Source organism: Nycticebus coucang, chromosome 10, assembly GCF_027406575.1.
Source record: "Nycticebus coucang isolate mNycCou1 chromosome 10, mNycCou1.pri, whole genome shotgun sequence".
In the NCBI taxonomy this organism is placed as follows: domain Eukaryota; kingdom Metazoa; phylum Chordata; class Mammalia; order Primates; family Lorisidae; genus Nycticebus; species Nycticebus coucang.
This window is the reverse complement of record NC_069789.1, coordinates 127,242,102-127,376,997: the sequence shown is the minus strand read 5'-3', so window position 1 is coordinate 127,376,997 and position 134,896 is coordinate 127,242,102. Positions and strand designations below refer to the sequence as shown.

The window sequence follows — 134,896 nt, the reverse complement described above, 5'->3', positions numbered from 1 at the left end:
TATATCAATGCACATTTATTTTAAAAATAGATAAGAGCTATGAATAGACATCTCTTCATTAGCTATGCAGTTACATGAGTGGCAAGCAAAGACAATTTTTTAAAAATGCTCAAAATCATGACTCATTAGAGAAATGCAAGTTAAAACCACAATGAAATACTACTACTAACATCTCTATTAGAATGGCAGTAGATTAAAAACAGATTACAGCCAATATTGGTGAGTATATAAAAAAACTGGAACTCTCATTCTCTAGTGGGATCTAATATGGTATAATCACTTTAGAAAAAAATTTTGGCAGTTTCTGACAATGTTAAACTTTCACCTACTCTGCACAAAGGCATTGTACTCCTAGATAACACCAGAGAAATGACAGCATATGCTCACGCAAAGACATGCACATTCGTGGTTATGGTAGCTTAATTTGTAATAGCCATGAACCCATATGAACATAATAGAAGAAAAGGTGGGGGGCCTACGAGGAGAGAGAAAAGAGGAGAGAGAAATTGTTTCTAGAAATAATGGCAAGGAACTTCCCAAAGTTGACAAAAGAAATAAATATAAACATCCAAGCAGCTCAATCAAAGAAGGATGAGCTCAAACAGACCACATGGAGATACATTCTAATTAAACTGTCAAAAGACAGAGACAAAAAAGAATATTGAAAGCAGAAAAAAAAAAAGTAACTCATCACATACAATGATCTTCACTCAAGAAGATCATCAGGAGATTTTTTTCATCAGAAACTTTGGAGGGCAGAAGGTAGTGGGCTGATATGTTCATAGTGCTGAAAGAAAAGAACTATCAATCAAGAATTCTGTATCTGACAAAACTGAGGGAGAAGTTAAGACATTCTCATCTGAGGTATTTTGTTACCAATAGAACTGCCCTGCAAGAAAGGCTAAAGGGATTCCTTCAACTTTTTTTTTTCTTTTGAGGCAGAGTCTCACTATGTTGCCCACAGTAGAGTACGGTGGTGTCATAGCTCACAGCAACCTCAAATGCTTGGGCTTAAGTGATTCTCTTACCTCAGCCTCCCAAGTAGCTGGGACTACAGGCACCCACCACAACACTCAGCTATTTGTTGTTGCAGTTGTCATTGTTGGTTAGCTGGCCCTGGCCGGGTTCAAATCCGCCAACTTTGGTGTATGTGGCTGGTGCCATAACCACTGTGCTTTGGGCACCAAGCCAGGAGTCCTTCAACTTGAAAGAACACTAGACAGTAACTGAAAGCCATATGAAGAAATAAAGATCCCTGGTAAAGACAAATACATGGGAAATGTAAAAGCTTCTCATTATTGTAACTTTGGTTTGTAATTCCACTTTTTGTTTTCTACATGATTTAAGAGACTAATGCACATTGATCTGTTTTTGGACACACATTGTGTAAAGAGGTAATTTTGTGATATTGACAGCTGATAGTTTTGAGGATGGAGCTGTATAAGAACAGAGTTTTTGTATGTTATTAAAGGTAAGCTGGAATAAATTCTAACTAAAGTATTATAACTTTAGGATGTTAAATGTAATTCCCAGGATAACTACAAAGAAAAATTAAAGAATATACACAAAAGAGAACGAGAGAATTAAATATTTCACCAAAAAAGACAATAATGTAGGGAATGAGAGACAAGAAAGCTATAAGGCACACAGAAAACAAACAGCAGAATAACAAAAATAAGTCCCTTATTAGTAATTACCTTACATGTAAATAGATTAGACTGTCAAATCAAAAGACAGATCAGCAGAATGGGTTAAAAAACACAAAAAAGAAACAATAAAAATGCCCATGATCCAACTATATGCTATCTACAAAGACACAAATAAGTTGAACATGAAAAGGTGGGAAAAGATATTCCAAGTAAATTGTAACTAAAAGAGAATAGGGGTACTTATACACTTTAAAATACACTTTTGAGGCCAGGTGTGATGGCTCATGCCTGTAATCCTAGCACTCTGGGAGGAGGAGCCAGGAATTGTGGTGGGTGCCTGTAGTCCTAGCTACTTGGGAGGCTGAGGCAAGAGAATCACTTGACCCCAAGAGTTTGAGGTTGCAGTGAGCTATGAGGCCATGACACTCTACCAAGGGTGACAAAGTGAGACTCTGTCTCAATATATAAACCAAAAAAACAACAAAAAACAAAATACACTTTAAAATCTATTAAAATAAGGTTCCAAGGAGGAGAAGACAAGATGGCTGACTGAAGCCAGCTTTCCACAGAGGCTCCCGTCCAGAAGGAGTTAAAGGATAAAAATTCAGCAAGTAACCTGGTGGATTTGAGCTGCACTAAGAGAGAAGGGTGTAGAACGCACGTCAACCCCGCAGAGGCGAGCTGCGACCACAAGGATACAAATAAAAGGGTGGAACAGAAACCAGCTGAAAACAAGACAGAACCACTTAGCCCCACCACACCAGACAGGGCCCCAGTTTCTCAGGCCACAACACTGTACAGGCCCTCGACAAAGCTCCAGGGGCAAAAATCAGAGGGAGTAAAACAACCATGGGGCAGAATCAGCGGAAAAACTCTGGTAACATGAATAACCAGAATAGATCAACCCCCCCAAAGGAAAGATATGGCAGATGCAATTGAAGATCCCATTCATAAACAACTGGCTGAGATGTCAGAAATTGAATTCAGAATTTGGATTGCAGACAAGATTAACAAAGTGGAATTAGGAATTCGAGGAGAAATTCAAAAGCTGTCTCAAGAATTTAACGAATTTAAAGACAAAACCACCAAAGACTTAGACACACTGAAGCAAGAATTTGCAGCCCTCAAAGATATGAAAAATATAGTAGAATCCCTCAGCAACAGAATGGAGCAAGCAGAAGAAAGGATTTCTAACATCAAAGATAAAACCTTTGAATGCTCCTAAACTCTCAAAGAGGAAGAGAAATGGAGAGCAAAAACGGATCATTCTCTCCAAGAGCTCTGGGATAATTCGAAGAAGGCGAATATCCGAATCATGGGGGTTCCAGAAACAGATGAAGTGGCCTCACTGGGCACAGAGGCCCTTCTGCATGAAATTATGAAAGAGAATTTTTCAGACATGCCTAGAGATTCTGAAATTCAGATAGCAGACAGCTTCAGAACCCCAGCACAACTCAACCCCAATAAGACATCCCCCAGGCATATCATAATTAACTTCAGTAAAGTTAATATGAAGGAAAAAATCCTCAAAGCTGCCAGGAGAAAGAAAACCATTACCTTCAAAGGGAAGAATATTAGAATGACTGCAGATCTCTCTGCTGAAACTTTTCAAGCCAGAAGAGGGTGATCACCAACTTTTAATCTGCTAAAGCAAAATAACTTTCAACCCCGGATCTTGTATCCAGCTAAACTGAGTTTCATTTATGATGGAGAAATTAAATACTATAATGACATTCATATGTTGAAGAAATTTGCCATAACCAAACCAGCTCTTCAGGATATTCTCAGACCTATCCTCCATAATGACCAACCCAATCCTATACCACAAAAGTAAACTCACTCAGAAACTTCGGATCAAACTCCAATTTCCACACTGGTGAAAGGACTAAAAATGCCCACTGGACTTTTGAAAAACTCAATACCCAAAACTTCACCACACTTATCAATATTCTCCATTAATGTGAACTGCTTAAACTGTCCTCTAAAGAGGCATAGGTTAGCTGATTGGATACAAAAACTCAGACCAGATATTTGTTGCATACAAGAGTCACATCTTACCTTAAAAGACAAATACAGACTCAGGGTGAAAGGATGGTCATCATATTTCAGGCAAATGGTAATCAGAAAAAAGCAGGTGTTGCAATTTTATTTGCAGATACAATAGGCTTTAAACCAACAAAAGTAAGGAAGGACAAGAATGGTCACTTCATATTTGTTAAGGGTAATACTCAATATGATGAGATCTCAATTATTAATATCTACACACCCAACCAGAATGCACCTCAATTTATAAGAGAAACTCTAACAGACATGAGCAACTTGATTTCCTCCAGCTCCATAATCGTTGGAGATTTCAACACTCCTCTGGCAGTGTTGGATCGATTCTCCAACAAGAAGCTGAGGAAAGAAATCTTAGATTTAAACTTAACCATCCAACATTTGGATTTAGCAGACATCTACAGAACATTTCATCCCAACAAAACTGAATACACATACTTCTCATCAGCCCATGGAACTTACTCCAAAATCGATCACATCTTAGGTCACAAGTCTAACCTTAGTAAATTTAAAAGAATAGAAATTATTCCATGCATCTTCTCAGACCACCATGGAATAAAACTTGAGCTGAGTAACAACAGGAATCTGCATACTCATACAAAAACATGTAAGTTAAATAACCTTATGCTGAAAGATAGCTGGGTCAGAGATGAGATTAAGAAAGAAATCGCCAATTTTTTGGAACAAAACAACAATGAAGACACGAACTATCAGAACCTCTGGGACACCGCAAAGGCAGTTCTAAGAGGGAAATTTATTGCACTACAAGCCTTTCTCAAGAGAACGGAAGGGGAGGAAGTTAACAACTTAATGGGACGTCTCAAGCAACTGGAAAAGGAAGAACATTCCAACCCCAAACCCAGTAGAAGAAAAGAAATAACCAAAATTAGAGCAGAACTAAATGAAATTGAAAACAAAAGAATAATACAACAGATCAATAAATCAAAAAGCTGGTTTTTCGAAAAGGTCAATAAAATAGATAAACCTTTGGCCAACCTAATCAGGAAAAAAAGAGTAAAATCTCTAATCTCATCAATCAGAAACAACAAAGATGAAATAACAACAGACTCCTCAGAAATCAAAAAAATCCTTAATGAATATTACAAGAAACTTTATTCTCGGAAATATGAAAATCTGAAGGACATTGACCAATACTTGGAAGCACGTCACCTTCCAAGACTCAGCCAGAATCAAGTGGAAATGTTGAACAAGCCCATATCAAGTTCGGAAATAGCATCAACCATACAAAACCTCCCTAAAAAAAAAAGCCCAGGACCAGATGGTTTCACGTCTGAATTCTACCAAACCTTTAAAGAGGAATTAGTACCTATACTACTCAAGCTGTTCCAAAAGGTAGAAAAAGAAGGAAGACTACCCAACACATTCTATGAAGCAAACATCACCCTGATCCCCAAACCAGGAAAAGACCCAACAAGAAAAGAAAATTATAGACCGATATCACTAATGAATATAGATGCAAAAATATTCAACAAGATCCTAACAAACAGAATCCAGCAACACATCAAACAAATTATACATCATGACCAAGTCGGTTTTATCCCAGGATCTCAAGGCTGGTTCAATATACATAAATCTATAAATGTAATCCAGCACATAAACAAATTAAAAAACAAAGACCATATGATTCTCTCAATCAATGCAGAAAAAGCTTTTGATAATATCCAGCATCCCTTCATGATCAGAACACTCAAGAAAATCGGTATAGAAGGGACATTTCTTAAACTGATAGAGGCCATCTACAGCAAACCCACAGCCAATATCATATTGAACAGAGTTAAATTAGAATCATTTTCACTCAGATCAGGAAGCAGACAAGGCTGCCCATTGTCTCCATTGCTTTTTAACATTGTAATGGAAGTTTTAGCCACTGCAATTAGGGAAGAAAAGGCGATCAAGGGTATCCACATAGGGTCAGAAGAGATCAAACTTTCACTCTTTGCAGATGATATGATAGTATATCTGGAAAACACTAGGGACTCTACTACAAAACTTTTAGAAGTGATCAAGGAATACAGCAGCGTCTCAGGTTACAAAATCAACATTCATAAATCGGTAGCCTTTATATACCAACAACAGTCAAGTTGAAAAAACAGTTAAGGACTCTATCCCATTCACAGTAGTACCAAAGAAGATGAAATATTTGGGAATTTATCTAACAAAGGACGTGAAAGATCTCTATAAAGAGAACTATGAAACTCTAAGAAAAGAAATAGCTGAAAATATTAACAAATGGAAAAACATACCATGCTCATGGCTGGGAAGAATCAATATTGTTAAAATGTCTATACTACCCAAAGCAATATATAATTTCAATGCAATCCCTATTAAAGCTCCACTGTCATACTTTAAAGATCTTGAAAAAACAATACTTCGTTTTATATGGAATCAGAAAAAACCTCGAATAGCCAAGACATTACTCAGAAATAAAAACAAAGCAGGAGGAATTACGCTACCAGACCTCAGACTATACTACAAATCCATAGTGATCAAAACAGCATAGAATTGGCACAAAAACAGAGAAGTAGATGTCTGGAACAGAATAGAGAACCAAGAGATGAATCCAGCTACTTACCGTTATTTAATCTTTGACAAGCCAATTAAAAACATTCAGTGGGGAAAAGATTCCCTATTTAACAAATGGTGCTGGGTGAACTGGCTGGCAACCTGTAGAAGACTGAAAGTGGACCCACACCTTTCACCATTAACTAAGATAAACTCTCACTGGATCAAAGATTTGAACATGAAATTATAAAAATACTAGAAGAGAGTGCAGGGAAAACCCTTGAAGAAATTGGTCTGGGTGAGTATTTTATGAGGAGGACCCCCCGGGCAATTGAAGCAGCTTCAAAAATACACTACTGGGACTTGATCAAATGAAAAAGCTTCTGCACAGCCAAGAACACAGTAAGTAAAGCAAGCAAACAGCCCTCAGAATGGGAGAAGATATTTGCAGGTTATGTCTCTGACAAAGGTTTAATAACCAGAATCCACAGAGAACTCAAACGCATTAGCAAGACTAGAACAAGGGATCCCATCGCAGGCTGGGCAAGGGATTTGAAGAGAAACTTCTCTGAAGAAGACAGGCGCGAGGCCTTCAGACATATGAAAAAAATGCTCATCATCTTTAATCATCAGAGAAATGCAAATCAAAACTACTTTGAGAAACCATCTAACTCCAGTGAGACTAGCCTATATCACAAAATCCCAAGACCAGAGATGTTGGCGCGGATGTGGAGAAAAGGGAACACTTTTGCACTGCTGGTGGGAATGCAAATTAATACATTCCTTTTGGAAAGAGATATGGAGAACACTTAGAGATCTAAAAATAGATCTGCCATTCAATCCTGTAATCCCTCTACTGGGCATATACCCAGAAGACCAAAAAGCACATCATAACAAAGATATTTGTACCAGAATGTTTATTGCAGCTCAATTCATAATTGCTAAGTCATGAAAGAAGCCCAAGTGCCCATCGATCCATGAATGGATTAATAAATTGTGGTACATGTACACCATGGAATATTATGCAGCCTTAAAGAAAGATGGAGACTTTACCTCTTTCATGTTTACATGGATGGAGCTGGAACATATTCTTAGTAAAGTATCTCAAGAATGGAAGAAAAAGTACCCAATGTACTCAGCCCTACTATGAAACTAATTTAGGGTTTGCACATGAAAGCTATAACCCAGTTACAACCTAAGAATAGGGGGAAGGGGGAAAGGGAGAGAAGGAGGGAGGGGGGAGGGGGTAGAGGGAAGGGGATTGGTGGGATTACACCAGTGGTGCATCTTACAAGGGTATATGTGAAACTTGGTAAATGGTCTGTAAAGCTAGTGAATGATGCCCCATGATCATATCAATGTACACAGCTATGATTTAATAAAAAAAAAGTAAAAAAAATAAGGTTCCAAGACACAATGAAAGACATATATTAAGAAAAGATTCAGCATAGCAAGGACATATAATAATTAGAAGCAATTATGCACTTAATAACGGGCCATCAAAATATATGAAGCAAAAATCGACAGAACTGAGAAAAAAATAGGTAATTACACAATAATAATTGGAGACTTCAATACCTCACTCTCAATAATGGATTGAACCAACAGCCAGGAAATCGAGGACTTGAACTACACAATAAACCAATTAGATCTAACAGAAATACATAGAACACTCTATTTAATAACAATAGACTACATATTCCTCTCAAGTGCACGTGAGATATTTTCCAGGACAGACCGTATGTTGTTGGGCCACAAATTAAGGCTCAATGGAATTAAAAAGATATATCATGCAATATATCTTCCCTGATTACAACAGGAAAAACGTGGGAAAACTGGAAGATTCACAAATTTGTAGAAATTAAACATATTCATAAATAATGACTATATCAAAAATTAAATTACAAGGGGAATTATAAAATACGTAGAGAAAAAAGAAAATGAAAATAACATAAAAACTTAAGGGATGCAACAAAAGCAGTGCTTAGGAGGAAATTTATAGCTATAAAGTTCATGTTAAAACAGAAGATCTCAGATCAAAAACCTTAACTTTTCAACCTAATGAATTAATAAAAGAAGAATAAACTAGATCCAAAGCTAGCAAAGAAAGAAATAATAAAGAGTAGAGAAGAGAGAACTAAAGCACACACCATAAAAATAACAGAGCAAATCAACAAAATCAAAAATTGGTTGTTCAAAACGGTTAACAGAATTGACTACACTTTAGCTAGATTGACTAAAAATAAAAAAGACTCAAATTACTAATATTAGAAATAAAACTGAGAGCTTTACAACTGATTGTATAGAAATAAAAAAGCATTATAAAAGAGTACTATGAACAACTGTATGCCTAAATATTGGATAACTCAGAAGAAATAGATAAATTCCTACAAACATAAAATCTGCTAAGACCAAATCATTTAGAAACAGAAAATCTGAATAGACCTGTAAGTAGTGAACACAAGGAATAAACAGCGTAAAAAAAAAAAAAAAAAAAGCCCAGAACCTGATAGCTTCACTGGTGAATTCTACTAAATATTTAAAGAACATTAATTCTTCTCAAACTTTTCCACAAAGTTGAAGAAAGACCATTCATTCTATAAGACCAGCATTGCCCTGACACCAGAGCCAAACAAAAACATTATAAGAAAACTACAGACCAATATCCTTATGAGCACTGATGCATAAATCCTCAATCAAATACTAGCAAACCAATTTAGCAGCATATTAATAGGGTTATATACCATGTCCAAGTCAGATTTATTCCTGGAATGCAAAGATGGTTCAACATATAAAAATTAATCAATGTAATACACCATATTAACAGAATAAAGGAAAAAAGGCATAATTATCTGATGCAGAAAAAACATTTGGCAAAATTTAATACTGTTCATGATAAAAAAAAAACACACACACACACAACAAACCAGAAATTAAGGAAATGATCTCAACATAATAAAAAAGCCATAGATAAAAAACTCAAAGCTGACATCAAACTCGATGGTGAAAGACAAAAAGTTTTGTAATCAGGAACAAAGCATGGATGCCCCCTATTCAACATGGTACTGGAATTCTAGCCACAGCAAACAGGGAAGAAAAAGACAAGACATCCAAATTGGAAAGGAAGAAGTAAAATGATGTCTGTTCACAGGTGACATTATTGTATATGTAGAAAACTGAATGCTACACACACACACCATTAGAACTAATAAATACATTCAGCAAAATAACAGGATATAAAATCAACACAGAAATGTGAGTAACATTTCTATACAATAACAATGAACAACCTAAAAAGGAAGTTCTGAAAACTATTTACAATATTTACAATAGCGTCAAAAAGAATAAAATATTTCGGTATTAAAGAATAAAATATTTCGGAATTAACCAAGGTGAAAAACTTGTACAATGAGAACTGCAAAACAGCCAAAATAGGGGCGGCGCCTGTGGCTCAAGGAGTAGGGCGCCAGTCCCATATGCCGGAGGTGGCGGGTTCAAACCCAGCCCCGGCCAAAAACCACAAAAAAAAAAAAAAAAAAAACAGCCAAAATAAAGTAAAGGCATAAATAAATGTACTTTTAGACAATTTAATACTATGAAGATAATACTACCAAAGTGATCTACAGTTTTAATGAAATCCCTATTAAAACCCCAATGGCATTTTTTTATAGAAATATAAAAATCCATCCTAAAATTCATATGGAATCATAGGGACTCATGAGGAATACCCAACAAGAACAAAGTTGGAGGTCTCATATGTCACAATTTCAAAACTTACATTAAAACAACAGTAATCAAAAACAATTTGATACTGGCATAAAGACAAATATACGCTAATGGTATAGAGAAAAACCCTCACATATATGATCAAATGGTTTTTGGCAAGAGTGCCTAGACCAGTCCATTGGGAAAGGACAGTCTTTTGAACAAATGGTGTTAAGAAAACTGGATAACCACATCCAAAAGAATGAAATTGGACTCTTACCTAACACCATATACAAAAATTAACTCAAAATGGCTCAAAGAGCTAAATAGAAAAGCTAAAACTGTAAAACTCTTAGAAGAAAACATAGGTGGCCATGATTCCTTAGATACGACACTAAAGGCATAGGCAACAAGAGAAGAAAACCAACAAATTGGACCTCATGAAAATTAAAAACTTTCTGCATCAAAGGACACTATGAACAGAGTAAAATGGCAATCTACAGAATGGGAGAAAATATACATCAAGGGATTAGTAACCCAGAATATATGGAGAACTCCCAAAACACAACAAGAACAAAACAACCCAATTCAAAAATGGGGGAAAGACTTGAATAGAGATTTCTCCAATGATGACACACAAATGCCCAACCAGTGCCATGAGATAATGCTCAGCATCATAAATCACTTGGGAGATGCCTATCAAAACCACAGTGAGAGACCACATCATGTCCATTAGAGTGGCTACCAACAACAACAACAAAAAAAAAGTGTTGGTGAGGATGTGGAGAAACTGCAAACCTTCAATATTATTAGTGAGAATGTAAAATGCACTACTTAGCAGCAGTAAAATGGTGCAGCTATTGTGGAAAATAGTGTGGCAGCTCCTCAAAAAAACTAAAAATTGAATTAATTACTATATCATCCAGTAACTCTACTTTTGGATATATACCCAAAAGAATTTAAAGTAGGGTTTGGAAAAGATTTTTGTACACCCATGTTCTGAGCAACACTATTTGCAATAATCAAAAGGTAGAGGCAATCCTAGTACCCTTCAACAGAATGGGAAAGCACAGTGTGGTATATACAGTAGAATTCTATGTGGGCCCTAGAAAGGAAATTCTGATACAATATAGAATACTGATGAACCTTGAGGACATTATGCTTGCCACAAAAAGACAAACACTTATGACTCTATTTATATAAGGTATCTAGTCAATTTGCACGTATAGAAAGCAGAAAGGTGGGTTTCCATGGGCTGTGGGGAGGGGAGAATGGGAAGTTATTGTTTGTTTGTTTATTGTGCGACAGAGTCTCACTACGTCGCCCTTGGTAGAGTGTCGTGGTATCACAGCTCACAGCAACCTCAAACTCTTGGGCTGAAGCAATTCTCTTACCTCAGCCTCCCAAGTAGCTGGGACTATTTTTTGTTGTAGTTGTCGTTGTTTGGCAGGCCCCAGCTGGGTTCGGACCTGCCAGCCTGAGTGTATGTGACTGGTGCCCTAACCTCTGAGCTATGGGCAGCGAGCCGAAATTATTGTTTAATGAGGATAGTTTCAGTTCTATAAGGCAAAAAGAGTTCTGGAGATAAAAGCTGGTGAAAGATGTACAACAACACAAACATACTTGATACCACTGAACTGTTCACTTACAAATGGCTAAGATGGTAAATTTTATGTGTATTTTATCAGAATTTAAAAAATTTTAATATATGTAAACCATTAAAAAATGTGATGTATTCATTCAATAGAGCATTACTTAGCAGCAAAAGGAATGAACTATATATACACACAGGGCAGATGAGTATTAAAGAAACCAGACCAAAAAAAAAAAAAAAGAGCATAAATACTTTATGATTCCAATTGTATAAAATTCTAGAAAAGGCTAACAAATCTATAGTGAAAAAAAGTAAATAAATTGTTTCCTGGGGAAGACAAGGAGTGATTATAAAGAGGCATGAGGTGGCTTGGTGGATGATATGTTCATTATCATCATTATAGTGTTGGTGCCCTGAGTGCACACATATTTTAAAACTTATCAAATTGCGTGCATCAAATATGTACAGTCAATTATTGCATGGCAATTACATCTCAACAAAGCATTAACAGTATGAAACTGTTGCTCATACAAATCTGACCTCAAGCTCATTTTAGAAAAGCAGACAATATAGCAACCTCTGATATGATTCTGCCATTTCTCTGTGCCTTGGCAACAAAGAATGACTGGCTATGTCACAGATGCTACATCCCTGGAGTACAGGATCTACTTTCTCTTGGTCCCTATTTTCCTGCTAGCACAACACTGGCCTTGAGATGTAGAGTGCAGAAAGCTTACAGCAATCCATAAAACCTCTGGATTATTTGCTCTGCCAGTAATCAGAATTGTCCTAACAATTTCTGTAAACCCTAAATCTTGCACAGCCACATTCAAGGAAAAATTCTTGGATGTACCTTTAGAATAAGTCCATTCCTTCTAGTTTGCTAAGTCTCCACTTCTCCCAGTTAATCACACCCAGTGTTCCTGTACAAATTATGGTCCCACCTTGGTCCAGTAGGTCTTGTAGTTAGAGGCACCTATCTAATGGTGAACTTCAGGGAAGATGGCTCCTTGGCAGGTACTAGTTAAATAGCATCTGCTTAACAGTGTTAGAGAATATGGGGCACCTCCTGAGTAACAGACCCAATTCATGCTGCTCTCAGAGGCAATGGAGGTTGTCACAACTGCCTTTTTCCTCAGGGTAACACAAAAATTCATGCCACTCAGACCAAAATATTAGGCCCACAAAGCCCTACAATTTTGGAGGCTTTGGGCAGCAATGCAAAGGAGACCAAGTGTGGACTGAGAGTTGTTCCCTGCCATACTGCTGTCTCCTCTGAGGCAAAAACCTTTAGTTTGACAAACCTTAATTCTGTTCTCAACCCACCCCATATAGTGATCAGAATGCGTAAGATTAAAAGTGGCTTTATCATAAGGTCTTATTATCACATGAACCAGTAGGTTATCAGTCACTACCAACATACAGTAGGTAGTTGTCAGGTCAGGTAACGTGGAGGCTGGATAAATCCACAATGAGCATAACAAAGGACTAACAACATCCCCAGAAAAAGGGAAATCTTCTCTGTAAGCCACCAGCAAGAACTCCATTCAGGTCTTCATAGCCAAAGATGGGTCACACCCACACAAAACCAGCCACACAGGGAGGGAATGACATCTTCTCATGGCCTCAGACCACTTCCAGTTCCCTTCAGGGACTGGAAAGAGAGAGGAGGCCCACCTTCTTGAGCACATTGGAGTGGCCAACACACTCTCTGCAGTGTGTAGAGCTGAGATGGCTTGTCACAAACTCTTGACAGTGACAAAACTCTGATACAACACAGGGTAAAAAAATGTAACTTAGCTCCAGAGAGCTTCCACTGTATCTAACATTCATAAGGAATTTCATCAGTGTGGATACTTGGATGAACACAGTTCAACTTCTGGCTGACAACTTCCTTACAATGTTTGCTCTCAGAGCTTATCTCTGTTGTTTGCCTTTCTTTTGAACGGGGGGGAGGAGAGGGGGAATATTATTTACACCCCTTTCTCTAGTGTGAATTTTCTGATGCCGAATGAGGGTAGGCCTTTGGCTGAAGGCTTTCCCACATTCACTGCATTTATAAGGCCTCTCTGGTTTGTGAACTTTCTGGTGCTGCCTCAGATTGGACCTTTGTCTGAAGGTTTTTCCACAGTCACTGCACTTGTAAGGCCGTTCACCAGTATGAAGTCTCCGATGGTTATTGAGGCTGGAGCTTTGATTAAAGAATTTCCCACAGTCGCTGCACTGATAAGGACGTTCACCAGTGTGAAGCCTCCGATGGCTGTTAAGGCTGGAGCTTTGGCTGAACAATTTCCCGCATTCATAGCATTCATAAGGCCGTTCACCAGTGTGAACTCTCTGATGTTTCATGAGATCGGAGCTTCGGCTGAAGGCTTTCCCACATTCGCTGCACCCGTAAGGTCGTTCACCAGTGTGAACTATCTGATGTTGAACAAGACTGGCAATGTGGCTAAAGAATTTCCCACACTCAACACACTTATAGGGTCTTTCTCCAGTGTGAACTCTCCAATGCTTAATTAGGCTGGAGTTGCAGTTGAAGGATTTCCCACATTCACTACACTCATGGGCACTTCTGCCAGTGTGAACCCTCTTGTGATGAATGAGGTTAGAACGCTGGCTGAAGAATTTCCCACATTCACTGCACTCATATGGCTTTTCACCAGTATGAACTCTCTTATGCTGAATGAGGTTGGAGCTTCGACTGAAGAATTTCCCACAGTCATTGCACACGTGAGGGCTTTCACCAGTGTGAACTCTCTGATGTTTAATGAGACTGGAATGTTGGCTGAAGAATTTCCCACACTCAGAGCATTCATAAGGTTTTCCTCTATTGTGAACTCGCTGGTGTTGAGCGAGGCCAGCAGCATAGCTAAAGAATATCCCACATTTGCTGCATTCATAGGGCCTTGCTCTGGTGAGAATTCTCTCGTGCTGAACAAGTGTGGATTTGTCTCTGAAAGCATCCCTAAATTCACTGCACTTGTTCAGTGTTTGAACAGTGTGAAAATCCACACCTGCAGTGCTTTTACATTGGTCCTCCATGGTGGGAGTGATCTGATGCTGGGGAAACCCTGATGTGGCCATAAAGTCCTCTCTGCCCTCCCTGCATGCAATAGGCTTCTCTGACAGGTGGCCTTGGCAGGTCTTCCCAGGTAAGGCCCTGTCCTCCTCCCTTCCAATGGACTTGTCTACATTCTGCTGCATGGGCTGCTGGGAAAGGTTTGCCTTGAGCTGAGATCTGTTCCTATATGCCTCACATGTGTAGGGTTTCTGCCTGGGATGTACAGCCCGGTGTTCAGTGAGGTGCAAAATGTCTTTCAAGTATACACCGTACATGCCACAGGTGTAGGTCTTCTGGGTGGATAGAACTTCCTCCAGATTCCCATCCGGTGACACTTCTTCTATAGAAACACTATGCTCAGAAGGTAACTCCTTAACTTCTGTTCCATGACGAAAATCTGAAAGCAGAGAAATGCTGGTGAAGTTCATAAAAACTCTGACAGAAGGAAATAGCCCCATCATCTATGCCTGTCTGACCCAGGAATGAGTCCATGGGATTGCTGGCAAGTTGAGAAGCTTCAGGTCAGGATAAGAAATAGTCTGCTCTGCAGTACTGTGCCTGCCAGGCCTTATCAAGACCCAGGACACAGGGATGGAGTATGGTACAGTATTGGGTGGAGAGAAAGGGCCTCCAACTCACTTCTCTATAAAGGCCTTTTGGCAGGGCCTTGGCAGGTAGTAAACTGTGAGGGCTATGAGGCCAGCATGTCTAGGCCAAGGAAAATCTGCTTGCACCCAAGTATGGTGTTCAAGCACTTTGGGGAAATGTGGGCACCTCACAATATTAAGTCTAAGCCAATGGACAGTGTCGGAGAGGAAGCTCTTGAAAGCGTAAAACATAGAGGCCAGAAAGGTGGGGCACAGCCAGGGACCCAAAGGTAGTAATGACAAGTAGGCAATGTGTCAAGAATAGAAAAGGAAAGGTAGAGACAAAGCATGGCACTCAACAATGATGAACATAAGAAAGATGTGGGTATGATTTGAACACAGTGGTGACATCACATTTTCCCTTTCCAGTCCCACTTACCAGAACCAGACCTGCCACAAGCCCCTCTTGCCATGGCCGAAGTCATATCCACACAGTCAGGTACCCAGGGCTCTTTCCCCATCTCCAGTTGGCCAACCACATGGGACCTAAAAGATGTGAGTCCTAAAGGAAAGACAGGCAGGTCAGCAGCCCGCATCTGCCCAGGTAAACTACCTCACTACAGACCCCAAGAAAAAAAATGAAACATTACAAACAGAATGTACAAGGGATGTTGGGCAGGAAGATCCAGGTGTCACAGCAAGTAGCAACCACACAGTGCCTGGAATTCCCAGAAGAGTCAGGGTTAGAAAATGTTAGCAGAAGACAGAGAGCAGAACAGAAACACAGAACCATCAGCCATCTGGACAATCACCCAGGTGGGGAGTGGCTAAGCCATATGAGCTCCATGGAGCTGCCTACAAAACTCCTTGTGCCTGGACCATCCCTACAAGGCTTTGGCAGCAGGTATGGGGGCTTCTGAAGGAGAGGAGGAGCCACTCTACACAGCTCACCCTGGAACCCACAACACATATTCCAAGAAAGGGAGAAGGAAGCAGTGCCCAGCAGGAAGGAAAGAGCAAATGGGGACAGGCAGATATGAGCTCAGAAGCTCAGGGTGGGTGTGACAGCCTTACCCAGTGAGGCTATCAGGGCGAAGTTCTCCAGCATCACATCACAGTACAGGAGTCTCTGAGCCTCATCAAGGAGCCCCCACTCCTCCTGAGAGAAGTAAATGGTCACGTCCTCAAAAGTCACACAGCCCTGCCATGATGGGGACAGTTCATTCCATGATCAGCCTCTCTTCTCAGGACTCTCAATCCACACCCTACTCCTCCTCCCCACCTCCCCAGCTCTCAGGCACCTCAGCTTCCACAACACTTGTTTTTTCCTGCCTCACAGGCTACTGCATCAGCCTGCAGCCATGGGCAGAGGGACACCTCGGAGTGCTGGGTCTCCCTCTTGGCCCCTTCCCCTGTGTCACCAACATCACACTTCTCAGATACAAATGTGGGCTCAGTCTTCTTTCTCAATTCCAGACCCATGGCACAGGTCAGTGGCTTGCACTCACTCCCATATGCACTTCGCTCATTGACAGCACCGTCCTCCCCACTCTGGATCTCACCATTGCATCCCCGGCCACACTGCTGCCTACTCCCCCCAGGTCCACACCATAGCCTTTTCTGTGGACTCCCACGTCACCTTGAAAATGGCATTCAGAGAATGCTTGGCAAATACAACCAGGACCTCAACCTGCTCCAGACCTTCAATAGCTCCCACTGCCAGGGGCAACACCCACCTCTGCTTTGGAGAACCCCCACCCAGCCCTGTTCCTGGCTTCAACCTATGCTACTCAGAGCACACACAGGTGTCAGACACCTTCAAGACACCACCCATCCAGAGCCAGCATCTCTTCCAAGTAGCCCCATTTGCCCTGGAGCTAATTCCTCAGCCTCATTGAACGTCTCCAGGCTCCATCAAGGATCACCACAAACAAGAGCCTGGTGACAACATAGATGGGTGAATAAGCCCCGGCCACGCTGTCATGTTACCTCTATTACTACTAATCCTTAGGATCCATCTTGCATCTATGCCAGATGGGAAGGTCTGGCCTGGGAAGGTCTGGCCACCTGCCAGACCCTCTGTTCCCCACACTCAGCCCTGCTGTCACAACCACTACTTTTCCTCATTTTTCTTTATGATCCCCGCCTCAGCAAGATACCCTGCTCCCAGTTCTCCACCCCACCTTTTCTTCAACATCATTGTCACCAAAACCTGAAAGTTCACCCTCCTAAATGTAGCACACATTCTTGCCCACATTCTAGATGCCACGTTTTACTTTCTTCTAATTATGGAAATAAACCAAGACCAATCAAATGATAAAAGGCTATGTATTCAGAACTTGCTAGAGCAAAGGAGTCGGTCACTGTCACCTGCATTTTGGCAGGAAAGGGAGATGAAAGGGAAGGTTTCAGCATGCCCTGACTGGAGGCTGTTGGCATGGAGCAGTTTATCAGCTGGCTAACTAGAAGTGGGCATCTGATGCAACTAGGTAGGGGTCTTTTTTGGCTTTCTCCAGTTAGTATTCAGTTGGAAGCATAAGCAAAAATTAGGAAAGTTTTCAGCTATTAATCAATCCCTGGCCGTTTGGGATCTATCCTTACAGAACTTACTGTTTTAACTTCCTGGATTGTCATTACAGATAGCAATCTGGCTTCCTGCAAGTTGTATATACAGCAGGCCAGTTTCCTGGTTTGTTTACTGTAGATAAGGGGGTTGGTTTCCTGGGCAGGTTGTAGGTCCAAGTTCTATTTTTACACGTGGTCTGGCCATCGCCCACTTACATATTCCGTCTCTCATAAACTAACAGCTCCCCAGAACTACATCTGTGTGTCCAGCTGCCCACTCTTCAACTCCACACAGGGGTGTCTGAAACAGCACAGCCTCAACATGGCCCAAATCTAACGTCTACTGTTTCCAAAGAAAAGTCCTCCTACAACCAACTTCTCTGTCTCAGTTGATGGTTCATCCACCCTTCCAGGTGCTAAAACCAAACACCATGGTTTTATCCCTTCCTTTCTGACCCTCTTCATTAGAAAATTTAGTCATACAGACTTAAAAGACAGACTCAGAATTCAATCACTGACTCTACCTCTAATCCTCGTCCTGGTCCGGCCACCAGCACCGCTCAATGGACTAGAAAGGACGCTCCGCACCCCGACCCCACATTTGCACTCTACTCTCCATCCATAGTGCGCCTGCTACGACCTGACTCAGATCATCTTCCTCTGCTCTCAACCTACCATGCCATTCTAGGACTGTTGCTCCCGGGCTTGCCATTCTAGGACTGTTGTCTGCGTACTGTTTCTCTGGTCCCGAGCAGATACAAAAACAGTGACCTTGGCTTCCCTGAGCACCCCCAACTCTGTCTCCTCCTGGGCATTGGGACATGTTGGTTCCTGTGCCTGGGGAACTCCTTCTCCCTTCATCCCATTAGATTTCAGGATATCTATATAATTCCTGCCCTGGATTCAGGAGGACCCTAGGCTGGGAGTGACTGCCCTGACTCAAACGCTGGAAGACGGCAAAAGGGAGAAATCCTAGAATAACACCCCCTTTTCTATCTCAGCGCCAAAAACAAGAGGTTGGGTCGCTGAAGGCTGAGGCCCTGCAGCCCAGCCACTCACCTGCGCGGGGTCCATCAGCGTCGCTGCTGCCATGGGAGCCTGTGGACCCAGCGGGGCGGTAAGGGTGGGTCTCGCGGGCTCAGCCTACCACCCGCCTTGCCGTGCCCTGGGCGAAGCGTGACCCTGGGTTGAGCGTGCCACTCCCAGCCTCAATAGCCCCCCACGTAAAATGCGCGCGAGGATCAGGGCGCAGCCTCTGGGCCGCGGACAGCGCGCGGCCCCGCAAGACACCCCCAGTTCAAGGGGAGTCACAGTGGTACAAAGGCACGGAGGTGCGTCCTAGCCTCGCCGTTCTTCCCTGCCCAGTTCCCCGAGCTGGCCCAGTCTCGGGTCTCCCCCGGCTACTGGGGACACAGCAATGACTGGCCGGGCCACAGCGGAGGAAGTTCCCGCCCCCATCTCGGCGACCAGAAGAATAGCGTTGTCCCGGGCTGTCATTGGCCCGGCGCCGTCCGCTGACGTAGAAACAACAGCCCTGGAGTAGGGAGTTTACTTTCCGCCTGAGGCTGGGGGCGGGACCGGGGCGGGGCGGGGCGGGGCCGCGGCGTGGGAGGAGACAGGGCGACTGGGGGCGGGACCGGGGCGGACCCAGTCGATTCGCCACCTGCTTGGTCTGTAGCGGGCGACCTTCCCTTAAAGGGGCCGTAACCAGCCTGCGCTGCCGCCCAGCGCCGATCCCGGCCGGCCCAGTCCTTACCCTTCCCGCCCGCGTGGGTTTTGGTGAACCCCTCCACCTCTCACTCAGGGACCTAGGTCCCACTGAAAAGAAAGTGATACCTGATTGGAGCACTGACGTTAAAAATGTTCGAATTCAATGCTTCTCAAACCAGGAAGGTCACCACCACCTGGGAATTGGGTGAAAATGCATGTTTGGGGGCAATAACCTAACCCTCAGAAGTTCTGGGGGTGAGACCCAGCCTTCGGCGCTTTAACAAGCCCTGGGATGGGGGGAGAGGGGACTCCAATTTGAGGACAGGGGCTCTCATTAAAATCCAATAAATAAAAATGGGAAAAGTAACGCTACTTAGTTCATAGTAGGTAAGGAGCCTGTACTCACTTCCTGCTCACTGCATAAAACCTATTATATCATCATCATCATCCCAAAACTCTCAATAAACACTGCTGCGGAAGGGCAAGAAAGAGACTTCTCTGTGCGGTCACTTGGGATAAACATAAAATGCCATGACTCTAACTCAGTAAGTAGCCTCACAGGTAATGATTACCATTTTTTTTTTTTTTTTTTTTGAGATAGAGCCTCAAGCTGTCGCCCTGGGTAGAGTGCTGTGGCATCACTGCTCACAGCAACCTCCAAATCCTGGGTTCAAGCGATTCTCCTGCCTCAGCCTAACAAGTAGCTGGGATTACAGGTGCCCACCACAACGCCTGGCTATTTTTTGGTTGCAGCTGTCATTGTTGTTTGGTGGGCCCAGGCTGGATTCGAACCTGCCAGCTCAGGTGTATGTGGCTGGCGCCTTAGCTGCTTGAGTCACAGGCGCCGAGCCATGATTATCATTTTTATACGAAAGCACACTGTCATAAAACTTGGCTCCTTTATTTCATTGTCATTTTGATTCGCTGCATTTAAAATTTTTTTAATCAACAAAATTGTATATATTTGTTGTGTTGTAATGTGAGGTTTTAAATATGTATCCATATATACATATATACACATTGTGAAATGGATAAATCAAGCTAATTCACACATATATGCATCATCTCACAGTTATCATTTTTTTGTGGTAAGAAGACTTAAAATCTCTCTTAGCATTTTGTAAGGATATAACATGCTATTATGAACTATAGTCACCAGATCGTACAATAGATCTCTTAAACTTATTCCCCCAGATCTAACTGAAATTTTGTATCCTTTGGCCAATATCTCTGTCTATAAGCGAAAGGATATAGTATTTGTCTTTCTGAGCCTGGTTTATTTCTCTTAACAATGTCCTCCAGGTTTAACCATGTTGTCACAAATGATAAGATTTCCTTCTACTTGTGGCTGAATAGTATACCACTGTGTACATAATACCATGTTTTTGCTAATCCATTTATCTGTCAGTGGGCATTTCAGTTGTTTCCATATCTTGGCTATTGTGAACAATGCTGCCGTAAACACAGGAGTGTAGATGTCTCTTTGATTTCAGTTCCTTTGGATATATTAATACATCTATCAGTGGGATTGCAGAGTCATACAGTAATTCTATTTTTAGTTTTTCGAGGACCTCCTCATGCTGCTTTCCATAATGGCTGTACTAGTTAATATTCCCACCAACAGTGTGTATGGGTCCCCTTTTTTCCACATCCTCCCCAAGGCTTGTTATCTCAATAGCCCTTTCAACAGGTGTAAGGTGATAGATTGTTCCTTGTGATTTGACTTTGCATATCCCTGATAACTAGTGATGTTGAACATTTTTTCATCTCTCAGTTGGCCGTTTGTATGTCTTCTTTTGAGAAATATCTCTTCAGATCATTTGCCCATTTTTTTAAATCAGGTATTTGTCTCCTTGCTATTGAGTTCTTTAAGTTCCTAATAGATTTTGGATACTGACTCCTTATCAGACATTTGGTTTGCAAATATTTTTTGCCTTTCTGTAGGTTGTTTCTTCACTCTGTTAATTGTTTTCTTTGCTGTGCAAAAGCTTTTTAGTTTGATGAAGCCCCATTTGTTTATATTTGCTTTTGTCACCTCAGCTTTTAGGAGCATATCTCAAAAAATCATTGTTCAGGTCACGGCCATGGAACAACAGGGACATGCTGGGTTTGGCTTGCAGGGAGTCAAGTCCTTATGCTAGGAGTCTCCAGGACCTGTGACCAAAGTACTCATGGCCTAAAATCACCTGAAATATCATCAGGATCTGTATCATATTTTTGTCAGAAAAATCCTCACACTAAGCAGCATCCACTGGTGAAGAAGGTTGGTGAAGGGTAATGCAAGTAAGGAGCATCATGGGGTTGATAATTATAATAACAGAAATCAGGTATATCCATGCACCATGCTCTATGTCAGGAAATTTGCAGGTGCCATGTCACCTAGTCTACACAACAGCTCTGTGAGGTGGGTATGTCACCACCCTCTCAGGTTGCACATGAGAAAACTAGGGCTCTCAAAGTTTCCTCAGTTGCCCTTAGCCATGGCTGGTGAGTAGCACAGCTGGAAATAGAGCCCAGAGAGCTGCACATCTAACCACTGCCCCCCACAGCCTCCTACCCAGCATCATCTAAATTAGGTAGGGCCAAGACCCTCTGTGTGTCAGAGGGAAAAAGCCATGAAAAATTTAATTGCCGGGCGGCGCCTGTGGCTCAGTGAGTAGGGCGCCGGCCCCATATGCCGAGGGTGGCGGGTTCAAGCCCAGCCCCGGCCAAACTGCAACAAAAAAATAGCCCGGCGTTGTGGGGGGCGCCCGTAGTCCCAGCTGATCGGGAGGCTGAGGCAAGAGAATCGCGTAAGCCCAAGAGTTAGAGTTTGCTGTGAGCCGTGTGACGCCACGGCACTCTACCGAGGGCGATACAGTGAGACTCTGTCTCTACAAAAAAAAAAGAAAAAGAAAAATTTAATTGCCCATGTGTCTGACCCCACTCTGGCTGCTGCAGCAAAATGCCATACTTTGGGTGGCTCAAAAACAACAGTAATGTATTGCTTACTATTCTAGAGGCTGGTAAGGGTAAGACTGAGGTGCCAGCAGATTAGGTGTCAGGTGACAGCCCATGTTTTCATGGACATCTGTCTTTTTACTATAGCCTCACATGGCCTTTGTTTGTTCTTGTTTTTCCCAATTGCAGCCATTTCAAGAACAGCACCTGCCTTATAAGGCTCTTCAAGCCTCTTTTATGAGGGCACTAATTCCATTCATGAGGGCTCCACCCTCATCACCTAATCACCTCCCAAATACACCACTTCTAACACTGTCACAGTGGGCATGAGGATTTCGACATGAATTTTGCAGACACACAAACGTTAGGACTATAGCGTCATGTAACTGTAATGGGACAAAGAGGAGTCTCACCTTTTCTTTGTCACAGACACTCAAGGATTCAGCTTCATGGGTCACTTCATACACTTCTGCTGGATGCTGACTAAGGAATCTAACAGGAAAAGAGGCCACTCTGCCATCCCATAGAAGCAAAGGACCACCTCTTGGAGGTCTGAGACAGGAGCCAACTTTGCCCGGGCCTCCCTGGCATCCAAATCATCCTCATGTCCTGTTGTCTCTGCCTCCTAACACGTTCCAGGTTCTGTCCCCTTGCCACCACCTCCAGCACTACCACGCTGGGCTGGTTTACCATCAGCATACTTCTGGATGTCACGGTGTCCTCCTCCCTGCATGCCCACATAAATTCTTGCATTCTCTGCACAGCAGCCAGAATGAGATTTAACCACATCATGTCACTATTTGCTTAAAACCCTCCCTTAGCCCAGAGGAGTCAGAATAAATCCAAATTTCTCATCATGGTGTGGAAAGCCCTATGTATCTGGCCCTACCCACCACTTGTCCATTTCCAGCCACAATGTGTGCACCTGGAACCTAAAACAGACTAAGTCTTTTTCTTTTATTTTTATTTTTGTGACATAGTTTCACTCTGTCACCCAGGCTAGAGTGCCATGGCGTCATTGTAGCTCACAGCAACCTCAAAGTTTTGGGCTTAAGAGATCCTCCTGCCTCAGCCTCCCAAGTAGCTGGCATTACAAGATGCCTGACACAACACCTAGCTGTGTTTCCGTAGATACAGGGTCTTGCTGTTGCTCAGGCTGGTCTGGAACTCCTGACCTCAAACAATCTACCTGCCTCAGCCTCCCAGAGTGCTTGGATTACAGGCGTGAACCACGAAGCCTGGCTAGTCTTGTCTTGTCTTCTTCTGTAATGCCACTTCTAAGACAGTGTCTGAAGCTACTAGATACCCAATAATCATTAAATGTATGAAAAAATTAGCTCTTAGGTTGACCAACACATCCTTTCCTAAAATCATTCTTCTCTGTTTCCTATGGGCTTTTACATTTTGGGGACCTCCAGGCTGGGTGCCTCCCATTTCCTTCATTTCTTATGGGAAAACTCAGAGCATTTCCCCATAGGATGATGGCATTGACCTCTCTGAGAGGTCAAGAAAACTACTGAAAGTCTCTCTTCAACTGAGGGAGAAGACCTCTGTGGCTCTGACTGCAGCTATCTGCAGAGTTACACTGCAGTCTGTGAGGTTGTCACCTAAAATGCCTCTAGTCTTGCTGAATTGTTTTTAATCATGTGGCGTGGCAACTAAGGTCTGCCTGGTTCCAGACTACATGCAACATCCTCAACTATGTTTTTCCCTGAAACAATGGAAAATGTTAAGCCAGTATCCTGGAAAGAGTTCCTTTTGCATTTAAGAACCAAATCAAGTCAATTTTCCTTGGTGTGCAGGGCTTGGTTCACTTTATGGAATGTAAATTCAAAATATAATATGGTAAAGTGAGAAGGAAAGATAGGATGGTTGAAAAGCAGCTTTGTGGGGGAAATAACTTGTATTTTCCCATAGTGTAAGTGGGTGAGTGTGGAAGCAGAGAAGGAGGCAGGGAGACCAGACAGAAAAACCAAGGTGGCCCCAACTTTGTTCTGCTGCAAAATGTTCTTCCAAGAAAAGGAACCCAGGAAATCACCTTTGCTCCTCACGTCTCTGGCCTTCTCCAGTCAAGAATTCCTCACTCAGCTTGGTGCCCGTAGCACAGTGGTTATGATGCCAGCCATACACACCGAGGTTGGCGGGTTCAAACCCGGCCTGGGCCAGCTAAACAACAATGATGACAACCTCAACAACAACAATAACAAAATAGCTGGGCATTGTGGCGGGCACCTGTAATTCCAGCTACTTTGGAGGCTGAGGCAGGAGAATCACTTAAGCCCAAGAGTTTGAGGTTGCTGTGAGCTGTGATGCTATGGCACTCTACAGAGGGCGACATAGTGAGACTCTGTCTCAAAAAAAAACAAAAGAATTCCTCACTCAAGGAATTTCCCATCACCGAAGATGGTTTTCCCCACATCAGAAGCCAAAAAAAGATGCTGATTCTTTTATTTATAAATGTATGTATGTATTTATTTCAGATTAATATGAGAGTACAAATGATTAGGTTACATTGTTTGCATTGTCAAAGATGGTGATTTATTTATTTTTGCAGTTTTTGACCGGGGCTGGGTTTGAACCCGCCACTCTGGCATATGGGGCCGGCATCCTACCCCTTTGAGCCACAGGCGCCCTACCCCTATGAGCCACAGGTGCTGCCCAAAGATGGTGATTTTTAAAATGATTGAGGAAAGATTGCAATATCCATTGTCAATGTTAAATGAAAGACTTAAAAAAAAAAGAATTCCTCACTCAGTTGTACTACTGGGCAAGACTTCTGCTTACGTTCCCAAGGTTGAGAAGCGAAAAGGATCCCTGGACTAGGATCCAGAACTGCCCCCAAAAGAGAGGCAGAGCTCAAATGAAAGAAAGGTCATGCCTGAGCAGGAATGGCCCTTCCTGCCACAGGAAAAGCCAGCACATCCTGAGGAAGCCCCAAGTTCTGCAGAGCCTGAGCTCATCCTGGCCCAGAGGGAGAATAAATGAATTTGAACATTCAGGAGTGAGCAGTGTGGCTGAGGCTTTATCTGCTTTAGACACAATCAGATGCAGACTTTGAGGGAGAAGATGAACTGGGGTGAGGAATGAGGCCAAGTGTTCCAAGATAGGGTTAGCAAACAAGCTACTTTGTGTAGATACAGGCACTGGGCTGTGGGGGGAGTGTGGGCACAGGTTAGCATGCAGGGATTTTGTGCTTGGTACCTTTTGCTGCATAACAAATGATCCCAAAACGTAGAGGCTTAAAACAGCACACATTTATTACCTCTCTGTTTCTGTGGGCCAGGAGTCCAGGCATGGTTGAGCTGTATCCCCTTCTTCAGGATCTGTCCTGATGCTGCCATCAAGGTACCAGTGGGACTGAGACCTCATCTTGTGGCTCAACTGGAAAGGCATCACTTCCAAGTTCACTTGTTTCTCACAAACTGAGGTTAGGGGACCTCAGTTCTTTACCAGCTGTTGGCCAGGTGCTGCCTTCACTTCCCTGCCCTGTGGCCTTCATCAGCATGGCAGCTTGCTTCACCAAAGCACGCCAGCCAGGAAGGTGACTGAGTGAATCTGTTGGAAAGACAGAAGTCACAATCTTTTGTAACCTAATCATGGAAGTGCCATCCCACCACCTGTGCTGTATTTTCTTGGTTAGAAGCAAGTCACAAAGTCAGGCCCAAGGGTATCTAAATGAGGAAAGAAGAGGTCAGATAATTGCTATTTGCTGATGATATAATCTAATTTCTAAGAACAACCCCCTAAAGTTTCAACCAAGAGACTCCTGGAATTGATAAATAAATTCAGCAAAGTCTCAGGTTACAAAATCAATGTACACAAATCGGTAGTTTTCATATATACCAACAACGGTCAAGCTGAAAATCAAATCAAAGGCACAATCCTTTTCACAATAGCAACAAAGAATATAAATATCTAGGAATATACTTAACTAAAGAGGTAAAAGACCTGTATTGGGAGAACTCTGAAACACTGTTAAGGGAAATTGCAGAGGATGTAAACAGATGGAAAAACATACCATGCTCATGGATTGGAAGAACCAACATTTTTACAATGTTTGTACTACTCAAAGTGATTTATAGAGTCCATGCAATCTCCATTAAAATACCAATGTCATTTGGCACAGATCTAGGAAAAATAGTTCTATGCTTTGTATGGGACCAGAAAAGACTCCAAATAGGGGTCTCAAGGGAAGGAGCTGACACAAGGAAACTCATAACCGGTGGTGGGGATCAATTCATAACAGGGGACAAGAGAGAAGGAGACTTCCTTCTTAGAAGTCTGCCTACCACAGGTCAGGAAGCGCCTAGATAAAAATACCTCAGAGTATACTTCCTTATGGACCTAGATCACTGTTTTTTTTGACCTTTTTTTATCTTATAGCATGCTTGAACCAATAGTTAAGCTTTCAAGGCACACTTAAATTATGTTGATCAAAAATAAAAGAGTAAAAAAAATATGCTTATTATGCTTTGAACTTTTTTTGAAAATAATTTAATAATGATCTTTAGAGATCTTCACAGCACACCAGTTGAAAATCATTGGCCTAGACTGTTCTTGACAACTATTTAAGGAGACAGCCTTTTAAGTGAATTAAATGGCAAGAAAGGTTATAGAAATGTTAATCTTCCTAAAACATTCTGGGGCTGATTTCCCAATAGTGTGTAAGGATTGGGCTTAGTTTCTAATGAGACTGCCTTTTAAAAATAGTAATTCATTAAAAATAGGTAATTAACTTGTAATTTATCCAAACCAGAGATTCCTCACTTCTGCCCCATGCCTGGTCAAATGCACTGCATTTTTCTCAGTAGAGATCTGAGGCTGTTTCAGTTATCTACTGCTGTGTAACATGTCACCCAAAGTTTAGTGGCTTAGAGCAATATTTATTGTGTTCTCAAAGCTGCAATTTAGGCAGGTCTCAGTGGAAGCAGCTCATGTCTGCTCCATTTGGCATCAGCTATGGTGGCTCAGAAGCAAGTGGCTGGAAGGTTCCGGAGACCCCCTCACTTATGCCTGCCTCTCACATGGGGCTGTGGTCAGAGTACCCACAGGGAGCCTTTTCTATGTGGCTGTTTGGGCTTCCTTGCAGCATACTGGTGCCTGGGTTCCAAGGATGGGCATCCTTAGAGAGAATGAGAGACAATGAGGGGTAGGGAGAGCATGCCAGGAAGAGGTGTATCCCTTTTCATGACTTAGCTGGAAGGTCACCTATTGTTATTCTCAGGCGTGCTAGATTGAAGGGGGAAGGAACAGAAATCCCATATCTATCTCTATCTCTCTCTCTCTGTTTTAGAAGAATCTCACTCTATTGCCCAGGCTAGAATGCCTTAGCCATATAATAGCACACAGCAACCTCACACTCTTGGGCTTAAGTGATCCTCTTGCCTCAGCCTCCCAAGTAGCTAGGACTATAGGCACCTGCCACAACGCCTGGCTGGTTTATCTATTTTTAGTAAAGATGGGGGTCTGGCTTTTGCTCAGGCTGATCTAAAACTCCTGAATTCAGGCAATCCATCTGCCTTGGCCTCCCAGAGTGCTAGAATTACAGGTATGAGCCACAGCCCGGCCTAGATCCCATATCTGGATGGAAAAGTGTCAAGGTCACATTGTAAGGAGGGCATCTGGGAAGTGGTATATCTGTGCGTTCATCTGGGAAATATAATTCGCTACAGAGAGCAAACAAGCTCCACCAGCATCCCATCCCAGAACTCTCACCAGTGACAACATCTAAGGTAAAAAGAAGTGAACAGTCCTGAGGAAATAAGGTGGCAAATACAATCTTGATACAGGAGAAGAAAGGTCCATTCTGCCTCATCTCCCCTTGGAGCCAGAGGCTGAGAATGGATCTGGTGTCCTGAACTAGAGTTCAGACACGTCGTGTAGCGTCGCTGGCTCAAGCCTGTAGGTTTGGAATAATCAACTCACTGGGTTAATGTAAGACCTATTCTATTCTGTTGCAGCACAGCAAATTAACATACATTCAGCAGCTTAAAACAACATCCATTTATTATCTGGGTCAAAAGTCCGAGCAGGCTTGGCTGGACTTTGCTCAGGTTATTATAAGACTGAAACCCGAGTGTCTACGGGTTGGGCACTGAGGGACGAATCTGTAAATACTCCAGAAATTATTGTACCTACCAGCCTAGGCTTCCAACATCAGCTCTTCTCTGCGGCGCGCTGCTAGGGAGGTTTTGGCCACCAGAGGGCACAAGAATCACAATCCGCGTCCCAAGGGACCATTGGTGGTTCCAGCTACTTTCTGCCCAAGGGCGCCCCAGGTACCCTCTGCATCAGCTTCCTCTGTCTGGAAACTTATTAGTAAGGCTGAGCCTTGGGACCTAAAACCAGATCCGCTGTCAAAATCTTCACTTTGTCAACCTCTCCCTGCTCCTAAGACAATTCATGTGTGCATTTGAGAGGGTTCTCTACCTCCGCTGCATGTTAGACTCAGAGAAGCTTTAGAAAGTCCTGATTTTGGCTAAGTACGGTGGCTCAGGCCTGAAATCCTAGCACTCTGGGAGGCCAAGGTGGGAGGATCCATTGAGCTCAGGAGTTAAGAGACCAGCCTGAGCAACAGTGAGACCCTGTCTCTACTAAAAATAGAAAAATTAGCCAAGAGTTGTGGTGAGCACCTGTAGTCCCAGCTCCTTGGGAGGTTATGGCAGGCAGATGGCTGGAGCCCAAGAGTTGGAGTTTGCTGTGAGCTGTGATAACACCACGGCCCTCTACGGAGGGTGACTCTGTCTCAAAAAAAAAAAAAAGAGTCCTGATTTGAGGGCAACATACTCAGAGATTCTGACTTCACTGGGCTGGGGTGCAGCTTTGGCCCCCGATTGTTAAAAAGAAATCCTGGGGATTCTCAGGTACAGCTGAGGCTGAGAATGGCTGCTGGTCCAGGTTGCTACACACTGTCAGAACCTGAATATATGGGACTACGGCACACAGTAGAAGGACATAAAGCCCTCAGGAGTCTCCTGGACTGCAGACCCCAGATCTCAGGGGCCTCCTGGTAACAGTACAGTCAGCACAAACAGGGAACACTGTGAAGTCTTATTCTCTGCTCTGCCAAGTGCTTCAAAGACTCAAGTCAAACACCAGCTCCTCAGACAGCAATTCTCGTTCCCCAACCCTGTGCCTGGTGATGGTGCTCCCCCAGGTTTGCTGGTCTTACCCCCACCCTGCCTCTGTCTCCACTGTGGGCTCCTTGAGAACCAAGGTGTTGGTTCTCCCTTCAACAAAGCACCATCCACAGCTGCTTTGTGTCCTGGGCATCCCTCAGTTGCTTGTGGAATAGATGACTTGAACTTCTAGAAAGAAGGTACCTGGAAGACAGAGGCGCCCAGCCATGTCAGGAGGGGCTTTGTTTGTTTTTGAGACAGAATCTCACTCTGTCACCCTGGGTAGAGTGCTGTGACATCACAGCAACCTAAAACTCTTGGGCTCAAGAGATCCTCTTGCCTCAGCCTCCTGAGTAGCTGGGACTACAGGTGTCTTCTACGACACCTGGCTAGCTTTTCTATTTTTAGTAGAGATGGGGTCTCACTCTTGCTCAGGCTGGTTTTGAACTCCTGAGCTCAAGTGATCCACCTGCCTCAGCCTCCCAGAGTGCTGGGATTACAGGTGTGAGCCACCTTGCCCAGCCGTCAGGAGGGACTTTGAAACACTTATCCTTTTCCATTTATATAGTACTTTACAGTGCCCAGTCCCCTCATAGGAGCATCACTGCATATTCGTAATATCCACCTGGGTTAGAATGGGTTAGCCATACACAGGAGGCAAAATGACAGAGATAAGTGGATATGCTGGAATGTGCAGGGTGAGTCAGGCAGAATTAGAGCAAGAAACTACATTCTTGAATTTCCTACATGCTATTTCCTGGATGTGGCAACAGCCAACTTCCGACCATTCTTTTCTTATACAATTGGGAGCGTTTCTGAGAATTGGGTACTTGTTCCTTCTTCTCCATTCTCCTCCCCAAAGCTATGGGTTGGTTTTGTCGTTTTGGAATGTTCAGCTAACCTCGTACCTAAACGTCCGCTCAAGTATTCCATTTCTCATTTTTGATAGACGATGCAACAGGTATAGAGTGAATTTTCTACATGTGCTGGCTATACTGATAATGAATTCATTCCATAATAAGTTTTTTGAATGGAAAGAATTTATTTCTCATCATATCTCTAAGTACTTTACACAAATATTTGGCGAATAAATGATGAATGAAGTAAAGAGATTTGCAAAAATAAGTGGAAGCAGACACAGAAAATACACCCAGAGCGAGCTTGTGGTGGGTGTGGTGGGCCATGGTTCTAACCACCCACCAAGGCTGAACAAATGGTGCATGAAGAAAGAGCCAGCTCCTCGCAGGCGGAGTTGTTCACCTTCTCCACAACGGCCGACCCTCCCAAGCCCACGCCTTTCTCCTGCCCCTCTCTGGGATGTATTCTGTGCTCAAACAAAATGCTGTAATGTTCTTAGAAAATCCAGTGAGCCTTCAGATACGCACGTCAATAAGGGCGTCCCCTGCTCCCCACTTTTTTCTGCCAACTGTCTTTCCTCCTCTGGGGTCCCCAAATCCCTCTCCTCCTGAGACATTTGAGGTTCAAGAAGGGCGGGAATGACATGCCCTCCTTCCACCACCAGTGGAAGTGGTTTTTTTTTTTTTTTTTTTCTGGAGACAGAGCCTCAAGCTTTCCCCCTGGGTAGAGTGCTCTGGCATCACAGCTCACAGCAACCTCCAACTCTTGGGCTCAAGCGATTCTCCTGCCTCCACCTCCCAAGTAGCTGGGATTACAGATGCCTGCCACAACACCTGGCTATTTTTTGGTTGCAGCTGTCATTGTTATTTGGCGGGCCCCGGTTGGATTCGAACCCACCAGCTCAGGTGTATGTGGCTAGCACCTTAGCCGCTTGAGCCACCACAGGCACCGAGCCAACCACCAGTGTGCTTGACCCTCAGGAAGCTCTGAAGCTCCACGCTCCAGCCCAGCAGCTCTCCTCCCCTCCCTGTGGCTTTCCTCTCACCCTCTCCCACTTTCCTCCTGGAGAACTAGCTCCAAAGGCTTGCAGTGCTATGGCCAACAGGCATGGATCTGGCTCAGCCCCACCTGCCCCCTGGAGTGAGAATCATGCCTGGAGTCCTTGTGCTGTAGGCCTTCTCCGTGGACTCTGAGCTCATACTCAGGGCCTTTGGAGGGCAGGTGATGACAGACAGAGGGGCTACCACCGGCAGGTGCTTGTGACTGGGAGGGGTCGGGGTCTCCAGCTAGAATGCTTCAGGTGTGGCATCTAATATGAAGGAAATGGAAACTTTTTTTTTAGATTAAACATTATGGAAATTTCACTTGTCTGTTCTCAGAGCACAAAGAAAGAGACTTCCATGAGGGCATAATAAAGAATATTTCAACTGGGCCGGCGTGGTGGCTCACATCTGTAATCCTAACACTCTGCGAGTCTGAGGCGGGCAGATCGCCTGAGCTCAGGAATTTCAGACCAGCCTGAGCAAGAGCAAGACCCCACCTCTACTAAAAATACAAAAACTAGCCAGGCGTTGTGGCAGGCACCTATACTTCCAGCTACTCTGGAGGCTGAGGCAGGAGGATCCTTGAGCCCAGGAATTTGAGGTTGCTGTGAGCTATGACCCCGTGGCCCTCTACCCCAGGGTGCCAGAGTGAGACTCCATCTCAAAAAAAAAAAAAATGTTGGAACCAATTTGAGGTTGGCTACTATTTAGGACCTAGGGAAAGAGCCCCTGAGAACTGAAATCTTTCCCTTAATGTGGCCCCAAATCCAAGGTATTTAATTCTTCTGCTGCTTCAAGACTCATGCTCCCTCCCTCAGCTTGTCTTGGATAACATCTGAATGAGGTAGTATTTATTAAGCATTTTTAAACACACAACTCTGCCACGAGGGAAATTGGGGGGGTTACAGGTATACATACTTTCTAAAAGCCATTGAAATATACATTCATTATGGGTACATTTTATTGCACATTGTACCCCATTTAGTGTACATTATGCCTCGATAAATTGATATTTTTAAAAACTACATCAGAAGATTAGCAAGAATTTTTTTTTTAATTAGACAATCTCGCTCTGTCACCCTGGTTAGAGTGCCGTGGAGTCATAGCTCACAGCAACCTCAAACTCTTAGGCTCAAGCAATCCTTCTGCTTCAGCCTTCTGATTAGCTGGGACTACAGGTGCCTACCATGACACCCAGCTAGTTTTTGTATTTTTAGTAGAGATGGGGATCTCACTCTTGCTCAGGCTGATTCTTGTTCAGTTCTAACTCTGAACTAAGCAATCCACCCACCTCAGCCTCCTAGAGTGCTAGGATTACAGGTGTGCGCCACCACGCCAGATGATTGGTAAGAATATTGCTAATATTGGTAAGAATATTGTAAAAACTGGATGATGTGCACAGGCAGTTCATCATACTTTACTCTCTATTTTTGAGTATATTTGAAAAAAAAGTTTTTTTGAGACAGAGTCTCACGAGGTCACCCTCGGTAGAGTGGCGTCACAACTCACAGCAACTTCAAACTCTTGGGCTTAAGTGATTCTCTTGCCTCAGCCTCCTAAGTAGCTGGGACTACAGGTGCCCCTCACACACCTGGCTATTTTTGCTGTTGTTGTTATTGTTGTCATTGTTGTTTAGCAGGCCTGGGCTGGGTTTGAACCCCCCAGCCCCAGTATATGTGGCCGGCACCCTAACCACTTAGCTACAGGTGCTGAGCCATGAAAATTTTCATAATAACATGTAAAAACAACTATACTTTGTGCTAATAACTTTAGTTCAGGAAGCAAAGTGTTATTCGTGTATGTAAGATATAAACTTCGATTCTCCCCTTTCACTGGCATTCTACTGAATAACAACTATGTGCTGAGCATCGTGCCAGGCACAGAAAGTCCGATGACAAGGTCACACTTTGCCTCTGTCCTTCTGGTGTGGACAGCTGATTGGGAGAGATGGATATTTAACCAATAACTGCCCAGATAAATGATGACTTCCTTAATCAATATGAAGAAGCAGGATGTCATCGTGTACTCAATACTACCTTGGAACTAGTCACTCAACTCTCAAGTATAATATGGAGGCAAAACTCAAAGGAAATTGAGAAGAGGGGAAGAGGGGCAAATTCACACCTAACTTGATGCACATATTCTGGGTGAAGGGCACACTTATAATTTTGACTCACAATGTACAAAAGCAAATTATGTAACCAAAAATATGTGTACCCTTGTAATATTCCGAAATAAAAATTAAAAAAAAAAAAAAGAAGTAGGATGTTGTGAGCCATTGTGCAATCAGACACAGGATTGCACCTTGCTCTAGGCAATCAGACTTTGTACACATGGAAGAGGTGAAGGATAAACATGAGAGTGAGAGAAAGATGCAGAAGGATATTAATTAATTCAGCAAACCTCCGTGGTACCAGGGCTACCTGACTAATACCTAGTACTTTTCCTTAGGGAACTCCTTCTATGGAGAAACTCCAAATGGTGCAAATACTTTACTATATGATTCAAGGTGATGAGTACTATGACAGAAAAAGCTATTTCTTTGGGGACCAAGGAGAGAAAGAATCCTTGGAAAGAATTATTGCCCAGGTATTGTCAGTGGCAGTAACCCGTGAGCATTGAAGTCTAGTCCATGTTCACAAAAGGTCTGCAGGAAGCAGAAAAGCGCTAGCCATCTAAAAACTCCAGGGATGCTGGGTGAGGTGGCTCACGCCTGTAATGCTACCACTCTGGGAGTCCAAGGCAGGTGGATTGCTTGAGCTCATGAGTTCTAGACCAGCCTGAGCAAGGACAAAACCCTTTGTCTCTAAAAATAGCCAGCCATCATGGTGGGCACCTGTAGTCCCAGCTACTCAGGAGGCTGAAGCAGGAGGAAATCTTGAGCCCAAGAGTTTGAGGTTGCTATGAGCTATGATGCCTCAGCACTCTCCCCAGGGTGACAAAGTGAGACTCTATCTCAAAATTAAATTAAATTTAATTTAAATTTAAATAGCTGGGCATTGTGGCGGGCACCTATGGTCCCAGCTACTTGGGAGGCTGAGGCAAGAGTATCGCTTAAGCCCAAGAGTTTGAGGTTGCCGCGAGCTGTGACACCACGGCACTCTACCGAGGGTGACAGAGGAAGAGAGCTTTACACAGGGAGAGGAAGTGCTCAGCCAGGCTGATGGCACAGATTTGGAGGAGGAACCTCTAGTGGTGTGGACAGCAGTGAGTGGGGCTGCGGGTGCACCCTAAGAGTGGGGGACATGGCTGGGTGTTTAGCTGGAGCAGGTGAGAAGGTTGAGGAATTCCAGGCAGTGGGACCTCCTTGCCAGGTGCATTCCCCCTTTATTGCCTCAACTTGAGGCGCGTGGAAGAGCAGAACCCAGTGAGCATTTCAGTACTGATAGTCGTCTTCTATGGAATTTGGCAAGGATCAGCAAATGCCTGGGAAATCCTGCTCCAGCTGGAGACACTTGTCAGGGGGAGCGGAGCCCAGGTGGAGAGACAGCTCACTGCAGGATGAGGGAAGCACAGTCCAGTTCTGTGTTTATGTCTGGAGCAGTCTTCAAGTTCTCAAATTCCCCTTGCTTGTTGCCGCGGCCCGCCAGTCGAATGAGTCTCAGTCCGAGGGCTTTCAGGGCGAACGGCTCAGGTTGATTGGAAGGTCGACGCAGGGTGATTTGACAGACTACTACACACCACGAGTGATGAGGAAAGTAGCTGCACTTTATTGATTTTTAAGTCTGGTATTTATACATTTTCTTTCCAGGGTTAAAGCAATGTAATCATTATTTTGCTTATGCTTGTAAATTATCTTTGTGCTTCCAATTATCTTTGTGTCTCCATATGTGGTTTTTCATGCACTATATATTTTCAAGGTTTTGCTCTTTGGAGGGAGGTGGTTTATTTTTTCAAGGTTTTTGTTCTAGGGAAGTGGTTTCATTAGTAACACCTGGTTGCTTCCCCTTATCTAGGAATGTCAAGGCTTGTAACTTCTCTTAGTTCTTTAATTGGTCTCAGTTTCTTATGATTTCTTTTAAAAACAGCTGAACATATTCTTTTATGTATAATACTTGACTACTACTATATATTTTTACTCTAATTAGTAACTATATTTTGATTCATAGTTAATTGTTTATTAAACATTAAACTACTCTATTGATTTGTGTTACATATGAAAATTAGTGAAGTAAGACATTTTTCTAAGTAAAGTTTTACTAATTAGTGAAGTCAGATGTTTTTCTAAGTAAAGTTTTACTGCAGGAGGTGTCATGTTGGAACATCTTGTTTGCCGTGCCTGCATTCTCTCGATGTACTATTTCAATTCACTGACATTTATGGTGGGGACGTGCTGTTGTACAGGCTCTCTTGGAGCCACTGAGTCCGGCACAGCCATACTTGCTGTGTTTAATTGTGGATCAGTAAGTCACTGTGTTTATTCTTAGTTTCTCAAAACAATCAGGCAATAATCAGTCATTCAACTGAACAGACAGGTTTCAGGGTAAAAGTTTCTTAGGCTTTTATGCCGCACCTCATGACTTCCTACGTTCACTAAAAGGCATGCTAGGCAACTTATGCGCTGCTGTCGCAAGCCAGGGGGACTGGGGGCAACGCTCCGGGGAGCACTCACCGCCTTACCACAGTTTTTACAACGCGGACAGAGCCATCCCGCCACGGCTTGATGCCGGGGGTGCGGCATTTCCCCCTTTTTTGTTAATGAAACGTAGTTCAAAGAGGTCTTGGCGAACAGCCTTTAAGGAGGAAAAGACACAACGAAGAAGACATGGTAACAGTAAGACAACACAGAATATCAGGCATTCAATAATAACAATAAACACAATGTACTGAATCCAAGATATAGGATTTAAAGACTTAAGATTGTCAGAGAGTGATTGAGCCAGAGCATCGAGAGATGTACTAGGTAGATGAGCTTCACTGATGGCAGTGATATCCTTTTGGAGGGTATGTAAGTTATGTGTAATATCATTATCCTTCCACACACCTTGTAAGTGTGCCTTTGTTTTGTTCCAAGAGGTGGAGAGGTTATAAGGTAGAGGAGTGACACAGATAGCTGGAAAAGCAGAGTGACATCTAGTTTGAAGTTTATGTTGTATAAACTTTATATCTTGTTCTAGGGCTAAGACTACTTCTTCTAAGATGTTAAGTTTCGCTTCAAGTTTATTATCTATGCTGGCTTGAGTCATTAAAGCTAGAGTGATGTTGCTGCTGAGAGAATTAACAAAGTGAGCTGTGTGAACTTCTTGAACTAGGGCGGTAGTAGCCACTGCAAAAGTAGTAACTATAGAAATTAAAGCTAAAATACCTAAAATTAATGTTGTTATAAATCTCTTAGGTCTAATTAATTCATTAACAGTATGTAAAATTTGTAAGGCAGAGTTATCATACCAAGGATTATTCTGTAAATTAACAGGTAACATTACATAAGAAGGTTTTTTTTACAATTAACATAACATTCAGCAATCTATTATTTACATGAAATATACCAGAAGAAGCAATACAATTGGTTATTTTTACAAGTTAAAAGATTTTAAAGGAAATACATAGTTAACTGGATCACATGTAAATTCTTTCACAAATTCTCTTTTATGAGTTTCATTTAACTTGCACAGACCATCTACAAACATTCTAAACTTTCTTGAACTTTTGCTTTGCCTTTTACTTTCTTACATAACTATTCTGTTTCAGGACAAAATTTATCACATAAGATTCTTTCTTTACCATGAAGTTACTTATTTACTTAGCCAAACTGATAATTAGAAGGTTTAAAAGGTAAGAATTTTATCCGTTGACAAAGATTCAGTTTGTAAAAATATTTTTCTTATTTATACAAATTACTAGTGGCAAAGAGTCAATAATAAAGGTTCTAAACCTCACCCTTGGGATTTTGTCAGTGCTGTTGTCTGGGGGCTGTAACACTTGGGAGGCAGGCCCGCCCCACGAAGGGCAGGGGGGCCCTCAGCTTCCTTCCCCGCTGGGTCTTTTCAGCCGTCTTGGAGTCAGTGGAAATGTGCCGGGTGCCGGTGGTTTTGTTTGCTATCGGCGAGTGTACTTTCATTTTCTCTAAGCGGCGGGTGAGATCTTGCAGCAGCCGCTGGCGTCTTCTTCTGCGTTGTCTTTTCTGAATCTGAGTTAACTACTCCTGGAATAACTTCAAAGTTTTTAGTATAATTTGAACTTTTACCAATTATAATTTCAACTGTCCCCGGCAAGAGTTGCCCTTTTACTGCAGTGGGGATTAAAGTAACACCGTCCCATTTGGATAATAAGACATTCTTTTCACTTGCTAAATTTAAATCTGCACTTCCAGGAGTGCCCCGTGAAAGGTCATGAATAGTAAATTCAGGGGCTTGAGGATTTAAAGTAGATGAGGGCTGTGTTTTACAAGCTACAGCCTGCTCTCCCTTGGGGCCTGGGCTGGGAGAATGCCCCTTTTACTAGTTTTTAGATTTCCGTACGTCCTGATCCTCAGGATCAGTGTCACCCTTGTCATTCAAGGGGGTTCCATCCTTATGAAATTTTGATTTACATTCATTTCTCCAATGTCTGCCCTTCTTACAGCGAGGGCATAAGCCGGGTGGGTCCCCCCTCGGCTTATTGGCATGGGACTGTTTACAGTCCTTCTGCATGCGTCCTGGCTTGCCACAATTGTAGCAAGTGTTACTAGGAGCTGTTGGCCCCTTACCTCCTTTATTGAAGGAGTTTTTCACATATGAGCTAAATTTCTGCCCTTGCATTGCTGCAGCATAAGCCATACCCTGGGCTATAGCTGGTGAGGCATCCATGCATGCTTCTAACTGTTTGAGCAACAGTGATGTGCCCTCAGACGGGGGGAGCATTCTGTTAATGGCTTCTTCCAGCCTTGAAATAAAGTCTTGGTACGGCTCCTCCGCACCTTGCTTAATAAGAAAATGTATAAGCTCCTCCAACCGTTTGAGGGACACATTGAACCCATTTTTAACTAACAAATGCTGTAACATGACACTGAATATACGTTCCTCTTTGATCAATGCGTGCCTCATGGTACCTGCGGATTACTCACACTTAACCGGTCAGCCTTTACCGGCGGGACTCGAGCTCCCTGGTGAGAGTCGCCTTCAATCTGAAAAGAGAGGAAAGAAAGAAAAAGAAAGATCACCTGTCCTTCAGGTCCCTGTTCGAGGGCGCCAGCTGCCGCGGCCCGCCAGTCGAATGAGTCTCAGTCCGAGGGCTTTCAGGGCGAACGGCTCAGGTTGATTGGAAGGTCGACGCAGGGTGATTTGACAGACTACTACACACCACGAGTGATGAGGAAAGTAGCTGCACTTTATTGATTTTTAAGTCTGGTATTTATACATTTTCTTTCCAGGGTTAAAGCAATGTAATCATTATTTTGCTTATGCTTGTAAATTATCTTTGTGCTTCCAATTATCTTTGTGTCTCCATATGTGGTTTTTCATGCACTATATATTTTCAAGGTTTTGCTCTTTGGAGGGAGGTGGTTTATTTTTTCAAGGTTTTTGTTCTAGGGAAGTGGTTTCATTAGTAACACCTGGTTGCTTCCCCTTATCTAGGAATGTCAAGGCTTGTAACTTCTCTTAGTTCTTTAATTGGTCTCAGTTTCTTATGATTTCTTTTAAAAACAGCTGAACATATTCTTTTATGTATAATACTTGACTACTACTATATATTTTTACTCTAATTAGTAACTATATTTTGATTCATAGTTAATTGTTTATTAAACATTAAACTACTCTATTGATTTGTGTTACATATGAAAATTAGTGAAGTAAGACATTTTTCTAAGTAAAGTTTTACTAATTAGTGAAGTCAGATGTTTTTCTAAGTAAAGTTTTACTGCAGGAGGTGTCATGTTGGAACATCTTGTTTGCCGTGCCTGCATTCTCTCGATGTACTATTTCAATTCACTGACATTTATGGTGGGGACGTGCTGTTGTACAGGCTCTCTTGGAGTCACTGAGTCCGGCACAGCCATACTTGCTGTGTTTAATTGTGGATCAGTAAGTCACTGTGTTTATTCTTAGTTTCTCAAAACAATCAGGCAATAATCAGTCATTCAACTGAACAGACAGGTTTCAGGGTAAAAGTTTCTTAGGCTTTTATGCCGCACCTCATGACTTCCTACGTTCACTAAAAGGCATGCTAGGCAACTTATGCGCTGCTGTCGCAAGCCAGGGGGACTGGGGGCAACGCTCCGGGGAGCACTCACCGCCTTACCACAGTTTTTACAACGCGGACAGAGCCATCCCGCCACGGCTTGATGCCGGGGGTGCGGCAGCTTGTTCCGCAGGTGGTGAGTCTCAGTCCCTGCGTATGACCAGCGGACTCCAAGAACCAGCCTTCACCCGGTGGTAGTTCATGACTGCCTGGGCATGACACACAGAACCCGTAGAGACAGAAAAGAAAGGAAATAGTGTCATCCACCATGAACTGCCATTGTTCCAATCTTCTCAAAATAAATGCTTGAGAAACTAAGGTATTTCCAGATGCCTTTCAAATTCTAGATCCAGTATATAAATACATATACACATATACTGTATTCACCTTATATATGTGTGTATGTATACACAGTGTTAAAACATATCTAGTTGGCATGTGTGTAACAATATATACACACATATATATTCATACACTGTATTTTTTTTTTCTTGAGTCAGAGTCTCACTCCACTGCCCAGGCTAGAGTGTGTGGCATCAACGCAGCTCACAGCAACCTCAAACTCCTGGGCTGAAGCTACTTTTGCCTCAGCTTCCCCCAAGTAGCTGGGACTACAGGCACCGACCACAACACCTGGCTATTTTTCCTACTTTTAGTAGAGATGTGGTCTCACTCTTGCTCAGGCTAGTCTGGAACCCCTGAGCTCAAGCAATCCACCTGCCTTAGCCTCCCAGAGACCTAGGATTACAGGTGTGAGCCAGCATGCCTGGCTTGTGTTTGCTTTTTTTTAGACAGCTGTGTCTCACTGTGTTGCCCAGCTTGTTCTCAAACTCATGGACTCAATCAAGCAATCCTCCCAGCTCAGCCTCCTGAATAGCTGAGATTACAGCTGTGAGCTGCCACATTGGCTTAAAAGATATATATTTAACATTTAAGCATCGTGCAACATTAAAAGACATATAAATAAACAGCTGTCTTCTGCCCTTGAGCCACATCCTACAAGCATTAGTTTTATCTAGGTCTTCTGACAGTGCTACATGTTGCCGAATATCATTTCCTGATATCTTTTTGTGCATTTTAATGAATATATATACTTTTTGAGACAGAGCCTCACTATATTACCCTCAGTAGAGTGCCTGGCGTCACAGCTCACAGCAACCTCAAACTCTTGGGCTCAAGTGATTCTCTTGTCTCAACCTCCCAAGCAGCTGGGACTACAGGTGCCTACCAAAACGCCCAGCTAGTTTTTTTTGTGGGTTTTTTTGTGTGTGTGTTGTTACAGTTGACATTGTTGTTTAGCAGGCCCTGGGCCGGGTTCAAACCCGCCAGCCTCGGTGTATGTGTCCGATGCCCTAACCGCTGAGCTACGGGCGCTGAGCCTTAATCAATATTATTGAAGAATAGTTTATATACAATAAAATTCACCCCTTTTATTACTTTTCAAAAGTGTTTACAGTGCTATAAGTGTGTTATAAATAAGTCTTCAAAGCACTGGCTGGCCATGTACACACAAGCATGTTGGCAATGGGAAATTAAGACAATTAATTATGATGTCTTGTTAATGATGTAAAACAAAAAGCCTGTTTTCTTTGTCCCCATTGCAAACTATGCTGGACATCCAGAAATAAAAACTTGTATGTGTGTTACAAGTATTTCCATCACTTAGATTCTTAGACTTGGAATTCTTGAGACTAATGGATGCAAACTTTTTAAATTTTAATTTTGATCCAAGTTGTACATACATACACACAATAGAAAAAGTCAAATAATTCAAAAGATGTAAATGAAACACAGCAGCCCTCTTCTCTACAACATCCCTTCCAATCACTGATGCCAATCTCCGGAATTGTCACCTTCTTTTTTTTGAGACAGAGTCTCACTATGTTGCCCTCAGTAGAGTGCTGCGGCGTCACACCTCACAGCAACCTCAAACTCTTGGGCTTAAGCGATTCTCTTGCCTCAGCCTCCCAAGCAGCTGGGACTACAGGTGCCTGCCACAACACCCGGCTATTTTTTTGCTGTAGTTGTTGTTGTTTAGCTGGCCTGGGGAGGACTTGAACCTGCCACCCTCGGTGTATGTGGCCAACACCTTAACCAGTGTGCTACGGGCGCCGAGCCGGTCACCTTCTTTTGTAGTGTACACTTCTATTTCAGCCTCCATGTTTATAAATGGCAGGTTTATTTATGTACAATCTTTTTTATTTCTACATATGATTGATTTACTTTTTACTAAAAAATGATGAATAAGCTCTTATCACTCCCCTCTCAGGTAAATATTTCCTTCCCCTCCATCCATCGTCCCAAAATTATTTCACAATTTTATTAAATCAGCGTTCAGTGATTGTATTATGTTAGAGCTTAGCTATATTGTATGCTATCATTTCTTTCTCAGACAACCTTTTTATTTTTTTTTACAGGTATAGCTGTAGTTTGTCCTTTTTTTCTGCCTTTGAATCATTGAACCTCCAATATCTCAGCTCTTCTCCTCCAACCTGGACTGGCTGCTCTTAAGCCAGCTGCATAATTCCCATGCTGGGTGTGGAGCCTCCATTTTCTTTTTCCTGGTTTACGCTTTTGTTTTGGTAGAAATGCCTTCCAGTACCTTCCTGAGAAAGACTGCTTTAGAGGCAATTTTTTGAGACATTGTTTGCTTCACAATGTCTAATTGTGTTTCCACTTGATATATATTTATAGTTTGATAGAAGTCTAGGTTAAATAGCAATTTCCCACCCCCAGAAATTCCAGTGTCCTTCCGATTAGGATCCTTTAACTGTATGGATTTTTTTCCCCCTCTCTGGGAACTTATAGAACTGATGTTCTGAAATATGACTATGTATTTTAACAATTATGCTGGGCACTCTGCAGGCCTCTTCTAATTTTTTTCAGTTGTGGGGATTTTTTTTCCTGTAATATTTCATTAATAGTTTCTATAACGCTGTATTTTCTGTTTTCTCCATTTTGGAATTTATGGATTTACCTTCTAATTTCTTATCTTTTCTTTTATTATTTATTTTTCTCTTTTATTCCACTTTCTAAGAGTTTCCTGTTTAGCATAATACTGTAGTTTAGATACCATTTATTAGTTTAAGAAAGTGTTCTTTTATTTCTAATTTGCTAGGAGATTTTAATCATGAATCAATGTTGAATGATGACTGCTGTTTTGCATCCTTTTTTATGTGTTTGTGTGTTGGGTTACATTCATTGATTTTCTACATTAAGCCATCCTTGCATTCCTAGCATAAATATGACTGCAGGATACAGTCTGCCAACATTTTGTTTAGGATTTTTAGATTCTATGTTTATGGTGTACTTTTCTTTTCTCACAATGAAAATTGACAACATTGTCAATTAAGGCAATTCTAGCCTTATAAAATGAGGTATGAAATGTTTCTCAGTTTTCTTTCTGGAAAACAATTCATATAAGACTAGAACTACTTGAACTACTTTTACCTTAAATGTTTCGCAGAAACTTCTTTAAAAACCTTTGCCAATATTTTTGTATAATATACAGAGAGTGCCAAAAAAAGCATACACATTTTAAGAAAGGAAAAAACTGTATTAAAATTGTAATGCTTAGGTTCAGCACCTGTAGGTCAGTGGTTAGGGCGCCGGCCACATACACGGGGCCTGGGGGGTTCAAACCCAGCCCAGGCCTGCTAAACAACAATGACAACTATAACAAAAAAATAGCCAGGTGTTGTGGCAGGCGCCTGTAGTCCCAGCTACTTGGGAGTCTGAGGCAAGAGAATCACTTAAGCCCAAGAGTTGGAGGTTGCTGTGAGCTGTGACACCACAGCACTCTACTGAGGGGGACAAAGTGAGACTCTGTCTCAAAAAAAAATGTAATGCTTAATACATACCAATGATAAAAGATGAATACAAGTCACATTGAGCACCTCTTGTAATTGCAGAAGTTAAACATGACTTGAGTATTATAAATTTAATACAGTTTTTTCTTTCTTAAAATTTGTATACATTTTTTGGCACCATCTGTATATAGTTTGATAAAGTTTGCAGGGGGCAGAATTTTAAACCAATAATGCAACTTATTTGATTTATTTGTTATATGACCATTTCCATTTTGTGTCTTGTCTTGAATGTATTTTAGTAAATTATGTTTTCCCAGGAACTGGTTTGTTGCTTCTAAATTTTCAAACGTGGTTTGGTGCCCATAGTTCAGCATTTAGGGTGCCTACCACATGCACCAGGGCTGGTGGGTTCAAACCTGGCTGGAGCCTGCTAAAAACAAACAAACAAACAGCCGATTGTGGTGGTGGGCACTTGTAGTCCCAGCTACTTGGGAAGCTGAGGAAAGAGAATTGCTTAAGCCCAAGAGTTTGAGGCTGCTGTGAGCTATGACATCATGGCACTCTACTGAGGGTGACATAGTGAGACTTGGTCTCAAAAAAAATTTTTTTTCAAACATACTGACAAAATGTTGATCATAATGTACTCTAATTATCATTTTAAAATCTGTAGCACAGGCACATTTATCCTTTTATTTATTCGTAATTTGGGTTTTTGTGCCTTATCTTTTTTTTTTTCTTTTTTGAGACAGAGTCTCACTGTGTTGCCCTGGGTAGAGTGCTGTGGCATCACAGCTCACAGCAACCTCCAACTCTTGGGCTTAAGCAACTCTCTTGCCTCAGCCTCCCAAGTAACTGGGACTACAGGTGCCCACCACAATGCCCAGCTATTTTTTTGTTGTAGTTGTCATTGTTGTTTAGCTGGCCCCGACTGGGTTCGAACCCGCCAGCCTGGGTGTATGTGGCTGGAGCCCTACCCACTGAGCTACAGGCACCACCCTATCTTTTTTATCTTGATTTACCTTTTCAAAATTTTGTGAATTTTTGTAAATATTCCATGTGTGCTAAAAAGACTATATATTCATTCCTTACTGGATACTATTTGTTCATTGGTGCATATAAGGTTAGAATTATATTTTCCTGAAAGTAAATTGAACTTTTATATTGTTACGGCTATCTTTACCTTTAAAAATCTTTTTTGCATTAACGTATTTTTTGTCTGATATTATAGTTAAACTACTTTTTTTTGTATTTTCCTTATAAATCTTTCTTTCTTTTACTTTCAGAATTTATCCTTATGTGACAGTTACTTGTCTGTACACAGCCTGTAGCTAGATTAGCTATTTTTTTCTTCTAGTTTGGCAATGTTTGTCTTTTAACTGGAGCAGCTAGTCCATTTCCTTGCATTATAATTATTGATGTGTATATTTCAGCCATAACATTTTATGCACTTTCTCTGTATCCCATTTACCCTCACGTTTCTTACTTCACTTTTTGTGCCTTCGTCTGGATTGAGGGTGCCTTCTTCTGTAAATTGAGCTCTGATATAAAATTGATTGCAAATGTCCCTATGATAAAATGATTTTTTTCTTGTCCATTTTCTTTCCTCTATGAGTTTAGGTGTTGCATATTCTCTTTCTATTATTTTAGATCCATGTTTAATGTATCAAAGTTTCTTACCAGCATCTCTATTCTCTTGGAATAACACAACTTCAGAAAACTTCAATTCCAGTCATCCATCATGAATGTAAGACTATTAATATCATTGTATATTTTAGTTCTATCCTGTTTTTTTGGATAGCTTACAGAACTGTGGGCTACCTAAATTTCTCATCACTAGAAACGGCCCACTCTGTTATAGCAACAGAAAACAGGCCAAGCCAATCACTGTTTAGATTTTCCCACACATTTAGTTTTTATTGCTTATTATTCTGTCTTACTTCCCATGTCTTCCTTCTGATATCACTTTTCTTTCTGCTGAGATAAATTCTTTAGAATTTCCTTCAGTCAGCTAATCATCAGAGAAATGCAAATCAAAACTACCCGGAGATGTCACCTAACCCCAGTGAGAACAGCCTACATCACAAAGTCCCAAAGCTGCAGATGCTGGGATGGATGTGAAGAGGAGGGAACACTTTTACACTCTTGGTGGGACTGCAAACTAATACAGACTCTTTGGATTGAAATACAGAGAATCCTCAAAGAATTCAAATAAGACCTTCCATTGATCCTGCAATCTCATCACTAAGGCATCTACCCAGAAGAAAAAAAAAATCATTTTGTCATAGGGACATTTGCACTCGATTTTATATTGCATCTCAATTTACAATCGCCTAGATGTGGAAAGAACCTAAATGCCCATCAACCCATGAATGCATTAATAAACTGTGGTATATGTATGCCATGGAGCACTATTCAGCCATGAAAAAAGATGCAGACTTTACATCTTTTGTATTAACCTGGATGGAGTTGAAACACATTCTTCTTAGTAAAAAAAAAATCACAAGAATGGAAAATCAAGTATCCAATGTATGCAATACTACTATGAAGCCAGTAGATGAACTAATACGCACCCACATAAAAGAAAAAGTCAATTCAATTCAAGTTGGGGGAAGGGAGACAAGGAGGGGGGAGGGGGATGGGTGTGTTCCCCGCTAATGGGCACAATGTCAGGGTATATGGCACACCTCTTGGGTGCAGGACACAATTACTAACAGGACCTCTACCTAACAATGCAAACATTGTAACCTAGTTGTTTGTACCCACACATTAACTGACATTTAAAAAAAACAAAGGATTTCCTTTAGTAGGGATATGTTCCTGGCAAAATATCTCAGTTTTTCTCTGAAAGTATGTATAATTCATCTTCATCCTGAAAGCTTGCTGGGAATGCAGTTCCAGACCAACAGTTGTTTGTCTCAGCACATGGAAGGCACGAGGATTATTCTGCTTTCTTTTTGCTCCCATTTTTGCTATTGAGAAATTAGCAGTAAGTCTAATTTTGGCTCTGTGTGGGTAATCTGCCTTTTATTTTCAGCTGCTTTTAAGATTATTTGATCTTTGGTATTCTGTGGTTTCTAGGTATGCTTTTTAAAATATTCCTTTTTAGGATGAATCAACCAGTTAATTTGTAATTGATTTGTTATTTTTATTTTTATTTACTTATTTAGTTAAATAATTTGTTTATTTGCTCATTAGATCAGTTGAGTTTCCTGACTGAGAGCATTTTTTTAGTAAAGTATTCTTCATCTGAAAATTTCTTTTACTATTGCTTTTCTCTTTCTTTTTTTTTTTTTTTTTTGATACAGTTTCATTATGTTGCCTTCAGTAAAGTACTATAACGTCACAGCTCACAGCAACCACAAACTCTTGGGCTCAAGGAATTCTCTTGCCTCAGCCTCCCAAGTAGCTGAGACTACAGGCAACACCACAACACCTGGTTAGTTTTTCTATTTTTAGTAGAGGCAGGGGTCTCTCTCTTGCTCAGGCTGATCTTGAACTCCTGAGCTCAAGCAATCCACCCACCGCTGCCTCCCAGAGTGCTGGGATTACAGGTGTGAGCCACTGTGCCAGGCCTAGTGAAAATTTTCAAATACAGAAAAGTTGAAGGAACTGTGTGATCCAGTCAGGGGTCCTCAAACTATGGTCCGTGGGCCACATGAGGCGGTGTGATTGTATTTGTTCCCGTTTTGTTTTTTTACTTCAAAATAAGATATGTGCAGTGTGCATAGGAATTAGTTCGTAGTTTTTTTTTTAACTATAGTCCGGCCCTCCAACGGTCTGAGGGACAGTGAACTGGCCCCCTGTTTAAAAAGTTTGAGGACCCCTGATAGATCCTCCCATTAACATTCTATGGTACTTGCTTAATTTTTTTTTATGCATCTAAAGTAAGTTGCAGACACCAGATCCTTACTCATAAATCCATCAGTTATTCATTCCCCTTTCAGGAATGAGGGGACTCTTTCAGAGCCAACAGAAGAGATCTGTGTGGAGCCCGGGGAGGCTTTTGTTTCTTGCCTAGCAGGAAATATCTTTGGTTTCCAGTAAAGTTCTCAATTCAGAGGAGTTAAGTGTATGTGGGAGTTGTTGCCCCAGCTGGCCAGGAGTGGCAGCAGGAAATCGGTTTACAATGCACAAGCTGAGCACAGCCTCCCCGCTGGCAGGCAGGCAGCTTCCTGTCCAGATAAGTGTTGTGTTGATCCCTCATCCCTCACTGGCCTCAGACCTCAGTGGTAGCAGGTTCTAGGAAGGTTCCAGCATCCAGGCTGCACATCCAGCTCCTTGTATTTCAAGCCGGTGACTGCTGGTTTGCCCATCACAATGAGCCCGTTGTGCTTGGCAGACGTGGTCTGAGACCAGGCATGGGCCCTCTTTCTTGTCTTCTTCCTGGATTCATTTTTTCCCCATACTGGTAGCCCTTCCCACTCTGGTCTTTCAGATACCCCCTAGCTCTGCCAGAGGTGGAGACTACGTTTATGTGTCTGAGTTTTCCTTGCTGGTCTGGTGTAATTCCTGAAAGAAAGTCTACAGCAGTATTTTTATTTGTGAAAATGTTAACATAAAAACTTTTATGTCCTGGGAATGAAGGGAATGTGGATGGGTGGGGAGGAGGGATTATGTTGGTTAGTTTGTTTGTGGTGATGGTTTAAGGGGTATATATTATGTATACATATAACTTTGATGATTATTGTGATGTTAATTTTTTTTTTTTTTGAGACAGAGTCTTACTTTGTCACCCTCAGTAGAGGGCCATAGCATCACAGCTCACAGCAACTTCTAACTCTTGGGCTCAAGTGATTCTCTTGCCCCAGCCTCCCAAGTAGCTGAGACTACAGGTGCCCACCACAATGCCCAGCTATTTTGGTTGCAGATGTCATTGTTGTTTAGCAGGCCCAGACCGGGCTTGAATCCGCCAGCCTCGGTACATATGGCCGGCACCTTACTCACTGAGCTACGGGCGCTGAGCCTGATATTAAATTTTATTTAACTATTTATTGAAGTATACATGCTGTAAAGTGTACAAATCTTAAATTCAGAGTACAATTAATTTTTCATATGAATATCACTGCCACTCAGATTCAAATATAGAATACTTCCAACACTTCGAAAAGTCCCCAGTGCCCTCCTAGTCATTACCCATTAGAGCAGTGATTTTCAAGTGGTGTATTGCAAAAATTTTGAAAAGCATTAATTAAATTATTTTTGAGAGAAGTCCAAAGCACAGTAAGTATGTTCTGTTTTTTTTACATTTTTGGGATTGAAGGTGATTTAAGTGTGCTATGGAAGTTCATAGGTTGAAGTGTGCCGTGAGGTAAAAAATGGTTGAAAAACAGTGTCATAGAGCCAAGCGCGATTCTGACCTCTGTTACCATGGACTACTTTTGCCATTCTTGAACATCATATTTATGGACACACATCTGTGCTGATACTTTTGGCAACAGTTTGTTTTTGTTGTCATGTAGCACTCCATTTTTTGACTATATCACAATTTATTTAATCATTCTACAGTTGATGGACATTTGAGTTGTTTCAATTTTCCGGCTATTATGCATAAAGCCATTGTGATCATTCTCATACAGGTTCTTTAGTACAGCAATCCCCCCAACTTTTTGAGTACCAGGGACTGGTTTCATAGAAGACAATTTCTCCATGGATGGGGGCTGTAGGGGCATTGCATTCTCATGAGGAGCATATAACCTAAATCGCTGGCATATACAGTTTACAGGATGGTTTGTGCTCCTGTGAGGATCTGCCCCTCTGGTCACTCAGGCAGGGATGTGAATAACCAGGAGCGGCTGTAAATACAGATGAAGCTTCATTCACTCTCTCGCTCACTTGCCTGCCACTCACTGCCTGCTCTGGGACCTGCTTCCTAACAGGCCATGGACCAAGCACCAATCTTCACTCAGGAGGTGGGGACCACTGCTTTTATGGATATTTACAGTCTTTCTGTGTGAGTGTTCTAGAAGGTTGAATGATATGCCCACAAAAAGGTTATGTCCATGTCCTAACTTTCAAACCTATGACTGTGACTTTATTTAGATGTAGTAAAGTTAGGCATCTCAAAGATGATATCATCTTGGCTTATCTGGTGGGCAATAAATGCGATGACAAGTGTCTTTATAAAAGACACAGGGAGAGGCCGGGTGCAGTGGCTCACGCCTGTAATCCCAGCACTCTGGGAGGCCCAGGCAGGTGGATTGCCCGAGCTCACAGGTTTGAGACCAGCCTGAGCAAGAGCAAGACCCTGTCTCTAAAACTAGCTGGGTGTTGTGGCAGACACCTGTAGTCCCAGATACCTGGGAGGCAGAGTCAAGAGAATCACTTGAGCCCAGGAATCTGAGGTTGCTGTGAGCTATGATGCCACAGCACTCTACCAAGGATGACAATGTGATACTCAGTCTCAAAAAAAAAAATTTTTTTTTTCCTAATACTGTAGGGTGGAAAAGCATGCAGAGCTGAATAAAACCCACACAGGGAGGTGACAAACACTCTGGAATTCCTGTATTTGTCCTGGCTTCATTCCCTGGCATCTGGTTTGCAGAGTCTTGTATTGTTGAAATAGTGAACAGTAGGTGCTCATTCAAACACTCCTCTGGGGACATACGCTATTAGGTCAAACAGCCGTCGGGCACTCTGTGTGTGCTCAAGCCCAGGCTGTTACTTATATTATCTCATTAGAGTCTTTCAAAACCTCTTGAGGTGGGTATTAACATTTTCTACACTCTACAGATGAGGACTGTAAGATCATTGGGTATAGGGACCATGTCTACATATCTGGGGCTTAATTCCTGTTATCTAGAAGAGCAGCTGACAATGTGTACATCAGTGGAGAGGGGACAGCCCAGAAAGTCATTGCACTCCTCTCCCCATACACACCTTTACTGCTGAAACAGAGCCTCTGCTGTCTTGGAGTTTCCAATCTGGGTGAAATATGGGAGGGAAATTCCACTGGGTACCATAGATCCCCCCAAAAGTTATTTTCTACAGAAAAGATTACATTTGCTCTTACAACTCCTTGCAGAAATGGACTCAAATGGTCAGAAAAATATGTTTCTTCAGGTTTTCAGAAGCAGAATAGGACAGCCTTTCTTAGATTGTGCCTTGAGCCTCTCATTTGGGTTTTCAGGGTTGGAATAAAACATATGACATGAGAAGGTGGAACAGAAAACTGGGTGCTGGGGAGGATGTTGGGAAGAGGGAAGAAACTTTTGGGAGGCTCAACTTTTAATGCCCTGGTTCACTGAACTCAAAATAAAATCCGTCTTCAATCCCCCAACCCCCATCTGCTTGTCAAGGTGCTGATTCCTTGGGCATCTTGAATTACACTTAGTTTCCACCCAGGTAGCCCCAAGTTGAAAGGCAAGTATAGTCTTGGTCTTTGTCATGAGAGAGGCAACTCTTTGGTCCATAAGCTAGAAAGACAAAGAAGAAAGAGAGACTCCAACACCACTGTGTGTGAGAGGTGAGGACAGAGTGTGGCTGGGATGGAACTGCCCAGCTGGCCCCGTGGACACACAGCTAGCACATAGATACGCATCCATTCTGTAGCAACGGGACTCAGTCTGGCCCAAAGAGAGAAGAACCTGTAGGATGTGAACAAAAGATTGAGGGCAGGACATCAAAGGAGTTGAGACTTTCCAGGGTGAGAATTTGGGAAGGAATTTGGTTAAAATCGGACACACTTGGGGGAAAAAAACCTTACATATACAGAGAATGTGAAATAGATTTGGTAAGGTATCAAAACTTATCAAACCTAGGTAGGCATATTCAGAGAAAAGACGGGAAGTCACAGTTCACTGGAAACAGACAGATGCAGTCAGCAAGTCAACGTGTATCCAGGGAGTGCAAATATCATTATTATTGCTTGTTATTTGTCAGAAATGCACAAGCCCACACTCTGTTGAGGAATATGAAGGAGTGGGAGATGGTCAGGTTCGCACAGAACCTGTCTGTGCATCAACTCTTTCTGTGGAGAAATGCCATAGAACCAGAGTGAAATCTGGACCGTCCAACCCACCATTCCACCCAGCTGGGACTCCACTGGGCACTGGCATGACCCCTCTTACTCCCCTGTACATGAGGAGGGTGGAGGTAATGGCACAGGAGAGGGATGTTTCTATCCACAGCGCTTTTAGGGTGAGGGAGTATGGGGGTGTTCTTAGGTAACCCCACTTTGCTTGAGGCTTCACTTCTGCACCTGAGCCCTTCCCCATGTTTTCAAGGACATTGGGTTCCAGTGAGTTTTCTTCTCTCGTCATCCCAAATGTGAGCCATGAACTTAACTTGGAAAATATGTCAGCAGCTGGGCAAGGTGACTCACACCTGTAATCCCGGCACTCTGGGAAGCCAAGGCAGGTGGATAGGCTGAGCTCAGGAGTTTGAGAACAGCCTGAGCAACAGTGAAACCCCATCTCGACTAAAAATAGAAAAGCTAGCCAGGTGTTGTGGTGGGCACCTGTAGTCCCAGCTACATGGGAAGCTGAGGCAAGAGAATGGCTTCAGCCCAGGAGTTTGAGGTTGCTGTGAGCTATGACACAATGGCACTCTACTGAGGGTGACAAAGTGATCACCATTCTACTGTCTACTTCTGTGTGACTAACTTTTACAGATTCTGTGTATGGGTGAGATCATGAAGCATTTATCTTTCTGTGTCTGCCTTATTTCACATAGCATAACATCCTCCACCTTTGTCTGTGCCACCACAAATGGCAGTATCTCTTCTTTTTAAAAGGCTGAATAATGTTCATATAGATAACACATAGACAACAATTTTTTTATCCACTCATCCATGGATGGACACTTAAGTTGTTTCTAGGGCTCAGCTGTTGTGAATAATGCCACAATGAACACAGTCCAACATGGGATGCCCTCAAATGCCCATCAATGTTAAATCAATAAGCAAGTAGTAGGGCAGCGCCTATGGCTCAGTGGGTAGGGCACCAGCCCCATATACTGAGGGTGGCAGGTTTGAACCAGGTCCCAGCCAAACTGCAACAAAATAGCCAGGCATTGTGGTGGGCACCTATAGTCCCAGCTACTCAGGAGGCTGAGGCAAGAGAATCACCTAAGCCCAGGAATTGGAGGTTGCTGTGAGCTGTGATGCCATGGCACTCTACCGAGGGCAATAAAGTAAGACTCTGTCTCTAAAAAAATAAAATAAAATAAAATAATAAGCAAATAGTGGTACTTACTGTAAATTTATTTCATGAGTGAAATATCTATACAGGATAAAACAGAATAAATTTCAACTATATACAATAAGGTGGAGGACTCACAAACAAAACATTAAGTGAAGGAAGCCCAATACAAAAGAATTAAAAGTGTGTTGTTGTATTGGCATGAAGCTCAGAAATAGACAAAATGAAACCAGAGTGTTTGGGGATAAGTACTCAAGTAGTAAAACTCTAAAGCAGTATTTTTCAACCTGTTTTCTCTCACAGCACACTTGAACCTATACTTAAACTTCTTTGGCACACTTAAATTATGTTGGTGAAAAAGAAAAGTAAGAAAAAGAATATATTTACTGTGCTTTGAGTGTTTTTTAAAAATAATTTAATTAATGATCTTTAAAAATTTTCAAGGCACACTTAAAACCCTCTCACAGCAAACCAGTTTTGCTCTAAAGAAAAGCAAAGGAAGGGGTCACCGTAGCAATGAAGGCAGTGATTGCCTTTAAAGGAAGGAGGACTTGATTGGGAAGACACCTATGGCTTCTTAGCTAACAACATGCTTTTTATTCCTGTGTAGAGGGGCCCATGGGTGTTTCTTTTATAATTACAGATTAATCTGTCCATTTACATTTTATGCCTTTTTCTGTGTGTATTATTTGTTACAGGTAGGGTTTTTTTAAAATAACAAAATTAGCTGGGCATGGTGGTGGGTGCCTATAGTCCTAGCTACTTGGAGGCTGAGACAGAAAGATCCTTCGAGCCCAGGAGTTCAGCATCATAGTGAGCTATGATTGCACCAGTGCACTCCAGTCTGGGCAAAAGAGCAAGAACTTGTCTCAAAAACGAAGGGGGAAAAAATCTAACAAAAGATATGAAAGAACGTTATAAGAAAAATTATTTTTAAAAAAATGCCTAAATGTCTGCTGGTGATGTCTGCACAGAAATGTAAAAATACTAAATAGTACCGAACCAGATGTTTAAAAATGATTATGGTTAAACCAGCTCATTGAAATAGGAAGAAACATGGAGACTTTACATCTTTTGTATTAACCTGGTTGAAGTTGAAACTCATTCTTAGTAAAGTATCACAAGAACAGAAAAGCAGCAGGGTGGAGCAAGATGGTAGACCAGAAGGACGATTCAGCTGAGCTCTCCTAGAATGGGGAAAAAAGAGAGAACCCTGCCATACTTGGCATGAGGACCTTACCCAGAGACATAGATAGCTCAGGGAACACAGCAAGGAGGTGAGTAAGCTGGGTACAGTGTATGACCTGGAGTGATGGAAATCTGAAGAATTAGGCAAGTGATTGTAACCGGCTGGGATTGGCTGGCTGCCCACAGAGGTCTGGGATGGGAGGAAGCCTTTCTGGAGTCTTCAGTTGTTGGGGGGAAGGTGCATGTTAAATGCAAAGCTTGGGAGAGTGGGCAGACTAGAACAGTATACAGCAACCAGATTTGAATGCTGGTTAGAGTGGACTTGACATAGGTTTGGCAGTGGGCTGGTGAGGAATATATACTGAGAAGGTCTCAGGGTCCAGGAAGCTGCCATTGTGGGAAGGTCATGAGAAGGTCTTAGCAGGGGCCTAAAGCACAGCTGTCTTAATTCTGCCTGCTGGAATCAAAACTCCACTCTTGAGACAGACTGAGAGACTCCCATACCCCACAGGAACTGGAGTCAGGGGACACTGTGAGACCCACCCTGAAGGATTCTTGTGAGCTTTAAGATCCCAAACCCACAGGGTCTGAACGCTGAGGAAACACTCAGGTGATCACCAAAGGCAATTAAGTTTGGAATAAGGACCATAGAGGTTGCTGGCTGTTCTGTCTCCTAAAAAAAAAACAGTGCCACCTGGTGTCCCAGTAACATATTGCAATATATTGTCATCAAGAGCAAGGACTTCTGTTTATTTGGCTTTGCTCCATCTGAGGCCACTTCAAGACCTAAGCTCTGAGACAAAGCAATTTGAAGCAAAGGAGACAGTGAGAAGGAGAAAGGAGGACAACGAGGTGAACAAGAAGAAAGCACACGCACAGGAGGAGGAGCAAACAGAAAATTTGGGGCAACATGAAAAACCAAAACAGAGGAACTCCCCCAAGGGACCATGAGGCAGCTACTGCAAAAGACTCCATCTATAAAGAATTAATGGACTTGACAGAGAGGGAATTTAAAATATGGATGATAAAGACAATAAACGGAATGGACAAGAAAATGGAAAGACAGAACCAAAAGTCAGACAAGAGATATGTAGAATATAGAAAAGATATGGCAGAAGTTAAGGAAATGAAGGAAACAATCAGAGAATGTAAAGATGCAGTAGAAAGTATGAAAAATAGGTTAGACCATGGAGAAGAAAGAACCTCAGAGCTAGAGAATAAACTTTTCAAGTTAACCCCCGTAGTTAAATAAGCAGAAAGGACACAGAGAGAGAGCGCGCGCAGAACAGGTGCTTAGAGAACTATGAGACTCCATGAAGCATTCAAACATATGATAATAGGGATTCCTGTAAGGAAAGAAGACTGTCTCAAAGGAATGGAAGCCCCATTGGGGACTATCATAAATGAAAACTTCCCAAGTTTTACTAAAGATCCCAACACACTCCTTTCAGATGGATATTGTACCCCAGGTCATTTCAACTCAAACAGAGCCTCTCTAAGACAAATTGTAATGAGCCTGTCCAAAGTCAAGATGAAAGAAAAAAATCTGCAAGCAGCCAGGAATAAGCACCAACTGACCTACAGAGGCAGAGTCATTAGGATAATAGCAGACTTTTCAACTGAAACTATCCAAGCCATAAGAGCATGGTCATCCACCTTCAATATTCTCAAACAAAACAATTTCCAGCCCAGAATTCTGTATCTTGCTAATGTAAGCTTCAAAATTGACAGAGAAATCAAATATTTTGTGGATATATAAGTGCTAAGGAAATTCACCATAACAAGACCAGCTCTACAAGAAATACTTAGACCTATTCTTAAGACTGACCACCACAATGGACCACCAGCAAAGTAAACACCCAAAAGCTAAAGGTCAAACCTTAGCTTCCGCAATGGTGCAAAGGATAAAACTACACAATGGGCTTTCACAAAATAAGATAAATAGAACTCCACCACACTTATCAATTCTTTCAATAAATGTCAATGGATTACCACTGAAGAGGCACAAGCTGGCATATTGGTCAAAAAAGCACAAGCCATCCATATGCTGTCTCCGGAGACACACCTAGTCTTGAAGGTCAAATCAAGATTCAGGGTTAAAGGGTGGAAAACAGTATTTCAAGCAGATGGAAATCAGAAGAAAGGAGGGGTTGCAATCTTATTTTCAGATAGAAGCAGATTTAAAGCAACTAAAATTAAGAAAGACAAAGATGAAGTCTGGCTCATGCCTGTAATCTTAGCACTCTGGGAGGCTGAGGTGGGTGGATTGCTTGAGCTCATGCGTTCAAGACCAGCCTGAGCAAGAGCAAGACACCATTTCTAAAAAATAGCTGAGCATTGGGGTGGGCACCTATAATCTCAGCTACTCAGGATGCTGAGGCAAATGAATCGCTTGAGCCCAAGAGTTTGAGGTTGCTGTGAGCTATGATGTCATGGCACTCTACCCAGGGTGACAAAGTAAAACTGTCTAAAAAAAAAAAAGAAAGAAAGAAAGACAAAGATGGTCACTTTATCTTGATCAGAGGAGCAACACAACAAGAAGACATTTCAATTTCAAATATTTATGCACCCAACTTAAATGCTACAAGATTTATGAAACAGATCTTGAGGGATCTGAGCAATATGATATGCCATAACACCATAATAATTCGGGACTTTAACACCCCTCTGACAGAACTGGACAAATCCTCTAAACAGAAACTAGACAAAGATACAAAGGACTTAAATGTGACCCTGGAACAAATAGGATTAATATACATATACAAAACACACCATCCCAAAGCTAAAGAATATACATTTTTCTCATCAGCCCATGATATGTACTCCAAAATCAACCACATCCTAGGATACAAAACAAACCTCAGCAAAATTAAAAGAATATAAATTATACCTTGTATCTCCTCAGACCACAAGGCAATAAATGTGGAAGTCAACTTCAACAAAAACATTCTTCTCAACACAGACTTGGAAATTAAACAACATTATGCTGAAAAATAGTTGGGTTCAGAAGAGATAAAAGAGGAATTTGTTAAACTCCTCAAACATAACAACATGATGACACAAGTTACCAAAATCTGTAGGATGCGGCAAAAGCAGTCTTAAGAGGGAAATTTATTGCATTAGATGCCTACATTCAATAAACAGAAAGAAAGTGCATCAACAAACTGATGAGCCATCTTATGAAATTGGAGAAAGAGGAACAATCTAATCCCAAACTCAGCAGAAGAAAAGAAATAACCAAATTAATCAGAGATTAATGAAATTGAAAACAAAAGAATTATTCAGAAAATTAACAAAACAAAAAGTTGGTTTTTCAAAAAAATAAATAAAGTTGATAAACCTTTGGTGAGATTAACTAGAAACAGAAAAGTAAAATCTCTAATAACCTAAACAGAAATGATAAGGGGGAAATAACAACAGATGCCACAGAGATACAAGAGATCATCTCTGAGTACTACAAGAAACTATACCCAGAAATTTGACAATGTGGAGGAAATGGATCTATACCTGGAATCACACCCTCTCCCTAGACTTAATCGCCAAGAAATAGATCTATTGAACAGACAAATTTCAAGAACTGAGATCAAAAAAATAATAAAAAATCTCCCAACAAAAAAATGCCCTGGTCCAGATGGCTTCACACCAGAATTCTATCAAACCTTAAAAGAAGAGTTTCTATCCATACTGCAGAATTTATTACAAAAAATTGAGAAGGAAGGAATATTCCTCAACATGTTCTACAAAGCAAACATCACCCTGAAACCCAAACCAGGAAAAGACCCAATTAAAAAGGAGAACTTCAGACCAGTTTCACTAATGAATATAGATGCAAAAATTCTCAATAAAATCTTAGCAAATATATTATAGCTAGACATTAAAAAATCATTCATCCCAATCAAATTGGTTTCATCTCAGGATGCAAGGCTGGTTTAACATATGCAAATCCAAAAATGTAATTCACCATATTGACAGAAGCAAAAACAAAGACCATGTGATCCTCTCAACAGATGCAGAAAAAGCATTTGATAAAATTCAGCATCCTTTTTAAATTAGAACACTTAAAGAACATAGGTATAGGTGGCGCATTTCTTAACCTGATCAAAGCCATCTACAACAAACCCACAGCTAATATTATATTGAATGAAGTAAAAGTGAAAGCTTTTCCACTTAGAACTGGAACCAGACAAGGTTGTCCTATATCGCCACTAGTATTCAACATAGTGCTAGAAGTTCTAGCCAATACAATCAGGCAAGAGAAAGAAATAAAGGGCATCCAAATAGGGGAAGAGGAAGTCAAACTCTCACTCTTTTCTGATGATATGATCTTATACTTAGAGAACCCCAAAGATTTAACCACAAGACTCCTAGAAGTGATCAAAAAATACAGCAAAGTCTCAGGATATAAAATCAATGTCCACAAATCAGTAGCCTTTGTATATGCTAATAACAGCCAAGATGAGAAGCTAATCAAGGACACAGTTCCCTTCACAATAGCTTCAAAAAAATTGAAATACCTAGGAATATACATAACAAAGGAGGTGAAGGACCTCTGTGAAGAAAATTATGAAACACTAAGAAAAGAAATAACAGAGGATATTAACAAATGTAAGAATATACCATGCTTATGGCTGGGAAGAATCAACATTGTCAAAAGGTCTTTAATTCCCAAAATCTACAGATTCAATGCAATCCCCATTAAAATACCATCATCATACTTTCAAGAATTGGAAAAAATAATTTTTCATTTTGTATGGAACCAGAAGAAACCCCATACAGCCAAGGCAATTCTTAGTAATAAAAACAAAGCCAGGGGCATCACCCTACCAGACTTTCAGCTATACTACAAGGCCATAGTGACCAAAACAGCATGGTATTGGCACAAAAATAGATACAATGACATTTGGAACTGAATGGAAAACTACAAAATGAAACTAACATCTGACAGCCACCTGATCTTTCATAAACCAAACAAGAACGTAGTGGAGAAAAGAACCCCTATTCAATAAATGGTGTTGGGAGAACTGGATAACTGTGTGTAAAAGACTGAACCTAGACTCACACCTCTCACAAAAAATGATGCAAGATGGATAAAAGATTTAAATCTAAATCTAAGACATGAAAAAATAAAAGTCCTCTAAGAAACTTTTCTCAGGAAAAGCACTTGAAGATATCAGCTTGGGGAAAAATTTAATGAAGAAGACTTCCATGGCAATTACAACAACAAAAATAAGCAAATGGGATTTAATTAAACTGAAAAGCTTCTGTACAGCTAAGGAAACAAAAACTGAAGTAAATAGACAACCTTCAGAATGGGAAAAGATATTTGCATATTATGAATTGGACAAAAGCTTGATAAGTAGGATCTATAGAGAACTCAAAATAATCAACAAAAAAAGACCCAACAATCCCACATATCACCAGGCTCTAATGGAGATAGATGAATAGCTAACAAACACATGAAAAAATGCTCATCATTCCCTAATTATCAAAGAAATGCAAATCAAAACTACCCTGAGATGTCACCCTAACCCCAGTGAGAATGGCCCACATCACAGTCTCAAAGCTGCAGATGCTGGCATTGATGTGGAGAGAAGGGAATACTTTTACACTGCTGGTGGAACTGCAAACTAATACTATCTTTTTTGGAAGGAAGTGTGGAGAATCCTCAAAGAACTCAAATTAGACCTCCCATTTGATCCTGCAATCCCTACTAGGCATCTACCCAGAAGGAAAAAAATTCTTTTATCATAAGGACATTTGCACTGGACTGTTTATCACAGCTCATTTTATAATCACCAAAATGTGGAAACAGCCTAAATTCCCACCAGGAATGGATTAACAAGCTGTGGTATATGTATACCATGGAATACTATTCAGCCACTAAAAAAGATGGAGACTTTACATCTTTTGTATTAACCTGGCCTGAGGTGCAACACATTCTTCTTAGTAAAGCATCACAAGAATGGAGAAGTAAGAATCCTGTGTACTCAATTCTAATATGAAGGCAATAAATGAGCTAATACAGGGGTGGAGGAATAAGGGAATGAGCAATTGGAAAGAGGGGAGGAGGGAAGAGAATGGAAGATCATGGTGTATGGCACACCTCTTGGGAGCAGGACACAGGAAGGAGGGGGGAAGGAGGGGAGAGGAGAAAGCGGGGAGAGGGGAGGAGGAAGGGGGATCAGTATGCTCCCACCTAATGGACACAATGTAGGGTATATGGCACACCTCCTGGGTGCTGGATACAACTACAACTGAGGCCTTACCTAACAAAAGCAAACATTGTAACCTAATTATTTGTACCCTTATATTAATCTAAAATAAAAAATATGAAAAAGGTTTTTTAATTAACAAAAGGCAAAAAAAAGAAAATACGAAAAGTACTAAGGTGGTCAGTTTTATGTTATGTGTTTTACCACAATTTTTAAAAAGGCCTAAACAACCCAAGAACATTAAAATCACCTACATGTATGGAGAGCGTCCCCATGTGGACACTTTGGGAAACTCATCATTGTAAAGCTATCAGTTGTTGGGTACAGTATAAAATTGAATTCTCATTGTGAGTTTTTTCACCTCTTTGGAACTTAGCAAGATGTGGTGTGAGGAGAACTTACATTATCTGCTATCGAGACTTATATAAAGCTAATGTACTTGAGGCAATGCCTTGTAGCCCAGGGCTAGACAGAAGATCACTGCAACTGACTTGGCACTCAAGACACACCCACAAGGATGGGCAGGGGGTGGCCAGGCAATTAGGGGGATCCTGACTTAAGCAGGAGCATTCATGACACGATCCTGACTTAAGCAGGAACATCACAACAACTCTGTTCCTCAGAACAAGAAACCAGAAACAACCCAGTGCCCATGATCAGGGAAAAATGGATAAATTGCAATGTGTTCCCACCATAGAATATTGTGTGGTGGCAAAAACTAATGAAGTGTAATTAGCCTGCAACCCTATGAATGAATCTGAGAAACAATGTTGAGCGAGGAAAGCAAATCACAGAAGATGATACATGGTACGATTTCATTTTATAAACCTCCAAAGCTCTAAAGCAAGCAAAACTAAACAAAAATGGTGGCCTGGGTTGGTGCCTCATGCCTGCAATCCTAGCGTTCTGGGAGACTGAGGCAGGTTGATCACCTGAGCTCAAGAGTTGGAGACCAGCCTAGGCAAGAGTAAGACCCCCATCTCTACTAAAAAAAGAAAAACTAGCTGGCATGGTAGCAGGCGTCTGTAGTCCCAGTGACTTGGGAGACTGAGGCAAGAGGATCACTTGAGCCCAAGAGTTTGAGCGTTGTGGGGTATGACACCATGGCACTCTACCCAGAGTGACAGAATAAATAAATAAATAAAGTAATTTATTTCAAAATAAATAAATAAATTTATTATTTATTTATTTCAAAATAAATAAATAAATAAATAAAGTAATAATAATACTAAAAAGTATTAATTATTAAAGTAGTAATAATAATAAAATAAATAAAGTAATAATAATAGTAATTATTTCAAAATAAATAAATAAAGTAATAATAATAATAAATTAAAAAATTAAAATAAAATGTTGTTTAGGGATGTATAGCAATGTGATAAAAGCTACTCAAGAGTAAGGGAATGATACCCTGTTTCCCCGAAAATAAGACATCCTCCGAAAATAAGACCTACTTACAGGAAAGATAAGACGTCCCCTGAAAATAAGACCTAGCGCATCTTTGGGAGCACGGGAAACAGGGTACTTGTCAAATGAAGGGCGATGGAGTCTTCCGGAAGGATGGCAAAGGTGGAGAAGGGGGCAGGGCCTAAGACAGTCACAGGGGATGTGCTGGTTCTCCAGTTGGGTTGGGGGAGCAAGAGGGCTCCCTATTATGCATCATAACCCACACCTATCATAGAGACATCCTTTGCTAGGTGTCAATTATTACATAATAAAAATTAAAAAGTAAAAATACCCAGACCTAAGCCATGAGGAACATCAACTTTAACAAGCCAGGGAGAGGAGAAGGAGTTGTGGGCAGGTGTGATGGAGCTGTCAGTGAGTGGGGAGGGGAGTCACCGAGAGCGCTGCCCAGAGGAAGAGGCACCTCCCAGGTTCAGCACTTCTGAGAACAGTGCAGGAAGATGACAAAAATGGGTTGGCTTTGGCCACCTGCGGGTGATCCCTGACATTAGAGGAACAGTTCTAGGGAAGCTGGGGGACAGGAGCTACGTTGTGGCTGGCAGCAGACTGACGTGGGAGATGGGCCACTAGAGCTGTAGGGCAGCCCTATTCTCCAGTGGGAAGTCCTGAAGGGAAGGAGAAGGGAAGGTGGTCTTCTTCAGCCACCTCCTTGGTATGGGCACCCCCACCTCACCCCTACTCTGTCCTTTCTCCCAGGAATAGCTGGCCAGAGGGTAACCTGACTCCAGCTGGACATGCTAGTCCAGCTGGCAAGGTCATGACTTTCTGGCCCCGCCAGGACTCCCAGGAGAAAGAAAAGGCCTGGTCCACTGCCCTTACCTTGCAAGTCAGAACCCGGTGAGGACAGAGGAAGAGGAACCCATAAGGTAGGTCTATGGGGGTATTTGGGTGCTTTAGAAGGTCCAGGCCTAGCCTGGAAGGGTCAGCGTCTTTCTCAGGCCCAGCAATACTCTCTCTGGGTCCCCCTAGGTCTTCCTTCCCTATTCCCCAGGCAGCTGGGGCAAAGAAGCCATTGCTGTGTCTGCTGTGGGGACAGAAAGGCTCTGGTTGGCATCCCTTCCCCTATCCCCCCTCCCCCTGGACCCAGGCAGCCTCCAACATCACAGCTATAGCCACAGTAACTGTCTGGCTTCCTCCCAGGCCCAGGAGGCCACTGTGGCCACCTCCTTGTGTTTGTCTTGGGAGGGGCGATTGCTGTGCAAACAGGGCAGGGATGTCCTGATTCTGCCTCTCTCCAGCCGTTACCCAGGCCCAGGCCTCTGGTGCCCACTCAGGCCTGGCTCCCTCCTGACCTTGTGCGTGGAAGGCGTGTGGGGTGTATAGAATACTCAGGACGTGGCCTTACTGAATGCTGAGGGGCAAGCACTATTGGGTGTCATATCAAGATCTCTAGTTTTCAGAAGAGGAACTGAGGCTGAGGTTCATGAGAGGAGGATGTTGGCAGAGGTGGGACTCCCACTCAGACCTCTCTGGTCCCCAAGCCATGTTCTTACCCACAACTCGTCTCTCTTAGTGGAGCTACAGGGGAAGGGGCTTGGACAGGGGCTCTCCCTTTCACTTCTCTTTTATCTCCCCCAGAGACCACGCCACTGGCAGCTGTCCCAGACGGTCCCCCACCCATGGATGAGTTCCTGCCCCTGCTGCCTAGGGCACCTGCACTGTCCCAGGGCAATGCCCAGGGCTTGTCTGCCCCTCCAGCTGAGCAGTGCAGGCAGCAGCCACAGGGTGATGGGGCACGGAGCCAGGGACCTGAGCCTTGGAGGCTCCTGGAGGTGCCCCAAATTCACATAACACCATCCAGTGATGGGGAGTCACCCCCCTGCACTCCGATCCCTGGGCACTTGCAGCGGCTGAGGACACCAGACCTGGAGAATCTGTCCCAGGGCAGGTCAGACCCAGGCATCGGGATGACAAAGAGGGTCTCTTTGTGTAGGGACTCATGCCCAGGGTGGGTTCCTTGTGGCGATCACAGTTCAGGTAGAGGGTCACAGGTCAGTTAGGACATGGCTTTAGCCCCATAGGGGCCTGACTTGCAGTCATGAAATAGATCTACAAACAAAAACAGGCAACTGGGAGTGGGCTCTGGCACAACCAACTCTAAGCCTGGCTGAGGGCTGCCTAGGAAGAGAGAAAGTGGATACTCCCAGTGTTTTTCAAACACTTAAGGACTGTGAAATCAATGCAGTGACTTGCAATCAGCACTTTTGATGCAAACCAGAACAAAATAGAACTGAACATAACACCACATACAAGCGACAGTGAGGTTAAGTGTGGTTTCCTGCAACTTCTGTGGCATGATATATATTTTCTAAGTGTGCACTGGGGGCCGATGTAAAAGGCATTTCCTGGCATAGCTCACAGGCAAAAAGAAAAAAAAGTTTAAACAAAACTTCTGCAAAGAAACACTACCTCTAGCCAAAGGAGATAGGAACTTGGAGGTCCAAGGTCACAAGGGGAAAAGAGAACTACACTGGCCCAGAATAGAAATATCTGCAGTGCTTTCTTCCAACAATGGACATCTGATAAGCTCACGCCTGTATTACTAGCACTCTGGGAGGCTGAGGTGGGAGGATTGCTTAAGCTCCGGAGTTCGAGACCAGCCTGAGCAAAGGCAAGATCCCATCTTTACTAAAAATAGAAAACTAGCCGGGTGTGGTGGTGGGCACCTGTACTCCCACTTACTTGGAAGGCTGAGACAGGAGGATGGCTTGAAACCAAAAATTTGAGGTTGCTGTGAGCTACAATGAGGCCATAGCACTCTACCCAGGGTGACATAGTGAGACACTGTCTCAAAAAAAGAAAGGACATCCGATGAGACTTGGTTTATGAAATAGAGTTCTATATATGGATACGGAGAAATCTCAGAAACTATGATGAGGAAAACAAGTTGCAAAATAGTACAGTAGGAGTCCAATTGTGTATCTTTTTTAAAAGACACTGAATAATAGGGTCTATTGTTGATAGATGCACCCTGATATAGAAAAAGGATAGAATACTGCACAGGAAGGACACACACAGACTTCAGGCCAGCGAGTGCCCTGAGGAGCCTGGGCAGAGAAAGGAGGGGTGGAGAGCTGGGCCTTTGGCTGTAACTATAATAGTTCATTTCTTTAAAAAAAGAGGGGAGGGAATCTCAAGCAAAATGTCCACATCTATTACACATGGTGGCTGGGACATAGGTGATCATTATATTTGTTTTTCCTGTTTGAAATAAATATTCCCTAATCAACAATGTAAAAGTATTTCAAAAGAAGAAACAAAGAGAAATATAAAGAGAGCAGATGAACAGAAGAAGGTAGTGGAGGGAGACCCCTCTGACCCCTGAGGCTGCCTCAGAAAAGACTTTTCTTTGGGGAGGGAGCAGCTAGTGCAATGGCCCTTAGGCTGGATGGCCAGATGGTGAGAGAGAGCAAGGTGGTGAAGAGGAGGTCAACTCAGAGAAGTGACAGGGGCCGATCACTTGGGCTGTGGGCCCCAAGGGTAAGGGGCAAGGTGGGGCCAGGGCAGGGCTCTGAACCAGGAAGGCCCTGACTTGACTGTGGTGTTCCCAGGCTCCCCGGGCTGCCAGTGGGGAGCAGACCGTGGGGGTTGAGGGAGAACCAGAGGAGACCAGGGAGGAGGCTGCTCCCCTGGATGTCAGGTGGGAGGGGATGGAGGCCAGGCCAGGGAGTGGGCAGCAAAGGGCGAGAAGAGTATATAGATTCTGGAGAGATTTCCTAGGTGTAGCTGACAGAGTCTGGGACAGATTGGAGGTGGGTGTAAAGGAAAGAGAAGTGACAAAGACGACTCTGAAGTTTTGGGCCCGCCACCAGCCAAAATGGAGAAGTCAGGTAGGGTTCTTTATGTGGGGGGACGGGAAGGGAGTTTTTCAGAGAGGAAGGGACAGCCTACACTGGAGAGCCCTGGCCCAGGGCCTGTGAGGTGGGACTAACATTTCTGCCTTCTTGGGCCATTTGACAGAGCTTGCAGAGGTGGGCAGCAAGCTCTGGGGTCCGAGCAGGACAGCGGCCAACGCTGGGGCCTGCCTGCCAGGTTTCTGGGTTCCTTCGGCTCTCAGGACTGGGGGCCCTTGCGTAAGGCCACAGCACAGTTAAGGGGGCGGCTGGACTCTGACTTGGCTGGCTGATGTGAAGTTCCCGGAGACGGAGGCACGGGGGTGTGGGGTGAGAGAGAACCTCCTGCGGCCAAGAACACTGGCTCAGCACTGCAGAGGGGGTAAAAGCAGGGGGAGACCTACCCGCCAGAGTCAGCACCCCCACCCCTGCTTCCCAGCCTCTCTTGCCCTCCCCACCTCCCCGGCTCCGCGCCACCGCTCAGGTTCCTTCCTCCCTAGGAGGCCGGACGCTCCAGAGCAGGGGCACAATCTGAGCTGAGGACCCTTTTCTGGGTACTAGTGGAGAAGGCTCCCCCCTGTGCCAGCAGTGACCGTCACGGCGCTTAGTTTTACTAAAGTCTCTCTAGCTCTGTCCCCCTCGCGCGCGCCCTCCTATTCCCGCGTCCCGCTCTCTGCGCGCCCAGCTGTCCCCAGCCTCGCTCCCCACTTCTAGGCCCCGGCGGACCCTCCGCGTCCTTCCCTCCCCTGCGGGGGGCGGCGCCGTGACGCAACGGGGCGGGGGCAGGAAGGGGGTGTCGCTGACGCCGCGGCGGCCTCTGGCGGCTCCGGCCTTTTGTGCGGGCGGCTGGGTCGGGTGGGGGCGGCGGCCGAGCGAAGCCAGGCCGGTGCCCTGAGAGGACGCCCAGCTCTGCCCAGCCCCGCTCAGCCGGGCCCTGCCCTGGCCTGTGGCTGGGCTCACCCGCCGCGCCGCATCCATGTTCGAGTAAGGACCGGCGGCCGGGGGTCGGGGACCCGGGAGGCCGTGGGAAGGAGGGGGCCTCAGCAGGCTCGGGGCGGCTGCTGGAACGCAGGTCTGGGGCCCTGGTGCGCTTGGGGCCTGGCCGAGGTGGGCGGGCTGGAGGTGGGGCGCACAGGGCCAGCAGGGCCCAAGGTCTGGGTCGTCACTGCCCACCCAGTGCCCGGGGCTGCGGGGCTGGGCTGGGGTACGGGGGCTCGCCTGGCCGGGAGGGGGCCTGCGGGGAGGGCAGGCCTAGCTCGCCCCCGCCTGGGAGGCCAGGGGTGGGCGCGAGGCTGACCCGATCTAGGAGCCCGGTATGGAAGGCGCCTGGGGACCGGCTCCAGCAGGCCTCGGGGCCTGGGCAGGCCCGGAACAGCCCCTCCCGCCGGGACCCCTCCCACCGTGCTCGTCGGTCGCGGATCTGCTGGGCAGTGGGGGCTCCCTGAGCGGCCGGGTGACCGCGTGCCTGGGACCCTCGGGGCGTTGTGCAGAGCAGACCATCTTTTCGTCTGGGCCGCATTGCGAGTGAGCTTCTGATAGTAAGCTGTGTGTTGGGCACGTGTGTACGTGAGTCGGGGCTCCTAGTGCGCGGCAGCTCTGCTTCTCCGTGGTGATGTTTGCCTGTGGAATTTCCTGTTAATTCCATATGAGACTCCGCGCGTTACTCTGAGGTACCTATGTCTGACTGTGGCTGTGTAGCGTGTGGGGGCCCCTGATCGTATGTGTGTGCCTCCTGTTCCATCCGTGCAAAGGTAAATTACCCACGTGTGTCTGGTTGTGACTTTGGAGTGTGTGTAGCATCCGTGAACTCCCTGCCTGTTTGTGTGTGCGTGTGTGATTTAAATTCATTCCATCTGTGGCTCCAGGTGTCCCTGTAAGTTGCCAGTGTACGTCCAGTTGTGACTGCAGAGTGTGTTTGTGTGTATGTCTGGGGCTCTGTGTGTCTGCATATGCCTGTCTGATGCCATCTTTGTGTGACTGTTCCTGTGTATATATGACATTTTTGTATGTGCCCAGGCCTCTCTGTGTGGAGCTGAGACCTGTGGCTTTGTTTGCATGTGAAGAGAGTGACAGAGACCCCTTGTGGCTCTCTGTGGGCCTGGGACCGTGGGTGTCCCGTTGACTGTATTCTGAAGGCAATAAGAATAACTTGACATTATCCCCTCCTACAGTTTGTAAGGCCTGTCCGGTGTATTATTTCAATACCTGGTCACTGTGCCTTGGAGGTCGACACCCTCAGCATTATTCCTCAGTGTGGCGTGGCTATTTGAGTGTCAGGGTTCTCTGCCATAGCAACAGCAGCAACTTCTGTCACTTGCCAGTTTACAGCTGGCCTTTGCTTGGCCTTCCCTGCCAGATGGTGACCACCACGAGGGCAGAGGGTCACCCAGCCAGGATGTGTTGGCTGACAGTATGACTGAATTTACCTAGGGCTGTGTATGGGTCAGCTGGGGTCCTGTGTGACTGTTCACTCACTGTGTGGCTGTCTGTGAATGTTACTTGCCTCCAGCCCTTCCCTGAGACTGTCTTGCGGCTGTGTCATTTACTGGGACTTTCTGTGGTTTGTTGTGTATTTCTGTGACCCTCTGACCCTCTGCAGCTCTGTGTATGTGTTTATGCACGTGTGTGTGTGTGTGTGTGATTTTGATGGGATTTTGCCAGGTGACCATAGTATTTTTGCAATGCTCCAGTTGTGTGTCCGTGTGTGTGATTATTCTGGGAGTTTTTGTGGCTGTCTGACTATAACATGCCTGGGATGCTACTGCTTTTCTGTGTGTGCGAGAGAAAGAGAGAAACAAAGGGAGAGAGGAGGGGGGGAGAGACAAAGAGAGAAAGGAAAGAGACAGACTTCTTGCAATTGCAGGGAAATTCAGTTTACCAACCCCTATGGCTGTGTGTAACCCTCATCGATTCAGCCTTTATGCACACCTATGTATGCACCTAACTCTCTGAACAGAGACACTTCTAGGCCTGGTAGGGACCAGGAAGCTGGAGGTCAGGTGTCTGCAGTGGCAGAAACTTCATCACTTCCTAGCCTCCCGTGCATAACGGTGCTCCAGCCACTTCTCGCTCCTCCCTTCACTCTGCCTGCAGCTGCCCCGTCCCACCCTTGAATACTTCCTCTTTGTTCAGCCCAGGAGCAAGAACTGGGGTGTAGGCCTCAGACTTCCTGCCCCCAGGCCTCATCCCTATACCTATGGCTGCAGGAGAGTAGGTTTGAGGGGCAGGAGAAGATAATTAGGGGAGGGTGTGGTCTCCCTACTCAGAGAGACTCCTTCCCTGCTCACCAGACTCCTGACCACAGGCCGTGGCCTGGGCCTGTGCCCTCCTCAGCGCCCCCAGCCCTGCCAGGCTGCAGACCTGCCAAGCTCAGTCCTATCCCCGAACTTGATGTTCCCTAGAACGGTCTTTTGCATTCTTTGCCAGATCTCTTCTTTGTCCTCGGGGCTCAGCTCCAGGGAGCCTTGCTCAGCGAGGCCTCTGCTGACTCTCACTAAAGAAACTGCCTCTGCTCCCCATCATCCCTTACTTGATCTCTGTGGTCCTCAAATTTGAACGTGCATCAGAATCTCTTGGACGCCCACCCCAGTTTCTGGTTCAGGAGGTCAAGAGTGGGTCATTTCAACACCATCCACGTGCTACAGGGGCTGCTGGTCTGGGCACCATGCTCAGAGCAGCGATTCACGGCACTGGCCAGTGGTGGAGGTCACTGTCGTTTCTGTGTTTTCTTTCTGGTTGTCTGTGCTCCCCAGCTTGAGCATCAGGGCCCTGCAGGCAGGGAATCGTTATCTATTTTTCTCACTTCTGTGTCCCCAGTGCCAGGCGGAAGATGTTTAGAGAGTGAATGACTAGAGTTTGGAGTCAGTCGTGGGGGCTCAGATGCTTGTGAGGTATCTATCAGGGCCAGCAGAGTGGCACCCTGGCATGTGGCAGGGCTGTATACTCTGCTTTTGTCGGCCATTCTCCATGGGAGAGGAAACACCATAGGCCACAGTGTGTACTGGGCTTTATGTATCTTACCTCATTGTATCCTCCAAGTGACCCTGAGGGGCGGGCACTTTTATTATTCCCATTATGTGCAAGTGGGGAACAGAGGCAAAGGAAGGTCAGACATTGGTCCAAGGTCACACAGAGAGGAAGTGGTCGCACTTGACCAGAAACCCCTTGGAGTGCAGGCCTTTACCCCAAGGTCCTGCCCTGGAGGAACCCAAGTCACACACCCTGTGGAATCCCAGTTCTGTAAGGAGCCTGGGAGGAGGGCCGATCGTGTGCTCACTACCCAGCAGCCAGCACCCTGTGTGCCAGGCTCCATCCTAGGTGGTGAGGACACTAACATCCTGTGGGGAAGAAGGATAAGAACCAAGGGGAAATGTACAAGAAGGGTCGGGAGAGCAGTGGGGGTGATGTTTAACAAGGAGGTAGGGAAGGTAACTTTGAGATGAGTGGAGATGAAGGAGGCAAGGATGCCCCTTGGACATCTAGTAGGAAGAGCATTTTGGGCAGAGGGGACAGCCAAGGCCAGAGCCAGAGCAGGGCTGATGAGAGAGGAGAGGGACCAGCCCTGGGCTTTTACTAGAGGGAGGTGTGGGCTGGCCCCTGACCTGACTGGTGTTCCCAGGCTCCCTCTGGCTGTGTGTAGAGAACAGAGTATGGGGGCAGAGACAGAGCAGGAGGCCAAGGAGGAGGAGGACAGGATGGGCAGGGGGAATGGCAACGTCCCCTGCCAGCAGCTATTTAATTTACTTAATCTGTTTTATTCTACAAATTCATTTCATAAGTATTACATGAATACCTACCCTGCGCCCTGTCCTGGGGACAGAGCAGTGACCAAGACCACCCCAAGGTTTGCCATCAGGGAACTTACAGATCTGTGAGGAGATGGACCTGCCATAAGACAGAGTAGTCAGGGCTGGGAAGAGCTGCCCGGGAGGTTGTGGGGACCTGCGGAAGGGAAGACATGTGTGAGCAAGAGTTTTGAAAGATGCATAAGATTTACTAGGCAAAGAAGAGAAATGATGTACCAACCTTTTTTCTTTGTCTGCTGCCTATTGGAAGAATAAGAGTCATCTGGGGCCACACAGGAAATACACAAACACTAACAAAAGCTGATTACCAAAAAAAAAAACAGGTCCATAAATCAGGGTACAGCCGGCAGATTGTACATCCCTGGTGGACAGAACTAAAGCTTGGAGGAAAGAGAGATGAGTCTGAGTTTCTCCCAGTGGTGGGTGGAATCCCACCTCCATCCTGAAATAGTTGGAGGCCCTCAAGTTGGAATCTCACCCTAAAATAAACTAGATGTGTACCTTCAGTGACTGGCTTGTCACTCTGAGCCTGTTTCCTCCTCAATAAAGCAGGACCAATAGTAGTATTCAGTGCACAGGACTGTTGGAGGAGTAGTGGAATTAATCATACCGAGAGGTTGACATAGTGCCTGATAAGAAGTCAACAATGAAAGGCCCTTTAAAGTTCCCGGTACTTACCCTACAGCCGGTGTGACGGTTTGTGTTTGTACAGTCAAATTCTGAGCGTTCTGTTTGTTTAGTGTCTGCCTCCCCACCAGGAGGTTAATTTGCCATGGGCTGGAGCCACCTATGAGTCTCTGCCTGCCAGCTCCAGCCAGCCCACAGATTCTCCGTGTAGCCACCGATCTTTACTGAGCATTCGCTATGTGCCATGTACAGTTTTGGGTTTTGGGGACACAGTGGCAGCCAAGGCGTCCTGAAGTTCAGTCTGGGCAGGCAGTAAACAAAGTAAATGAGTGAGGTGAGCACAGATAGCAGTAAGGGACCCAGATCAGGGACACTTGCGCTGGCAATGCTGGGGCTGTGGAAGGACTGACCAGGTGGAGGAATCTCAAGAATGAACCTGGGGAGCTTCAGGAACAGGAGGCTGGAGTGGCCAGAATGGAAGGACAGGGAGGGTGAAGGGCATGAGATCAGGGAGGTGACAGAGTCAAGTCACCTGGGCATGGGCCCCAAGCTGAGGACTTTGCTGTTACCTGGAGTAAGGTGCAGCTGGGGCAAGGCTTTGAGCCAGGAGGGCCCAGACCTGACTCAGGTGTTCTCAGGCTCCATCTGGCTGTGGGTGGGGACCAGACCTCCGGAGCAGGGATACAGCAGGAAACCAGGGAGGAAGATGCCCGGTTGTCCAGGCTAGAAGGGTTGGGGCAGGGATAAGTGGGTATAATAGAAATAATGGAAGTAGGTTTTAGATGATGAGGATCTTGTGGGACTTGCTGACAGATTAGAAATGAGAAGTGAGGAAAAGAAAAAAATCGAGAGATGTTTAGGCTTTAAGCTCGAACAACTGGGTGGAAAGTCACCATTCGGTAAATATTTGTTGCCAGGCACTGTGGCTCACGCCCAGAATCCCAGCACTTTGGGAGGCTGAGGTGGGTGGATCGCTTGAGCGATCCCAGCTACTCCAGAGGCTGAGGCAAGAGAATTGTTTGAGCCCAAAAGTTTGAAGTTGCTGTGAGCTATGACACCATGGCACTCTACCGAGGCATGAAAGTGAGACTCTTATCTCAAAAAATAAAAATAAAAATAAAAAGCTCCTCTTAATATTTGTTGTATGAGAGAATGAATAAGTAAATAAAAAATTGCAGGTGTTACTGAGAGCTTGCCTGAGCCAGGCTCTGATAGAAGTACTTCGTGTGTACTAATTTGTTTAAGTCTTAAAACAACGAGATGAGGACATTATTAGTCATTCCTGGATTACGGCTGAAGTAACCGAGGCACAGAGACATGGAAACCTGCCTGAGTCGCACTGCTAGGGAGCAGGATGGCTGGGCTGGGGGTGCACACGTGGTGGGAGGGATGGATGCATAGGTGGGGGGGCGTGGATCAATGAGCTGATAGGTGGGTCTCCAAAAATAGGCCCGTCCCACACCCCAGCCTCCCCCCACCCCCATAATCCTCTTCTTCCTCTTCCTGCCCCCAGCACCACTCCCCACTCTGGCCGGAGCACTCCAAGCAGCTCCCCGTCTCTCCGAAAGCGGCTGCAGCTCTTGCCCCCCAGCCGGCCTCCCCCTGAGCCAGAACCAGGCACCATGGTGGAGAAGGGGTCAGACAGCTCCTCAGAGAAGGGTGGGGTGCCCGGGACCCCCAGCACCCAGAGTCTGGGCAGCCGGAATTTCATCCGAAATAGCAAGGTCGGTGCAAGCACAGGCAGGAAGGAGGGGGAGGAAGGGGCTCTCCAGGGGGCTCATTCTGACGGCTCTTCTTTCTCTTACAGAAAATGCAGAGCTGGTACAGCGTAAGTGTCTGCCGCAAGGGGGCTTGCTTGAGGGGTGGGCAGGAGGAGCTGGGAGTCCCAGGCTGCAACAGTCCAGGAGTGAGGGCTGAGATTAGCAGACCTAGGGTCACAGGCTGTGCTGCTGTGCTGTGTGACCTTGGCTGAATCACTCAACTTCTCTGGGCCTTTCACTATCTTCTGTAGACACAGCCCTGCCTTATGAGGCTAAAAGGAAGACCCATAAATCGGTGATGCTGGGAGGTACTTGGCACAAGCTTCGGCTGATACAGGAAATCAGTAAACAGCAGCTTGTTGTTATGGTTACTGTAGTATCACAGAAGCCAAAAGTGGGCCCGATCGGGAAAACTCTGAGAGCCCGTCAGGGGCCGAGGAGACTCAGGAAGTTCCCAGGCTTTCCAGGGTAGAACTCTGGGAGCGTGAACCCTTGTCCAGGTTCTCACCTCCCACATCCCCCCAGATGCTGAGCCCCACATACAAACAGCGCAATGAGGACTTCCGGAAACTGTTTAGTAAGCTCCCCGAAGCTGAACGCCTCATCGTAGGTGAGTCCTGGACCCCTGGCCTGAACTCCCGGCTCTGCCTTATTGACCCCTCACTGGCCTGTGGCTGCCAGTGCAGCCCTGTGACTCGGGTGTCTTCCTGTCTCTTCTTGGCCACTCTCAGATTACTCCTGCGCCCTGCAGCGGGAGATCCTCCTTCAGGGCCGCCTCTATCTCTCCGAGAACTGGATCTGCTTCTACAGCAACATCTTCCGCTGGGAGACAACAGTGAGCCTACGGCAGGCGAGGAGGGCCTGGGGCGGGCAGGGCCCAGGCCTCTTCTGACCCTCCTTTCGTTCTCAGATTTCCATCCAGCTGAAGGAAGTGACATGTCTGAAGAAGGAAAAGACAGCTAAGCTAATCCCCAATGCCATCCAGATCTGTACGGAGAATGAGAAGGTGAGACGGAGGAAGACCCGATGACGGGACCACATGGTCTCCAATCTCAGCAAACCCCTCCCTGCAGAGCCTGCACCCTGAGCTTTTGCTGTGGCCCTGGCTCCCTCTGAGTAGATCCCTACACCAGCTTTCCATCTCAGTCCCTGCGACCTGCCTCTCATACAGCTGCTCTGGCCGCAGTGGTACTAAAATCCTTCCCTCCCCCGGAGCCGGCACCTCAACCACCCTGCCCCTGCTAAGTCTCCCCTGACTCTGCACTCCACTGGGTCCTGGGCTGTCTCAGACCAGCAGCAGGGTGGGGGACACTTTCCAGCAGACTTCCCTTTGTGCTTTGTCGGCCCAAAGCAGACCAGCTGTCTCCCCCTCACCACAAAGAAGGACAGGAACATGTCCTGTGCTCTCCCATCCCAGCCGACCGCTCTGAGCCAACTCTTTGGAGATGCGTCTGTCACCCAACCCTGGACTCTAAGGAGCTCTGGGGACAGGGCTGGGGCCACCTCTTTGCAGTGACCCTGCATGGGGCTGGGACGGGACATGCGTCTTGTGGGACAAATGAAGAGATGAATGGATGGTTTCATTGGGACAATTGGAGAGAGTGTGGATAAGGAGGGACGCCCCCTAACACCATCCTTGTCTGTCCCCTGCTCCCTCATACCTCCCCCCACCCCCAACCCTGTCTCTCTCTGCCTGACAGCATTTCTTCACTTCCTTCGGGGCTCGAGACCGCTGCTTCCTCCTTATCTTCCGCCTTTGGCAGAATGCGCTACTTGAAAAGGTGGGCCTGGATGAGGCCTGGGTGGGGGCTGGGGGTGCATTGGGGGACCCTAGAGCCCAGAACTCGGGGAGCTGGGGGCACCCCTGGTTCGGCTCCACCCCATCTCCATAGGCCCCCCAGGGGTAGCCGCAGGTCCCTATGCCTGATCATGGAGCAGAGGCTCTGGCAGCAGAAAAATTAATAGGTGTAAACCAGCCATAATTTATGCCTGGGGCTGGGGAAGATTTTTACCCCAGATAAAATAAGGGCTCTGCTGGCAGGGAGGGTGGGCGGGCGGGCAGATGTTGGGTAGTTATAGTACTGTGCCTGCTGCTGCTGGTCCCTGGCACCTCAGAGAACCCAGACTCAGGCGTCCAGCTAAGCTGCACGCATACCCTGCCCTCTCAGGGGCTCTTATTTCCCCCTCCCACCAGCTCATCCTTAGCCATAGCAAGAGTGCTGGAGGGTCCCTTCATAAGCCTGAGAGAGGGACAGCATGGAGTCAAAAGCTTATAGGAGAGTAAGGGCAGAGGAGGGCCCAAAACTCAGGCCCTGGGATTCCAGCCCCATCACTGAGTGACCTGGGGCAAGTCATTAAACGGACCCCATCTGTCAAATTGGGGACCATCCCTACTGCATGGGACCCAGAGTTGGGCCCCACCATGTCACTTCTTATGAGGCAGAGTAGCCTCAGTGGTTGGCTCCAGAGTGCCCAGACCAGCTCCCTGGGGTCATACCTCAGCACTGCCACTGCCTAGCTGGACAGCCTTGGGCAAGTTACTGTGCACCCCTTAGCAGCATTGTCTTAAGGTAGTATTAGCACCAACTTTGCAGAACTGTTCTGGACACTCACAGACATGAAGGGGTTAGAAGAATGCCTGGCACCCAGTAACAACTCAGTGCCAGCTGCTGCGGCTGTTTCTGATTTCATCCTCTGATCGGTGCCCATAGCACAGTGGTTACGGCACCAGCCCCGTACACCGAGGTTGGAGGGTTCGAACCCAGCCTGGTCCAGCTAAACAACAATGACAACTGCAACAAAAAATAGCCAGGCGTTGTGGCAGGTGCCTGTAGTCCCAGCTACTTGGGAGGCCGAGGCAAGAGAATCGCTTAAGCCCAAGAGTTTGAGGTTGCTGTGAGCTGTGACGCCATGGCACTCTGCCGAGGGTGACCTAGTGAGACTCTGTCTCAAAAAATAAATTTCATCCTCAACCATTGTCCAGCCACTCGTGCCACGGGTGGCTGCAAGCCCAAGGCTCCCCGAGGACACCTGGGAACGTGACCAGGGAGGGGACAGGACAGCATGGGGTAGCTGGACAGCTCTGGAGCCTGGCTGCGATTGAATCCCTGAGTTGCCTCTAGTCACTTGTATGGCCACAAGCACATGACTTTCCCTCCATGGGCCTCTGTATTCTCTGTAAAAATAGGAACATTAATTGGCCAGAGTCTTGTGGGTACTGGGAGATGTGAGCACAAGGCTGGCGCCCTGCATTGGGAACCATCTTGAGTGGGAGGGCGTGTCTTCCCCCTTGTGGAAACCAGGGGAACTACCGAGGCTGAGGCTGGTGGGGAACCAGGTCGGTGGGCTCTGGCTGTGGGGAGGTGGAGGCCAACTCCTGGTCCTGCCTGCCCAGACACTGAGTCCCCGTGAGCTCTGGCACCTGGTGCATCAGTGCTATGGCTCGGAGCTGGGCCTCACCAGCGAGGATGAAGACTATGTCTGCCCCTTGCAGCTGAACGGTCTGGGGTGAGTTGGAGGTTGGGGGTGGTCCCAGGGTCGGGGAAGAGCAGGTAGAGCTGTGTTCAGAGCATCTGCTGCTTCTGGAGTGCTGGGTGGGTGTAGAAAGTCTGGAAGATCCGGGGGCCAGGTGTGAGGTCCCAAGGATACAGCAGTCCCACTTCCTTCCTTTCCCCTGCAGGACCCCCAAGGAGGTGGGTGATGTGATTGCCCTGAGCGACATCACCCCCTCGGGGGCAGCTGACCACAGCCAGGAGCCAAGCCCCGTGGGTTCTCGACGTGGCCGTATCACTCCCAATCTCTCCCGAGGCAGCAGCGATGCTGACCATGGGGTGAGGAGGGGGTTGGGGGAGAGCTACAGCCTGACACATTGAAGGAATGGACTGAGGGGTACAGGTGGTGATGGATGGAGGGGTGGGACAGAGATGGAAAGGTGGGCACGGAAAAAAAATAGGTACAGGTGGGAAGGAGAGACAGGCAAAAGAAGGGACAGACAGGTGGAAGGGTGAGGGTGGACAGACGAGACACACAGATGGACAGGTCAGGCAAGAGGGCTTATAGCCTAGGCTTCTGGGACAGCCTGGTAGGGGCTGAGAAGAGTCCTTGTCTCGGCGGCCCTAGGCCCTCCCAGCTCAGCTGTGCGCCTGGGCACACACACTACCTCCCCAGCATTGGTTTCCTAACCAAGATCTGGCTGGGCTCTGGAATCCTTGTGGCCAGCATGGATACCAGTGCAGGCTGGGATGGAGGCAGGCAAGGCTGACTGAGCCTTCCTCTTACAGGCAGAGGAAGACAAGGAGGAACAGACAGACAGCCAGCCAGATGCCTCCTCCAGCCAGACGGTGACCCCTGTGGCGGAACCGCTGAGCACAGAGCCCACCCCACCTGATGGGCCTACCACCCTGGGCCCCTTGGACCTGCTGCCGAGTGAGGAGCTGTTGACAGACACAAGTAACTCCTCTTCATCTACCGGGGAGGAAGGTGAGGCAGGCCTCAGTTATATATGGCAAACTGCGCTCTAGCTTAATTTAAGCAAGAGGAGATTTATTAGCTCACAGGACTAAAGAATCCAGCGGGTAGGCCGGTGTAACATTCCGGCGGTGTTGTTAGAAATTTTTCTGGGTTTGGCTCTGCACTGAGGACAGTATGGCAGGATGTGTAAGAGCACAGATTCTGAAGCAGGTTGGCAGGGCTCAGACTCTAGCCACGTAAGAGTGGGCAAATTATTTTACTTCTCTGCGCTTGTTTTCCTCATCTGAAAAATGGGGTAGCAAGAATGATACACACTTCACAGGATTGTTTTTATGAGAATTACATGAGTTAATACATGTAAAGCTCTTAGGCCAGTGACTGTTAGCTATTGTAAATTCTCTTATTATTATATTTTCTTTCTGCCAGCTGATCTCAGGTAGTCTCTGCTGTTGGGGGGGCAGAGAAGACCCTCAGCCCTGTCCCAGACAAGCTTAGAAATGAGAGAAGTTTGTCCCAGAGACTATAGCAACACCCTAGGGCTGCCTCTGATTGGTCCAATTTGTAGAAAAAGTCTGCCCCTGAACCAATCACTGGCTGATTGGTTACCTCCTGGACCAATCACTGTGACTGATTGACCTGGCTTGATCTCACAGCTCATACACCTGAACCAATCAGCATGGCTAAGAGCCACAGGCTGATGTGCCTAGGGGCACATGCCCAGCCCTGTAATGACTGTGATTTCAATCTGCTAGGCCTAGGTTGTTCTCCACCTATCTGGTGGCTCTGACTGGCCAGGTCTGGAGAACAAGCCTACCCTCAACCCACCCAAATGGCAGAAGGGTCTGAGGAGGGCTCTGTGTCCGCGTCCACTCTGGCGAAGGAAGATGGGTCTGCCCATTCATCCCACAGAGGCTGGGCATGGGGAGAGTGCTCCCCAGAAGGAGGGAGGCTGCAGTCATCTTTGGTCCTTCTCTTTCCCAGCTGACCTGGCTGCCCTGCTTCCCGATCTCTCTGGCCGTCTCCTCATCAACTCTGTCTTCCACGTGGGTGCTGAGCGGCTCCAGCAAATGCTCTTCTCAGACTCGCCCTTCCTACAAAGCTTCCTGCAGCAATGCAAGTTCACAGGTTAGGGGGTGGACCAACGAGACACCACGGGTACCCAGGCCCAGGGGAGGAGTGAGGCACTATCAAGTGGTGTGGCAGGGTGGTGTGAATAAAAGCAGCATCTGTGACACCAGAAGTGGTTCTACTCAGGGATCTGAGCCTCGGTTTCTTCTTCTGTACATAGTGTAATGGGGGTATGATAACTGCCTGTCTTACTGGTTCTCATGAGAACCAAATGAGTTAATAGTAGACAAGTACCCAGAGCAATAGTGTATGGCAAGGACTAAATAAATACAAGTTCATGGTCACACATTTAGGATCCACTTTGTCAGGCCTGTGTAGGCCCATGAGAGGCCAGGATAGATGATCTCCTGTCCTCGGTGCTGAGAATCTAGTGAGAATGACAGGAAGTAAATACACAAATGAACACCGCACAGTGCAGGTGTGGTGTGAGTTAAGGGTGGGGCTGTGGCTGTCAGAGGGTATCTGTGATCTGAGGCGTGTCAGGGATGCCTGCCAGGAAGAGGGAATGGCCAGGGGAGAGGAACCCAGGGGGCCAGCATAGCTCCTGGGGCTGGAAGCAGACACTAAGAGAAACCCCTTGGGGCTGGACTACTGCAGCCAGGTATGGAGAAGGGGAAGCCACAGCACCAAGGTGAGGCGGAAGGGTTGGCGTGCTCCAGGCTCTAGGAGGGAGTAGCTGAAGACCTTGGGAGGTGATTAAAGAGATTCAGGTAGAGGAGGGGCTAGTCAAGTGGTAGTTTTCTCTTTGTTTCTTGGTTCTGTGTTAATGAAAATGAACCATGGGGAACCCCCTAGAGAATCAGCAAGCATATGCCTTGTGTTGGGGGGATATGAGTCCCCCCAAATTATGCTTGTATCCCAGAGGGACTGGCACATCAAGCTGAGGAGTTCAGACTCTGTCTTGGGGGGAGTCACTGGGGAGCCATAGAATGTTCTAGGCGGATAGGGTTAGGGCCAGGCTTAAATTTAATAAGATATCCCTGGACCAGGTATAGAGACCGAGGCCAGGGGCTCAGGGGCAGGCAGGATATTGGCTGAACAGGACCCATGTTCAGGAGATCTGGTGACCATTTGGTAGAGCCGACAGACCAGGGATGGGCATGTTCAGGGCCCCAGTGGGAGCCTGAGGGCACAGGGGCCAGCCCTGAGATGGAGACCTGAGAGGAGTAGCAGGTTTGGAGAGATGCTGAGGCCAGCATGGAGCCCAGTGGGTGTGAGGGGTCCAGGGCACTTCTAGGGGAAGGTGTGCAGAATGTTGCAGTTCTAATGCTCAGGGGGCTGGCAGGACTGGTACAGAGGGGGAAACTGAGGCTGCAGGAATGGATGAGATGGCCCTAGTGGGGTGAGAAATGTCTTGAAAAGGGTCCCATGTATCAGCTTGACCAGCATCTGAAGTTCAAGGCTCCTGGAAGAAAGGGAGGGTTGACAATGAGGTGGGGAGGTCTGGGATGAGTCCCCAAACAATCAAAACTCTCAGCCTATGAGCCCGGGACTGGAGAGTAGTCTCCTCATTTTGGTTCTCTCTCTCCCCTAGACGTGACCTTGAGCCCCTGGAGTGGGGACAACAAGTGCCACCAGCGTCGAGTGCTGACCTACACCATTCCCATCAGCAACCCACTGGGCCCCAAAAGCGCCTCTGTGGTGGAGACACAGGTGAGCCAGGTGGGCGGCCAGGCAGGCAACCTGGCCTGGGGGGGTGGCCCTCATGACCTCCCCACTGTCTCCACAGACGCTGTTCCGGCGCGGCCCACAGGCGGGCGGGTGTGTGGTAGACTCAGAGGTGCTGACGCAGGGCATCCCCTACCAGGACTACTTCTACACTGCCCACCGCTACTGCATCCTGGGCCTGGCTCGGAACAAGGCCCGGCTCCGGTGAGCAGCGGTCGGGGCCCTCCGCCTGACACGCCAGTGGTCCCAGGATTCCTGCCCCACCTGCCCACCCCCAAATCAATAGCAGAACGTTCCCTGGTGATGAGAGCTACAGAGAGAAGCACATTAGACTGCAGAGCTGGGAGACAGTGGGGAGTCTAACACTCAAAATGCTGATCAGGGAAGGGCCCTCTGAGAAAGGAAGTTTTCACCAAGCATCTGAGGAAAGTGAGAGGAATTTCTTTGGCTCGTCCAGTACAAAGGCCCTGAGGCAGGTGTGTGGAGTAAGTGTGGGAAGAGTGGGCGGTGAGATCACAGAGGTGAACCAGAGCACACATGGCTTTGGGACTCAAGCTGAGGACTTTGCTGTTACCTGGAGGGAGGTACAGCTGGTGCACCAGGCTCCTCTGGTCCCAGACTGTGGGGGCAGGGAAGACCAGGGAGGAGGCTGCCAGGATGTCCAGATGCGAAGGGATGAAGGCCAGGCCCAAGTGGGAACAGTGAAGGGGGAGAAGAGTTTAGACTGTGGAGGGATTTTACTGACAGATTGGATGTGAGTGGGAAGGAAAGATGGCTCAAGGCCACCCCAAGGTGTTTGGCCTGAGCCACTAGAACAGTGGTTCTCAACCTGTGGGTTGCGACCCTTTGTAACAATGAAAATACATCGCAGAATTAGGAAGGTTGAGAACCACTGCACTAGAAGGACTGAGCTGCTTCTGACCCAGAGGATTAGGCTTAGGAAGAGTGGGAGTCCAGTTTGGGACATGTTGGGCTGAGCTGTGTCTTAGAGACCCAGCTTTGGGACCCAGCTTTGGGACTTAGAGACCCGTGTGGAGTTGGGATGCCGGATCCCCAGGGAAGCAGGCTGAGACGCTGGTGTGGGAGTGGGCAGTGCTCAGGCAGGGTGGGCCTGCAGGGAGTGGACATGGAAGGAGAAGGAGCCCAGAGCTGAGCTGGCCAGTGTGTGGGGTGAGTGGAGGCTGCAGGGAAGCTATGGGGGTGGGAACATGCCTGTGATCTGTGTTCTGACAGAGAGCCATCTCTGAATCAGAGGAAGGAAGGAACCCGCCTGGGGGTGGGGCTGCCAGGACTGGAATGAGACCCTGCCCCTTTCCCCTGCTCTCCCGACCCCAGGGTGTCCTCTGAGATCCGCTACCGAAAGCAGCCGTGGAGCCTGGTGAAGTCACTCATCGAGAAGAACTCCTGGAGTGGCATCGAGGATTATTTCCACCACCTGGGTAGGGCGTGGAAGGCCGGCCAGGGCGGGCTGGGGTGGTGGCCTGGCTCAGTGCAGACGTCTGGAGCCCATTCTTCCTACCACAGAGCGAGAGATTGCCAAGGCGGAGAAGCTGTCCCTGGAGGAAAGTGGGAAGGATGCCCGAGGGCTGCTGTCAGGCCTGCGGAGGCGGAAGCGGCCCCTGAGCTGGAGGGGTCATGGTGACGGGCCCCAGCACCCAGACCCCGACCCCTGCGCACGGGCTGGCATGCACACCTCGGGTGCGTTCCATCAGGGCCTGGTCAGGGTGGACGGAGGAGCTGAGGGCTCATGACAGGGTGACCTGTGATGGCTATCTGACCTACACTCCTCTCCTACAGGCTCCCTCAGCTCCCGCTTCTCAGAGCCGGCTACAGACCAGGGCCCCGGGGCAGGCATCCCTAGTGCCCTGGTGCTCATTAGCATTGTGTGAGTAAGACTCGGGAGAGGGACCAGGTTTGGGCATCAGACAGGTCTGGATCTGCATCCTGGCTGTGTGACTTTGGGCAAGTGCTTGGCCTCTCTGGGTCTCTCTGCTTACGTGGGCACACAGGTTGATTTCACAGCAAGGGCGGGATGAGGTGAGGTTTGGGTTTGGTGTAGGGGCAAGCTCCCTACACAGTGGGGATGCTCAGTTTGTCGTGGAGACGCCTTCCCTGCCAACATGGCAGAGGCCCGGGACTAGATGAGGGCAGGGGGGAGGGCCTGGCCTCACCCCAGAGGCAGACAGGGCTTCCTGGGGAAGCAGGTACCCAAAGGATGTGGGATTCCTCACGGGGAGAGGTGTACAAAAGAAGTAAGGTCATTTATATACACATGTTTTCTGTGCCCACCCCTAAGCTGGGTGACACAGGTCACTGCAGTAACCAGCAGTTCCGGGATGAGACCATGACCTGACACCAGAGCAGTAACTGGTACCAGGATAGTGTGACACAGGCAGCGGGCACAGGCCGGGATAGGGAAGCCCTAGCAGGCCAGCAGTGGCTTCCTCCCAGGAAGGACAGTCAGGCAGAGTCAGGCAAGTGTGAGAAGGGCTCAGGTGGGGACCCACGTGCTTGTGGGCCTGCCAGTACAGGGAGACAGGAAAGTTGGAGGAAATGGAAATGAGATCCCAGGCTTCCAGCAGACGCTGGGAGGTCACACAAAGCCTCAGCTGCCCAGCACTAGTCAGGCAGAGGCCGTGTGGCATGCTGCGGGAGCAGGGGTGGGGCAGCGGGGCCAGCTGGGAGGTCTCATCTCTTTGTCTCCCCTCATGCTGCCGCAGGATTTGTGTGAGGTAGGATCCTGCGTCCTCCACCTGCTCTCCCCGCCCTGCATCCCACCCCTGCTGCAGCCTCTCCTCCCTACCCCGTGCCACCCTGTTCTATGAGGGAGGTGGTCTGGCATGATGGTCCGGGGTGTGGGCTTCAGGGCCTGCATTTGAACCCTGACTTTCTGCTTAATGGACTACACAACTCTAGGCATGTCTGTCACCCTCTCTGAACCTCAGTTTCCTCCTGCGGGAAGCAGGGTAGTCATGGTGCTCCTTTAAAGGTGTAGTTCTGTGGTGGGAGGACGAGTCCGGAGCTCAGTGCCCAACTTGCGGGAGCATCTGGATCCCTCTGACCCTTGACCCCTGTCTTCAGCCTCATCGTCCTCATCGCCCTCAACGTCCTCCTCTTCTACCGCCTCTGGTCCCTGGAGAGGACAGCCCATACCTTCGAGTCCTGGCACAGTCTGGCCCTGGCCAAGGGGTGAGTGGGTGGGCTGATGGGCTTGGGGGCTTGGGCAGGTCGGGGGAGGCCAAGGCCCCACTCAGGCCCTGCATCCCACAGCAAGTTCCCCCAGACGGCCACAGAGTGGGCCGAGATCCTGGCCCTGCAAAAGCAGTTCCACAGCGTCGAGGTGCACAAGTGGAGACAGATCCTGCGGGCTTCCGTGGAGCTCCTGGATGAGGTAGGAGGCGTCGGCATTCCAGTGCCAAGCTTTGGTGGACACCTGCCCCTCTCTGGGCTTCAGTTTCCTCCTCTGTAAAATGAGGAAGCCATGCAGAGTTCCCATCTCACAGGGTCGCAGGGGGAATCAGTAGGTTGGAAGAAAGTTTATCAGCTCTTATGTTGGACAAAGGCCCAGTGGTGTCTCACTTCAGGCGTGGCTGGACCTGGCTGCTCAAGAGTAGCAAAAATCAGTCCCTTGTGCCATCTCAATGCCGCTCATCTCCAAGGCTGTCTATATTTTGGGGGGCATCCTTTCTCCCAGGATGACACGGTGGCACCTGCAGCTCCAGGCTGACAGCCACAGGGAACAGCTTGTTCTTACTGGCTGCTGAGGTGGCGTGCCCACCCCTGAACCAGTCACAGTGACCCAGGAAGGCCAGACTTAGTCCCTGGACCACAGAACCAAGGAGCTGGCCTGGCCTTTAGCAGGCCCCCCACTAACTTATACTGCCTGGCTAGGGGCTTGGGGGGCACCTCCTGGGGTGCACGATTCTCTCAGCTCTGAGTTTTGTTTACCTGGCGCCGGCTTTGGGGCTCATTTTATTCACATAAGGGACACACGATCTGAGGGAAGATGTTCTCCAGAGGATTTGGGGGTCTCATCTCCAAAAGGGGTTTGACCCAGACATCCCATGTAGTTCAGGGGCACCATCTATTCAGACAACCGGGTTCAAATTCTGGTATGACCTTCTGCAAGTGACTAGACCACATGGAACCTGGCTGCCTCCTCTGTCTCCAGGATGCTAACTAGCAGTACCTCAAGGACTATCGTGATGATTATTTGCGTTAACATTCAGCTAGTACTAGGCACATAGTAAGCTCTTCGTGTGTTTGCTGGTCTGAGAGTTAGCACCCAGCACACAGTAGGTGCTCACTAAACATGACTTTACCACATGGTGATGACCTCAGGCCAGTGGCTATGGTGGGTCAAGGCAAGTATCTGGCACTGGAGTGGGTGCCTAAGGTGAGGAGGAAGATGGAAAGCTGGGGACAGCCTGGCATCAGTCCGTTTCTGAGATCATCAGAGCCACAGTTGCAGGGACAGTGGAGATTGGGTCTGGTCAGCCCTTCAATAATATGAGGCCCCTACTTAGAGGCCTCACTGCACCCTGAAACCATGTCCAAAGAGAGATGCTTACGCTGCAGAGGACTATGGAGGCAGGAATTAAGGGGCAGGGCTCCCCATCCTGATTGTTTTCCTCTCTCTCAACTTGCCAAGGGTACCAAGTTGACTTCACAAATTATGCTGGTAGCAGGTGTAATTGAGCACTTGTTTACCTGGAGCTGGCTGTTCTGAGCACTAAGCACGATTAACTGCTTTATTCTCATGGCCAACCTTTGAGGAAGATGTTCTTGTTATCCCCATTTTTATAGATAGGTATCCTGGAGTACAAGAAGTTTAGAAACTTGGAGACTGAGCCGGTAGCTCCCACCTGTAATCCTAGCACTCTGAGAGGCTGAGGCAGGTGGATTGGCTGAGCTCAGGAGTTCGAGACCAGTTTGAGCAACAGCAAGACCCCATCTCTACTAAAAATGGAAAAACTAGCCAGGAGTTGTGGCAGGTGCCTATAGTCCCTGCTATTTGGGAGGCTGAAGCAGGAGGATTGTGTGAATCCAGGAATTTGAGTGTGCTGTGAGATATGACACCATAGCACTGTATAGGGCGAGAGAGTGAGCCTCTATCACAAAAAAAAAAAAAAGTTCAGAAACTTGGTAGTCATCAGATCCTTGAAATTATCCTACAAAGCAGATGTTACTGGTCCCTATTTCAGATGAGGGAACGGGGCCCCAGGGGGTTAAGTGATTTGCCCAGGGTTACCCAATGAGCACCAGAGCTGGGAGAGTTGGGATTTGAACCCAGGCCATCTGCATCACAAGTATGCATGGAGTCTCTTCCTCTGCTGCCCCTGAGAGATTAAACTGGGTCCATGTAGTGTGACTCTGCTCTTCCAGCCAGTGACCCTGGTGGGGGTCGGGGGCATGAACTCATCCCTCACCCTGCCTACCTCTGCCCTCCCTCCAGATGAAATTCTCCCTGGAGAAGCTCCATCAAGGCATCACAGTCTCAGACTCTCCCTACGACGCCCAGCCCCGGCCTGATGACAGCTTTTCCTGAGGACGCCTGGCCACACAGCCCTCCTCTCCAATGGACACAAAACACACACAGCCTTGGCGGCCACTGCTGGCACGGTGTGAACGCCCGGCACTCCCAGCGGCCCAACCAGGGACCATGCAGATGTGGGGACCACAGAACTGAGATGCACTTTAGACCAGGGAGCTGGCCTGGCCTTTGGCAGGCCCCCCACTAACTTATTTTGCCCGGCTGGGGTTGTGGGAGGGGCGCCTCCTGGGTTGCACGATTCCTTCAGCTCTGGGTTTAATGTATTATATTTATTTGGGGCTGACAGAGCCTCAATAAAGGGTTGGAAATGGCTGCAGCTGTACCTATGAGGGCCCTGGGAGTGGGTGGGGGTCTCCTGATCCTGCCATGATGGGGAGGGGCCCATCTGTCCGTTTTCTGGGGCCATAGTCCTTAAATGACCTGATCCCCTGCCCAGAGTCTAGAGCTCAGAGAACAGACACTGGTGGCTTGGATTCCAATCCTGTTTCTGCGCAGCCATGCAGCCTGGAGCAGGGCAACCTCTCTGAGCCTCTGTTTCCCTTTCTGTACAATGGGCACAATGATAGTGCCAGTCCCCCAAAGCTGTTCTGAGTCAGTTCTGAGTCTCAAACTCCAGCTGCATCAGTCTCCTAGAGGGCTTCTTAAAAAAACAGGCTACTGGGTGCTCCTCCCCCCACCAGAGTTTCTAATCTGGAGCAGGGGCAGTGCTAAGATTCTGCGTTTCTAACAAGTTTCCAGATGATGCTGATCTCACCGTCCGGGGCCATACTTTGAAAACCACTATTATGAGTTCAAGGAATCAATAAATGTGGCTACTTATAAAGGGCCTGGCACAGAGTAAGTATTCACTAAATGTTATACTTACTGCATAAAAATTGAAAGGAAAAAACTCATGTAGTGAGCACCAAATATGTACCAAGCTCTGTGCCAAGATCTGATGTTCATTTTATTCACACAGTGACTTCCTGAGGTGGAGACAAAGATTTACATGCTTGGGGCCACCCAGCCAGGAGGCAAAGATTCAGGGCCTCCTGAGTCTCCACATTGAGATACAAGGTTGGGACCCCCTTCAGGGCCCCACAGCAGCCTGTGCAGGCTGAAGATGTTTGGACCTTTGTTTTACAGAAGAGGAAATAGGCTTAGAGGCTGAACCCAGATCTGTGTCTTTCAGACTCTGTGCTCAGTTCAGAATGATGAGTGAAGGGAGACCTTTGTCATGCCACACACTTGGCTATAAGAGTCATCTTAACTGATGGCTTGGGGCAGGAGACTAAAGGAGAGGTTGGGTAGAGGCAGATGGATCATGAGTGGCAAAGGGCAGGCAGAGCTGGCCTCTCCCACCCTCCAGCCATGAGATCATGGCAAGTTACTCACCATAAGCCTCAGTTTCCCATACCTGTAACATGGGCATATCCATCTTATAGGGAAAATTAAATGAGTTAATATTAGTAAAGTGCTTGGAACAGCACTGAACCCATAGAAGGTGCTCAGTGGACATAACCTTGTAGGGCTGTTAGGAGGTGCCTCCTGTCACTGCTGAAGCTTGTCCTCAGTGAGCCTCCACCTAACCCCCCCTCCCGCCCCCCACCAGAGGAAGGGCCTGGAACTACAGGAAGGTTATTTTCTGCAGTGGAATTTCACATCTCAGAAGTGCTGGCCCAGAGGCCCAGACCATGTATATGTTTGATGTCTCTGGCTCCCTACCCCTCTGCCCTGGGCTTGCTCCACACCCTGGTTCCTTCTGCCTAACAGAGCTGGCCTAGGGTGATTCTGGGTCTCTACCCAGAACTAAAGGCTAGGACCCGGCAGGGACCCCCAGGCAAGAGTCACCACCCCATTCTCTCCATTCGGAAGAAGCTACTGGTTGGACAGGCTGCCCGCCATTGCTGGGCAGGATTCAGACCCACCTTAGGCCAGCTTCATGACCCTGAGCAAAGGAAAGTCCCTCCCGCGACCCACAGATTGAGAACTGCTGGTTTAGAGGGTAGAAGTAGATTCGGTGAGTCAAAAGGACTTACTAAGCACTGCTATTGATTTATTTTCATTTGACAGACATTTGTGGAGTACCTATAATGTGCCAGGCACAAGTCAACGTGCTAGAGACACAGTGTTACCCAGGACAGTGTCCTCATTCCGGGGGAGTCTTACATTCCAGGGTTGGAGGGACAGGAAAGCTGTAGACAGGAACAACAATGGCATAGTGACTCTGCCCTGAAAAAAAAAAAAAACAGTAAAGGAGGTCAAGTGAGGAGCCGGGGAGGCAGTTTACCCTGAGTGAACACACAGGACCTGGTGAAGGTGATACTGGAGCCACAGCCCGCAGGAGGTGGAAGAGTGGTCCAGCCCCAAGAGCAGGGGCCGCAGCCCTGAGGCAGGAATGAGCTCCCAGTGTTGGGAACACAGGGCCTCGGTAGCCGGAGTGAAGTGGGAGGAGAAAGGGGTAGGAGGTGACGTCAGAGCAATAAAGGGGTGCTGGGGGGTTCACCAAGGGGCGCTCCTCCTGAAACCCGGCACCTCCAAACTCCCAGAGCAGCTTCTGTGGCTTGGCCCCCAGGGTGCCCCACCTGCTTGGGTGGGATCTGGAGTATAATTGGTAGCCCTGGCCTGAGCCCCCTCTCCCACGCCTGCCTGGTCCCGGCACAGTGATCTCCTGGCGGGGATGTCAGCGGTTGGAGGCGGATATCACTTGGAGGTCCCAGCCAAGCCTCCTCAAACTTGAGAGGATGACCTCCGCAATTTGGCAATGTGAAGTCGTTAAGTCCGGCCCTGAAACTGCCCTCTAAGTCCTCTTGTGGCTCTGAGGGTGACCTTTCCAAGACTTCGAAGATGCGGGTCCCCAGCATCTGGAGGGATCGAAGACACCGGATCCCCGCGCACCGTGCCCAGAAGCCGCGGTCGCTGCGCCACCCAGAAAGGCCGGTATAGCGGGAGCCTCTCGGGCCGCTGCGGCAAAGGCTGGGCGGCCGCGCCCTCCCCCCGCGGTGATTCATCCCGCCCCCTCCCTCTGCTGCCTCCTCCCTCCCCGGGCCGCCGCTGCAGTGCGCAGGAGACCGCGGTCCGCGCCCGAGCGCGCCCGAGCCACAGCCGGGTCGAGGTCCGTGTACCTGGCGGATGCACCCGAGCGCGCGCGCCAGCGCAGCAGCTCGAGCAGCGGCCGCCGCCGGTGCGGCGGGGATGCCCGGACGCCGGACTCCGGGGCTGGGCCCCCGGCGGTAACCGGAGCGGGGGGGGCCGCGCCCCCCCTCCTCCCCCCTCGCCGGTCCCAGAGCCGCAGCTGCTGCGCCCGCGCGCTCCCGGGGACATTCTAACCGCCGCCGGGTCCCTCCACCTCTCGCCCGGCTATTAATACCGGCGGCCCGGGAGGGGGGCGCAGCGTGCGCAGCTCAGCCATGGGGACGCTGCTGGCCTTAGTGGTCAGCGCGGCACTGGGTGAGTGCGCGAGGGGCGCGCGCCGCTGGGGACACCGCCGGGGCACAGGCGGAGCGGCGGGATTCGCGCTCGGGACTCTGGGCTGCGAGGCCCCCCGCCCAGCCCCCGGCCCTGCCAAGTCGGCCTCAGAAGTTGTGCGCGCCGGGACCGGGCTGGGGAGGGCGGTGGAGGCGCAGGGGGGCTTGAGCGGGCGGGGGCCTGGCTGGCACAGCCCCGAGGCTGCGGGCGACCAGCCGGGGGCGAGAAACGCGGAGTCAGCTGCTCCCGGAGCCCCGCAGGCTGCAATGTGACACCCACAGCCGCGGGAGGGGGGTGGGGGGAAGGCGGCGCCCGGAGGCTGGGACGCTAGAGACAGAGACCCAGAGAGAGCCGGAAAGACAGAGACGGGAGGGAGGGAGCGAGGGACAGGGAAGGACTCGGTACCTCTGAGCGCTCCACGGGGAGAGTGGGGACGTGGGGGTAAAGTGGGAAGCGGGGACCGGCAGAGGGAAAGTGAGAGCGTGTCAAGAGTCTGAGCGACCGAGAGAAACTTGAGAGGTGGGAAGGGAAGAGGGAGAAATGGAGACCGGTGGACCCACTGAGAGAATCCGAGATGGAGTTTTAAAAGGGAGAGTCATGGAAAGGTGGAGGGAGAGACCACAGAGGGAGCTTGAGCCTGGAGAGAGGACACACGTGGTGGGACCTTCAGAGAGACCCCGAAGAGGGATTCGGAAGGGGGAGACCAGGGCGCAGGCGCTCAGAGACACGGGAGGAGACAGCATGGGAGACTGACAAGCCCTGAAGATTCAGAGATTCAGGGAACAAGGCAAAGACCCAGCTCTGGGGCGCCAGGCACCGGGCATTAGCTGGAGAGTGCTGGAGACAGGGGAGAGGGTGCAGGTTAAGAGTGCGAAGGAGAGACCCAAAGAGGTTGAGTCCCCTGAGAGTTAAAAGGTCCTGAGGCAGGGAAGAGCTGATGGGGGAAGGTGTGAGGTGAGGGAGGCTGGGGATCACACAGGGGCTGTGGGCCTGGGGAACAGGAATGGGGTGAGGGTCTGGCCTGATTCCAGGGCCCCCCACCGCCTCCCCAGGCCTTCCTTTCCCCATTTGTCCTGGGGCTGGCTAGGAATGAGTCTACCACCTTGAACTGCTAACACAGCTGGGATTCTATTCCCACCGCCTAGGTGATACCTTGAGCGGGTGACCTTTTGAGGAAGGGGTTCTTGGGTAGCAAAGACTACCAGTCACTGACAACACCGACAACCCTGTTTATTGGTGCCTCCCATGTGCTGGGCCCTACCTAACTTAGAGAACTCTGCCCACCCACTGCCAGAAGCCAACATGATCATTTCTTTCACCTAAAACAGAGAGAAACTGAGGCTCAGAGAATATGAGTGACTTGCCAAGGTGATGCAGCCAGTGGCAGGGCCCAGCTTGTTACCCAGTTCTGTCTATTCGTAATCATTATTGAGGGGAAACAGATGGTTTTTGAGGAGCCTGAAAGCCCACAGCAGCCAGTGAGCCCAGCAGCACCTAGGGTGATGGGTTCCCCTGCTTGACCTGAGCCTGCTGTCCCTGCAGTGACCTCGGCCTGGGGGGGCTGTGTGGAGGTGGACTCAGAAACCGAGGCTGTGTATGGGATGACCTTCAAAATTCTGTGCATCTCCTGCAAACGCCGCAGCGAGACCACCGCTGAGACCTTCACGGAGTGGACCTTCCGCCAAAAAGGCACCGAGGAGTTTGTCAAGGTGTGTGGGTGCCTGGCACGGGCACGGGAGGACAGGGCTCTGTGTGAGGTGGCTAGTGAGGCTGGATCTCAGGCTGGGGATGGGGGGGTTGTTTATTTTTAATAATGTGCTAGGATTGATGACCCAGATTCAAATTCTGGTTCTATCTCTGACCAGCTGGTGACCTTGGGCGAGTCACTGAGCCTTTCTGAGCCTCAGTTTCCTCCTCTGTAAAGATGGGGGGGTGATGACCCCAAAGGTGTGTGTGAAGGCTGAGTTGATGCACCCAGCACATGGCTGGCATGAAATAAACGTCACTGGGGTTATTTGGCACCTGCAAAAACGTCTTGGGTTGTCAGCATGGGGGACAAGCAGAATTTTTAAAATACTTCCTTTATACCTATTATGTGTGTGTATTTTGGATCACACATGAAGGGGTGCCATGACCTGCTGGAGAATTGGGGTCTTTGCCAGCAGTGGGGATCAGGCTTCCTTGAGTAGTGTGTCAGGTGGCTGGGGCGAAACTGCAGAGGAGGTCCCAGGAGTCCCAGAGGTATTTGGAAGGATGGCTGGGGACTTTGTGTGAATGTGTGTGTTTTCAGGCCTGAGGCGCAATCTGGGCCCTGGATGGGCCCAGGCAGGACCCTACAGCACCCTGGGCCCTTCTTATCTGAGGTCAAGGTGACTGAGCTCACTTGTGTGCCGTCTGTGTCTGGGCGTGTCAGGGCGGGGAACGGAATTGAGGTTAGTTGGGGGGGACATGGGCCCAGGCAGTGACATGTCCACCACTGCCCCAAGATCTTGCGCTACGAGAACGAGGTGCTACAGCTGGAGGAGGATGAGCGCTTTGAGGGCCGCGTGGTGTGGAATGGCAGCCGGGGCACCAAGGACCTGCAGGACCTGTCCATCTTCATCACCAACGTCACCTACAACCACTCAGGCGACTACGAGTGCCACGTCTACCGCTTGCTCTTCTTTGAGAACTATGAGCACAACACCAGCGTCGTCAAGAAGATCCACCTGGAGGTGGTGGACAAAGGTGAGATGGGCCCGGCCAGCCCCTTCGGCCCACTGCCCACCAGCGAGCCAGATGGAGGGACAGATGACAGATGGCAGGTAGGGGACAGGCTGGCTCTGTGCCTGGGCCAGCCAATGCCCGCAGCAGCAAGGGGAGCAGCACCTCCCCCACCCCCAGCTCCAGCTCTAGCTCTGGCCTCTGTTTCCCATTGGTCCATGCAGGGGTCAAAGGACACCTCTCCCCACAAATGTTCTGTGTGCAGAGCCCAGCTCTGTCACCAGTGCTGTGTTATTTCTGCCAAGTGTCTCTGTCTCTGAGCTGAAGGTTTGTCCGGTTGGAAACAGAATGATAATAGTCTCTAAATCTCAGGGTGCTTGTTGTTTGAGCCTTTCTTATGTCACAGGAGGTTAAGAGGGTTGAGCCCAAGGCTGGACACAAGCTGTTGGCATGTGGCTGACTCACAGAAGGCCTCGTACATGGAGTGAGGGCAGTGGTTCTATCATGCTGGGCCAAGAGATAGGAGCATGTCCCCTAGAGCAGAGACCTCCTCAGGCTCCACTGTGGGCTCCATCCACCAGGGAGTCTACCAGGGAGTCTTGTTAAGGTGCAGAGTCTAACTCAGCAGGTCTGGGGATCACCCAGGAGTCATTTCTAAGAAGCTCTCAGGTGAGGCCGCTGCTGCAGGTCTGGGGACCATGCTGTGAGCAACAAGGGTCAAAAGTGGTTTTGAATGGTCTCATCATTTTGGCTTGGGCTGCCTTGGCCCCTTCTCTGAACCATCTGCTGATCAGCATAAATTGGAATTTTCCAGGGCCCTGTAGCCCATTGGTGGAGAGAGTTTGGGAGATATCCTAGGCCTTGAGCCAACAAAGAGCTGTGTGGCTAGTGCCTCTTCTGGGCCACAGCACACACATTCTCACAGGCAGCATGCACCCTTCCTTTCCCTGAGACAGGTGCTGGCCTCCCTGCCTTCTGTGGAGTCCCTCACTGAATCTTCCCACACCCTCTAGGCTAGGGGCTCTTTATATGCCCATTTTACAGGTGAGGAAATGGAGGCTCAGGGAGGTAAGGTTATATGAATAAGGTCACACAATTGGGAACTGGATTTGAACTCATCCTTGCCTGGGTGACTGTGTTTCTACCCTTGGCATGATTCACTGTACTCTGTTGTCAGCCAGAGCCTGTGTGTGGGTTTCTTTTTAAAATTAGCATTTTTACGTTTATTGTCAGAGTGGTGCAGCAGAATGCAGTCAGAAGATGTGTGTGAGCTACTCCTTGGTGTGCAGCATGATGCTGGGTGGGTGGGTGGTCATCCAGGTCATCCACAGACACGGGAGGTGGAGCCTCACCCTCATCACAGTGTGGGAGAAGGCAAAGCAGAGATGCTGTGACAAAGGCGTTCCCCAATACTACCGAGGGTATCCGCCAATACTGGGGCTTAACAAAAGCTGTGTTATTTCTCTCTCACAAATCTGTGCAGAGGCAAGGTGGTGAGAGGGAGAGAGGCCCCAGGGCCCCATTCAGCCACCCAGGTTCTTTCCATATTGTTGCTCAGCCATTGTTCAGGATGCTGTCTTCTCTGGGGGGCAGGGGCAGGGTAAGGGCTCCGGTAAGTAGAGCCTCTTTTTTAACCATATTGCACTGCCTCCCAGAGCCTGTGTTTTTAACAATATTTACCACAATATGGAGCTTTTTATGTTGTCCTCCTAGAGTCTGTGTTTCCAGCATCATCCACCAAGTTATAGTATGTTTTTATCCATCTTATTATAGAATTAACATTACCTACTATAGTATAGTATTTTATATTATACTGTGTACTATCTTGGCATTGCCAAACATACAAGAGTATTTTATCATAATCTATCATGCTGGGATATTTTTAATGTTTCCCACCATACCATCATACTTTTTATTACCAATCTTATTCTAATATTTTCAGTACTCCTTGTTACACTATACAATATTTGTTATTACCCATGATACTAGATTACTTTTAACATGACTCATTGCACTACAGTACTTTTTCTTTTTTCTTTTTTTTTTTTGAGACAGTTTCACTTTGTCGCCCTCGGTAGAGTGCTGTGACATCACAGTTCACAGCAACCTCCAACTCCTGGGCTTAGGCAATTCTCTTGCCTTAGCCTCCCGAGTAGCTGGGACTACAGGCACCCACCACAATGCCCTTTTATTTTTTTGTTGCACTTTGGCTGGTGCTGGGTTCGAACCTGCCACCCTTGGTATGTGGGGCTGGTGCCCTACCCACTGAGCCACAAGCGCTGCCTTACAGTACCTTTTCATTACCTACAAGTTTCTTTTTTTTTTTTTTTGAGACAACAGTCTCAATCTGCCACCCTGGATAGAGTGCCATGGCATCATAGTTCACAGCAACCTCAAACTCTTAGGCTCCAGTGATCCTCCTGCTTCAGCTTTCCACCAGCTGGTGCTCACCATCCTAGCTAGTTTTTCTATTTTTAGTAGAGGTGGAGGTCTTGCTGTTGCTCAGGCTGGTCTTGAAGTCCTGAGTGTAAGCAATCCACTTGCCTCAGCCTCCCAGGGTGCTAGGATTATAGGTGTGAGCCACCCACGCTGTTATTGTATTGTTAGCATTGCCCGCCACCCCATATTTTTGAAATTGTCATCCTTTACTCTGTCACTGCAGTTTCAACATTGCCCATCAGCCTATAATTGCCTCCCAGTCATGACCCCAAAGGAATGAACAAAAGAGGAGGCGCTAGGTCTGGGTGGCGAGAACTTCACAGATCTGGGAGAGGTGTGGAAGGTGCTAGGAAGCGGGCAGTGGGGATGAGAGGAGACAGTAGTTCTCTTTTGGATATACGCAGCATACAAGCTCCTTGGGGTACAGCAATGTCTGAGGCTGGTGAGAAATCCAGCCTGCAGAGGGGCACCTGGGACTCTCTATCCAGAAGCTGCTTGTGTGGGCAGAGCAGGTGAATCTCTTATAATAGAAGGTAAGGGTTTTTTTGAAGAAAGCAAAGGTTTCCCTGGAGAAGGTGCCTCTGACCTTCTTTCTGTGTAACCCTGTAAGAAGCTCTCCTCATTTCTCATTTGTAAAGTGGGGGTAATGGCAGTCTTCCTACCCAAGATGTCTACGTGAGCTGATGGAGACTGGGCCCCACATAGGGTCTCTCCTGGGCTGTGAACGGTTTCCTTCCAGAGCAGATGAGAGCTCAGATCCTGCAGTCAGTCAGGTACACTTGGGCTGGAATCCTGGTTCCAATCAGAGCTGTGCATCCTGGCCCAGCATCTTCCCCTCTCTGAGCCTCAGTGTCCTGGTCTGGAAAATGGACCCTTGCCTATCACTGTTCTAATCTGCCTGGGAGATGGAGTCAGAAGCCAGGTGGGAGAGCCAGGGGTACTGTGCTACCTAAATCTATCCGGACGTTGGGGATCCAGAATTGGGGGCAAGAATCCCGATGAGTGAGCTTTAGCCAACACGTATCCAACTCAGCGTGGTTCCTGAGGCCCTGGGGGTTCTTACAAGGCATCAGGAAGATAGTCAGATAAAGAACTTAGCACCAAGCCTGACTGAGACCAGGCACCCAGTACATGGGATGCTTTAATGATGTCTGTTGAACAAACAAACCAAAGATAGGAAGAATGAATGAATGAATGAATGAGGTATGGCACCCTGTCCCAGCTCTCTCGTGCAGAGAAGCAAGGATGGGGTGAGACAGGAACCAGCCCCACACCCTCCCTCACTCTGGCCCAGAAAGCATCAGTGCCATCTGTACAGGGTGGAGCCAAAGAAAGTGCCCTGCTCACAGGGGAGGAAGACCATGTGAGGACAGCGGGGAAGATGAGCTGTCAGCCATCCAGGAGGGGGCCAGGATGTGGGGTGGACGCCTGGGAAATCCATCTGAGGATGCCAGAGTGGCTTTCGACCCTGGTCCCCTGCGTGAATGCGCTCCCTTTACAGTTTAAATTTAGGCTCAATGAAAGGAAGCTGGCAGTGGCAAAGGCCGGCGCTGTGGAAAGGATGTAGGGTTTCCGGAAAATAGCCAACACTTAGGCAAGTGCTGGCTGCGTGCTCATCCAAGCATGTTGCGGATGTTAACTCATTTCCTCTTCCCGGACACCTGAGAGGGTATGTGTGTTATCATGCTAATTTTCACAGGGGGATTGGAGGCTCAGAGAGGTGGACTCATTTTCCTAAGGTCACACAGCTAGTAAGAGGCAGAGCCAGGATTCGAGCCCTGGCAGTCTGGCCTTAGAGCTTCTGCTGTTAACCATGATGCTGCATTGCTCCCGTTACAACACTAATAACAACATTAGTAACAGTGAATGTTTATTAAGTGCTATTTATAGGTCAAGCACTATTCTAAGGATTTTTAAAGCTTATTTAATTCTCATAACACTCTAATGCAGGAGGTATTGTGATTATCAACTTCTTATATTGGGAAAAGGAAGGCCCAGAGAGGTTGAGTCATTGCCTAAGGTCACACAGCTGACAAGTAGGAGAGGCAGAATTTGAACTTGACTGGTTGCAGAGCTACAGCTTTTGGGCACTGTGCACAACAGCCTTGTGAATGATACAAATTTGCTCTCAAGTTACACAGGGAGGCAAGTTGAGGGTAACCCCCAGGGCTATCCAAGGCTGGTTATTAATAATAACAGCAACTGGTTGCTGTAGGGCAGCAGCATGATTATCCTTTTGGGGGACTAGGCCCAGGGTGGTCGAGCCACTCACCCAAGCTCACACAGCAAGCCTTCAGCACACTCAGGCTGCCGTGCCTCCTGAGCTGGGGTCTTGGCTCCCACCTCACCCCTGCTCGGTCCCTGCAGCCAACAGAGACATGGCGTCCATTGTGTCTGAGATCATGATGTATGTGCTCATCGTGGTGTTGACCATATGGCTTGTGGCGGAGATGATTTATTGTTACAAGAAGATCGCTGCTGCTACAGAGGCTGCTGCGCAGGAGAACGCGTGAGTGGCATTGGGCAGGAGGATGCGAGGTGACCCCGGGCCCCTGAGGACTTGCCACTGGACAGCATGAGCTGAGGGTGGGGGACAGGGGTGGGATGGACCAGGATGCCATCTACCTATCTCCCTCCGAGGGCAGTACTTGTCAACATGGGATAAGGGTGGTCAGGCCCTAGCCCCTTTCTTCCTCAAACTCAGGGGCCCAGGCTCAGCCACAGCCCCTCTTCTAGCTCAGGAGCCCTGTTGGCAGAAACCACAACCTTCCTTGGTCTCCTGGTCAGGAGATTATAACACTGATTATAGCCTTACTGTACACCTGGCCTTTCCCCCATAGCTCGGAATACCTGGCCATAACCTCAGAAAGCAAAGAGAACTGTACGGGCGTCCAGGTGGCCGAATAGCCCTGGTAAGATAGGTAGGTGGGCAGGGGCTGGAGCACTGGGGAGGGTTGCAGCCCGCTCAGCCCCTAATTCCCTGTCTTTCCCCTTTCAGGCCCTGGGCTCTGCCTCAAGAAAGAGCCAGCCCTAACTGGAATGCCCAGGCACACCTGCCCCCAGAGGGGAGTTGGCCAGCCCTGAGCTTCCACATGCCTCAAGAGTCCTGCCAAGGGAGCTGCCAGGGTGGGAGGGGGCAGGGGGCTTGGCTCGCACCCCAACCCAGCCTTCTTCCTCCTGCCCATCGCCCGCCCACCGCCATGCATGATGGTAAAGCAATACTGCCGCTGCCCCACCCCTGCTTCTGCTGCCTGTTTGGGGAGGGGGCGGCGAGGTTGGGGCAGCGGCTCCGCATCCCTCCTTCTTGCTGATTTGCACACATTGGCCGCTTCAGACACGCACTTTTGGGGCCAGTCTCTCCTGCCTCATCCCTGCCATTGGCGGAGGGGAGCCCGGGTCGTGATGGGCTGGAAGAGTTTAGGGCAGGGGGTCTGTGACCCATTCCGACCCCCAGCATCATTCCCGCTCCCGCTTCCTCCGGCTGGACCTGGGGTCCCCCCTCCCTGTGATGCACTCTTGCCCCGGCCCAACCCCGCCCTCTCTCACCAGCCTTGGATTGGGGCCACTTCAAAAGGGGCCCATTCAGCCTCGTCTCTCTTTACAGAAGTAGTTTTGTTCATGAAATAAAGATTCTTGGACTTGATTCGAAGTCTCTCTCATGAGCCCGGGTCACCCATGCTATCCCCACTCCCTAATCCCAGAGCCTCTGTTTCCCCGGGGACACTCTCTCTTAGGGAGGAATGTGCCTCACACATTCAGGGATAAGGACAGGAAAAGAGCAAATGTCAGGCTCAGCTACTTGGTGTGTGATTCACGTCTAGGTTAGGGGGACTGTGAGCGGCAAAGTGGATGGCAAGGAGCACAGAGGTGGCCAGGCAGTGGGGGTGGGGCATGGAGGAAAGAGACAGGCTGATGGTAGAGGGAGGGGTTTGTGGGGTGCACCAGCAGTGTGAGCTTCTTTGGAGAGGGGGGAGCTAGGGAGGAGATGGAAGGAGAGAAGGGAATGGATGGAGAGAGAAGAAAAGAGGTGAAGGTTAGGGGCCCGGTAGCCTCCAGCAGAACCCAGTGTGCAGAACCCTCACCAGTGTGCCCTGGTGAGGAGCTGCAGGTTGGGGCAGGGGTGGGATTAACTAGGCACAGAGGCCATTCTGGGGTGAGCAACTGTGGTCTGACAGCATTTGGGTGTGTGCCTGACTACAGGCAGATGTCTGACGGTGACCCTGGGGTGCCTGGTTGTTTACCTGGCCCTGGGCTCTGTCTGACGTGGATAGCTCTTGGCTGCTGGCGGGACAGTGTGTATCTGTTTCCGGCCACTTGGCCTGGGCCTCAGTGCTTGGTGCTACCTTTTCCGGGCCAACCCCCAATCCCCTTTATCTAGGACTTTCCTAGCTCCAGAGGTCACCTCTGCAGGCTGCCCAAAGGCTGCCAAAGCAAACCAGCCCCCAGGGTGACTTGTAGGAAAGTAGCTGGGGGAGGGGGTTGGGGGAGGATGAGCAGGGTGAGGCCGCTGGGCTGGGAGGGGCTGGGCCTGGAGTCAGGGCAGGGGACCGGGCTGGGGTCCGGGCAGGACTGTCCCATTTGGGAACTGGGCAGGAGGTGCAGGAAATGGCAGGGCAGCATGGCCCTGGGGCTGGGCAGGGTGTGCTAGGGACTCCATCTCAGATACCCCTCCAAACAGATCCTCATCCTGTAGTACTCCAGGCAGCCCCAGCCCTCAGCCAGCCTGTCCCTGTTCCCACCTCCCTGCAGACAGGCATACCTGAGACCCCTGGAGGTTGGAGGCAAGACTGGTCCTGGGGCCCGCCTGGTCCAGCCCCTGCAGGTCCAGTCCCACCAGCTAGGTGGCCTTCAGCACTGCCAATCCCATCGTCCAGCCCCTCCCCGCCCCTTGCCCCGCCCCTTGCCCAGCCCCCTCCTCCTCAGGTGAGGCAGTCTGGCCTAGCAGGCCCCACGCCACCGCCTCTGCCTCCCCGGGCACCCGCTGCTGCCGGGCCACCATGCTGCCGCCCAGGCCTGGGGACTGACCCTAAACCAGCACCATCTCGTGGCTCCGCCCCCACCTGCCGGACCCCAGGGTAAGTATCCAGGCCCCCAGGCTCACAGTTCCAGCCCTGAGGACATGAGTTCCCTCAGGCCCACCACCCAACCTGATGCCCCCACCTGATAGAGGAGCCCCCAAGGACCCTAAGAGTGGGACCTCAACTTCTCCCTAAGGACCTAGGTGTTCAGCCCACTCTTCCTTCAGACTCAGAGGACGGGCCACACGGTTCTCCCCCTCTTCCCTCATACTGAGGAGTCTTGGCCCCCAAATTCCTCCTTCATCCTGATGCAGGAATTCAGGCCCTCAGCCCTCTCCTCCCTCAAGCCCAGGAATTCAGATCTTCAGGAACCTCCTCCCCCAGGCTCAGGCATGGGGGTCCATGACCCCCATGGTCCATGCAAATCCAGGCATCCCCTGGCCACTGGTTAGACACTGACCCCAGCCTTGAACCCAGCCCGATCTGTGTCCGTGATCACGGCGTGCTCTGGCCAAGGCCCCAGCCCTCCAGCCTCACTGGATGGGCGCCTGGGACTGGGGCACCAGGACTGGGCTGGGCTCCCCCAGGCCCTGCCTTCTGTTCATCTCCCCAGAGGTCCCACCCGGCCCAGGAGGTCAGCCGGGGAATCATTAACAAGAGGCTGTGACATGGCGGAGAAGGAGGGTGAGTCCCCCTCCCCAAGCCCAGACTTTGGCTCTACCCGGCGCCCCTCCCTCCGTGTTCTCGTCTCAACCCTCCGCCCCTTGGAGCATTCCTCCCACCCCCATCTATACCCTCTTGGCCTCCTCCACCTGATTAACTATCAACCAAATTTTCCGTGTGGCTGTCCCACTGCCTGGCTCTGCTATCCCATATGACCTTCCTGGTGCCTGGCCTCAGTTTCTCCTCACTCCCAGTTTCTCAGCTAACCCCAGACCTGCTCTCTACTTGAGGCAGGAAGTGGGGAGACCATAACAATTGTGGTTAAGGACGCCAATTCTGGAGTCCAACACACAGGCCTGCTTCTGCCACTTTTTTGCTGTGTGATCTTGTGCAAGTGACATCATTTTTCTGGGCTTCAGTTTCCTCCTGGGTCGAGTGTGGGTCCTGATGCTCCCTCAGTGAGATTGTTGAGAGCGTGGAACACACAAGGCACCAACACGGGGCTCCACGTGTACGACACATGTCACAAACCACAGGTGTCGTGACAGAAGTTGGCAGACTTGGAATCCCAGGGACCCGAGGCCCCTGCTGATTCCAGACTTTTCCTCCCACCTCATAGCTCTGTGGGCAAAAGAGCAGAGGGAGGACTTTGGACTTGGCCTGGATGGATGGAGAGGGGTGAGATGGCAGAGAAACCACCACCACAGGGATGGCAGAGAGAAACTGTTCCAGGCAGCCTGGCTCCTTCTCAACTTCTTCTACACTTGGGAGCCAGCTAGAGGGCCCTGACTGGGGGCAGCCTTTCCTTCCTATCCTCCCCCAGCTCAAGCTATCTTCCTCTTTTCTTCCTGGAACCAGGCTAGCTGGGATCCGACCCAGGCAGAAGCACTTTCTAGCTGTGTGGCCCTGGGCAAGCAGCTTGCCCTCTCCGGGCCTCCATTGCCTCATCTGTAAAGTGAGGTAGTAGTACATACTCCTTAAAGTGGTGTGAGGACTGAGGTGCTGCGACAGGCAGGAAGCACTGAGTGTGTTGGCCTCCTCAGGACTCAACACTGGCTGGCAACTCAGACCCCCAATTGTCCAGTTATGTCCAGAGACCCAGGCTCCCAGACCTCAGAAGGTGCTGCCCCCTAGCTGAGAAGATGGACAACAGAGCCTGGCTCCTTAAGGACAGTTTCTTCCTTGGAGCTGAAGGCAGGGAGATGCCAGGGCTGGGAACTGTGGATGAATAAACCAGAGAAGGGAAACAGAATATTCCCGAATGGGCAGAGAAGGTCTGGCAACGAGGAGGGAACAGGTGCAGGGTGGTGTCTTCCCGGATGGCTCGGGCCTGGTCCTGGAGGGCAGTCCTGCTGTTGGGGCTGGGAGGGGAGGTGGGAGGTCACACCTGCACACAGATGCTGGAAGGTTCTGATGCTGCACTTACTTGCTGAGTGGCCTGGGGTTAGTGGACACACTTCTTTGGGCCTCTTTTCCTCCTTGGTAAGTGAGATGGTGACAGCACTGCCTTCCTCATTAACAGCTGCAAGGACTTAAGGAAACTGGGCAGAGCTGGTTTAGGGCAGTTCTGCAAGGTGGCGTGTGATTCTAAGTGTCATCCTGGCTGTATCTGCTGCTGCGGTGTGTGTGTTACTGTTATTGCTCTTGAAGCATGCCCAAGGTGAGGTTCTGGGTGCCACCTGGGGGCTTGGAATTAGAGGAGGTGCTATCTGAGTTGCAACTCAAAGGATGCCAGGCAGAGGGAAGAGCAAGGCTGGAAGCTGGTAGTGGGGGTGTCACAACAGCATGGCACATAGATGGCTCTGAATTTCTGGAGGTGGAGGTGAAAGTGGAGCTGGGAGGGAGGAGAGGCACATGGCTGGACCAAGGCTGGCTTCGGACTATTTTTGGTGAGGGGCAGTGCTGGACCTCCCCACAAGGTGGCGCTGGTGGTTATTCGTTGTTTCTAGCTTAACTAGTATTTTATGAATTCTGTGTTTGGGTTGCTTTTTGGATGCTCTGTCAGATATTTGATAATGACCCACATGGCTGCTTGGGAACTTGAGGAAATGTATGTTCAGTCCCCCAAATGTCATGCTTATGTCCATGAGGGCCAGGCTGAGGGCCTTAGACTCTGTCCTGAGGGCACTGGGGAGTCACAGAGGGTTACAGGTAGGGAAGGGACAGGTTGGATTTGGTATTTAAGTTGGTTCTTCAGGCCTCTGGTCCAGAGTGGACCCCAGGAGGAGGCTGCACCTAGCAGTTGGATGGGGCTGCACCAAGGTGGGCAGGGGGACGGGTAGGAAGGAGAGTCACTCTGGAGGCCTGACAAGGCTGAGGACCTGCCTGGAAGCGGGGGTGGGGGGAAGAATCCTGCAGACAAGGGGTAGTCATGGAGCTATGGGCCTCTGAGACAGGGCCTGGGAGGAAGAACACGTCTGGGGAGATGTTGAGGCCATTCTGGGTCTTGGTGGGTGTGATGCCTGGGGAAGGCATCTGAGGGGCTGCAGGCATCTGGGACTTAGGAGAGTCCAGAGTTTGAGGACACATAGAAACAGGCCATCAGACTTTAGAGTAGGAAGGCGTGAGGGTGTGGCTTTGGCCACCCGGTGAACGCCAGATTTGGGGGAGCAAGTAGAGAGTCGACAGATACAGCACCACCAGAGTAGAAGGAAAGTCAGGTGTGTGCCGTGTCCCAGAGGTCCAAAGAGGAGAGCATTTCATCCAAGAGGCTGGAGTCATGTAAGACTCCAAAGATGTCACTAGTGAGGGGCTTTGCAGCCGAATAGTGGGGGCAGAAGAAACATCCTGTAAGTAGACATAAGGCAGCCAGGAGGTACCCAGACAAGCAGGCAGCAGACAGTCTCGGGGAGAAGCGGGGGGTAGGAGGCCTAGCTTACGGAGCAAAAAGGCCCTATTGCTTCCAAGGGGTCATAGGGTTACCTCTCACACAGAACGAGGGTGCCTCCTGTTCCAGCAAACACAGGGCAATGCATCCCACCCTGGGGGACCAGAGTCAGGATGCTTCCTGTCCCACGAGAGGCATCTGTCTTGGAGGTGCCTGAAGTTCTCTGAACCAGAAAACATGGAAGGAGGTTGTTCCTCTCACCCAGGTGACAGGGTGGCCGTCCTCCCCGTCCCTTACCAGGGCCTCTGGACTGGGTTCTGTGTAACCGAGAGCCCTGGCTGGACCCCTGATGGCTACAGGGAGCCAAGAGGGTGGCTGGGTAGAGTTGGGCACTGACCTGAGTGTCCCTGTCAGGACAGGCAGGGGTCAGCCAACAGGGGCTGCCCAGCCCGGCCCACTGGGGCCTCTTTGCAGGAATGGCGTGTTCCCTCGTGCTTTGGTAGGAGCCACTGAGCTCTCAAATTCTTTTGTTGTTGTTGTTATTGTTTTGTTTTATTTTGTTTTGAGACAGAGTCTCACTCCTGTGCCCTGAGTAGAGTGCAGTACAGTTCACAGCAACCTCAAACTCTGGGTTTGAATAATCCTCTTGCCTCAGCCTCCTAAGTAGCTAGAACATCAGGCACCCACCACCACACCTGACTAATTTTTCTATTTTTAGTAGAGACAGGGTGTCACTGTTGCTCAGGCCGATGCTGAACTCCTGAGTTCAAATGATCCACCAGAGTACTGGGATTACAGGCATGAGCCCCTGTGCCCAACCATGTCTCAAATTCTTAAGACACTCAGACAGTGGCCATCCCAGGAAGGTCTTGGACTGCTCCCTACTCTGTTTAGGGTGCTGGCCTGGCATCGTGCCTGCCAGCCACACTACCATGGATGCAGATGAGGGAGAGAGCTGGGAGCTACTGCAGCTTTGGGAGCGTTTTGAACATGCCAAGGGCACTTGCACCCAAGCCGGGTCCAGCTGAAGGCTTTTAGAAGCCTTGTCTCCTTGGTCCTCCTACAATCCCTGGTAAAGGGGTTAGTGGTTAATCTCCAGGAACTCCATTGCCCTTGGGGACAGTCTGTCTTCTCCCTGGGCCATCAGCCTTGGTTCCCACTACTTTACCCAAGTTCCGGCCACCTCCAAGTCCTCTCTAGCTCTCTAACAGATCATGCTTTTTCTTGCCTCCAGGCTTTGCCTGTGCTATTCTGAGCACAGTGCTTTTCCTCGAGGTCTTTGCATGGCTGGCACATCACCTTTCAGATCTGAGCTCAAATGTCTCTTCTTGGGGAGGACTTCCCGGATCCCCCTTCAGCAGCCCGTCTGCTGCCCACAGCTTACATCTTTGTCTTCACTGCTTCATTGACTCATTTACTTGTTGATTTCCCCCACGCCCCATCTACACACGTGAGAACCGGAGCCCCCTTGGAGCCATAACCTTACCTGTCTTGTGTGGGGTACATTTCCAGAGCCTAGAATGGTGCCAGACACACAGTGAATGCTCAGAAGGACAGTAAGCAAATAAAGCTCCATTTTACCCTTGGAAAAAGGGAGGCTCAGAGAGGCAAAGGCAGTTGCCACACAGCATATTAAGAACTTGCTGTGCGCCATGCACTGTCATTGGGAGAGAGGTAGTGTGGCTTTGTGGCCATACACTTAGGACCTGGCACCACACCTGCCCAGGGTTCAGGACCCTTCCTCTCCCTGGCTGAGTCGCTATGAGCAGAGGACTCCACTCCTCTGAGCTGCAGGAAGAATGAGAATCAGGATGTAGGCTCAAGATAAGGACAGAATGAGGTAGTGCATTTAGAGCAGAGTTGGCACCCAGTGAGCATCGAGACAGGTTTGGCTATTATCTGAAAGAACTTAAAAGTGTTATTTTTGGAAGTGGATGCTTGGTGGACATCACTGAATAGATGAGGAAGCTGAGGTTTAAAGATATGATGCCACCTGCCCAAAGTCCCAGCGAGGAAAGGGTAAGGCCAATGTTTTAAAGTCAGGCTGGCAAGTTTTCAAATTTGGATCCTCAACCTCCAGGGGCAAATCTGATGGGAGCTGGGTGCTGTGAGAGAGGTCTGGCTGAGGGGAGGGTACCCGGGGCAAGGTGTTTAGAACAGCAGAAAGGAACGAGGCAGCTGGGAAATGCCAAACAGCAGGGAAAGGAGCCACCAAGAGGGGTCACAGTCCCCAAGAGGCTCCAGGAACATCTGGAAAAGTTAGCAGGAGTGAGAGTCCAAGAAGAGACAGCGCAAAGCATTGAGGGGAACGGAAAAGCACAGCATTGTTGGGGAGAAGAATCCCCATAAATGCCAAGAAAGTGCGGGAAGGGAGACCAGGAAGGTGGCAGCTGGCCCAGCCATGCCCCCTTCCCAGCTGGAACCCTGAGGGAGTTGGACACCTGGTTGTTCACGCAACAGGGGAGGAATGGCCCTGCCAGCTGCTCAGCCCTGAGAAATTGGGCCCAGGGTATGGCATGGTCAGGCGTAATCAGTTAGCCTTGAGGGGGGCAGGGCAGAGCTGGCCCAGTGCCCAGCCCCTGCCATGATGAAGACAGGCCTGGCTGTGGCCCCAGCATGGTGTCTGTTGCAGGTGGCCAGACTGTGCCATGCTGTTCCGGACCCAAGGTGGCAGCTCTCACTGTGGGGACCCTGCTGCTCCTGACGGGCATCGGGGCGGCGTCCTGGGCCATTGGTGAGAGTGGTTCCTGTGCCTCTGACCTCCCCTGGCCCTGCAGCCTCCAGCCTGCTTGCCCTCACCTCTGCCTTCTCTGCAGCCACTGTTCTCCTCAGGAGTGACCAGGAACCGCTGTACCCAGGTGAGTAAGCAGCCCCGACCCTGGGGGAGCCCAGGAAGAAACCTGTATGTGGTGGGAATGCAGTGAAAGTCATTTTTTTGAATGAATGCATGAAGGCTGGCGCCCATGCAAATAATAATAGTGCATTTGTACTGCGTGCTTGCTGTGTGCCAGGCACTATTCTAAGCACCTCACATGTCTAACCCAGTGTTTTTCAGCTTCCAAATGTATTACCCATTAGTGCATTATGAAATGAAATTACTGCGTTGGAAAAACCACATTCTTTAAAAGTAGGAAATAGATTAGAAAATATCAGAGTGTGTCTTTCTTGGGGAGAAAAGAGTTTTGTTAATCTTTCCTTTTGGTTTTGATGCAACCCCACTGCATCCTCACAGCAGCCTTCGTTTTACAGATGGGGAAACTGAGGCTCAGAGCAATGTTGTGGTTTGGCTCAGACCACAGGGCTCTTACAGGCTACATCATGATGTAAAAATGTGTTCAGGGCTGGGCGCAGTGGCTCATGCCTGTAATTCTAGCCCTCTGGGAGACCAAGGTGGGAGGATCCCTTGGGTTTAGGAATTCAAGATCAGCCTGAGCAACTGTGAGACCCCGACTGTACTAAAAATAGAAAAACTAGCCGGACATTGTGGCGGGCACCTATGGTCCCAGCTACTCGGGAGGCTGAGGCAAGAGGATTGCTCAAACCCAAGAATTTGAGGTTGCTGTTCCACAATGTAGGGCGGTAGGAGGAAAGGGGAAGTTGGGATGTACTTTTCACACGCAGGAGCCTCATCTAATTCTGTAAAAGATTCAGCTCATGCTAAGAGAAGATGTGAAAATGAAGGTATAAACAGCCCACATCCACATTAATCATCACAGCCAGCCTTTCCATGTGGCAGGACTTTATGGTATGAATTCATTGAATCTTCACAACAACCCATTTCCTTATGGAGAAACTGAGGGACAAAAGGCCAGGAGATTTGCCCCAGATCACAGAGGTAGTTGTGTGGCAGAGCTAGGGTTTGAGTTTGCCAAGAAACAGCTGAATTAGTTGCCATACTGAAGGCCAACATGCACCAGGGCCTGGCAGCAGCCTTTATCCACCAGGCCTGAGAGGTTGGGACTGTCACTATCCTTGCGTTTTGCACATGGGGAAACTGAGGCCCAGTGAAGTGAACTGACTTGCCTAAGACCACATGTCAGATAAGTGGCAGAGAAAAGAGATTATGCCCCTGCCAAAAGGCCCCTCCCCACCTTGGCTCCCATGCCAGTGGGTAAAATAAATCCTAACCCCTCCCATGCTCCTGGGCTCCTAGGATGAGGGCCCCCTTCATCCTCACATCACATTTGCTTCCTGGCTGCCAAAAATCACCTCTCTGCAGGAAGCCTTAGCTCACCTGGCTTCTTTCTAGCTCATACCCAAAGGCAGGTTTCAGTCTGGACTATAACTTCTGAGCTGGGGGCCTCCCACTTGTCCAGACCTGGTCTGAGCCTCAGTTTTCCACATCTGTGAGATGGGGGTGAGAAGATGCCAGGAAGAATTCGTTCAAGGAGATAATTACCTATGTAGTGCTTGGCTCCCCCCCCACCCCCCCACAAACACACACACCTTTTCTTTGAACAGTCTCACTCTGAGTAGAGTGCCATGGTGTCATACCTCACAGCAACCTCAGACTCTTGGGCTTGAACAATCCTTTTGCCTCAGCCTTCCAAGTAGCTGGGACTACAGGTGCCCACCCCAATACCCAGCTATTCTTTCTATTTTTAGTAGAGATGGGGTCTCACTCTTGCTCAGGCTGGTCTCAAACTCCTGAGCTCAAGAGATCCACCTGCCTCAGCCTCCCAGAGTGCTAAGGTTATAGGCGTGAGCCACCACGCCTGGGCCACAGTGCTTGGCTCTTAGCCAGCACAATAAATCCTGGCTTTTGTTTCTCACCCTTCTGGCTTGAGCTTTCTTGAAAAAGGCCTTCCAAGACCCTCAGACTCCAAGTCCCATGGCCATCCCTGCTGTCCCTGATAAACCCTCCTCATTCTTACAGTTAATTATTCGCTCCTCCTAAATTCCAAGAGGGCAGGGATATTTTATTTACTGGTCAGACAGTGCCTGACACAGATTAGGTGCTCAGGAAATCTTTGCTTAATGAATGAGCCCAAATCACCAGGCTGAACTAGCTTGTCCTCAGCCTCCAATGGAACGTAACTAGGTCACGATTCAGATTTGGCTCTGTCCAGCGCCCTTTATTTGTACTTGGGTTTTTTCAAAAATGCTGGGAAATTATAAAACAAACAAACAAACAAAAACAGCCTGGACATCGTATTGCTGCCTTGTTTTTCTGGGATTTTCACCTCTAACTATATCAAGACAGTTTGGTGAGTACATGCGGTGACCCAGAACATACTTTTTGTGTGTTGCTTAAAATAATAGAAACGAGAATAAAGAATTTAAAAGTGAGAAACAGTGGCACAGAACATGGCTTTAAAAATAGTTGGAAGGGGCATTTGGTGCCTCCCTCCATCTCCCCCAACACACATCCATAAAGTGATATATTTCTTCCCCCCCCCCAAAAAAAAAACCCTCACACTTTCTGGAAATCACATTTCTGGAGTAGTTAGGGGTCATTTTAAAACAAACGTCCACCCCCCCTACCCCAGTTGGTGTTTCAAATCCCAAGTCTTGGTCTTGGAACTCAGGGGGTGGTGGGCCCCACCAGCAGAGGAGTCAGGTATCCCCTCTCCTGCCCTGGGGCAGGAGGTTGTCATTAAGGCAGGTGGCCAGGTGGATGTTAAGTCCTGGTCATGGATGAGTGCATTTGGGGTAGGGATGGGCAAGAGTTCATGGGAGACCCACAGAAAGAGCAGGGATGTGCAGATCTGGGTTCAAATTCTGGCTTTGCTGCTTGTTGCCTAAATGCCCTGCAGCTACCATATCCCTCTGAGGCTCAGTTTTCCCATCTGTAAGATGGTCATTATCTCCCAGGATGGTTGTGGGATTCAGAGAATCACATGGGCCTGGCCCAGTAAATATGGCCAGCATTGTTATCACTGTGCTGTTGTTTAGACCTCAGGGGGTCACTCAAGAGGCTATCTAGGGCCACGTGGAAAGCTGGGGGATTGGAATCACTCAGTCCTGATTTCAAATCCCCTCTCTCTGCCTTTCACACACCTGGTGATGTCAGGCACCTCTCCAGGCTTCAGTTCTCACATCTGCCAAATGGGGATAGTCTTTGTCACCCTGAGGAGTGTGGTAAGACCTTGGTTGGCAGTGGGGCAGGGAGAGCACATTGCCTTGCCTTGGGCACACAGTGTCCTCAGCAGCCCCGGCAGGCTAAGGGGAGACCGCCCAGCTGGAGTTGAGGTTTCAACAGTTTCCTTCCAAGAGGATGCAAAAGCAAGTTGTTGCAGCCCAGCGAGGTGGCTCATGCCTGCAATCCCAGCACTCTGGGAGGCCAAGGTGGGTGGGTCACTTGAGCTCAGGAATTTGAGACCAGCCTGAGCAAGAGCAAGCTATTTTGCTCTTTACTAAAACTAGAAAAACAACCCGGTGTTGTGGCGGGCACCTGTAGTCCCAGCTACTCGGTAGCCTGAGGCAAGAGGATCACTTGAGCCCAAGAGTTAGAGATTGCTGTGAGCTATCATGACACCACGGCACTCTACCCAGGGTGACAGAGTGAAGCTCTGTCTCAAAAAGAAAAGCAAATTTTTGCCAGATTCATTTTTTCAGAATGTGCTCTCAGAACTATACAGAAGGCTCCTGAGAAAAGGATAGAGATTTTCACAGCTGATTTTTCCCCAAACTTGCAGCCTCCTGCTGTCCCCATCTCTGCTGGGGGCAGCTCCATCCTGTTGACCAGGCCAAACACTTCAGTTTGTCTGGGTTGTCCTTGAACCCTCCCTCACCCATGACTCCAATCTCTCAGCAACCCTGTCGGCTCTCCCAGAAAATCTCCCCATAATCTAAACTCTTTCCCCCTCCACTGCCCCTACCCTGGCCTCCACAAGCCTCCATCCCCTCCAGGCAGCCTCTCCTGCTCCTGTCCCTGCCTTCTGGGTCGGCTCCCTACCAACAGCTGGAGGGAGCCTGGGAACAACTGAGTCAGGTCAGAGCCCTGCCCTGGTTGCACCTCCATGCGGGTAACAGGAAGCCTAACATTGAGCCCCCTCCCACCTCTCTCCCTGTTACTCAGCTCTGGCCTCCTTGCTATTTCTCCCACACCCCCACCCACCAGCCTTGGGACCTTTGCACAGCCACGTCCCTTGGCCTCCCTTCTCCTCCATGACCCCTTCTCACCTCTTTCAGCTCTTTGTCCACTTACCACCTTCTCAGGGAAGGTTCCCAGCCCACCTATCGAAAGTGCAACCTCGCCCCGCACGCCAGCCCACTCCCCCCTCTCTGTTGAGTTTTGTCTCCGTGGCCCCATCTTTTCTCGTGACCCGTGATCTATTTTATTTGTTCCATTCATTACCTGTCTCACCTACTGGGTTTTGAGGTTCATGGGGGCAGGAGTCTTGTCTGATTTGTTCATTGCTGTGCAATTTGTTCATTGCCTGAAATCAGAGCCTGGCGTGTAGGAGGCATTTGGCAAATACAAATAAGGGCTGCGATCTGAGTTCAGCGTTCACAGAGTTCTTCTGCTCTGGCGAGCAGAGTGGGACGTCATGTCTCACCCCCACGCAGGACCAACCAGAGCTCTCTGGCTTTCCCGTATGTCTCAGCCCTGCCTCATGTCACAAGTTTGTAACGATGTGTTGGTTACTTTGGTGAGAGCAGAGCCCAGGGCTGTCTTTGTGTTCCCAGCATCACCTCACACTGGGCATAAAATATGTGTCCAGTTAATGCTTATTGAGTGAATGAATGCCTCTGCTTAGAGAGTTATGCACTTTAGCATAGTCAAGGCTCTGACAGCTCCTGTAGGAAAGATAGTTTTTCTTTTCTTTCCTTTGTTTTTGTTTTTTTTTCTTTCATTCAGAGTGTATTAGTCAAGGATTTATAGACTGGAGATAAAAGGTAAAAGGAAAAAATAAACTGGCTAAACAAAAAGAGAAATTATTGGCTGTGTGCAGTGGCTCTCACCTGTAATTGAAGCACGTGGGAGGCCGAGGTGGGCGGATCATATGAGCTCAGGAGTTCTAGGGCAGCCTGAGCTAGAGTGAGACCCTGTCTTTAAACATAGTTGGGCATTGTGGTAGGCACCTGTAGTCCCAGCTACTTGGGAAGCTGAGGCAGGAGGATGGCTTAAGCCCAGGAGTTTGAGGTTGCTGTGAGCTATGATGCCACAGCACTCTACCCAGGGTGACAGAGTGAGATTCTGTCTAAAAAAGGGGGAGAGGATCATTAACTCACATAACCAACAGTTCTGGGAGTTCTTCTCGCCTGGGTGCCTCAGGAAACTTTCCTCCATGTTAGCTTATTTTTCTCTGTATGGGTATAAAGACAGGCTCCCCAGATCCAGTCTCATGGGCCATTTTTCTGGGAGCTTGGCTGAAACAGTTTTCCCAAATGTACAAGTTCAGGTCCAGACTTACAGCTCAGAGGCAAACAGCTTAGGAACCCTGGCAGAAAGAGAAATTCTCCTGGGGGATACTCAGAGTATCCCAGACAGGGCCCCCCAAAGTCGCAACGGGTCTGATTTGAGTCATCCAGTCATGGTTCCAGATGCAATCACGGATGTGGGTGGGGGACGGAGCGCCCTGCTGGGCCTTGCTAGGATTCAAGCCACATGGCCATAGAACAAGCTGGAGTGGCCAGTCAGCCTGGCTGTGGGACCCAGGTGACCACCCTGTTGCCCTGCAGTGCAGGTCAGCCCAGTGGACGCAAGGCTCACGGTGTTTGACAAGACAGAAGGGACGTGGAGGCTACTGTGCTCCTCACGCTCCAACGCCAGGGTGGCTGGACTCAGCTGTGAGGAGATGGGCTTCCTCAGGTACTGGGGCCCCTCGGAGCGGTGGGGCTGGGAGGAGCGGGGGGAGCAGGCCTGACCCTTGCCCTGCCCAGGGCACTGGCCCACTCTGAGCTGGACGTGAGGACTGTGGGCGCCAACGGCACATCAGGCTTCTTCTGCGTGGATGAGGGAAGGCTGCCCCATGCTCAGAGGCTGCTGGACATCATCTCGGTGTGGTGAGGAGGGCAGTGAGGGGCGGATGGGGGCGACCCCACAGACCCCCACTACTCCCAAGGCACCCCGCACCCACTCCTCATTTTCCTTTTATCTGTCTAAATTGGTTTCTATATTTTGTTTCTCTCTGTGTCTTCATCCCTGTCCTCTCAGTGACTGCCCCAGGGGCCGTTTCTTGGCTACCATTTGCCAAGGTGAGACTCTTAAACTTGAACGCCCTCCCTTCGACACTTTGTGAGCCACAGGCCCTGAAACTCTCCACAGGGCAGGGCCAAATCCGGGCCCTGGGGCCCTGGGCTCCAGTCCCTTCCACCTGGCCCCGACTGCCTGCTCTCCCCTAGATTGTGGCCGCAGGAAGCTGCCCGTGGATCGCATCGTGGGGGGCCAGGACACCAGCCTGGGCAGGTGGCCGTGGCAAGTCAGCCTTCGCTACGACGGGGCACACCTCTGTGGAGGGTCCCTGCTGTCTGGGGACTGGGTGTTGACAGCTGCCCACTGCTTTCCTGAGTGAGTCCCTCCCTCCCCATGCTGTCGGAGAGCCAGGGCAGTAGAAAGGTGGGGGGAGCTGTGTCCAGGCAGGCTGCCACTCTTCCCTCCTGTTTCCTGGTAGGCGGAACCGGGTCCTGTCACGGTGGCGGGTGTTTGCTGGGGCTGTGGCCCAAGCCTCCCCCCGTGGCCTGCAGCTGGGTGTGCAAGCCGTGGTCTACCATGGGGGCTATCTGCCCTTTCGGGACCCCAGCAACGAGGAGAACAGCAATGACATCGCCCTGGTCCACCTCTCCAGCCCCCTGCCCCTCACAGGTGAGTCTGGGAGATGCGCCTTGGGTTGCAGATGGAGGGCGGAGGGAGGACAGAGGAGGGGGCTGGGGCATAAGAGAATAAACTTATGATTTGTGTGGATAAGAGGAGTAATCGAAAGGGACGCAAACTGGGCATTAATTGTGAATAAACTTTCATTCAACTATTTAATGCAGCGATTCCACTCCTAGGTACACACTCAAGAGAAATGAGACATATGTTCACACAAAAACTTATTCACGACAGTTGAAAGGTAGAAACACCCCCAAAACGTGCACAACCAACCCAAGTGCATAGCTTACAGATGGAGAAAGAAAACGTTGTATATGCATATAATGGGATATTTGACCTTAAAAAGAAAGGAAGGGTGGTGCCTGTGGCTCAAGGAGTAGGGCGCCGGCCCCATATACCAGAGGTGGTGGGTTCAAACCCGGCCTCGGCCAAAAGCTGCAAAAAAAAAACATAAAAAGAAAGGAAGTACTGATTTATACTGCAGTGTGGACGAACCTTGAAAACTTTGCGCTACGTAAAAGAAGCCAGACCCCAAAAACCACACACTGTACAATTCTGTTATCACGAGGTGTCCATATTAGGCAAATCCATTCAAACAGAAAGTAGATTAGTGGTTAGTGGGGAGGGTGGTGGAGGTGCGGGTTGCATGGGGATGGGGAAGTTGAGGTTGAGGGGTGATCAGTAAAGGCTACCATGTTTCTTTTCGGGGTGGTGCAGTGCTCCGAATTGATTGTGGTGTGGTCACACATATTGGAATATATAAAAAGCCATTGACTTGAACCCTTAAAGTGAGTTGCATAGTGTGTCAATTATAGTTCAATAGAAGTGTTATCCAAAACAACATCAATGAAAGGAAAAAAAATGTAAAAATCCATGAATGAATCGAGTAGAAAGGAAGCTAGGAGTTATTCCCTCTGCACAGTCTCAAGCATTTCTTTGGTCTCACTTAGAAAGAAGCAGTGGGCTCACCTCCCTTTTGGGTTAAGAGTAGGCCTCAGGCCCCAGCTTTTAGCAGGCCATAGTGTAATAACAACAACAATAATAATAATGATGATGTTTGTGATGCTAATAATAATAGCGATGATGATGATGTATATAACACGATAAAATAAGACCACACATTGACAATGATGCACACCAGCACCTGTTCACTGCCCTCTGTGTGCCTGGCACTGTTCTGAGTATCCCAGGCATACTCATTTAGTTCTCACAGCCACCCTGGCCACCCTGGTGAGGGGGAGCTCTCCCTTTTTATTTTTGAGAAAGAGTCCCATTCTGTCACCCCAAGTAGAGTGCCATGGCGTCACAGCTCCCAGCAACCTCAAACTCTTGGGCTCAAGTGATCCTCCTGCCTCAGCCTCCCGAACAGCGGGGACTACACACAGGTGCCTGCCATAATGCCCAGTTAGTTTTTAGAGCTGGGTCTCAGGCTGTTCTTGAACCCCTGAACTCAAGCTATCCACCCACCTCAGCCTCCCAGAGTGCTGGGATTACAGGTGTGAGCCACCGCACCCAGCGAGGCTGAGCTCTCTTAAGATCCTGTTTTCCCACGTGGAGAAAGTTCCAACACCACAAAGGCAAGTAGCATCCCAACTTCCCACAGCTAGTAAGCGGCAAAGATGCAAGCCCAGTCTGACTGGCACCGGCACCTGTGCTTTGTGACACGCAGGCTGTGCTGCCGGAGATCTCAGGACATTTGGGACTTTGCATTATATTTTGTTTTATGATTATTATTTTCTTCGTGATCTGTGGTACTGGTTTCTGATTAAAGAGAGTGATGTGTGTTTTTCTTTAAAACAAAACCTATCTCCTTAGTGAAAGAGTGAGGGGTGTTAAAAATATCGAAGTGAGGATGTGTGCATGGGTGAGGACACAGGTGGGAGTGGCTGAGGGGTGAGAGCATGAGGCCATGGGCTCTCGAGTCAGAACTTGCCAACTACGTGACTTTGGGCATGTGGCTTCACCTCACTGAGCTCCAGTTTCCCTTATCTGTAAAACGACTTCCTAGGGTTGTTGAGATGATTAAAAGGTTGAATAGAGAGCTCAGATTGCTGCCAGCACATCACGAACACTTGGTAAATGTTAGCAGCAACTGCTGTTGTCTTTACCATTGCCAGTTACATGAGCACTTCTTACTTGCCAGGCCTGCTAGGCTGTGATTCACCTGTTCTTACTACAGCCTCTGGGCAGGAATGATTGCTATTTCCATTCAACAGTTAAGAGCTCTGAGACTCAGGCAGGTGAAGTCACCAGCTGGGCAGTAGTCAGGGCTGCCAGGACTGTTACATGGGTTGTGCACTGCACAAGGGCACCGTATTTCAGGGGTGCCATTCTCAGGGTAGCTCTGTATTTATTATGATTTTCTGACAGGTGGAAGTTGAGCGTCTCAAGATGAGGGTATCTTTTTCTGTTTCTCACCCAGGTAGACTTTAGGCTGAGGGTAGCCCCATGGCAATGTTTAAGAACATGAGAATTAGGTTGACCTGGGTTAAAATTCTGGCTCTGCCATCAGATCATTATGAAACTTTGGGCAAGGGCCTGGGCTGGTAGAAGATTAAAGGAAATGTTGCAGGAAAGTGCCTAGCATACAGTGAGCTCTCGATAACTGGCACCTTCTGTTGTAGTTGTTATAAAAAGATAGGGAACAATGTATGCCATGAGCATGGGGAGGCCACTGGGCAGCAGTTTGTACCAGGTGGGGCTGGCCAGCAGGGGCTAGACCGGCATGGTCTCTCTCACAGAATACATCCAGCCCGTGTGCCTGCCGGCTGCTGGCCAGGCCCTGGTGGATGGCAAGATCTGTACTGTGACAGGCTGGGGCAACACACAGTACTACGGTGAGTCCTGTCCTCTGCCGTCATTAGGGAGACTCTGAGATGAGTCTGGCTGAGAAGTGCAGTCCGACTGGCTGGATGACTCTTGGCCCTGGGGTATAGGGATGCTGAGGGGTGTGGGGTAGGCACCAGGAAGGTGGTGGGTGTACAAGCTCCCCAGCTCTGGCCAGCCTTGCCTGCATACCACCAGGCCAACAGGCTGGGGTACTCCAAGAGGCCCGAGTCCCCATAATCAGCAATGATGTCTGCAATGGCCCTGACTTCTATGGAAACCAGATCAAGCCCAAGATGTTCTGTGCCGGCTATGCTGAGGGTGGCATCGATGCCTGCCAGGTGAGGGACTGTGTGGGGGTGGCCCCCGGCTGCTGCCAGCTTAGAGATAGAGACACAGGGCCATGGGAGGTGGGGTTCCCTCTCTCAGGGCCAGGGAGCTCTGGGGCCACAGCCTGTGACCATCAGAGAGGGCCTCCTGGCCAGCTGTGTCGGCCTCTAGCCCCAGGTCTCCCCTTCCCCTTCCAGGGTGACAGTGGGGGTCCTTTTGTGTGTGAGGACAGCATCTCTCGGACGTCACGTTGGCGGCTGTGTGGCATCGTGAGCTGGGGCACTGGCTGTGCCCTGGCCCACAAGCCAGGTGTCTACACCAAAGTCAGTGACTTCCGGGAGTGGATCTTCCAGGCCATAAAGGTGAAAGTTGGGACCAGGTGGGAGCCAGGGGTGGGAACGCTTGGGACACTGATGGGGAAAGAGGGAGGCAGAGATTTTTCCGGAAACTCAAGCTCAGGCCTAGAAGAGAGCCCCCACAGGAGACAGATGGACTTCAAAGGACTTCCAAGGAGGGGAGGGAAGTTGTGGGTCTTGGGCGGAGGCCTCTCAGACCTCAGAAGTCCCCAATTGTCTTTCCCCAGACTCACTCCGAAGCCAGCGGCATGGTGACCCAGCTCTGACCTGTGACTTTTCCTCACTGCGTTCATCTCCAGCGTCCGAGTTCATCTAGGTGGCTCCAGCCCCATTCATGCTGGGCCTAGGATGGAATATTTTTCTTCTTGGGCCCAGCCCACAGGTCTGAGGATACCCTGCCTGCAGGATCCTCTCTTCCACAGTGGCGGGCCCACTAGCCCTGGGACCACCTGAGCCTTACCCTCTCAACCCCCATGTAAATATTGTTCTGCCATCTGGGGACTCCCATCTAGGTGTCCCTGGTGACAGGATGCTCTTTAAATAATAAAAAATGGTTTTGATTAATGTGGACTCTGAGCTTGCAAACATAGCAGCAGGGAGGACATTTTGGGGGGGAGAGAAGACAGGAATTATGGCCTAGAACAAATCAGATGGGGGGTACAAGCCCCCCAGATTTCCCACTGACCTTTGAGAGAAGATTTTAACTGGTTCACATAACTGGAAATGTGGTGGAGCTAGCTGGCTTCAGGTACTGCTGGATCCAGCTGCTCTCTCAAATCCATTTTACTTTGTGCCAACCTGCAACAGAGACAGAGATGCCCCACTCACATAAACGCCAGGCTTATATGCCATGGACAAGCTTAGCAGGCCCCGTGGAAAGGGGCTGCTGCTTCCCCAATAGCTCCAGAAAAAAAAAAGTCCCAGGCCAGGCTCTCACTGGATAGATTTGGGTCATGTGCTCATACCTCATCAAATCACTGTACACCTGATGTACACTGTGTGGGTTGGGGGTAGGTCTTTAAGAACTGCGTGAACTGCACATCAGAGATTCCCCAAAGGAAAATTGAGTGATGGTACCACAAAAAGTGAAAATAGATACCCGGAGAGCAAAAAAGACATCTACCTTTGGCCAACACAGAAAACAGGGCCCTGGAGCTTGGAGACTGGGGTGCCAAGCCCTGTGAGCACAGCCTGAGACCCTCTCATACCTTCCTCCATCTGGGTCAGGGGTGGATCCCAGCATCTAGGGAGGGAAAACACACCCCTGCCCTGCCTTCCCTAGAGCATCTGGGATCTTCGGGGCAGCCCTGAGGGCCACCAGGGGGCACTACTGTCCCGACAGGAGGAGAAATTAAGTTGTTTCCTGCCCAGTGTTGGCCTCCCGCTGCTGAAAACCAGCTGCTCTATGTTAAAAAAAAAAGCGCTCACAGGTGCCTGGTTTTAAATGATAAAAATTATGTCAATCATCAACTGCCAGCTCCCAAGGGAGCTCCTGAAATGCAAGCAGACCCAGGAAAGCGCCTCTGAATAACGAACAAAATGTGCATTTGGAAAATGCCCCAGGCATCATCAGTCCCTGATCCCCAAACCCTTAGTAAGGTTGATCCCCAGCATAGCTCAGTGGGTCAGGAGTCCCCAGCTGCACATCTCCTTTGAAGCGCCTCAGTGCAGTTTCCCCAAACCTTTGTACGGGCTGCCATGTCCTGCATGTGGTACTAGGGGGGTCACTCAAGTCTTGACACCCACGCTGCTCTGTTAGAAACTATGGAGTTACAGAGGGTGATCGTAAATGTTCCTTTGTAATTGTTAGCTGAGAAATGTTGTAATGTATCTTTTATGAAGTCTGGGGACTCTGAGAAGACGTGGTCCACCCCGGGGTTCTGAACAGATGTAATCATGTGCTGGAGGGTTTGAGGGGACACAGTCAACCCTGGCAGGGAGGGGATATGTCTAAGCAGGGGGTACCAAAGAGGGCATGGCCCTGCCCTGGGGGATCTGAGCAGATTTGATGGAAATGGGGGCATCAAAAGTCAATAGGTGGTCTGCTAGGAAAATAAAAACCGGCGGGGCATTCCGAGTTCTGCTTGCCTTGGAGCAGGAGGGGTTGGAGACGTTCTGAGTCACTCAACAGCCTTTCACTCATTGCCAAGAGTCAGTGAGCCTCAGTTTTTCCTCCTGTGTCCACCAAGCTTGCCACTCACACCAAGGATCCTGGAAGATATTATAGAGAAAAATAATACTAATGACCACAAGGTTGCTCTCAGGTTTCACCAGGGTCTTGGTATTCAGAAAGGCTAAAAATTATTCTCTATTTTTTTTGTTGTTGCAGTTTGGCAGGGGTTGGGTTCGAACCTGCCACCCTTGGAATATACAGCCGATGCCCTACTGACTGAGCCACAGCGCTGCCCAGAAAGACTGAAACTTAAAACACTTCCTTCCATGTCATGGCTGTGCTTCCCTGAGTCAGACGTGTTTGATCTATCTTCTGGAATGGGTGTGACCAAATCAGGAACACAAACGAGGTTTTGCATTTATGTCTGAATATTCCTGTTTAAATATAGAAAAGCTTTCCGGATGTTACTTAGAATGGAGAGCTCCGTATGTGGTTTACAGGTTGGCATGCTCCCAGCTGAGTTTCAGTAGAAATTTACAGTTACTCTTCCGTCATAGTTATTCCACACTTAAAATCACCGCCATGATTAACAAGGATTGGAAAGGCTGCTCGTTTTAGATTCAGAAGTAACTGTGAATGTTCAAATAGTGGTGTAAGTAGGGAGATGGATTTTAGTTTCTGCATAAAAAGTTATGCTATTTCAATACTGTACTTATTAAGTGAGCAGCTGCTCTGGCTCTATTACTGTGTAACAAACCGCCCCAACCTTTCTACAACCACAACAACCATTCTATTACACTTTTGGATTCTGTGTCTCAGAAAGTTGCATACAGCACAGCAAGAACAGCTTGTCTCTACTCCTTGATATCCAGTTCCTCAGCTAGCAAACACTATTGGCAAATAGGGACTGGAATAAGGAAGTTTCTTACAAGTCCGGTATCTGGGCTGAGGTGGCTCAAAAGCTGGGCTCAACTGGGACTCCTGACTCAATGGCCAACTGACTTGGGCTTCCTCCCAAGACGGCTGCCCCAGGACATTTGCACTTCTCATGTACTGGCCCAGGGCTCCAGAAGAGCATTCCAGCAGGCATTGCTTTTTACTCCCATTCTCATTTCCTTTTTTTTTGAGACAGGGTCTCACTTTGTTATAGTTAACACCAATTCTTTTGTCTCAGCCTCCCAAGTAGCTGGGACTACAGATGCCTGCCACAACGCCCAGCTATTTTTAGAGACGGGCCTTGTTCTTGCTCAGGCTGGTCTTAAACCTGTGAGCTCAGGCAATCCACCTACCTTGGCCTCCCAGAGTGATAAGATTACAGGTGTGAGCCACCATGCCTGGCCTCCCAGCCTCATTTCTGCTGTGTTGGCTGAAGCAGTCTCAAACCTGTCCACACTCAAGGAGAGAAGACAGAGACCCCACTCCTTGGTGGGAGGCAGATCAAAAAATTAAGGCCCAGGGCGGTGCCTGTGGCTCAAGGAGTAGGGCGCCAGCCCCATATACCAGAGGTGGCGGGTTCAAACCCAGCCCCAGCAAAAAACTGAAAAAAAAAAAAATTAAGGCCCATGTCTAAAACCTGCCATCGGAGCTTATACACTGTAGGAGCAAATTGGAAGCCGACAAAGCAGAGTGGTGACCCCTCACTAAAGGGGTCAACCTGAAAGGTTTGCCTGCTGAAATTAGGGATAATATAATTGTGACAGTAATAGCTTTGTAGCATGCTTTCAGATTAGTTCTTACATGTTAAAGAGTTCATTTTAAGATAGTGATATTCAGCTTTGGGCAAATCTCGATTTTAAAACAGCTAGTTAGCCTTTGGGCACAATGCCTGTTTGTGGCATTTCTAAATAATAGTGATTTTTATGTTAATAAATGCGTCCTGAATATTTTTTGAGCACTTCCTATGTGCCAGGTACTACACTGAGAGCTTTGCGATGTTATTACTTCAGTATCTCCCTAAATTTAGACGTTTAAAGGTGATTGTCTTCATTTTTGCTATTCATTCATTCAACTAATATTTATTTATTTTTCAATTTTTTATTGTGATCACTCATCTTTTTTTTTTTTTTTTTTACAGGTTTCACCTGGGCTGGGTTTGTACCCGCCACCTCCAGCATATGGGGCCGGCACCCTACTCCTTTGAGCCACAGGTGCTGCCCTCAACTAATATTTATTAAGCGCCTATTATGTGCCTCACACTGTTCTAGGTACTAGAGGCACAGCAGGGAACAAAATAGACATAAACTCCTGCCCTTACTGACCTCAGCGGGGAAGAGACCATGGACTATTGTGTTGTTTTATTTAAATCATTTCCCCCCTTCTCTTTCTGTCTTTTTCATTTTTCCACTTAGCCTTGACTTTAACAGTAATATTTATGAAAGTGGGTTTTGTGTGATAGTGGAGGACAGATATGCTTTTTGATATAAATGTAAAATATTAAGTAAACAAATACTGGTAAAATAGTAACAAATGCTTCCTCTTTGCCCCGCTGTATAACAAATGCTTCCTCTTTGCCCCGCTGTACTCTCCTGGAATTTCCTTGCTGGCAGCCCAGGCCATATTTTGGGAAACACTCACGTGAGCTGGGAGGAGGGGGCTGTAGGTTTGTTTGTTTGCTTTGTTTCTTTGCTGGGGCTGAACCCACCACCTCCGGCATATGGGGCATATGGGGCCGGCGCCCTACTCCTTGAGCCATAGGCGCTGCCCTGGCAGGGGCTGTAGGTTTGGCACCCTACAGAAGGGCTGCGGAATCTGTCCCAGGTGCATCATCTGAGGGGCAAAGTTGGGGCCAGGACCTGTAACTAGAACATCTTGGGAAAAGATACTGAGCCCCCATTCACAGCCCTTCTCTGCTGGTGATACAGGGTTCCCCCATTCAGGGCTGAACAGGGACCCCAATTTCCTAGGCCTAGGGAATTTTGTGTAAGCTGGGCCTGCCTGTTTTACCCTCAGCTGGAGAGACTGCATCCATTTGTTAATATACTCATCAACAACATTGAAAAGGTGTTTTCCATCTGCCCATCTGCCAAGCCCTGAGCAAGTTTAATTCTCAACCTGTGGGTCCCGACCCCTTTTTAACAATGATTTTTTTTTTTTTTGTAGAGACAGAGTCTCACTTTATCACCCATGGTAGGGTGCTGGGGCGTCACACAGCTCACAGCAACCTCCAACTCCTGGGCTTAGGTGATTCTCTTGCCTCAGCCTCCCGAGGAGCTGGGACTACAGGCGCCCGCCACAACGCCCGGCTATTTTTTGTTGCAGTTTGGTCGGGACTGGCTTTGAACCCTCCACCCTCTGTATATGGGGCCAGCACCTTACTCACTGAGCCACAGGTGCCACCTGTAGCAATGAAAAAAGAAATTTTTTTTTTTTTTTTTGAGACAGAGCCTCAAGCTGTCACCCTGGGTAGAGTGCTGTAGCATCACAGCTCACAGCAACCTCCAATTCCTGGGCTAAAGCAATTCTCGCGCCTTGCCTCCCAAGTAGCTGGGACTACAGGGGCCTGCCACAATGCCCAGCTATTTTTTGGTTGCAGCCGTCATTGTTGTTTGGCAGGCCCAGGCTGGATTCGAACCCGCCAGCTCAGGTGTATGTGGCTGGCGCCTTAGCCGCTTGAGCCACAGGCCAAATTTTTAACAATGAAAATACATTGTGGCATTAGGAAGGTTGAGCACCCTGCTCTAGAAAAAGACAGCTTTGGGACTTCCCACTTGGGTCTTTCCCTCTGCCAGAACTCTGGTGCTTTTTATTCCTTCTGTATTCCTTTCTATCCAGTCTTACCACTGATCTGTGGTCCATGGGTTCATTCTTAGAGACCAAGGGCCTACTGCAGAAAGAAATTCCATCAACACTGGCCACACATGGACACTGCCTCCCTGGGAAACATGTGCCTTCAGACACTGAGTGCCATCAGGGGAGGATGGAGGTGAGGGGCCCCGCTGAGTCATGGTGGGGTGGGAGGGAGCCTGCAAACCAGGGCCTGTGTCAATGCCCCGGCTGTGACCATACAGTCCTCAGGCTCTCTCCTCCCCAGCCCACTCTTGGCCTCTATCTTCTGTGCTTCTGGGTGGGCCCTGTCCTCCTGCCTCTGACCTGATGGCACCCCCTGCCTATCTCACTCCCACCCAACTCTCTGAGTTCTGCACCAGGGAGCTAGGTGTCCTTCCAGGAGCCTATGGCCCTGTGCACACCTGAGGTATTTCCCCTGCCACTGGGCCACCCCATTCTGGGCTGATGGGCCCCCATTGAGACAGGGCCAGATGTGGTGCCAGCAGAGCCACCAGGCAGAGCTGCTGTGGTGGGAGGAGCAAGACCTGGCCTCGGCCTTCCCCCACGTGCCTCCCACCTGTCATGTCCTACTTGTGGCCACCTGGGATGGAGTTCCCTTGTATAGGGCCCTTGGCCCCAACGTGAGAAAGGAGGGGTTGGGGAAGGACCAGGCAGGTGGAGGTTCTCTGGCCCAGCTCCTAGGAAGAAATGCTCTGATTCCCGGATGAGCAGGAGACACTATGGAGACAGAGCCAGAGGGAAAGAAGGAGAGATAGAAACAGGGGGAGAGAGATGGATAGACAGAGGAAGGTGTGGAGGGAGGAAGAATGCTTGATGGAAAGAGAGGGAGAGACACAGTTGGGGAGAGAGAGTGGTCAAGAGTGAGTCAGACAATCACAGGCAAAAAGAAAAGGGGAGGGGGGAGAGACAGGCAGAAGAAGAGCTGAAGGCCTGGCTCCCTGCACTTACCCCTGCAGGTGAACTCCGCCCAGGTGGTCTGGCCATGGGCAGGGACACTCCCTGGGCACTCTTTCCCTGCTGTGTGGTCAGCAGTGAGAAAACCCCTACAATGGCCTAGGGGCCATCGCCGCCCAGGTGGGTGGGGGAACCAACAAAGGCTGCCCAGAGTCCTCAGGCTGGTTGAGGAAATGGCTGGGCTGACGCTGTGCTGAATCGCGCCCTAGGCAGGCTTCAGCAGCTGGAGCACAGGCACATCTTCCCTATCCCTGGTTCTGGCACCCTCAACATTATGTGTGTGGCAGACACAGCAGTTTGGATGTCCCCAGGGTGCTGGACCTTTCACACTGACACCTTTGCAGTCCCCAGTAGCTGTGCCTACAATGGCGAGGGGCAGGGACCCTATCCCAGACCTGCCTGTTCCCAGGTCCAAACCCACATTGCCCAGGAGCCCAGGGCCTAGCCACTCCCCCTCCAGGATCAAGGAGTCCAGGTCGCCAGCCCATTCCATCCGTAGCCCTGGGAGTCAGGACCCCCAGTCCCCTCCTTCCTCAGAATCAGGAGTTCAAGCTCCAGCCCAGATATCCTCACCGTGGCCCTGCTTTCTCGTGGCCCTGCTTTCTCTCAGCCCAGGTCTTGCCCCTTGGTGCCTCCTTCTCGAACAGCAGGGCCTACGGCCACCAGTGCGCTGTAGGCAGGGAAGCCAGGTGCGCTGCTGGCCAGAGGGCTGCCAGGTAGGGCAGTAGTGTACACCTGCACACCCCTTTCTGCACTGCTGGGCCCATCATGGCCGCTCCTGCTGCCTGGGCCCCCAGGGTCATCTGTGCGCACTTTGAGTATGGCAGCTGTGGCTCTAGCCTTGCCCCTCATCCTGGCACTGCTTCCTGGTGTCCTTGTGGAGATGCAGCTGGGCAGGGGAGCCCCAATGGCAGAGCTCCTGGTACAGCTGGTGGGTGGTCCGTGGCCAGGACGTGGTGGTGGTGAGATCAGATGACCCAACAGGACACACAAGCTGGTGAATGAGGCTGGATGGAGTCAGGGACAGCCACAGAGGGACAGGCACACAGGACAAGCCAGTAGTCCCAGGAACTGTCAGAGGCTGGTGGACAGAGTCAAATGTCAGATCAACAGACAGATAAACACACAAAAAGAATGGCAGGGGAGAGATGGACAAGAAGACTGACTGTCGGACAGATGGGCAGGAAGAAAGGATAGGATGGTTGGGTGGGTGGACGGCATCAGGGCAATGGGAAACCAGACAGAATCACGTGGGGATGACGGGGGCAGGTGGTGAGACAGAAAGCATGAAGCCAGGACAACAAATGGTGGGCAGATGGCAAGCCCCCTAATGGACTCACTGAGGCCAACGGACGGTCACAGGTGGCTGGAGCCTCCCAGGGTCTTGTCCTTGCTGCAGACCCACAAACGCAGCCCTGCGTGTTCCGTCACCTCCCCCCACCTCTACCTTCCTGTTACACAGCCCAGGGTCTGACTCCCACGCTCTAGTTCCTCAGCTTCCAGGCCCTACTGCTTCCCCGTTCCCTTCCCTGGTTTCAGATTCCCTCTCCAAGCCCTGCTTGTCTCCACCTTTACCTCCTGTGTTGTTCCCCACCTCAACACTCAACAGGAGAACCTACTTCAGAAGGCCACCCCTAGGTGGCCTCTGCACTTAGGCAGCTAAACATGACCTTGAACTTGAAAGGCCATCTTTCCATCTCCTCAGTATCCTCCCCTCTCCCCTCTGATGACCTGTTCACACTTTCTTCTCCTCTGCCTGCAGAGGAGAGGCTTGTTGTGGGTGCCTGTAGTCCTAGTTACTTAGGAGGCTGAGACAAGAAGGTCACTTGAGCCCAGGCGTTTCAGGTTGCTGTGAGCTATGATGCCATGGCACTTTACCCAGGAGTTTGACCCTCCTCAGACAAAACCTCCCCCCCCAGCCTCACCCTCAGCCTATAACCCGACCTTGCTCTCTGTTCCACAAGCAGGAACTGGCACCCCACCTTCCAGACTGCCATGGTGACACTGGTCTGTGCACTCCCCTGGCTGAGGTCTATGAGGATGCTTCCTGCATCTCACATCTGTGGTTCTCAAAGCTCCCCTGTCTCAGGAACATCAGTATCACCTGAGAACCTGTCTGAAATGCAAATTCTTGGATCACACCCAGTCCCACCCAGGACTACCACTCCATGTGTGACCCTGCCATCTGTGTTTCTGCCCATGCCCTGCTCTTATGGAGATTCTGAGGCTCATTCAGGTGTGACCACTGGTCTGAGTCTGCACCACCCATATGTCTTTTTTTTTTGGAGACAGAGTCTCACTTGGTAGCCCCCAGTAGAGTGCCATGGTCACAGCTCACAGCCACCTTAGACTCTCGGGCTTAAGCGATTCTCTCGGCTCAGCCTCCCGAGTAGCTGGGACTACAGGCGCCCGCCACAATGCCCAGCTAGTTTTTCTATTTTTAGCAGAGATGGGGAAGGGGGGTTCTCGCTCTTGCTCAGGCTGGTCTTGAACTCCTGAGCTCAGACAATCCACCCACCTTGGCTGGGATTACAGGTGTGAACCACTGCACCCGACTCACACCTGTCTTTTGGAACCAGATCCTTCTCCCCACATTCCAAAAGGTTATAATTCGTGCCATCGTCGGAACCCACTCTCATCCATCCCCCCCAGCAACTGCCCGTTGTTCAGAGACCCCGTGGGGCAAAAGCCTGTGAAGAGCTGTCAGGCTCACTGCCTCTGCATCTCTTTTCTTCTCTTTCCAAGTCTCTCTAGTCTGGCTCTTGTCTGCTTCCAACTTCATGCCACCTACGCCACTTTCCACGGGCCCCCAACCCTGTGGTCAATCCCAGGGTCATGTCCTGACGTCCCGCTTGACTGTTGGTGGCTTTCAACACACCCTGGACCCTCCCTCCTCCATGAGCCACTGTCTTCCCAGCTCCAGGACCTCACACTCTCCTGGTCTCCTCCAACCTGGGCAGCGGTCACCTTGTCGCCCCTTGCTCTACTCCCGTGTTCCTCAACCTTTCCTATCTCACGGCACACTTGAACCTACAGTTCAGATTGTTTGTTTTGAGACAGAGTCTCACTCTGTGGCCTGGGTAGAGTGTCGTGGCATCATAGCTCACAGCAACCTGAAACACTTGGCCTCAAGTGATCTTTTTGTCTCAGTCTCCCAAGTAACTAGGACTACAGGCACCCACCACAACACCCAGCTATTTTTTTTTTTAAGAGATGAAGTCTCAGGTGGCGCTTGTGGCTCAGTGAGTAGGGCGCCGGCTCCAAACCCAGCCCCGGCCAAACTGCAACAAAAAAATAGCCAGGTGTTGTGGCGCGCGCCTGTAGTCCCAGCTGCTCGGGAGGCTGAGGCAGGAGAATCGCAGAAGCCCAAGAGCTGGAGGTTGCTGTGAGTCCTGTGACGTCATGGCACTCTACTGAGGGCGGTAAAGTGAGACTCTGTCTCTACAAAAAAAAAAAAAAAAAAAGGAGATGAAGTCTCGCTCTTGCTCAGGCTGGTCTCAAACTCCTGAACTCAAGCAATCCACCTGTCTTGGCCTCCCAGAGTGCTGGGATTATAGGCATGAGCCACTGAGCTTGGCTTGGACCTATAGTTAAATTTCCATGGCACACTTAAATTATGTTGATCAGAAAAAAAAAAGAGAGAGAGTAAAATAAAGAACATATTCATAGTGCTTTGAACTTCTTTAGAAAATAATTTAATTAATAATCTTTAAAAGTTTCCCAGCATGCCTAAGGTCCTCTCACAGCCATGACACACCTGTTGAAAATCACTGCTCTAGGCCGGGCGTAGTGGCTCACACCTGTAATCCCAGCACTCTGGGAGGCCAAGGTGGAAGGATCGCCCGATTTCAAGAGTCAGAGCGAGACCCCATTTCTAAAAATAGCTGGGTGTTCAAGAGCTGGAGGTTGCCGTGAGCTGTGACGCCACAGCACTCTACCGAGGGTGACAAGATGAGACTCTGTCTCTAAAAAAATAAATAAATAAAAATAGCTGGGCGTTATGACGGGCACCTGTAGTCCCAGCTACTTGGGAGGCTGAGGCAAGAGAATCACTTGAGCCCAAGAGTTTGAGGTTGCTGTGAGCTGTGACACCACTATACTCTACCGGGGGTGACAAAGTGAGATTCTGTCTCAAAAAAAAAAAAGAAAGAAAGAAAATCACTGCTCTGGATGTTGGGGAGCCGAGGGCTGGGCTACCCTTTGTCTTCCCCATCTCCACCGCAGTCTCAGTCAGGATTTCTGTCCCCATCTGCTTCTGCCTTTCCCCTCAAGAGTTTCCCAGTGACCAGAGCCTCATGTCTTCCTTTGTCCTGACACGTGCGTTTCTACCCCAAATGCCTCCTGCGGGGAGCCTCCCCCACCAAGCTCTCCTAAGGTCCCTGATCGCAGAGGTCTCCTGAGGTCCCTGCAGGTGTGAGCATCTGCTTCCTTTGCCCTTCTCTGTCCCCAAGGCTAGGCCTGCTGTCTACTCACAGGACTCAGCCACCTGCATGGCCATGGACACGGGCCTCGAACTGCAGATCCAGGATGAACATCTGGAACTCAAGGTACCAGAAGCTGCAGTCACTATCACCAGAGGCCTGGTGGGCCCGAGGTGCTGACACCTCTGGGAATGCCCCAGCTGGAGCCCAGAGCTCTCCCAAGCCAGCTGGCCGGAGGCGAGGCCTGCAGCTCAGCATGGCCCGACTGCCCAGTCCCGCTGAGGGCCAGGTATGCAGGCCCCAGGGTCTGCGGGGCCTCTCAGATCTGACAGGCCCCTTTGCAGCCTCACCTGGACCCTTGCTGTGGGCCCTTCACGACAGCTGTGCTGAGGAGCTGTGAGCAGCCAGTGGGATCCTGCCTGTCCTCTGTGAGGCACTGGCCACGTTTCCCGAGTCTGTCATGCCACTGACATCCCTGCAGGCACCTGGTGTAGTCCTGGTCTCTGTGGTGACCTGGAGTGAGGCAGCAAAGAGATGGCCGGGAGTTGAGTGCAAGACCATTGTATGTAGTCACACAGGTTGTGACTGCACAGAAGTGTCTGACCCTGCACTGGAGTCTGAGAGGACACAGTCCTGCCCTGACTGTGGGCAGTGCTGAAGAAAACACAACTCAGGAGCTGGGAGAGAGCAGGGCCCTGCCCTGGGGGAAGGGGGTGTCTTGAGTCAAATGCTAACTTCTCTCCAGCTTTCTCTGTTACTCTCTGTTTTTGCTTCAGAACCACCCTGCCTCAAAACAGCTACCGGGAGACACATGCTGACATCTGCGAGGCCAGCAGCCCACAGCAGGAGGTGCCCCGGGACTGCACAGCCTCCCGGGTAAGGACAGCATGTGTGATGCTGGCCACCTGCTCAGCGGGGGAGCTTGCATGGACCTGGCCCTCTGTGGATTCCCCAGCAGGGCCATGTCCCACTCCTGGGGGCTCGGGGGCAGAGCCCCAACTGCTGTGAGCTGTGTGAGTGCATCAAGGCTGGGCAGCCACTTGGCTGCAGGCCTCAGGCCTATGGGGATGGGACAGTGGGCCTCTCACACAGGGACTGCAGAGCCTGGAGAGGCAGCAGCTGGGTGTCAGGTGACATCCATGACCACACTTTTGATGGTGTGGCCTTCACAGCCTAGGGTCCTGTTGCAATGCACTGAGCCATACCTGTGGAGCTGGCTGAGGGGCGCCGGCTCTTATGGTGTGGGTAGACAGTGAGCACTTGGGCCCCACGGCCAGCATGACTGGAGCTCAGCAGGCTGAGGCAGATGTCCACCGGGTGTAGGTGTTGACGGAGGCACAGACTCCCAGGAGGGTGCAGGTGAGCAAGGGTGGGGGCTGGGACCCAGCCCCAGAAAGGTAGGCTCAGACTCAGAGGTCCCAGGCGCCAGGGTCACACCCTGGAGGGCCTCATGGGACACAGCCCCCTGAAAGGTTCTCAGGGAGTCACCGATCTATTTGGGGGTGTCTGATATGGACATGGCCCATCTGTGTTTGCAGGTTAATGGGGACCCAGGCCCACCTGTCCCCACACCTGACCAGCCACCATGTGCACATCTACTTCAACATTTCTGGGCAGTGCTGCAGACCCACGCCAGCCTCCTGGTCTCCTCTGACTGGTGCCACCATGCACCTGTTACGGTACCTGAGACCTACCCAATGCCCTCTGCAGCCAGGGTGGGGACTTCAACATGGCTCTCCCAGGATGATTTTGGCCTCTTGGTAGCTCCCTGCTGCCAGACCCAGAGGTCTTCACACTCAGCTGGAAAGACCTGGGTTCCCCAGCCAGCTGTTCTATCAGGGCTCTGCCTCTCTGTGCCCACCTGACAGGGAGGGTCAGTACCCATCACTGGCCTTCTGTGGCCTGCTGGGTGCCTGTGATGGGCCCTTCCAGATCTTTGATGAGCCAGCTGAGGCCAAGTCCACATGGATGGAGAGCTGTGTCCATGATCTCTGTGCTACAAGAGGTTTTTGGAAGACCTTGTGTGAGGTGCTGGGGAGCTATGCCTGGTGGTGCCAGCAGCACGGCCTCCTGGAACAGCCCTGGTGGGCTGCAGTCAGTGGCACTTGTTCTGACTCCCATCCCACGTGCTGCCTCCCTCTCTGTGCCAGCCAGCATTCTTCTGCCTGCCAGTTACAGAAAACCAGATCAGCTCATTTTCTTGGCTTGCATAATTAACGATCTCAGAGTGGCTTCTTCTGGTCTGGCTCAATCAGGCACTCAAACCCTGGTTTCATGCTTCCTCCCAGATTGGCTTGTCCTCTGGACAGGTTCGCCCTGACCATCGTGGCTCCAGACCTTGCAGCCACTCAGGTTTCAGCCCAATAGGAGAGAGAGCCCCATTGGTCCTGAAGGCCCAGCACCAATTTCACTGTGTCTCCGTGGCCTTGATTGGCTCCTTCTTGAACCAATCTCGGCCAGGGAAATATGATTCTCTAACAGGCCTTGCCTGACCCTGGGCTGTCCCTGGGGAGATTGTCCAGGCAGAAGTTGGGATGAGGCTAACTGTGGGCAATGGGTACTGGCTGGCCTCATCCCAGGGGACAAATGTCCACTCTGTCTGTCCTTGTCCTGCTGCCAAGAGATCTTTGTCAAGAGCATTAATCAGTCTTTCAAACATTTGGAATGAAGACTCATGATATGGAACATGGTTAGTTTGGGGACCTAATCATATAATTTTCTATTGCTGCTGTAACAAAATGCTACACATTTGGCAGCTTAAAATAACACAAGTCCCAGTTCCAACACAGTTCTTGTCAGGCTAAAATCACGACGTCAGCAGGGCTGTCTTACTTTCCGGAGGATCTAGGGAAGAATTGCTTCCTCAGTTTTTCAGATTGTTGGCAGAATTCAGTTCTTGGTGGTTACAGGATTGGGGTCCTTGTTCCTTTGTTGACCAGGAACTGAGGACCGTTATTAGCTTCTAGGGGCCACCCTCATTCCTGGCTTTGTGGCCCCTTCCTTCATCTTCAAAGCACCCACAGTGGGTCAAGTTCCTCTCATGCTTCAAGATCTCCCACCTTTCTAGCAGGAGATGTCTGCTTTCCTCTTCCACTTTTAAGAGGCTGTGTGATGACATTGGGGCCATCCAGATAATCTTAATCTCCTGGTCAAAGTCCCTTCACCACGTAACACAGCATATTCAAAGGAGCCAGTGATTAGGCCATGGACATTGTGATCATGATTTCAATGCCACGCCAATATGTGCATCCATCTAATACAAAAGGTCCCCAAAAAAGAACATGCCCTCGGACACTTCCCATTCCATTCATTTCAACTTCATTTCTCAAAGCAGGGAGTTTCCTGGTACCTGGAAAGCATCAAGGTTGGGAACCCAGACCCCAAAGTCAAACTGCCTTGGTTAGACCCCAGCACTACCACTTTCCAGCTGTGGGCTCTCGGAGAAATCACTTAAGCTCTCTTATGCTTCAGTTTTACCTTTAATGACAACAAAAGAATGGTGGTAATAATACCTGCCTTGTGGGGTTCTTGTGAAATTCAGACAGATTAACAGTTCCAGCAACATAGCCAATGCCGTGTGAGTATTAGCTGTCATCGTTAAGTGGATACTGAACCTTCATGTTAGGGAAAGACACTGCATTGACATCACTCTGTCCCCAGGGCTCTCCGCCCTGCAGCTCTTTTGTTGACAGATCCCTTTCCCAGACCCCTGAGTCAGGCTGTCCTGTGGTAAGGCCTGGGATCAGCCCAGGCCAGCCCCTCCCCGAGCCACAGGCAGCTGGGGTGACACCTGAGCTGTCTCTTCCCACCCCTAGAGTGCACAGGACAACTTCACAGGTGAGGGGCAGACACTGGGGCACAGAAGTGAAGGGTGAGGGTCAAGGCCATATAGCTAGGGGGTGGCGGGGAGGTGTCCTTGCGTCAGGTGGCGGGGAGGTGTCCCAGCGTCAGGTGACGCTGAGGACATGGAAGCAACTGAGAAAGGGCCAGACTCTGACCTCTCCAGACTCACACTTCACAGAGGTAGGCTGAGCTGTCCTCAGGCAGTGACCGCGCAGGTGGGCAGGCAGTGTGGGAAGCTCAGGCAGAGAGACTGGGCTCTGATGAGATGAGCTCGAGAGTGTGGGGGAACCCAGAGGAGGTGTTGGCCCAGCCTGGGAAGTCAGGGCAAGTTTTCCAACGATAGGGTCACTTGAACTGAGGCCCAGCTATTTCTAGAGATGGGGTCTTGCTCTCGCTCAAGCTGGTCTCAAACTCCTGAGCTCAAGCGACTCCCCAGCCTCAGCCTCCCAGAGTGCTGAGATTACAGATGTGAGCCACCGCGCCCAGCCTAGAAGGGACCATGTTTTCAGAGACTCAGAGGCTGTGTGTGGTCAAGCCAGAGGTGGGGGCACCATGGAGAGAAATGAGGCTGAATCGCAGCCAGATGAGGCGTGAAGACTTCATCCTGAAGGCTCGGGACCCCCTAACTTTCAGGACCCTAAGGCTCGTAGCTCCCTCCCCCTAGCCCCATGCACCTCTTTGAACAGGAAGCAAGTTCGGTGTCCTGCAAACAAAACTCTCTGTCCAAAGGAATCAGCCCATTGCATGTTCCACAGGCCAGCAGTAGTGATTGGTGGTGGGTAGGCCGGGGCTCTGGCCCCCATGTCCTTCCAAAGTCAGAGACAAGCCCTGGGGTCATTACTCACTTCTTAGTAACAATGACTAATGTTAGTTGAACAGCTATTAAGTACCAAGCAGTGTTCTAGGCACTGGGAATACAGCAGTGACCAATACAGACAAAACTCTGCCCTCATGGAGGTGACATTCCAGTAAAGAAAATCGAAAGGATGTCAATAAATAGATTAAGCAGGGATTGAATTGAGGGGGGCAAGGACTGCCTGGGGTGCTGGAAAGTGCCTTAAGGAGTGGAGACCAAAGAAAGTGAGAAGGGGGCCAAGTTGGCCAGGGTGGGGGGGGGAGCGGTGGTCCCAGGCAGCAGGAACCCAGGAGACCCATCAGGAAGAGGGCAGGGGTCTCCTCTAGCCCCAGCACTCTGGGCACACAAGTCAAAATGAACTCTGAGCTGAAAAACCCTCATGTCCCACCCTAGGACACTGCGCCTTCTCTGACTACCTTTATTAATCTGAGACTGGGAGACAACCCCCCAAACTCACACCCTCATGCCTCCTCAGCCACCTCTCCTCCACCATCTCTTTCCCCTGATCTGGAACCTCCCGAAGACAGTAGTGGGGTCTGTCTTGGTCACCACTATGTCACCAGCACTTGGCATAAGGTCATCTCATCAGGCTCTTGACTACAACCATCCCAGGTCCCCATTATTCCTGGGATGAAATTTGACCCTCAGACCTCCTCCTAAGAGACCCTCACAGGCTGCCTCTCCCTGCCTGCTCCCCACCTCCCCCTACACCCTGCACCCCCCCACCTCCAGGCTGAGGCTCCAGCCACTCTCATTTCCACCTCAGGACCTTTGCGTTTGCTGTTCCCTCCGCCTGGAATGCTCTTCCCCAGATAGCACGTGGCTGGCTCCTTCCATTGTTCAGGACTCAGCTCAAATGTCACCTCTCCAGAAAGCCCTGCCTGTCCACAGTCCTCAAAGCAGCCCAGAGGGCCCGGCCACTCTGTTACATGACCCAGTTTCTCAATCTGAGCTTATCTTTTATTTATTACTAGTTCATTGTCATTTCCCCCCCTCTAGAATAGGGGCAGCATATTTTTACCATAAAGGGGCAGATGATAGATGTTTTAGGCAGTGACTCAACTCTTCTCTTACAACGGAAAAGCAGCCACAGACAATACATGAACGAATGAGCAAGTTACATGAAGACGTTATTTATGGACATCGAAAGTTGAATTTTACATACTTTTCACACCTCATAAAATATTCTTTTTTTGATTTTTTTTCCTAACCACTTCAACATATGAAAACTATTTTTAGATTGTGGGCTGTACAAAAACTGGCGGTGGGGCAGGTTTGGCCCAGGGGTGCAGCTTGTCGACCTCTGCTCTAGAACATCTGCTCCAGGAGGTCAGGGACTTCGGTCTTGGTCACTTCTCGCAAACAGGCACAAGGAGAGAGAGTTAGCCTGAATGGAAATGGTGGCAAATGGAGAAATAGACAAAGAAAGACAGCAAGAGGCAAAGAAAGGAGATGAGAGCTAGGATGGCTTCGGGAGGGCTGACGCAGCCGATGGCTACAGCCAGCACCTGAACTGACCCGTGGAAACAGCTTTATTTATACAGTGTCTTAACAAGGTTACATAAATCTTAGCACATGAGGTAGAGATCGATCTTAAAGAGGAAAAACCGTGCACTTGCCGGTAACAAGGAAAGTGTGCATGGGCTACGTTGAGTTCTGGCAGGTGGAAAGAATGTTGTTAAAGGAGGAGAAGTGGTTGGGGGTTGCACTCCAAGAGTTTCCAGGCTGTGGGGGCCCTTCTGCACACAGCCCGCTCCCCACAGTCCCTGCCTTGTCCCCAGTCCTTAGAATGTCCCTGGCTTGTAGTAAATGCTCAGTTGTAATGGAATAAATGAATGCTACACAGAAGAGCCCCCAGACATTCATGAATTCTTTCAACCAATACTCAGACAGGCTTGTCATGCCCTGGGCTCTGGGGAGAGAGAAGGGAACAGAATTTGATCTGGAGGCAGTGAGCTGATGTTCCCTGCGGTGAATGACTTGTGTTGTTTCAGAGGTGGGCTGCTGTCCTCACAGCTACTACAAGCTCTATGAGGTTCCTCTTGTCCCATTCCTGCTCTGAGCTGGTCCTGCCCAACAGCTGCCTGACACCATCCAGCAGGGCTGCCAGTGTGACTCAGGCTTTGTGCACAGTGGCACTGACTATGTGCCTCCAGCCCAGTGTGGCTGCTCCGTTGGAGGGGGCAGGTACCACTGGGTCAGGGGCAGCCTTCTGGGCTGGGGACTCTTGTGAGCAATTTTGCTGTTACAAGGCTGTGCCCTGCTCCCCATCCTCCTGTGGGTCTGGGCACAGATGTGGGGATCCTCAGAGTCGACTTTGGGTGCCACGCACTGTCCCCTGCACATCATCACCTCCAACAGGAGGACTGTGGAGGCCTCAGGTATGGTCTTTCTTCAGAGTAGACCTGGGAAGGCAGAACAGGTCCAGCAGCTCAATCGCACTCATCTCAGGGGTTAGTGGGACCCAGATCCACCTGCAGAGGGGCTGCCTAGGCACAGCTCATGTGAGCACCAGCTCTAGGGGACATGCGGCCTCTAGAAATCCCAATTCCTCATCCCAACCTATATGCCCAACAGGAAACCTTATTTTTCCTATAATATTTCCACATTTTTACCACTAGTCTCAGATTATACTACCTTTTCTGTCTATATCCATCAAAAGCAATCAGTTTAAAATGATGGAAACACCTCTCAGACCAATTTAAGAAAGAAAGGAATTTATATAATTGGGAAAATATCTATAGATCCTTGGATTCAGGCATAGCTGGATGCTAAGTGCTTAAACATTTCTGGAATCTGTGTCCATTTCTAGGCTCTACTCGCCTTCATTTTCAGGCACGTATTATCCCACCTTGTAGGGATGAAGATGGCTGTCAGTTTAGCAAGTGCCACTGGAGGAAGAGTAGGGCTTTCTAAAAAGTCCCAGAGTTGTCCCTCATTGGCCCAGCTTGAGTCATGTGACCATCTCTTCCCCAACCCCTCCAAGACACAGTCTCATTCTGGTGCCCAGGCCTGAGTGCTATGGTGCCCACCTAGCTTGCAGCACCCTCAAATTCCATATCAAGTGATCCTCCTGCCTCAGCCTCCTGAGGAGCTGGGACTACAGGCGCCTGCCACAACACTCGGCTAGTTTTTCTATTTTTAGTAGAGATGGGGGTCTTGCTTTTGTTCAGACTGGTCTTGAACTCCTGAACTCAAGCAATCCACCCGCCTCAGCCTCCCAGAGAGGTAGGATTACAAGGGTGAGTCACCATGCCTGGCTGGGCATCTAGAGATTCTTCAACTGATTTAGGCTACAAGAAATACATTGGGTTAAACTAAATAAAAA

At 48.5% G+C, this 134,896-nt stretch overlaps 4 protein-coding genes across 14 annotated transcripts; 3 read left to right on the top strand and 1 right to left on the bottom strand.

Moving 5' to 3' along the window:
* Positions 1–11,748: 11,748 nt before the first annotated feature.
* Positions 11,749–19,225, bottom strand: ZNF792 (zinc finger protein 792). Of its 3 annotated transcripts, none has more exons than XM_053605332.1 (4): positions 18,802–19,225; positions 16,252–16,378; positions 15,617–15,739; positions 11,749–14,987 (listed from the first exon to the last, which is right to left on the bottom strand). In XM_053605332.1, exons 1-4 carry the CDS (start codon positions 18,832–18,834, stop codon positions 13,447–13,449), a joined length of 1,824 nt encoding a protein of 607 aa, XP_053461307.1. In that variant the 5' UTR covers positions 18,835–19,225; the 3' UTR covers positions 11,749–13,446. The 3 variants fall into 3 exon arrangements, with proteins under 3 accessions (XP_053461307.1, XP_053461309.1, XP_053461310.1); XM_053605334.1 differs by having other exon boundaries at positions 16,252–16,336; XM_053605335.1 differs by lacking the exon at positions 16,252–16,378.
* A 42,763-nt stretch (positions 19,226–61,988) lies between these two features.
* GRAMD1A (GRAM domain containing 1A) lies at positions 61,989–85,536 on the top strand. 3 transcript variants are annotated; one of them, XM_053605783.1, is made up of 20 exons: positions 61,989–62,247; positions 62,960–63,269; positions 72,160–72,370; positions 72,454–72,474; positions 72,932–73,016; positions 73,138–73,241; positions 73,317–73,412; positions 74,107–74,187; positions 75,801–75,913; positions 76,086–76,236; positions 76,687–76,885; positions 77,858–77,989; positions 79,539–79,657; positions 79,734–79,876; positions 81,008–81,111; positions 81,197–81,370; positions 81,470–81,557; positions 82,754–82,861; positions 82,943–83,063; positions 85,128–85,536. In XM_053605783.1, the coding sequence occupies exons 2-20, from the start codon at positions 63,001–63,003 to the stop codon at positions 85,218–85,220; spliced, it is 2,412 nt and encodes an 803-aa protein (XP_053461758.1). In that variant the 5' UTR covers positions 61,989–62,247; positions 62,960–63,000; the 3' UTR covers positions 85,221–85,536. The 3 variants fall into 3 exon arrangements, with proteins under 3 accessions (XP_053461758.1, XP_053461757.1, XP_053461759.1); XM_053605782.1 differs by having other exon boundaries at positions 62,009–62,247; positions 77,858–78,001; XM_053605784.1 differs by lacking the exons at positions 61,989–62,247; positions 62,960–63,269 and adding an exon at positions 66,015–66,198 and having other exon boundaries at positions 77,858–78,001.
* Positions 85,537–88,217: 2,681 nt separating this feature from the next.
* Positions 88,218–97,458, top strand: SCN1B (sodium voltage-gated channel beta subunit 1). Of its 5 annotated transcripts, none has more exons than XM_053605522.1 (6): positions 88,218–88,320; positions 90,216–90,382; positions 91,160–91,400; positions 96,183–96,324; positions 96,656–96,727; positions 96,814–97,458. In XM_053605522.1, the coding sequence occupies exons 2-5, from the start codon at positions 90,275–90,277 to the stop codon at positions 96,720–96,722; spliced, it is 558 nt and encodes a 185-aa protein (XP_053461497.1). In that variant the 5' UTR covers positions 88,218–88,320; positions 90,216–90,274; the 3' UTR covers positions 96,723–96,727; positions 96,814–97,458. The 5 variants fall into 5 exon arrangements, with proteins under 5 accessions (XP_053461497.1, XP_053461494.1, XP_053461496.1 ...); XM_053605519.1 differs by having other exon boundaries at positions 88,263–88,655; XM_053605521.1 differs by having other exon boundaries at positions 88,269–88,655; positions 96,656–96,736.
* A 1,280-nt stretch (positions 97,459–98,738) lies between these two features.
* Positions 98,739–116,159, top strand: HPN (hepsin). 3 transcript variants are annotated; one of them, XM_053605516.1, is made up of 13 exons: positions 98,739–98,890; positions 99,447–99,517; positions 104,956–105,057; positions 105,140–105,181; positions 110,952–111,081; positions 111,153–111,275; positions 111,427–111,467; positions 111,615–111,780; positions 111,884–112,074; positions 114,825–114,920; positions 115,108–115,250; positions 115,437–115,601; positions 115,823–116,159. In XM_053605516.1, the coding sequence occupies exons 2-13, from the start codon at positions 99,502–99,504 to the stop codon at positions 115,859–115,861; spliced, it is 1,254 nt and encodes a 417-aa protein (XP_053461491.1). In that variant the 5' UTR covers positions 98,739–98,890; positions 99,447–99,501; the 3' UTR covers positions 115,862–116,159. The 3 variants fall into 3 exon arrangements, with proteins under 3 accessions (XP_053461491.1, XP_053461493.1, XP_053461492.1); XM_053605518.1 differs by having other exon boundaries at positions 98,771–98,890; positions 99,421–99,517; XM_053605517.1 differs by having other exon boundaries at positions 98,783–98,890; positions 99,311–99,517.
* The last annotated feature ends 18,737 nt before the right edge of the window (positions 116,160–134,896 follow it).

Bases quoted from the DNA above. Each gene is read 5' to 3' on its own strand.
- HPN (XM_053605516.1), top strand. The intron at 115,251-115,436 runs GTGAGGGACTGT...TTCCCCTTCCAG, and splicing joins GTGGCATCGATGCCTGCCAG to GGTGACAGTGGGGGTCCTTT. The intron at 115,602-115,822 runs GTGAAAGTTGGG...GTCTTTCCCCAG, and splicing joins GGATCTTCCAGGCCATAAAG to ACTCACTCCGAAGCCAGCGG.
- GRAMD1A (XM_053605782.1), top strand. From the start codon at position 63,001: ATGGATGAGTTCCTGCCCCTGCTGCCTAGGGCACCTGCACTGTCCCAG. The intron at 73,017-73,137 runs GTGAGTCCTGGA...GGCCACTCTCAG, and splicing joins AGCTGAACGCCTCATCGTAG to ATTACTCCTGCGCCCTGCAG. The intron at 81,112-81,196 runs GTAGGGCGTGGA...TTCCTACCACAG, and splicing joins GGATTATTTCCACCACCTGG to AGCGAGAGATTGCCAAGGCG.
- ZNF792 (XM_053605332.1), bottom strand. From the start codon at position 18,834: ATGGCAGCAGCGACGCTGATGGACCCCGCGCAG. The intron at 16,379-18,801 runs GTGAGTGGCTGG...CCATCATGGCAG, and splicing joins CGCTGATGGACCCCGCGCAG to GGCTGTGTGACTTTTGAGGA. The intron at 15,740-16,251 runs GTAAGGCTGTCA...TCTTTCCTTTAG, and splicing joins CGCCCTGATAGCCTCACTGG to GACTCACATCTTTTAGGTCC.
- SCN1B (XM_053605519.1), top strand. From the start codon at position 88,616: ATGGGGACGCTGCTGGCCTTAGTGGTCAGCGCGGCACTGG. The intron at 91,401-96,182 runs GTGAGATGGGCC...CGGTCCCTGCAG, and splicing joins CCTGGAGGTGGTGGACAAAG to CCAACAGAGACATGGCGTCC. The intron at 96,325-96,655 runs GTGAGTGGCATT...TTTCCCCCATAG, and splicing joins GCTGCTGCGCAGGAGAACGC to CTCGGAATACCTGGCCATAA.